General features: G+C 32.6%; 5 protein-coding genes, 1 long non-coding RNA gene and 1 pseudogene across 13 annotated transcripts; 2 read left to right on the top strand and 5 right to left on the bottom strand.

Annotated features, from left to right (window-relative positions):
* The first annotated feature begins 28142 nt into the window (after window positions 1-28142).
* Window positions 28143-72922, top strand: LOC132749893 (tumor protein 63-like). 8 transcript variants are annotated; one of them, XM_060739805.1, is made up of 13 exons: window positions 28143-28382; window positions 56601-56732; window positions 57002-57116; window positions 61355-61453; window positions 62096-62166; window positions 63251-63516; window positions 63720-63936; window positions 64154-64266; window positions 64501-64601; window positions 64863-64984; window positions 69941-70174; window positions 71392-71485; window positions 72307-72922. In XM_060739805.1, exons 1-13 carry the CDS (start codon window positions 28243-28245, stop codon window positions 72601-72603), a joined length of 2001 nt encoding a protein of 666 aa, XP_060595788.1. In that variant the 5' UTR covers window positions 28143-28242; the 3' UTR covers window positions 72604-72922. The 8 variants fall into 8 exon arrangements, with proteins under 8 accessions (XP_060595788.1, XP_060595793.1, XP_060595792.1 ...); XM_060739810.1 differs by lacking the exon at window positions 28143-28382 and adding an exon at window positions 31306-31463; XM_060739809.1 differs by lacking the exon at window positions 28143-28382 and adding an exon at window positions 37727-37968.
* LOC132749894 (uncharacterized) lies at window positions 33193-54746 on the bottom strand. Its single transcript, XR_009628477.1, has 6 exons — window positions 54697-54746; window positions 49660-49741; window positions 48458-48525; window positions 40020-40216; window positions 38741-38973; window positions 33193-34733 (listed from the first exon to the last, which is right to left on the bottom strand). It is a non-coding gene; the product is annotated as an uncharacterized LOC132749894 (long non-coding RNA).
* An 8595-nt stretch (window positions 72923-81517) lies between the features above and the next one.
* On the top strand, window positions 81518-85990 carry LOC132749892 (uncharacterized; annotated as a pseudogene).
* Window positions 85991-86454: 464 nt separating this feature from the next.
* Window positions 86455-92015, bottom strand: LOC132749883 (leucine-rich repeat-containing G-protein coupled receptor 4-like). Its single transcript, XM_060739795.1, has 3 exons — window positions 91886-92015; window positions 91374-91448; window positions 86455-87927 (listed from the first exon to the last, which is right to left on the bottom strand). Exons 2-3 carry the CDS (start codon window positions 91407-91409, stop codon window positions 86554-86556), a joined length of 1410 nt encoding a protein of 469 aa, XP_060595778.1. The 5' UTR covers window positions 91410-91448; window positions 91886-92015; the 3' UTR covers window positions 86455-86553.
* A 625-nt stretch (window positions 92016-92640) lies between these two features.
* LOC132749895 (A disintegrin and metalloproteinase with thrombospondin motifs 20-like) lies at window positions 92641-98102 on the bottom strand. The gene is made up of 9 exons (XM_060739814.1): window positions 97949-98102; window positions 97252-97396; window positions 96723-96839; window positions 96121-96172; window positions 95233-95438; window positions 94348-94476; window positions 94023-94074; window positions 93324-93482; window positions 92641-92799 (listed from the first exon to the last, which is right to left on the bottom strand). Exons 1-9 carry the CDS (start codon window positions 98041-98043, stop codon window positions 92684-92686), a joined length of 1071 nt encoding a protein of 356 aa, XP_060595797.1. The 5' UTR covers window positions 98044-98102; the 3' UTR covers window positions 92641-92683.
* A 742-nt stretch (window positions 98103-98844) lies between these two features.
* Window positions 98845-102895, bottom strand: LOC132749884 (uncharacterized). The gene is made up of 7 exons (XM_060739796.1): window positions 102780-102895; window positions 102208-102307; window positions 101840-101936; window positions 100983-101060; window positions 100330-100481; window positions 99807-99847; window positions 98845-98897 (listed from the first exon to the last, which is right to left on the bottom strand). The coding sequence occupies exons 1-7, from the start codon at window positions 102823-102825 to the stop codon at window positions 98845-98847; spliced, it is 567 nt and encodes a 188-aa protein (XP_060595779.1). The 5' UTR covers window positions 102826-102895.
* A 6054-nt stretch (window positions 102896-108949) lies between these two features.
* LOC132749885 (uncharacterized) lies at window positions 108950-133574 on the bottom strand. Its single transcript, XM_060739798.1, has 22 exons — window positions 133479-133574; window positions 133082-133181; window positions 132416-132512; window positions 131623-131700; window positions 131150-131301; window positions 130446-130489; window positions 127683-127788; window positions 126550-126696; window positions 124773-124917; window positions 123614-123730; window positions 123109-123160; window positions 122269-122474; window positions 121478-121606; window positions 118224-118275; window positions 117223-117428; window positions 116259-116396; window positions 114759-114810; window positions 113617-113825; window positions 112334-112453; window positions 111956-112007; window positions 110969-111130; window positions 108950-109119 (listed from the first exon to the last, which is right to left on the bottom strand). Exons 1-22 carry the CDS (start codon window positions 133522-133524, stop codon window positions 109004-109006), a joined length of 2526 nt encoding a protein of 841 aa, XP_060595781.1. The 5' UTR covers window positions 133525-133574; the 3' UTR covers window positions 108950-109003.
* Between the last annotated feature and the right edge of the window lie 10605 nt (window positions 133575-144179).

Raw genomic sequence — 144179 nt, forward strand, 5'->3', positions numbered from 1 at the left:
AATTAAACTGGCAGCTTTTTGAAGAAAAGACCAATTTTACGTGTCATGTAATAGGGAAAGCAGCTTCCCATACATACTAGTAGTTTATTCATTCTTTTTATTCAAATTAAAAATTTCATAGATTTCAATAAATTTCTGTGACTTAAATATTTTACTAAGGTTTGTGCATAGTATATCGTTAAATAACCAAAAACATTATATATCAAATAGTTTATGAATGTATATGTGAGTCAATTGTTTCTTTTAGGGCAACCGTATGTGAATTATCGCCGAAGAGCAAAGTTTTCATATTTATATATACACATGTACATATATGCTGAAGTGAAGGTAGGCAGATCATCGAATAAAATACCATTTATCTATATAAGTTACAAGTAATCACCAAATACAATCTTCTACCAACGTTACAAAGGTTAAATTTAGATAATCAGTGAAACAATTGATAATCCGTGTTTGTTTTACTTAATCCGTAACAATGCCAGATAAGATTTTCACCAGATTTATTTACTTTGTAACACTATGTACCAAAGCATTTGGGCCTTTTTAAAGAGGAACCTCTTCATGATTATGATGCGAAATAACTTTAGAAGAGTCACTTAAAGATAAAGGAAACATTTCTTCATCGCGGTTATACAGTAATTACTTAAAAAATAATCAAAAGAAGAATTTAAAGGGCACTTTTAACTTCATTGATTAAAACTGTCAAAGTCGTCAAAATAGAGATAGCCAGTCATTAAATGGCAGAAACATTGAACAGTTTAGCTCTTATGCAGTTTGGTTTTGGCTGTAAAAAATCTCCCGTACATTAAATCAAAGGTGTTATATTTTCGACCCTTGGTGTGTAGACGCTAGCTTGCAATTACCACCACCGTCCATGAACAGGCTCAATAAAACCGAGCTTGCAACATCTTCAATTTTACCATGTGTGCTTTCCTTAAGGATTCTGTTTTTCTCTATTCTGCTGTATTGTATATAGTCAAAATATTTTGACTTGCCAAAGGATTTTGTGGGTCATCATCCCGTGGGGGGGGGGGGTAGGGGAGAGATATTGCCCAAAAACAAAATAGAAAAAAAATCTTCATGTGTACCACTATTAGTAGTTGCAGTAGGTTTTGTATACAGTTTACAGTAATGCACTGACCTTTTAACAATTATGATAATGATGGTTTTTTGTATGTCATTTTAGGAATATGAATAATTTTGTTAAAATGATACGAATACGAAAATTCATTTTGCATAATTGATATAAAGCATAATTCAACGTTTATAAAAAAAAATAGAAAATATAAATTGTAATGTATCCATACAGTGGATACCAGCACACTGTGAACTTACTGGCAACGAAGAAGCTGACCAATTGGCTAAATTTGGAGCACAGTCTGAGCAACCAGATGTCCGAGTCTCATACAAGGAGAAAATCACCATCATCAATATCAATGCATATCACTCCTTGAACCGGCCAGAACAAGTGATGATGGTGAGACTACGCTCAGGACATAACAGACTTAACGCTCACATGAACAAAAAGTACCGACTCCTTCAATCTCCAATGTGTCCGTGCGAAGAAGAAAACCAAACTGCAGAGCATGTCATCCAAAGATGTAAGCGACACGACCTGCGACATGGCCTCAGGAAACAACCCTCCAACAGAAGCTTTATGGTGATTTTGAGGACCTGAGACGAACCACATCCTTCATCGTAGATACTTGCGTAGTCGTGTAATTGCGTACGCCAGTAAGTAAATAAGTAATAGTAATGTATACAATGTTTGGAGGTCAAAACATGGATTTTACAGCAGACAAAAGATGTTTTAATAAATATTATGTTCAATATACAATATCTTGCGCTTCCATGTACACGTTTCAAATAATCAGGCGACAATCTACACTTTTCCTTAAGTCTTCACTTCACTTATTTTACATCATGTATCATTTCCTTAAATATAAAGACATGAAGAACGCTAAATTCTACAGACTAGAAGTATATAGTCATTATATCATCATCCAAACATATTTCTAGCCCTATTACCATTAAAAATATAGTTCTTCATTTTGAAACTGCCATAACAGAGATGTACAACCCTGTTCAAGGTGTACGTAGATTTCATTTCAAATGCATGTAGGCTTAATTCAACCAAATCAACAGAATGTTCTACCTAGCGACCGTGGAATACCGTTAGTTTAAAATGAAAAGGTGAACAGAAAGCCTCCAATCTAATGTACAGGGGGACAAGAACACTCCCACGAATGATTTACATGCATCAAACGTACCATTATTAATTTTTCATACATGCATTTCGGATTATTTATGTAAAAGCATGTACAACACACGAAACTAAACCATTCTCAAATTCAAACATGTTAGTGAAACAAAGAAAAAAATAAGGAAATAGGTGATAGAGCATGTTACAAGTAACGGCTTAAAAACACTACTCCAAAACCAGGGGAAACGACTGAATTAGAACAAGTACTGGTATATAGACATGCATTTTTTAAAATATTTTATTGTCACTTCTCTCTTTCACTCGGTGCGTGCACGTCGTAGAGAAGGCAAAGGGCATCGGCAGAAGATTCTTAGTGGGTAGACAACTGTAAACTACCCAGTTCTATGGTACACCATCTACTTCACCAGCTGACGATGCCTTGAAAAACGACGAGGGGAGTGGTTTACAATGAATCCAGGGACGACGAGGAAAAGTGTGCTAGGATGCGTGAGCACCTAGCACATAGAGTGACGGCATGAAAGGCAGGCCCTTTATTTGACACCAACATCCCTTTTAAGAGCAACATCTTTTTCATATTGTCTCAGGCTACCGTACTTTGTACATTAAGGTTCTCATTGACCGCTGTACAGTGACCTACTTTTTGCACAGGAAATTGCATGGAAGTAAATTATCACAACTTTGTGCTTCAAACTTAACCCTTTAAGGGCATGACTGGTGACAGGGTCCGTACTCGACACTGAAAGCTGCATGTAGTGACCTAACGGGGCGGATGTACCCTTATTAAACAAAGAAAACATGATGCATAATACGTACATATTATATCGTCAGTCAAAAAAAAAACAAGTTTTTACATGAATTCATCTTTTAAAAGCAAGTCACGCAAGTTTGTTTATTATAGACATCAGGGCCAGATCCAGATTTTTATGGCATGGGGTGTCTTATGTCTGAATGATCAAACTGCTTCTTGTAAAAAGGGGTTGGGGGGGGGGGGGTTCACCCCACAAAAAAGTGAAATCTGCATGTTAAATGGTGGCTTTTAGTGCATTTTAGGTGCTTATTTTGAAATGGAAGTGTCTACTTATTTTTCATAAAAGTCACATTTATTCCATGCCCGTTATAAAGGGGAACATATCTTGAAGGATGTAATAAATACCAATAAAAAGACATTTTGTACCACGTTATAAACTACTTTTTGTATTTACATTAAGTGAAATGAATGGGTTGCTTAGCAGAGGATAATTTTGAAAATCTGTACTAAAACTAATTACTGCACACGAAAACCCTCCTTTTTCTTACTATGCAAATAAGATTTTTTTTTTAAAGCGATTCATATAGATTATATACAATTATAATTATAGATTTGTAGCTTCACCCATAATTTAAATAATTTCCGGCACACATTTTATACCTGGTGGAAAAAATAAAATAAGATATCAAAAACAGAAAATACGTTATTACTAAACAAATATATTATTACCTCCCCTGAAAGTCAATACAACAAAAATACATTTTTATCTCCCCTGATTTTTTTTAATAATTTCTTCCCCTGTTAAAACAACATTTCCAGTTTACAAACAATACAGTGATCAACTCCTGCAAGAAGTTATTATGATATACTTTCCCTGTTCCCATCCCCTGATGTCACATCTACTTTCCAGTCCCCACCTGATCTCTCCTCTTCTTTCCCTGACCTCCCCTATTCTTTACCTTGAACCCCACAACACATACACACCTCAACTGTTCTTGTCCCCATCATCTAACCTTCCCTCTACCTCCCTATCACATTACTTGACCTCACCTCTACTTTCCTAGGTATCACCATCCCCTGACTTCCCACTACTTTTCCTGTTCCCATCCACTGACTTCTTTCCCTCTTTTCTTGTTCCCATCCCCTGACTTCTTTCCTTCTTTTCTTGTTCCCATCCCCTGACTTCTTTCCTACTTTTCTTGTTCCTATCCCCTGACATCTTTTCTAATTTTCCTGTCCCAGAGTATATTATAATGGCCACCCCTCTATTTCTTTTCCTGTCTCACATCTACTTTTCCTGTTCCCATCCCCTGACCTCCCCTCTACTTTTCCTGTCCCTTTACCATTGCCTCCTCTCTACTACTTTTTTCCTTTCCCATTCCTCTGACCTTCCCTCTCTGAACTTAACCAGACCCATCCCTTTACCTCACCTCTATTTTCCCCAGGTGTCCCCATGCCCTGACCTCCCCTCTACTTTACCTGTTACCATACCCTGACCTCCCCCATCCTCATTTCTTCACCCAATTGCATGCTAAACTTCTTTTTTAAAAATAAACAACAATAATTTCCCAAGGTTAAATCTTAATTTTTATTCAGGCATTCAAAACAAATTATGTAAACATGCAAAAAATATTAACATAATAAATGAGATGGAAATATCAATGTTTGAACTAAATTCTTAATCCAAACATCCTGCTCTTTACTTTCAGAAGGGAAAAAAACCCTTCAAATTTTAAATTTCAGTAAACACTTGAACACTTAAGCCAAGACACAGCTATTGTATTCAGACTCATGAGCTGCATACTAAAATTAACTCATTCTGTGAAGAGCTAGTACTTGTATAAAAAAATATAACATACAATTTATGCAAAATCACATGACAATTTGCATAAAGACACAGGAAAGACATCTAATCCCTATTTATAAGTTTTATAACGGTAGAAAATTTCAAAATTCAACAATTGTTATCTTAAAATTGAGCAGAAATTAGAGCAATAAAACTTTTGAGCATATCATGTAAACAGGTGTACCATAATAAAATCGAGTTACCTACTGTTAAACTGCTGTTAAAAGTTATCAATATAATATTGTCAAAACTCTTAAGTCAAATTTGTAAACTGAGATAATAATCTGATTTTCAGAAATCTGTCGTAAAAGTTTATTCAACATGTAAAGATGGATTAAAATACGAGATGTGGGGAAAAAATGAAATTTGACCATGTGCTCACAATGGATTTTAAAATATAGACTTTATGGATATTTGTACAAATCTAACACAATAAGGCAAGTTTTATTTTATTTTGTGCTTATAAATTTGTGCCATAGTTTAAGTATATAAGTAACAACAGTATGTATATGTAAGTTATTTTTTTTTTTATATAAATGCATGCCTATATAACTGAAATAATGCTTATAATATTAAATACAATCTATGTGTTTAATTCAAAATTGGATGCCTCTAGACTTATGCTAATTTTGTTTAGAAATTAAGAATGTGCTTTTTTAAATATATTGAAAATTTTAAAAAAAATTGTCATTTCAATGTGTTCTTAATATTGAAATTAAAATTAAAATATTGTCAATGGGACAATTATAATTTATTTAAGCTACATAACATCACTGATTATAACATACTAACAACTTAAAACAAGAGTGATCAGTGATCACATGTGTTGCATCCTGTTGACAATTGCATGTTGCAGCTACTGTATCAGTAGTAATCAGAGAAGTAGTCCGGTCAAATTTTAAAAGTAAAAATCATTTAAGGGCCATATTTCTGGCAAAAATCATCAAATAAAATCAAATGCTGATGAAATTGCATTAGTGGTATAAAAGATCTAGCCAAGACAAACTTAAAACAACCTTTTTTTATTCAAGAACCAGAATTTAGCCAAAAATCATGCAACCAAAAAACCTTTGTATTATGCACAAGTACTTCAGCTACCAATCAATCCTGTAAAGTTTCATCGAAACATTAGTGGTATAAGAGAAGTAGTTCGGACAAACTTTAAAAAAAAATCATTAAAGAGCCATAACTCTGACAAAAATCATTGAACCAAAAATGCTGAAGAAATGCACAAGACTTGGTACTGATCATTCCTGAAAAGTTTGGATGAAACTGCACCAGAAGTTTCTGAGGAGTAGTACGGACAAGCTTCATGACAGACTGGCAGATGGACAGACAGACATACGGCAGAAAAATTATCCCTATCTTTTACTTCTTACAAAGTACTAAATGAGAAGAAATTAAGAATTATGATGATAAAAAGATTGTCAGTTCAGACATATCAATTATGTATAAACCAAATAGAATGTTACAAAGATTTAATATTTAATGCCCCTGCTTTCTTTTAAATATGAATGATTTTCCCTGAATTGACAATTAAAACTACTGCATGCCTGCATATGAGCCGAAATATTTTGAAAAAAAAAGATAAACTTGAGAAAAATGTTCGAAGATTTTAAAAAAATGATATAAGAATAAAGTAATAATTTACATGTTATGTGTGATTAAGGAACTGATTTTGCAGTATTAATCACAATATTTCTACTGTATGACTTATACTGTAAGGACTATTTTTTGATCTCTTTTTGGTAATTTGCATGGATTGCAAGTGCTGCTTGTAATGTGTACATTATTTTCTTTGTTCGTTGATTAATATTTTACTTTTAAATACATTTCTAAAATTTTCATAAAAATTTGCATGAATCAGAAGCTTTAACATGTAACATTTATAAATCTTAAAGCAACATAAAAGCATCACACTTTAAATGACATTAAAGAAAAGCAATAATCCTTCTAATTTCTTCTTATTGAGTTGCCACCAGCACGCTAAAGGGTTGAGGTGGCAGGCCACATACCCTACAGTACATCTGTCACAGTACATTGAGACTGACCACACTTTTATACATGTATAGTAACTCCATTATAAACATTCATCAGTATAATGGTTAACATTGAACGGAGTTCAATATATCAAAACATAGTGAATAGAAAATACAAAACCCAAAGATATCTGTAAAATGGCAGCCATATATATGTAACAACTCATACCAGAGTACACTCAAGTGAAAACGATGAAAATTACATTATTATCAAAGGGAGATAAGCTTTAAAATATGTATTCATCACTATAATTCTATTATTTGAACTTAGCCTTACTTCAATTAGCTTTATTATTGCATTTGCATTACAAAAATAAAGAAAACTGAAAGATTCTTTTTTAAGTAAGTGTACTAGAGAAAGAGCATGACATTGTAAACATGAAAAATCCTCAGGCAGTAAAAGGGTTTTGAGCCCCAGACCTCTCGATTACAAGGTGGACACTCAACCATGTTGCTAAAGGGTTTACCCAACAGCAAGGCTGTTGGAAATGGCCTTTACCTGTAGACGCTACAATGATATGATTGCAACTATGATAATAATTAATAATATTACTATGGATATTGCCTCATCAGGAACTAATGTCTTCTTTAATTGAGATGACATTAAAATGAGCCTAATGACCTATAGATTATAAAACCTTTTTTCTAAGTTCTGTCTCAAATCTAAGGATTTTCATTGGTCAGTGTGTCATTCTGTGACAGTTTCTGACCAATCAAATACCTGAGATCTGAGTTTGAGCTTAGACTATAAGTCTTTACAACCTTGGACCCAGGTTAAGAAATTAAGAAATTGCCAACAAAGATCTGTATTATAGGATAAAGTAATGTTTAGTAATGGACTACCCACCTTTTTTGGAACAATCCAAAAGTAGAAAAAAAAAATTGAAATACCAAAGAATTTACCAGCCAAAAGTACAAAGGTTTGCAGTTTGAATTGTTAATATGCTCATTAAAGTCAGCCATTTATTATATAACAAAGATGAATACAATATATCATATTTCCTGATAACTTAAAATCAGGAAGTGATTATTTTTTTCCCTATAGAAAGCCACAGGTTGTTTTGAAAATTGAAAAAACAAGAGCCCGGTTTGAGCCGGGTGATGCTCCCCGAATAGGTTTTGGACACAGGAAAGTACACCTCTTGTAGTTTCAGAGTTATGTCTGTGGAAAAAGTTCAAAGTGCAATAATTCCAAAATTAGGCAAGGCTGTTACAGTTTTTTGCACTGCACTTCTAATCAATGTGATCTATCAACTTACAAAGTTTCTTGATGATATCTCTTATGATTTCCGAGTTATGTCCTGGACAATTCAAAAAGTAAAAATAAACAAAGGGCAATAACTCCAGAATTAGGCAAGGTAGAGTTATGATTCTTGTGCACTGCACATCTACCCATCGAGATTTATCTACCTACAAAGTTTCATGTTGATATCTCTTATAGTTTTACAGCTATGTCCTGGACAAGATTTTTCTAAAAGGGGAGATTATTCAAAAATAAGGCTTAACAGAGTTATGGTTCTTTTGCACTGCACATCTATCCATTGAGATCTATTCACCTACAAAGTTTCATGTTGATATCTCTTATAGTTTTAGAGTTATGCCCCGGACAAGATTTTTCTACAAGGGGAGATAATTCAAAAACTGGGCAAAATAGAGTTATGGTTCTTTGACACTGCACTCCCCCTCGATGCCCTCTACCACTGTATGAAGTTTCAACAAATTATCTCCAAGGGTTTTCAAGTTATGTTCCGGACAAAGTTCAAAGTATTAAAATAAACAAAGGGCAATAACTCCAAAATTAAGATAAAAAGAGTTATTGTTCTTATGCACTGCACATCTACGCATTGAGATCTATTCACCTACAAAGTTTCATGTTGATATCTCTTATAGTTTTAGAGTTATGCCCCGGACAAGATTTTTCTATAAGGGGAGATAATTCAAAAACTGGGTAAAATAGAGTTATGGTTCTTTGACACTGCACTCCCCCTCGATGCCCTCTACCACTGTATGAAGTTTCAACAAATTATCTCCAAGGGTTTTCAAGTTATGTTCCGGACAAAGTTCAAAGTATTAAAATTAACAAAGGGCAATAACTCCAAAATTAGGAAAAAAGAGTTATTGTTCTTATGCATTGCACATCTACCCATTGAGATCTATTCACCTACAAAGTTTCATGTTGATATCTCTTATAGTTTTAGAGTTATGCCCCGGACAAGATTTTTCTATAAGGGGAGATAATTCAAAAACCGGGCAAAATAGAGTTATGGTTCTTTGACACTGCACTCCCCCTCGATGCCCTCTACCACTGTATGAAGTTTCAACAAATTATCTCCAAGGGTTTTCAAGTTATGCTCCGGACAAGACAACGGACGGACAGACGGACGGACGGACGGACAAGGCGCCGACTATATGCTCCCCCGAAATTTTTCGGGGAGCATAAAAAACCACATTATCCAGGTTCTGTTAGAAGAATGTTGGGTAAAATAATATAGCATGTTGGACTAGAGGAAACAGACTTCATTCAGCTGTAAAATATAATGAATGTGATATAATTAAAATTTATATAAGAAGTTCATGTTTATTTCTATGAGTTCATTTTGGGGCATTTCCTTTTTAACATGTAAATTTTTTAAACATCACCATATCCCTAACTCAAAATACAATCAATTAAACAAAAAAATCACAATTATTATCAACTACATTATAATACACTAAAACTGTTTATATTTTCCAAGTTTGTATTCATGTATAGAAAACTGTAATCAAATTGTTATTTAATGAATAAGTTTCTCTCTATTTACACAAAACAGTCTGTTTTTAAAGGAGTTCAAACTGTGTCCTTTATGTTTTTATTTCAATTTTCACTAGTGATTTATAAATGATAGCTGACTCACAAAATCATATGATTATGCACTTAAAACGAACAAAGTAATAAAAATATGATAATTGTTAAAGCAATGTGGTCACTATATTAAACATTTAACAATAGACAATAATTTGTAAAATCACTGTATCATTTATTGTGAGCCTATACAAATCAATGTGTATGGTTTATTGCAAATTAAGCACAATCACTGTTACTGGTCATGTTGGTAGTTTTTACTCCTGATCACAGCAATAAGCCACATTGAATTTACCAGAGGACAGTTCAGCCATTGCATCATTCACGAGCAGGGCCTGTCAATCAGTACTACATTGTAGTTGCCTTCACTTTCGCAAGGAACTGAAACTTCTGTACATGCCAGAGCAGAGGTACAGTGTGAATGACCGTAGAAAAGATTTCATGATCAATCACAATGAAAATGACCCTCACTGTCCGGGAATCGAACTTGGGTCGCTCGATTCACAGTCCAACACTCTTTCTATTGAGCTTACCGGAGGGTCTAAGCACAATGACTGCACAATATTTTGGCATGCTTGTTTAATTCACTTTGTACACTTTGCTTTTTCCATGACGCAAATAATGGTCCCACATTGGCCTCATGTCCATCATAACAGTAAACATCACAAAAATCGACTTTCATACTGAGGGTTGCCACAAAACTGTTGTAAGTACTTCTTTATTTCATTTAAGTTACTGCAATTTTGCAGTCCACCCTTGAATTACATATTTAGTATCATTCAGTGAATTATTGAATTCAAAATGTATAGGTTCCCTTTTGGTAGATATTACATATTAGGATATGAATGGTGACATGTCCAGGGTCCGTAATCTCAGTGCCTGAAAGGGCTGATGGACCCTCATTAAACACACACTTCAACTTGTATCATTTCTTGTGAGCACAGAAAAAAGATGCATTTAACGATTGTGTACACTATAAAACATGTGTATAAAAAATATCATACTCACAAGTTGTTGAACATTATTTAATCATTGACAAGTAAAACTTCTTAATTATGACTTCCTGTACTTAACACATATATGAATTTCATTTTTCATCTTATAGATCTATATAAGTTAACATGTTCCCTACTTAAATAGTATATTAATGAACTTATCCAGATATGTAAATTGAACTGTCTATTGCTAAAGGTACATTATGCCTCACAAAAAAAATATTTCACTCTTGAGAAAGGGAAAATATAATTATCTATCAAGGGCCATAATCCAGTGTCTTCCTAATTGAACAGTACATAATCAAGGACTATAATTCAATTGATGTTTATCTGGTGATAACTTTTCCTGACTTAACAAGGGTACTTAAACTCAATGTATGTAAATATACTGTGATATCTCACCAGTGCTTAATTATACATTCATTAATATGCTGTCTAATTACATAAGGGCCACTAATCCATGCATATGTGTAAGAAAAAATTACTGGACTTAAAACATTGTGTAAGTAAACCAAAATTGTACTTCAATCTGAAGTTTGTGTGTTTTTTCTGGTTTTTAAAATTGCCATACATTTTAATTCATTTTATTTTGGTCATTTCTCAGAGGTCAATCCACATAATTAGCTTTCCTGGCTACTTAACTTAGAAGTTAAATTAACAATTTCTCCACAAGTGACCAACAGTTACTTCATATATTATTTTTGAATCAGGAGAGACAAATCAAGGGTTGACTGCAAAACTGTTGTAAGTCCTTCTTTATATCATATAAGTTACTGCAGTTACTGCAGTTTTGCTGTCATCCCAAGTTAATTAAAATGCCCATAATAGACCTGATGTCCAAGATAAAATGTCTCAGCGAAGTTAATATTTCTTTCCCGAGGATTGGACCTGTGACCCGTGGATAACCAATCAAATGCTAGATCAATATTGAGCTAAGTGAGCTAGTTAAGTTTATATACTTTGATAACTATGTAATAGTATAACAATATAATGTTTGATGAAAATGCATGATTAAATTATATTATTTTCTTATAAAACTTTTAATTACAAATCACCACAGGGAAGTTTGAAATGAAAACATTTTTAGAATGCAATAAAAGACTTTATAGAAAATATCAAATAATGTTTACAGTGAAGTAAAATAAATTAACAATGTTTGATAAAATTTGAAATTTAACCAGATGTTATGTGATAAAAAGAAGTTTCAAGTGGTAGCTGATACTAATTACTACAGTCCCCTTTTATCTATTTTGTGATATTTGTGAAAACAAAATATTATTAATATTGTTATTGAAGCCATGATTGAATCTTTCTAACACACACAAAAAAATTGTACCAATAATGATTGTGTTGTGTGCTCAAGGGAGACAATTGTGCTAGCATATGATGAATATTGAAAATTACTTCCCTTTATCTTCTAAAACTCTAGTCTAATGATTTTTATAATATTATTTCCCTCAAGTTTGTTTTCTAAAAATGTAAATAACTGATATAAAGTCTTCATATATAAACCAATAAAATCTATCATTAAAATTACTTTTAAAGGGACTCCACTGAGGTTTAAAGCCTTAAAACATAGCATTTGAATTTTCTTTCATAAATGACCTGGGCCACTTTAAACAGCAATATATGCAAAGATAGTTAAAAAATATACTTTGAAATAAATTGAAAATCGTATTTTTATGCTTTTCTTAGCCCTATTTGTGTTAAAAGTGTTTAAACGCTTTTCATTTTGGGTCTTTTTTTACAATTTGAATAATTATTCTGGAAAAACGAAGGTTTGCAAGTGACCTGAAATTTTGCACAAAGATTAGTGGTCGATCTAAACCTACATCAAATGGTACATTTATCTGGAAAAAATATTTTCAGTCCCATCATGTCAAAAAAACGTCAGTGGAGTCCCTTTAAAGCAGCATGACTCTTATGCTGAATTTTATGAAAATTTCAAAATGTATCTTAAAGTATAATGATGTGAAGTGAACAAAAAAAGAAATTCATACATTGCAAAACAACACTTTATGCTAAATGTAAATTACCAAAAATTGGTCAAAATATGCAAAAATTGCCCTTATTGTGCCAGTAATGCAGTAGAAATATGATGATAAATACTGAAAAATCAGCCATATTATTAAAGCCCCACACATTATGTAAATAATATTACTTGAACTTTGAATCTTTTTACTTAATTTTCTTAAAATCTTATACATATTTCTCAAATTTGATTTTCTTGAAATATTTTGACCAATTTGAAGATGTGCAGCTTTAAACTGTTATACTGGACTGTACAGTTGTTACAGACTGATGTTTATAGACAAGCACCCCTAATTACATGTAAAAATCAGGGCAAGTTATTGTTTCCTTTAGCAAGAAACTGAGACTCAGGACTGGTTGGTTCCAGGAAGGGATTCAAAAGTGTGTCTTTAAGCTATAGCTTCCTACACAATCGAACTAAAATAAATTGTGTATTTACAAACAGCATTACATATTTAAACTTAACTAAATAGCCTTTCACATATAAAAAAATATTATATAGTTTTTCACATAAATGGCAGGCTACGTGTCAATAAACAATGTTAAAATTTGAGAACAATGCCCTTTAAAGGGAGTGGTTTCACATCAGATTTTTCCTGGATTTTAAGAAATTTTTTGTCACTTTACCTTAAGTTTTACTGTAAAGTCTACACTATCAAAATTATTGTAAAAAGAGTTAAAATATTTAAATTAACACTGACATCTTTGCCAAATAGATAATCATAAAATTAAAAGCAATGCTGGTATTTACCAATATACATTTTTATCATGTTTACAATTAAACCTATCAAACAAATGAAACTTAAAGACCATGAAAACGAAATACGTTTCTCCTTTTGACCCGAAGCCCTTCTCCATGAAAACACCCGTTACAATATAATTTACATCTTTAGAATTCAATGCAGCGTCAACTCTATTATTTTGCCTATCAAATTCATCGTATAATTTTCAATTTAGCATAAAATGGCACATCAAATTACTTATCCATGACTATATAATTTCAGATGCTCCGTTAAGTCTAACGGCGATAAATTGAAAATTTAAATTTTTTTCGTTAGTTTATGAAATGATTGGATAATGTTAAGGATGTGACGACCAAAAACTGTAAGTTCTTCTTTTTTCTAAGAAATCATTACGTTTCTTTTTGCATGAAAATTAAGAAAACAATATTTCCTACATTGGTGAATATATCATTGCTTTAAAATATAAAATATATAAATATTTCATTGTTTTCCATGGGGGCTTTTCTAGCTAGGCTTCTGTTTATGATAAGTAAATTTTAAATAATTACTATACTATGATTGTTTACATAAGTGACTTTAAATCAAAATACAGTGATATCCTTGAACTAGTACGTAAGTAATGAAAAAAACATTATTTCTTAAATCTCATTTGTGATTAAGACTTAGGCTTGTAGCTTATATTTAAAACACTCTTGAATCTGGCTCCTGGGACTAACCAGTACCGGTGTGATATGTAGATTCATGGCTCAAACCCACAGCCCCTGGACTAAGAGGCAGATACCACATCATTCTGTCCTTACAAAACTTAAACTTTTAAACTTAAGTTTATTTGTATAGAGGTTTTCCCTTAACTTGCAGAATTTCTTAAATGGACTTTCCCAATTTCCATTTTTGGAAGTGCCCATTATTGATTGGAGGGGTACCAATTAAGATGAAAATATCAAGTTAGTCAACCCACAGTATAGAGCCCTGAAGAATGTTAAGGTAACAACCCTTGCCTTACTATAATTATGTTGTATAATAGAAATTGTTCATTGCATTTGGAACATTCCATTGTATGTATCATGAAGTTTATGTTAACCCATTACTTCATGAGCATTTTGTGAAAAATGGCTGTTTTCATTGAAAAGTCTCCCGTTACAAGTTCAAATTGCTATAATACTAAAAAAACTGCTTCATCACTAATCAAACTTGGCACAAATGTTGACTGGACCATTGCCCTTGCAACAACAAGCTCAGGCTTAAATTTTCTGTTACCATGGCAACGAGGGGACATCTCAAAATTGCCAAAAATCACTATTTTGCGTTGATTTTTTCCATCAAAATTGATTTCAAAGTGCTGCAACTTCTCAATGGATTGAGATAGAGTCAAATGCTTTTCAGCGTTGGTTACACGTTACCTTATAATCAATCTGGGGTCATTTACAGCCTCTCACAAGTCCAAAATTTTCTTGGCGATCAGGGGGACTCCTCCCCCTTCAAACCCCCCAAACAGAAGGGGGCACATCCCCCTTCTGGCAACCCCCTGATGTATCTTTTGGTTGGGGGGCCGCGCCGAAAAAGTGGTCACTTTTTTTAACAACATTTCTCAAACAAAAACAAGTATTTGGGGCCTAAATAAGGCATTTTTTCATCATTTGAGACAACAAAAAGGGGGGGGGGGTGAAAAAGGCGTTAAAAGGCGTGTATATGAAGTAATGGGTTAAAGGCACATTATGTCTCAGAAACAAATATTTTTTCCCATCTTAAGAAAATGCACTCGATTTTTACAATGTTTAAATTAAATGGTTTAAGAGCATTTTTAATGCTTGTTACCTGAACAAAATAGCATTAAATGTGAAATAATTTGTTATAAAAGTGGCAAAATGTAAACAAAGTAGTAACAAAATACTAAATCATCACTATATTCTGTACTAACTGCCAGAACGCAATAGATGCAAAAAATGGTTCAGGTAAATGGTTAATTAGTATTTCTTTGGAAAGTTTAACAGCTAGGACATCAAAAATTAAAAGCTTTTAAGAAATGAAAATAAAAGTATTTTGGGGCATAATGGGCCTTTAATATTTGGAATAGATGCTTGGGTTATTAAAGTTTAACAGTTAAATTCACTGTGGTGTCTCACATGCTTATTTCTATATTAACATTATATTATTGTATAGGTTAAAAGATAAGACATATTTAATATTGTTAATAACAAGATATTTACTTTTTGTTACATTCTTTTAACATATAACTATAAACATGTAACTGCATTTGAAATAAAACCAATTTCACAAAACCAGGGGCCATAACTCAAAAACTTCTTTTAGCAAAGAAGACAGCAGTCTGAAACAGTTGCTGGGAGATAAAGTATTCCCTAATGTTTTAACTAAGTTTACAACAACTATTCAATTTGCTAATTTTTTAAAGTACACATTCTACAGTCAAACCTGTATTAAATACCAACACAAATAAAGACCACCCTTTAAATAAAGACCACCTCCACCTGATTTCAACAAACCTTCATTTATTAAATAGAACAAAGTTACCTCTAAAAAAAGACCACTTATCTATAAAGGCCAATTATTCAGTCTGTCTCATTTAGATGGCCTTTGTTCACAGGATAAATATAACAAACTTATATACTTGTCTATAAAGGCCATATTCAGTCTCTTTACTTTGAGTGGCCTTTGTTCACAGGACTGACTGTATTACAAACTTAATCATATATTATAATGTAATCTTGCATTTAAAAAACACACAATCTCTGTGACAAGAACTGAAATACATATGTATAAGGAAGATGACAAATTTGTTGGTCTTGCCTATATGACCTATAAAAACAAGTGGTCTTTTTAAAGGTATCTTTGTGAAGATTTATAATGAAAGAAGTCTTAGTTAATTGAAAAATATTCTTTACACAAAGATCCAATGCATTTTAATTTTCAGTTTTTACTCCAGAAATTTACCAAGTATTCAATTCTAATTAAAATCCATAATGAATATCAATTACAACTTAGTTTTTGTAATACAGGGTGGTCTGTATGCTAATATTTTTTAGTTCTCTAATTTTTGATACATTGTTCAGTTCGAGTTGTAATGTACAAAGGCATTTATTACATAAGTAATTCACTATTCTGGTGAAGTAAAAATTAAAATTTAGAATACATAATTATATAGGCATATTTACCATAATGATCAAGATTGTACTTTTTGATATTTTTTTTATCAGAAAAAAAGCTAAAATCACAATAGAGCGGGTGCACCAGTATTACCAAACACTTAAGCCGCGTGTTACTTCGATCGGAATTATGAGCACTTAAAACTAAAGAGAGACAACTCTTCAATAGATTAGTAATTTTGCTACAATTTTGGCCGGTATTAGAACACTAACGAATACAAATAAAGGCGTTATCGTCTGATCAAAAGATCTGCCAACTGCCCCTAATGGTCAGACACTCACATTGATATTTCCATAGACTTACATTATAAGAAATGGTCCCTTATCCTACCTTAAAATTCAGTTTTCATGCTAAAGAGGTATTTTTTCTAGCAGAATGAAATGCCTGACACATAAAAATGTTCCTGTTATATAGGGGTAGCCGACCAAATTTTTTGCAAAATGACTTCAAAGAGGATTACCCCCCATTTCATTGAAATTTTCTGCTGATCACAGGACTGACACACACTTTTTATAAATGCAAATATCCAAGTCAAAATTATCACAGAGACTCATGAAATATTTCATTTTCTTCAGAAAACATTGTAGTGTTACTTTTTAAATTAGTTTTTATACTTAAAAATACCCCACTTTCATCCAATCGCCTCATGTATATACTGAATCATACGGTTTTCCCTGCACTTTTTTTCAGCCAATCGCTGGCCGTGTTACAATGCGTTACCCTGACCTAAAGGGAATATTAAATGTTTAGTATTCTAATATCTAATAATAAATGAAGTTGCATATACAATTACCAATTATATGGATGCATTTTCACCACTCTTAAGTCATTTAAAACTTTGAAGTTCCCTTTTTTCTAACAAGCGCCGTTATGCCGCATTCCGGATATTCTGAAAAATGAATGTTAGCATGTGATTTTTATACATAACTCATTATTCTGAAGCCAATTTTTGTAACAACTTCTATAAAATCACTCAGATAGCAAAGCTACACTGTTCTCATTACAGAAGTGCTTCAAAATACTAATTTTGCAACAAAAGGATGCAGCAGGGAGCAATTTTATCACCCCACCCATAACAAAATAAGTGATTTTTCACCCAAATTTCAACATTTTATTACTAATAGACTTCCTGAATGAAGATTTAGCTTAGCAAACATACTTAATAACTACTGTATACTGACCTGATTATGGATTACACATTATTTGTACACACATAGCAACATTTTGGGTGTAACTAGGTATTTTAAAACTGCCCCTGCTATATTTTTCTACTCCAAATATTTGCTTATATAGTCTTAAATACAAGCCTTAATGTCAATAAAATGCCAAAATACTTTATATATATTTTGTCTCTCTCTTACATGGATATAAAAAAATGCAATATATGGAAAAAACCAAGTTCCTCTGGACTTAACAGCACAGTAATAGCCTAAATTTTGACTTTGACACCCATTTTTTGGCCATTTTTGCATTCATTTGGAGCAAACTATGACAATTGAAACCTTCTTTCAGGTGTTTTACCATGTAAATCACCTCTTCACACCAAAATGTACTTGGAAAGGAAAGTAATATGTATTTTTTTTCTCATTTAGGTAGCCAGAAACTAGAATTTATGCATTTATCTAAGTTTCTCAATAAATAAAGGGAGGTAATTCACCGAAGTTGTGCATAATCACACCTTTTTTATACATTTATCTACCAGAATAAGTGCTTTTTCTGTTTAAAGACACATCACAGGCACTAAAGCTGTGTTATAATTGTGCTTAATATGATTGTGAAAAAAGTAGATCAACTTTTACTTATCAATAAAACTTTTCTACAAAATAATTCTAACCTTGGCCATTATGATGCACATTCAATTATGCATTAAACAGACATAAAGTCTAAAAACTATGGCATTATACAATTGTGAGTGTGTAAATATGTATTACCAAATAGAAAAAAAATAAATTCTTATCACTATTTTGCATCTAAACCACATAATAAGAGGCTATTCAGAGGCAACCTAACTGAATTATGCTACATTTTTCAATGGATTTCAATTTCTAAGTATGTGTTGTTTTATTCATGCCCTGAAACCAAGAAAATTTTAAGACAGAAGCCTTAAAATGCTATTTATTTGAAGCTTTAATGCTATCTATGCCTGGAAATGAAACACAAAACATTCTTATATGGGAAACAGACAAAGAAGCAATTTATTTGTGACATTCTATTTAAATATTTGAGCAAAATGGAAAAAAATTAGTGCCGAGCGAAGAAATTTCCGCCCCTAAATAAAGTCGAAAAGTTAATCGAAACAGCACCCTAGATTTTTTTAAGTATTATATATTAGTTTTGAACCTGACAAAATGCATTTGTAGTGATATACCTGCAACACTCATCAAAAGTGGCCAATGTGCTTACATCAGGTCCTGTCAAGTTATACATGAAGTCTTCAAACCTGGCACGTGTATAGCCAATGTACTGCATTTCTTTGAAATCTGAAAAAATATTTTTAATGACCAAGGTCTACATTATTCATCATCAACATATCACCAATTGATTATCACTCAAATTCACTGTTCAAAGAAAATATAAACCATTATTACTCTTATGTAACACTAATACTCTTGTTCATATGTAAACAATGCTTGTAGATTGACCCCTTTGACACATTATCTGCTGTAAACACCAACAGTTGCATTGAAATAATGAAATTTCATACCTAGACAGGCTGTATACATCCATTCTTCCAAAATATCAGCTTTTCATGGTGTAATCAATGAAGACAAAGTACTACTGTGAATTATGACAGTTCCAATTTCCTTCTCTTTAGGTCAGACACTCACATTGATATTTCCATAGACTTACATTATAAGAAATGGTCCCTTATCCTACCTTAAAATTCAGTTTTCATGCTAAAGAGGTATTTTTTCTAGCAGAATGAAATGCCTGACACATAAAAATGTTCCTGTTATATAGGGGTAGCCGACCAAATTTTTTGCAAAATGACTTCAAAGAGGATTACCCCCCATTTCATTGAAATTTTCTGCTGATCACAGGACTGACACACACTTTTTATAAATGCAAATATCCAAGTCAAAATTATCACAGAGACTCATGAAATATTTCATTTTCTTCAGAAAACATTGTAGTGTTACTTTTTAAATTAGTTTTTATACTTAAAAATACCCCACTTTCATCCAATCGCCTCATGTATATACTGAATCATACGGTTTTCCCTGCACTTTTTTTCAGCCAATCGCTGGCCGTGTTACAATGCGTTACCCTGACCTAATACCGAACGACAATTGTAATTCCGAACATTGGTGTTCCTAATTCCGAACATGAGGAACTTTTTTTAAAAAAAAATGTTTCTTAAACAAATAAACACCATGATTTTCGTACTTTCTAGTATATGTGCGTATCATTTTATATTAATCTAAAAGCCATGGCACAAATCTACCTTAGAAAAGTGTTTTGTCAATTATCAAAGTATTTTTAAAATGTTCAAGAAATTTTATTAAACATATTTATTTATACAACAAAAGTATTGAATGTCAACGAAAAGGAAGATTATATATATTTCAAATACCAAAAAAGATTCAAACGATAGCATATTTTAAGCAACAATATTATAACTACAGTTTGCATCAAGTTATTTGTGTTGCTGAATATATTCATCTTCTATATGTGGAGAATATATGTTGTTGCACTAACATTAACAGTATTCACATTCGAAATGAAGATCATCCGGGCAGTCGGTAAGTTCATCGGCAACACATGTAAGATGAAAGCGCCTGAAACAATTTGAGCACTGTATATAGTCCTCATAAGGTGTTTCGCACTTAAAACAGCTTGTAGGACTTACTGCAATATTATCATCCGAATCAGATGCCTCAATTTCTTTTATGGTTTGTTCATGCATTCTCTTGCTTCTTTTTCTCCTTCAGTTCTTTTAGCTTTTTCTTCACCTCTTCTCTATTTTTCTGTTTCTTTTCGAGTGCAATCTGTTTTTCTTTCAGCTCTTTGGTTCTCTTAAGTTTCTTTTGTAATCGTTCTTCATCAATAATTCTTTTTACATCATCTGCAAGCTCTTTCCTGGTTCTTTCATAGCCGATCCGAGACATATGTAGAGCCCATTTTTCAAGTTGTGTTTCCTCTTCAAGGGAAAGCACCGTTTTCACGCCAATCTTCGAGCTGGCTTACTTACGGTCGTGTAGTGTCATCTTTGGAATTTTTTAGAGTTTAGATGCCCCACAGAGAGACATACTGCCGCTTCTTATTAAACAAACTCAGTGGCTTGATCGACCATACTCTGATCATACGCTCGCCTTTTAACCCCGACTTGACAGCTCAAGACTGTAAAATAAAATAAAGGTATTTTTATTTTGTTCCTCTTCACTACATTAAATATTTTTTTCCGCAGATGACAATAAAATTTCAAATTATTTTCTTTTAACTTTTGTTCGGAATTTGGAACATTCAGTGAGTTCAGTATGTAATTCCGAACACTGCCAGTTATTCAGTCATACGACCTTAAAACATGTACACGGGCTTCACACATGATTTTTATGTTTGTCTACATCATTGATTTCAAGAGAATTTGACTATAGCATCAATATTCAACATTTTATGATATTAGTAAAAATTTGTAAAAAATTAGCTAATAAATAAAATGACTTACCAAAAATTGGAGTATATCCTTGAATGCACAAAATCAAAACAAACAACACAACCTCAAATTCAAAATGTCGCGGGTGAAAAGAGAGACAAAGTGACATCATAATGATGCTGTCACTTTTTTGAATAGTGTTAAACATGAAATATTAAATGGATTTTAATATTTTGGTTGGAATTAGGAGCATGTTCGGAATTAGGTGCACCCGCTCTATATGAAAACTTAATGACATTTCACTGTTTTTCCTTATATATATTTTAGGATATGATTACATTTCAGATATCTGTACGTCCTTTTCAGCTTTCATGGACAAACTTAAGCTCTGGCTGCCTGCATTTTTCAATACAGGCCGATAGGACCTTAGGCCTTAAACCTTCTAACATAGTCAACTTAAATCTTAAGCTTAACTTTCTTACATAGTCAACTAAAATATTTAACTTACCAAATATTTAATTTTCACAGCCTTAATGTTGGTACAGAATTACAAATACCCGTTATAAGCATTCAGTTTATACATTAAATTACTAGTATCAGATGTAATATAACCCCTATATAGCTCCTCAAATTTACATGGATAATTAAATTTCGAAATTTCTTATCAGAAAATGGCCTTCAAGCTTATATCTTTTTACTATTAACATTAAATATATGATATGGGGGCTACTCTTTCAAAAAATCATATTACATTGTAAATAAATTCTTCTACCTCCCCATCTAGACGACATGGCTGATTGAATAGTAAAAAGACGGTATTCAATACTTTGGTATTACATATTATCGTAACATTTCCTAATATCAATTTCATTCACCCCTTAAGTGATATTGAATAACAACAACAACAAAATTACTTTAAATTTTAAGAGTTAAGTATTTTGATATGTTAAATGCATGTTTATGTTTTTTATTTCATTAATAACAGTGGGTTAAGATTGTTTGGTTTGTATGACAAGGCACCAACACAGTATAGGTTATATAATTATATGTTGCTGAAACAGGGAAACTGATTTTTTGTACAAACTTTCAAAGCAACACCAGGGGTCAATACCACCTCACCTGCTGGAGCTAAGAGATGCATAGACTCCAGTTATTCGGACCCATTTAGTCGACTCTTAGGATCAAGCAGGGATAAACACATGAATAGTGGCTCTGCAGTTCTTTTGCCTCAACCATTAAAGGCAACCCTTCAGCCACAACAAGGTGCAACTGTGGGTTAAGAAAACAGATGTGTCTAAAAAAGTGGATTTTAGCCACACTGTGGTCACATTATTGTTTCGTTTTAAGATACAAGGACTTGTAAGTTAAGGTACTACCTAAAATAGGTCATTTAAAATATTTCTTTACTACTTTCTACACCTTTCTTAAATTTCTTCAAATATGACCTTCAAAGGTGACCTTCACCTCTGACCTTATGTATTACATTACATATCCTTCCAAAAATGATAGGAATTGTGATACTCAACTTAACCCTTATCCTGCTGATGGCTACAATGTTAATGCTACACAATCATGAGATCAGTGCATACCAAAGATCAGCCATCATGTCTGTGCCATCTGTACTTTGTTCCCTATTCAGCCGGTAAGGGGAGTGGTGGCCTAAGGAGTGGTTAAGGTGTCTGTCTCTCAACCCCGGGATCACGGGTTCGAGCCCTACATGGGTCATGACCATGTTTTCTTTGTATAAAACCAGTACTGGTTGGTTCCAGGAAGTGGACTCCAAAGTGCAAGAACTTGTTTTGCAATCAAGCTTAAATAAATATGTTTAAACTTATGTTATTCAGTCAGAACTAATTTAGAAATTTTCCCAGTGTCTTGACCAGGTTGAAAACTTAATAAAGCTTTTTTTTGAGAAATTTTAGTGTCTTATGGGATATAAAAAAGAGACATTTCTCTGTAAATAAGGCTTATTTTTCCTAGAAAAGAGTTTTTGTTCCTGATAAATTATTTACAGAAACACATGTACAGTGATTTACTATTGTGACAACCTTATCACAAAAAGGGTTTAAAATAACCTGTTAAAGATAACTTTTCTCTTTTGACCTCTGAACATAATAAATTTGCAGTTTGGAGACTAGATTTTTTTCGTAAAAATAGATAAATATCAAAATATAAGTACAAAATAAACCTGTGATTGTTAATTAGTCTATTAAATAAGTCTGATTTTGAATAGTAATGCTATAATGTCAATCTCACAATCACATTTAGATATCATATAAAACCTTAAGTAAGACTCAGCAAAGAAGTACTGGCTGGCCTGGGTCTATATACCCAGTTGCAGCAAAGGCTCTATTTACAATTTCAGTTCTTTAAACCATGTTAATGATTTGAACAATCTTAATGCATTTAAAGGGTAACAAAGCTATATCTTAAAACATATTTTTATAAAATTTATGAATCATAAAATTATGTTGTTTCAATATTCATAATTATGGTTGATTACCAAGAGAGTTGTAGCATAGAATGTCTCTGATATTTGACACACATGGAATAAATGTTTTGAATCAAAATATTATTCAATCTGCAATTTTAATGATTTTGTGCATGCATCATTTGCTTATAAGGAAATATACAAACAAAGTTCTTTCATACAGGTATTTTGGATGTACATGTGTCATTAATCAAAATTCATACAATAGTTTTGTAAACTACAGGCTGCAGATATATAGCTATAATAAACACTTTAAAGCTGCTACTGCCACATAAGCTAAAATATTTCAAGAAAATCTAATTTGAGAAAAATGTACTAATATTTTAAGAAAAATAAAAAGATTAAAGTTCCAATTAATCACTTGCATGCTTGGTGCGATTAAGGCCTGTTTTTGCATCATTATCACTAAATCTACTGCGACTGACTTATATGCAGTAAGGGCTATTTTTGTTTATTTTTACCTCTTTTTGGTAATTTGTGTGGACTGTAATGTCTGCTTCCAATGTGAAAATTTGTTCTTTGTTCACTTCAAAATACTTTCTTTTTAAATAAATTTACATGGAAATTTATTATCAGGAATTGAATCTGGATGCATGCTGCTTTAACCCATTAATCTAGTAATATTTGCAAAGACTACTCTTGTATGATTTAAAAGGGATTTCCCACACAGTTGTGCCTGTATTTAGCACTTATATAAAAAAGAGGTTTACCTTGCATTTTTCTGTTTACTTATTTACTTACTGTTTTTTATTCATGCACTTTAGAAAAACAAACAAATAGTTTGGTGAGAAAGTGTGCTTAAAATACCAAAGGTAAGTAATATATACTACAAAAATAAAAATAAAATGATATAAATCCTTACGATACAATGAAAATATCAGCAGCGTAAAATTGTCAAATTAAGAAGCAATCAGATTTCAATTGCGACTATAAATCCAAACATCTATTGACTGCATTAATTTCTACTTATTTTCAATTACAAAACATTTACTTTAACATTACTTTACTTAATTGCATTTCTTAAGAATGTCAAATTAAACCAGATTACCACAATACTGGCAGGCGAGAAAATTTGTAATTGGCTACATTCTCCCTCAATCACCCTAAAAGTACAGTATTAGTGTCATTAAATTCATTTATATAAGGTCTGTACAAATATTTGCATTTTTAGTAATTATAGGTTAGACATAAACTCAGTCCAAATAAAGGGCCATTAAAGGGAGGAGATGATCATGTTTCAAGAGCAAATAAATCTAAAGTTTTTTTTATAGGAATAATAATACCCTAAATTCTAATTATATTATAATTTTGGGTGCATTTTGATAGAATAGCATGAAAAAATGAACAGAAAATTGTTTTTCCTATCATCCAGCAAAAATATAGATTATTTAAATCAAGTCTGATACCTTAATATATATAATTTGATAATTTTTGATTATCAGTTTAGCCAAATTAAATTAGAAAGAAAATAATTATACTGTTCTTAAATATCAGTTACCATTATATCATTATTACATAACATAAAATATTAGTTAATAAAACACTAAAATGTTATTACAAATAATAACTAGTCAATAAGCCATACTATTATAACAATATTGTTAAAGTTTTGGCCTAATGCCCCAAATTTGAAATTAAAGGGAGGTAATTACAAAACTAGTGTGTTGTGCATCTGACAAAAATGTAAGGGTTACGAAACGAAAGACTGACAGTCAGACTGACAAAAACTATTATAACATACTCATAAGCCTATTTGGCTGGCATAAATGACATCAATACAATCAAAGGGGGTTAAGGAAAGTAAATTAACTTCTAAAAATTAAATGGTGTTTTCAGAATTACTTATTATAATCTACACAATTATATACATAAACATGGCAATCCACGATGAAAATAGAGGCTTACATGAAATTTTTATTAGTTCTCTACAGTTCACAAGTTCTTATAATATAGATCTACCAATCTTCTGTGAGGCAGGTAGATCAACTTCCTCACTTGATAGAACCCTTAGTCCTTGGCGACTTAACAGCAGTGAGGGGCAAGTGGTTTGAAGTTATAGCGACTTTTGACCAACACAACCACTGAAGCCCTTACTTATTATACGAAGTCATATTTTTAAAAACAATAATATTATAATTATGCGCCTTAATTCTTCTATTGCATACTAGTGCTTACAATAACTTTGAGTTTATACAGAATTTATTTTAATTTGACTGTGTAGGAAGCTTTAGGCTTTATATAGTAGTCACTCTCTCGCATAAATTCCTGGAACCAACCAGTATTCTTGCTAAAGGAAACAACAGCCTGCCCATTGTAACCAGTATAAAATCATGCTGGCCAACACGTCCATGCATTGTGACCAGACAATATACTATTCAATGCTAAATTTCATTCTTTAGACATGATGAAATCCCTTTAAAATAGCAATAAACAGTTCAAAATTCAAAACAGGGCAGGTCCATTGTAAAAATTCAGCAAAGTACAGGTTTATAAAAAGTATCTATTACATCTTAAAACCATTCATATACGAAGTCATTCAAAATGCATTTAATTGATGATTTTCAACAACCAATGACATTGTGTTTTGCTGAACAAGATGGATAACCCTATCTGTATTGGTGCAAAAAAAAATCCCCAAAAATATCAGAACAAGTTTAAAATTTTCAAATTTACATTATTGCACATGCTGTTATGCTGCACAGAAATGTGATTATATTATATTTAATGAGCCGTGTCACGACAAAACCAACATAATAGGTTTGCAACCAGCATGGATCCAGACCAGTCTGATCAGGATCCATGCTGTTCGCTATCAGTTTCTCTACTTGTAATAGGGTTTGTAAGCGAACAGCGCGGATGCGCAGGCTGGTTTGGATCCATGCTGGTCGCAAACGCACTATGTTGGTTTTGTCATGACGCGGCTCAAATTACTCATTCAAACATTATTGACAGGAAGTATTCTTTTCAACAGGCTTACAGCTGTGTGATTGTCTCATTACACCCCCATGTTTAAACAAACATAGATAATGGAATCATCTTCAAAACCACATGCAAAATCAAACATGACTTTATATTATTTTAATTCAACCTCCACCATGTCAACAAACATAGATGATAAATGGAACCATCTTCAAAACCACATGCAACCTCAAATATGGTCTAATATTTACTTCATTCTGAATTTACAGTCTTGTCGACCCAACTGAATTTTTGTTAAAGACTGAAGACTGAGAGTTGCTAAGCTTATAATGCCGTGTTTTTCTATTAGACTTGTCCAGGTTTTCAGTTTTTTGAAGTTTTCGTTATCAACATAATTATAATCAAGATGAAATCTGAAGTTTTTGAGCCTGGTTAGACTACACAGATGTACAGTTTAGTCTGGCTTATAAAGCTAATCCCTTTTGTGTCCAGTAGGTTTATTAAAGGGACCCACTGAGGTTTTTTGACAAGGCGTGACTGATAATATTTTTTCGAGATTTATGTTCCATTTGATGTAGGTCTAGACCAATAGTTTGTCTGGAAAATTTTAGATCATTTGCTCACTCCTGAAAAATGTCCAAAATTTTATGTTTTTTGGCCTTGGACCTGACAATGGAGTGCCTTTAATGGTTAAAAAGTTTAGCAAAATTGAAAATAAAAGTAGCTTATTTGAATTTGACTTTATTTCCCTTCCTGGTTTAACTACTTTTTTTTACTTTAACAGCATTTTCTATTGTTTGATTAAACATGTGATAATCAGATCAGAAAGTGGTGTTTGTGTGAATGATGATTTATTGAATCAAAGTTAAACTTTTTCATTTTTATAGATATTGTAAGCAGTAAAAATGTATCGATTAGACTTCTTATTATACAAGTATGATTGTATGAAATAGTTTCAAGAAAAGTTAATTTATTACTAAGAATCATATAATTAGATTCTTTACAAAAAAAAGGCTAAATATCTGGAAAAAAGTGATCCCTCAGAAGCATTAAAAATAGCAAAATTACATGAATATTTGCAGACTTGGTTGGATTGAGTTTGTACATGAAGGATAATGAAAAAGTGAAACATCCCCATGCCCCCTAGCACCGGCTTGATTAGTACTCAATTCTCAACACTTAAAAGTGTTGGACTCAATGACTCCGGAGTACCAGAAAAAAAAAGAAAAGAAAAAAGTTGAAAACAATGCAATGCTACAAATCGAGTTCTTCATGAAATACTTTCTAGATATAATATTTGTTTTTCTTTCAGATCTTGATGATAATGACTCAAAGAAAATGTGCCAATAACAGAGTGATGAACATTAGTTAAACATTAAATTCATGTGTTAAATTTTTTCATACAATCAAGACTGTAAATTGATTTCATAATTAACATAAACAGTCAAACACTTTTTTCAGTATTGTATATATATATACACTGTGCTATCAAAATGTGAAAATCTTACATTTTTAAAATAATCGAATTCAATTAAATTTTGTATGAAGTAAAAAAGAAGGTAACAATTTACAAGGGAAAATTAAGTGTCAGACAATCATTGACTGAAGATGCCATCCCAGCAGAATGATCTCTCGCCGCCCATGCCACCAGTACCTATAAACTCTCCAACACCGATGTTCCGCCCACCATTACCAAAGTCTCTCCCACTACAAAGATACAGGTCAAGGTCGTTCAACCCAGCTTGCAGGTAAGTGACATGATTCTTCTATATTTCCTTCCAACAATTTCCTTACCCTTCAGTTTAGAAGCACTTTGAAGCACATCCTTCCAATGGTATTAGTGTATCTTTTCCATTGGTACTAATTTTTAGGTTGTAGTTAAAACAGTCCTTATGGTCACTCTTGGTACTAAAAGATAGTGCATGTGGTTCAACAGTCCTCATGGCCACTTACATCAACACCTGAAAAAAACAATGAGGGAGCCAAATAAAAATTACAAAAAATCATTCAACAATATTGCGTGGATTTCTGTTCTTTTTCTTGACCCTTTATCTGCTTTTACTGAAAGTGATAAATCATTGCCATAATGCAATATAGTGTGATCTATGTTAAGTCTATCATCAGGCTCATTCCCTTAAAGGGACTCCGCTGCGTTTTTTTTATTGGCGCTATTTCTTCAAGATTAATGTTCCATTCAATTTAGATCTAGACCAATAACCTTTGTGCAACATTTCAGATCATTCACTCACTCTGTTCTTTTACATCAGTCTTGTGTAATTTTCTCAGAAGTAAGAGACATACATATACCCTCACCCCAGTTGTTGAGTAGACCAGGCTTAATCCAGCTTATTGTACATTTATTTGAACTCAGTTAGTCTTCCTCTGCTTGTGATATTTGTGTGATAATGTTGACTGAAATATCAATTATTATCAATGTTTTTAAAGAAGTCATGCTATATGAATAATAATTGTTTTTAAAAAAAAATGTTCATTTACATGAATGGATGTACAACTATTATATTACATATTAATGTAAAAATGAGTTCAGTCCTCATGAGTTATCCTTAAATTTAAACTCCTTATAAATGCCTATTTTCCACTTTTTATTCAAATTATACACAAGGAAGGGTGTGTCAAAATTAATACAGTCTCAATCTGCAATTGTTAATCATCTACTTTATATTCATACATCGTTTTTTATGTATCATAATAACATATTATTCATATTGAATGATTATTCTCTATATTTGTATCTCAGTATCATATGACAGTCATTCTCCAATAACTGCACATGAAGGGAGACAATCCTGTATTGTCTGACAGGATGTAAGATTTGTCTCCCTTTAAGCAGACTAAAACGTGGCCTGTTATGTTAAGTTGTTAGCCTGCAAGACAGTGAGTGTATGATTTGTGTAAATGATATGCAATATTTGAAATATTAAAATGTCCATTATAAATTAAATGGATTTTAACCCTTTATACCCTGCTGAGACTGAAATTACTCCACCAAAAATGCCACCAGTATAGATTGAGGCCGGGACAGCCTGCATATCCACATAGTCTGACCAGGCTCTGAATATGCTGTTGGAATGTCAAATTCAAGTTTTCATCAATATCTAAAAATTCAAACTGAACCAGTCCATTTAAGTAAATGTAAGGAATCTGGTTAGACTTCAAGGGCATGAAAGCTGGCCCGGCTTTATACTTATGGCACACAGTAATCATTAAAATCACTGCCAGCGTTTTTAAAGAACAACACACAAACAATGTCTGCTGGTTAAACTAATACAATGGGAGATTAGAAAGTTGAATGTATATAAAAGTTTACACACTATAATCTGGCTATTATTAAAAGCACTGTCTATAAAATGATTAAGATTAACAGAATTATCTCTCTAAAGCTCTCAAGAGCAGGTCAGATTAACAAAATATGATCTCTTATTCAATAGTGTACACAATTAAAGCTGATCGTTATACACATTAGATATGCAATATATTTGTGCATTGCATAATCAGTGCGAATAATGTGGTCATTTTTTTTCAACTATATATTACTGAATATCTTTATATTGATAAATTCTATTGTCTGTAGAATATTATTAGAACGATAGCCTTACCCATGCATGCTTACAGTATTTGTGTAATTCTTTTTCTTGCTTCAAATTTGTGATTTTTCCAAGTTAAAAAGGGGTATAATTCATAGGTAATTCATGCTAGAGTTATTGGTCTATGTAAATTTTTTATGACACCTCAAGCGCCCCTCTGTGCATTGTTTCTGGCAAAAGTGGGCACCTGTAACAGTGTAGAACCATCCCTGTCCCGGCATAAGCTAGCTGGATAGCTTCCTTACATAAAAGAATCCAAAGTCCCTAGCCAGATTCGTACCTACATGTACAGCAGTGAGGAGCAAGTGGCTTGAGGTCAACTACCTTAACTGCTTGGCCATGGATGCACAGGAACAATTAATTAAAAGACTATGCAAGAGTCATGGTTCTTGCCCCACGATGATCACAGATGATCCCTAAGACTCAAGTGAAATTTCACATGAATTATAGCCCTTGTTTAATGAGGAGGATAGTCCGTCTTATAGGATATATAGCCATTATTCTTTAAATATCCCATCAGAGCAACTATAAAATTCTGCAGTCTGACCTTTCAAAAATGAATTTTTAGCGCCGATCATTCTATTTTTCTCTCAAAGTTTAATGCACACTTCTTTAATGAATTTCTTCAGTGTCCCATCACAATCCCTGAGAAAATAGAAAAACTACTTGATTTGGGGAAAAAAAGACTTCTTATAATGAATACCATTAATTTTTAAAGTTATAATAGAAAAACAGACCAGCTGTTCAATACACACCAATAGATTTGATTGAAATTTGTAATATGGGTGTATAAGTATAAAACCCATTAAACTTGACCTTAGCACCAAATCATTGCCAAAAACCTCTTAACAGACTTCCACAAAAGCATTAAATACATGACCCTAATCTTCACAGCAATTAATTCTATCATAGACCATTCATATATATAAAAAAAAATCATTATTTCTGCATGATATATTGCAATGAACTATAGCCGTGAATAAATCAAATTTTAATACAGTACGCTTTACTATAAATTTGCTCGACTGAAGTATTTATCATTCTTTATTCATAATACCGACTTGTAAAAGAATTATTGAGGGATTCAAAACGGTATTAATATTTAAACGATTTTGAACAAGTTGTTCAATGCCGTCTATCAATAATCCTAGAGCTGTTTATTATATTCCTAGTAAACTTCACTCATTGCATACATTTCAACATTTGAAACATTCGACAGTCATGGTGAGTCAATTTTGCTTGTTTTTTAATTGCTTATCTGTAAACATGTCAATCTTTTAAATGCTTTTTAACTAATTTAAATTGAAATTGGAAATGTTAATAATGCAGTGGTTTTTCATGCTTTCTTGCTATATGAGGAAGTTAATTATCTCAAGCAACCTTGCTGTCAATGCAAGATCATGGCCGGGTTATATCCCAGGTGCCCAGCAATACCTGAAATTTACAATGTGGCTTAAAACATAGTGAAATGTTTTGCATGACTTTTATCATACTTTCTGTTACATGATGAATCTTCAAGGCATCGCGGTGTAACCTATTCCTGAAAAAATATAAACTGGTAAGGAATTTTCTTCTCTTTTTTAATTTTTAATTTTTTTTTTTTGTAATCTTTAAATTGATTTTGAAGGATACTGAGTTAATAGTAAAAGTTCATATTACTGCCTAAATTCATAGTAAGTGCAAAAATCTTCTTGATCTTGGGAAAAACATAGAGCATAGTTCACCATGGGAAATAGGAGAAATTTGTCAATCTATTCACATTTTATGTTGTTGTTTGTTTTTGTTTTTTTTATTTGTGAAAGTTGATTGGTTATTATACCAAACTTATGCGTTTTTTGTGCAGTCACAGTCTAAATTTAATGTTCAAAAGAATTTCTGTTCATGGCCACTGACTTCTGCCATCCATCGATTGTACTTCACTCATTAATCTGAAATATTATGTTTGATATGTATATACTTAATACTGGTGTGAAAATAACTTTAAAATCTTGAAAGAAATTTTTTTATTTAATTTGGCATAATGTCAAACATTTGCTCAAAATTCAAGGTCATTTTAGTTATGTTAGATAGTAGGGAAAGTCCCTGAGATACACCACTATGTATCAATTTGGGCATAAGTAAATCTGTTATTTCACTGTTGATAGTGCTATTCACTTGTAAAGAAGGGCTCTTAAAGGATCTCCACTGAGGTCAAAAAGCCCAAAAACATAGAATTCAAATTCCTTCGTAGATCAAGACATTAGTGAAGCAGTAGAAATGGAAAAGTCAATGTTTTATGCGATTCTTTGGACAGCGTTGCAACTCTAATCATTTTTGGGCCATTTTGCATATTCAATAAAAAGACTCTTCTGGAAAACCAGAATTTATAAAAATTTCTCATGGCTCAATCTCAGATCTCAGGAATCTGATTGGTCTGAAACTTCCATATAATGCTCACTGACCAATGAAAATCCTGAGAGTTGAGACAGAGTTTTATAATCTCAATGCTCTGAAAATTTGTTCACACGTTATTGGTTAGGCAGACCTGCATCTAGCGGTACTCTAATCTAAGAAAATTATTTCCAGTCCCCTTATGTCAAGAAACGTCAGTGGAGTCCCTTTAAAGTTTTCTCCTACTACATAGTTTAAGGAAACTTAGCTATGTTTAAGCTTTCAAATTTCTGAGAGAGAAAATAATAAATTAATTAAGTGCACATCCAAAATATTTCTGTACTAGCAGAAAAAAAAAACAAATTAAAAAAAACTAATTTTGGAATAAATTGTAAATCAGCACTTAGTCTAAATAATAGGTCATCTGTAAATGAGGCTTTGACATTTGATCAGCTCTCCTGGTCATAGATAGAGGTGATTAACCGATATTAAATGCTTGACCAGTTTTAAAGTTATTTTTTTTAAAACTTTTAAGATATTCTATTAACTCAAAAATTTTCAACAACATTATAAGCATTATTACCAGAAGCACTAGTACTTTTACTGTAATTAAGCCTTCACCCAAGGGCATACAATATCTCTTTAACAAATAGAGTGTATCCTTAGGTATGTCTCCAGAGTACAGTATGCAAACAAACCCTCTGTTTGTTTTGGGAATTTCTTACCAAATTTGAATTTTTCCTAAAAGTTGTTATCAGTTGAGATCTACTGTTTAAACAAAGACTTTAGCTCGGCCGAGTTACTCTTTAAGATTTGAATGTGGTCTATCACTTGTAAGTGTTATCTTCAAATATAAAATATGTCAATATTGATCTTTGGTGAAAAATGGGGCTATCAGTAGGGTATTGTTCCCATGGTCTGAGCAGTTAATTTTGTTGATTTTGTGACTTATTGACGGATTAAAATAATATTTACATATGGGATGTTAGTCTCCATTTTATGTTAAAGCAACATTTATGTGAAGATGTTTTCGAACCCAATTTATACAAATTGTAACATTTTTTTTGGTTTAAGAAATAGTTTGTTTTCTTTTTTGTTTAAGAAATAGTTTGTTTTCATTCTTGTAATGTTATCTCCAGGCAATATTTGCAAAACCACTTATTGCTATGATTGTATCTGAGCATCACTTAATATGTAACAATATCTTTACAAAAACTTAAGCCTTATAGTTTTTATACACTAAATATTCACATTACTTTCTAGAATTCATGAAAAAAGATAGAATTTCAAAGTTAATTTTAATCACATCTTTTATATCATGATCAGTTCATAACACATAGTAGCTAGTACATCTTGTCTGAGATTTCAAGATGAAAGTATATGTTCTTAAATGAGTAATTGGTACAGGTTTAGCAGTTTACCCACCATCTTTCTAACATCAAGATCCCAACATTGATGCACGTCTTTCATCAGAATTTCGTGGTTGTGTTGGTAGTTTTCACTCCGAATCACGGCAGCAAGCCACATTGAATTTACCAGAGCACAGTTTAGTCACTGCATTATTCCTAGGCAGGCTGTCCAACAGTTTACCAGTACTAGTAGCCTACACTTTTGCAAGGAACTAAAACCTTTGTACATACCAGAGCAGGGGTACAGTGTGAATGACCATAGCAGGTTTTCATGATCGATCACAACAAGAGTGACCTGCACCGTCCAGGAATGGAACCCTGGTGACCTGATTCACAGTCCAACACTCTTCCTTTTGAGCTAACAGGTGTTTTAGCAAGTCATTTTGTAAAGATGACATTTGCAGTAAAAGTTAATTGAACAAGGCTGCTATTTGATTGGTTTGTTGACTGGTTGGTTTTAATTTGTTGGTTGGTTGGTAGGTTGGTTGATTAGCTGGCTGATTGATTGGTGGTTTGCTGGTGGTGCAAACGTTGGTTGCATGATTGTGGTTTATTTAATAAGTTGTCTTTGGCTGGTTGGTAATTGGCTTTGGTTGGTTGGTTGTGGGTGGTTATCTGTTGTTGTTTGTCTATTATAAGCTAGTTTGTGTTGGTTGGTTGATTGTTTGACTGGTTGCAGCTTGCTGATTGGTTACTAAATGATGATTTGAAATATCTGAAAAGCATAATAAAATTGTATCATGAATCATAAAGATAATTTCTGTCTACCATCACCTCAGTTACTTTTGATGCCAGTAAACTACTGGAGCTCTATTTGAGGTTAAAATTTTAAATAATCTCTTAAATATGTCTCAGCTTAACATTTGTAAAGTTTTTGAAAAGAAAATGACAAATCCAACAAAAATTTTAAAGTTTCTTTGGAGGATAAATTGCAGTTTGAAAAAATATTTCATAACAATAAGTTATTACATCACTGAAATATTATTCATCAATCTCATTCATCTAAAAAAATGTAGCCCACACACAAGTCTCAATTTTGACCAAATTTTTTGTTTCTTTTTGTCTTTTGAACCTGTCACATAATTTTACCAGTTTATATTATGGTGAATACACACTAAATCTTAAATCTTAAATACCCCTGGGAAAGGTAATAATTACCCAAACGACCTAATTTTTAAGCAATTACTGTAATGTGTTGACAATCTTATTGTAAAGAAATCCTCCTTTTTTTGATAATATTTACATTTTTGAAAAAATTTAAATTAGCTTTGTGGGCAAAACAAATTCTTTCATATTGTGGCCCTGAATTTTTTAAAACCACAATTACAGAATTAGTATTTCAATGATTAAAATGCCAGGTCCGATACAGGTCACAATCTTGTGGTTTATGATAAAATACGTTTGTATCAGTTGCAATTATAAGAATAATAATTGTCTTAGTCAAGCCATCTTAATTACACTAGATGTAATTATATTCTATGTATTATGAACTAAACCGCACACAACAACACATTGTTTAAGAATGATGTAATTTAAGAATTATGAAATGATCAAGAAAAATATTCTACCAAAAAAAAAGTATGCTCTTAAAATCTCATATGTCTTTTTGGATCATCCTTGCAGGTCAAATTAACAAAGACCCATGGATGCAGTGTCACAATGTTTCCCTTTGTGAATTTCTTCATTATGCTTGTTTAATAATGCTGTCAGGCACTGGGAATAGTCAAGCTCTGAAGGTCTATCACAGCTATTGTCTATAAACATTATGTTATTACTTATGAACATTTTAAAATTGATTTAACTCTACAATATTAACTCTCAACTTTGCAATAAAAATCTGACCAGTCTCTTGCTAAAATCAATTTTTGTATGTTGTTAATTAATATCAAAATCCCGTAGTAAAGTTAGAATTGGCTGTTCTAAATTCAAAGCTGGGCAAATCAAGTACCCAAATTGATTTTGTTTTGAGTGCTCAGCTGGCAATGCAGTAACAGGCAGTAAGAACAAACCAGGAAAATTGCTTCATCCAAATAATTCAGCAGGGTTACTTTAAAGCCAATAATAAAATAGCTTTGCAACCATAATTTAAGAGCCATGCTTCTGGTCTGCACACATACCCTTGTTGGTCTATTACTGCTGGCTGCTAAATTTAGTATCATCAAATGGCAGCCCCTTAAATTACAATTGACCAGTCCAAATTCAAAGCCGGTCCTGTCCATTGTAAAACTGTATCAGGGAAATGCCGGGCTATGATTCATCACAACAGACAATGGCATTTTTGTATGTTACTTAAATAATCATCGTCCAAATGTCAGTTACAATTGTTTGATTTTTATTGATTTCTGAAGGAATCATGAACCAGAAATAAATAAATCAAGGATTGATTGCAAAACTGTTGTAAATCCTTCTCTATTTCATTCAAGTTACTGCAGTTTTGCGGTCAACCGATGAAATATGTCTACAATGTGTCAAATAGTGCTCAACGCAGTGGCTAAAGGTAAAAAGTCATTCTCTCCAGGGCTAATCAATTCTACATTTCATATTTACATAAAATCTCACTTCCTGACTTTTTAACTTGTCACTTAATTCAATATTGACTTAGATTATTATTAATAAAGTGACAGGGAAAAAAATTCAGTCATTTGTTTAAATAACAAAATCATATTACTTTTACAACATTGACATTAGGTCATATACTAACAGAATGCAACCGGCAGGCCAATTAAGTTTTGTGTAGAAAGTTGTCCAGTTAGCTCAATAGGACTAGACTGTTGGACTGTGAAATCTGGCCATTTGGGTTCGATTCCCGGACAGTGCAGGTTACTTTTGTTGTGATTGATAATGAAATCTTTTCTATGGTCATTCACACTGTACCTCTGCTCTGGTATTGTACAGAATTGGTTTTATAAGGCATGCAGTGATGTGAGGGCCATACCCGAAGTGTCTGTGGTGGCTAAAACTTTGAACTCTGAAATCTATCTAGATCTACAAGAAAAAAAACTGAACACATTTTTTCGTGATACACTGGCCCTTGACAAACAAGACAAAGTACTGTTTAGTACATTAAACAAAATTAGTTAGCATAAGGATAAAACAAATAAAGGTCCATTTGCTGCAATTGTCTCATTTTTTTCAGAGTGGCTTTTTGAAATTCAATGGTGTTTACAGGCTATTGTCTAACATAATATATGATTTTTATATTCAATTAAGCTATCATTTTACAATCATATGATTCTTATGATTGATTCTATACATGTATTACATTCATGGCAAATTTAATGAAGGAAGTTGGGTTGCACGCTTATTGATATGTAATTTCAGTTTAATGTACTTGCGTATTAAATTTTACTATTTAGTAATAAATCAAAGAGAAAACTGCTCATTTTGCAAAAAACATAATATTCAATACAGATAAACAAATCTGTAAACAAATACCACATACTGTATGGTAGGAATAAAATGTGGGAATTTTTCAAGCTTTATCAGAATTTATGGTATTTACATAAACGCATTGAAACTATTATCATTCCTTCAAAATACGTTATCAATATTTCGAATTTCACTATATTTACATAGCGTACATACAAAAACCATAAATATTCAATAGCCCTGCATCGAGGTTGAGTGAGCACAAATAAGGATTAACGTAACCTAAATTCTCCGGAGGGGACGCGTAAGCCCCTATTCAACACGGATTTGCTCAAACACTACATCTGACTAGAAGCTTTATTCAATACACTGGTAAAGAGAATTATAAATCTATAGTCAACTGGTTTAACAAAAATTTTGACAGTCCTCCTAATACACACATACATACCTGAGCAAGTTATAGGGGAAAAAAAGAGCAATTTGAGTTATTGATTTATTGAAAGAAGACTAGATCAGTAGGAAACAATAAAAAAGAACTTAAACTGATAAAAAGAAAAAGACAAAATCTTCCAAGATGGAAGGTAAGACTTTATCTTAATGCACTTTTATTTCAATGTTGTTGTGTTTCTTTTTTCATTCTAAACTAGTTTGTAGCGTTTTATCAACTTATATAGTATATGCTTTTATATTGTAAAGAATCAAAAGTGTACTGTTTTTCATGGTGTCTGAAGTATATCATTGTTTCATAGACAAATATCCTTTTATTGTTTAAATAATATAGTGGCATTTCCACTTATTATGATTGTATGCTACATGACTTTGTATGCTACTGAAAATTATGTATAATGTGCTTTTTCCATAAAAACAATTGAATTGAAGATATATCTGTACATGTATCTACACTTAATGAGTCAATAAGCTATAAAGAATATATGAGCAACGTCACGACAAAACCCACGTAATGCGTTTGCGACCAGCATTGAACCAGACCAGCCTGCGCATCCGCGCAGTCTGATCAGGTCCCATGCTGTTCGCTTACAAACCCTATTACAAGTAGAGAAACTGTGATAGCGAGCAGCATGGATCCAGATCAGACTGCGCGGACGCGCAGGCTGGTCTGGATCCATGCTGGTCGCAAACCCATTATGTTGGTTTTGTTGTGACGCGGCTCATATTTAAAAATGAGAATATATAACCTTGACATTTGACCGCCTGATCACTTCTGAAGCAAGTTTTATTGTAAGACTGTGCAATGAGGGCATTTTTGAGTTATATTCCTTAACAGAATGTAAATGTATGACATAATGAGTATTACTGTATGAATGAATAAATTGTGTTCAGGCTTCTCATTACCTTGCAATGCCTGCAGCCAAAACTGTTAGCATTATAGATCACTGATGCACAAGGTTGAGTCTTTGGTGTAAGGCAGATGATTTCCAATCACAATTTAGTTAGTTGAACACAGCAATGTCTTATACCATTTCTTTTCAAATGATTCAAGTGGAGAAGTTGACAGTTACTTGCATAGAAACCGGTCAGAACTGGTACAAAATCCAGGAACACTGGTTACATATTAACTGCCCTCCCTGGAAACATGTATAATGTTGTAATGTAAAACTTGATTTAAAACCAACAAATAACGGAAATTCAATGTATTATGTGTGCATGCATTTATAGGCACAGCGGAGCATAATAAGTCTCTTGTGTGGTTCCAGTTCAGCCTATATATAGTTACAATTACTACACAATGTGTTTTGTGCTGGAGCCATTATAGTTGATGAATTCTTTAATTATTATACAGGTGGGAGGAAGCACATATTTCAAATGATGATTTCAGTTTTGTCATATCTTTAATTTCTATTAATACAACCATAAACATTGCATACACACTATTCTGATATGGTTCCAGGCTTTGAAATTGTGATATGTAAATTAAATTGTGGATCAATAATTGATATTTGATTACTAAATTTATATGAAGTTTGTCATAATATTACATGGCCTTGTATAACCCACAATCTGTTTTATGATGGGCTGAACATTTTACTGCTCCTTATAATTATGTATAAGTACCAGAGAAGTATCTTTAAGTGCATAAGTTATATCTCTTAATAAATTTGTTACTGTAACCGGTATTCTTATACATGTATTACACAGCTTTAATATCTCATAATTGAGCAGCTTCCAGACAAAACCTGAACATAATGGGTTTGCGACCAGCATGGATCCAGACCAGCCTGCGCATCCGTGCAGTCTGATCAGGATCCATGCTGTTCGCTTACAGACCCTATAACAAGTAGAGAAACTGATAGCAAACAGCATGGATCCTGATCAGACTGTGCGGATGCGCAGGCTGGTCTGGATCCATGCTGGTCTCAAACGCACTATGCAGGTTTCATCTTCCCCTTTTTCAAATAAACTGTATAATTTCCCCTAAAATTCAGGACAGGGCTGCTTCCCCAACCTGTGAAAAAAAAGCCGCGCTAATCTTGAGCCATCAGACCACAAACATACCAGCTGACCTTGGCTTGCACTGCTTGCTTGGGTATTATCAGTATCGCCAATAGGCTTAACAGGTGACCATTCGAACTTTTCTTGAGCTTTTTTTAAGTGCATTAACTTACCCACTTACCACTAGTTCTTCTTTTTTAAAATAATCATCAATTTTTCAATGTCGGCCATTGGTATCTGTTTGATGTATGATACTGGTTGTGGGCACCATTCTGAATTGTCCCCCACTGATTGTGGAAATGTTCAAGATGTTGTAACTCCTTACAATTTGCATTCCGGAATACCAACAAAGTCCTCCAAACATATGCTGTTACATACCTGAAAATATGGAAATAATTAGGTTTAACTAAATGCAACCTACAGCATCTTAAACTTTTCGGTTAAGCATCTTAAACCTTCCGGTTCAGTGTCTTCAACCTTCCAGTCCAGGGTCTCAAACCTTCCAGTTCAGCATCTTAAACCTTCCAGTTCATTGTCTTAAACCTTCCAGGTCAGCATCTTAAACCTTCCAATTCATTGTCTTAAACCTTCCAGTCCTGGGTCTTATACCTTCTGGTTCAGCATCTTTAACTTTCCAAATCAACATCTTAAACCTTCCAGTTCAGCATCTAAAACCTTCCAGTTCATTGTCTTAAACCTTCCAGTCCAGGGTCTTAAATCTTCTGGTTCAGTATCTTAAACCTTCCAGCTCTGAGCATCTTAAACCTTTTGCTTAGCGTCTTAAACTTTTAGTTCTTCCAGTTCAGCGTCTTAACACTTTCCGGTGTTGTGTCTTCAAAAACCTTCCGGTTTAGCACCTTTAACCTTGCTTTTATCTAGTAAAGTGAAGATTTCATAAAAAATTATACAATGCAACAATTACAACTATAAATTATATTTCAACATATTGGCATTATCTTTTTATGATAGTACTATTAAATCCTAGACAGGGCAACATAAAGTGGCCTTGTGATTTTATCACTTTTTTTTTTTTTTTTTTTTTTAATGCGTTTATTTAAGGTCGCCGCCAGAAAGCCCATATGGGCGACCGTACACTCAAGTCAAGCCATCTTAGAGCGTCCCGCCGAGATTTTTTTCGTCGATTTTTTCCAGCTTTATTGGTGGAGTAAGACCCCAAGTGCCCCTTCGCGCATTATTTCAGGCACGAGCGGGCACCTGGGTAGAACCACCGACCTTCCGTAAGCCAGCTGGATGGCTTCCTCACATGAAAGATTTCGACCCGAGTGAGGATCAAACCTACAGCGGTGAGGGACCTGTGATCTCAAGTCAACGACCTTAACCACTCGGCCACGGAGGCCCCAAAAATTTTATCACTTGAAGTGATGGACATATTTATATGACTGGTTCTACTCTGGCTCTAAGTCTCTCCCCCTACCGGTGCCAGAGTCGTTAAATTTTCTCATCCTGTGACATTTATAATTTACATTACAGATCATGCATGCATTTATGATCTAATTAAATGTTTAATCCCTATATACCGGTACATAAGATGAGAAATAATTAAAGAACCCTTTTAGAAGATGTTTTATGCCAGAGATATATAGTATTTGAGGTGCAAACTTCTTTATATTTCCTTTGTACACTTTTGCCTGTACAGTGTTTGCCAGTATAATCAAAATTGGAAATTTGTTTGTTTTTTCTGTTTTTTGTAATGCTGAATCGATATTAACACATTTTTGTTCATATCTCAGAGGTTAATCCACCTAACTCAGGTTTCCAGCGGATTACTGATTTCTCTGCAAGTGAACAACTCATAATCTCACATGATTTCTAAATCAGTGGTTGGAGACAACTCATCCCATTAGACTCTTGTTCATGATCAATGTATTATTGCATGTAGATATTAATATGCTATGACCAAGTAATGAACCAGCCACCCCTTGATTATCAATCCAATAATCTCCCTCTTATTTATGAAATAAATTTGGCGAACTCAAATTTTGGATCTAAAGCAAAAGTAAGTTTATCTTTAACAATAGTTCACATATGAATGACTCATTTCTCTATTTCTATGTAATGTCACATTTCAAACATCTGCGAAATGACCATTACTACAATATACCATAAAAATGCCAGTTTTTTCTTCCTTCTATGACAAAATCAAACAACAAAGCACCTTACTAATGATTTCTTTCATGCACTTTATTGTTACTACTGGAAATTAATACATTTCCATTCATAGCTTCATCACAGGAATGGCAAGATTTCATCATTTAATCAGATTTCATTGTTATATTGAATTCCATGGCCTTTCACTTTTGGAGTCTTGTATAAACAAACTCTTGATCACTTGATAGTACTGATAATGTAGCTGTATAAATACTTGATGTAAGGTTATGCAGTACTAAGGGTAATATATAAATCAGGGTCAAGTTGAAATGGGATAAGTTAATGTAAATAAGAAGTCACCTGTTTGATTTTTGCCCAAAAAAGTATAATGACAAAAAGGGAAAATCAATTTAAACAATTCATTTAATAATGAAGAAAAACATTATGATGATTATACTGAATTTACTTTTACAAATTACCCTTCGTGGAGTAATCACCTTCCTTGAAAGACCATACTATTTTTTCTCACTTGGGATTATCTAGTGTAAAAGCCATCAAATATTAGACATTGATCTGGCACATGTAATTTTAAGAAAAGGGAAAGAGAGGGAGTTACAATGATTATTGTCAAACTTTTCATTAGGTGATTGATATTGATAAATATTATATATATGCAAATATTGATAATTTTGTCGTGTTTTTTTTGTTGAAGGATCGAATTAAGCCCCGTATTATTACCATGACTTTAGAATAGATAAACAGGGGGAATATTGTTGAATAGATCAATATAGATAACGTCGTAATATAATTTACATTGAAAATATATGAAGCATGGCATTAAAGAAAGATATACCGTTACTTTGCAAAATTTTTGACAAAAATATGGTATGTAACGGCAACCTTTTGTGTTGCTAGGTTGCTATGGTAACTATGTATACTTTGCAGATTAGATTTTTGTACATGCCACACTGACTTTGATTAAAAGAAGCATTACTTTAAGTGTATTACTTTACAGTAACATACAAAGTACATGTCTTCTAGATTGATTCCCTTTTTCTACTGGTTACATTTATATGGAAATGTTAAATACGTACATGTATGCAATTAGGTTAAAGTAAATAAATAGTTGAAAATGGCCACTTATAAACAGAATAGGATAAATATCTTATTCTTTTGGTTCAACTCTTTATTATAATAAAACATTATATATATTAGTGCATTATTTTTACATATACATGTACAACATAATAAGTCAAACAATTATTGATTCTGCATTCCTATTTTCTTTTTCTTTGGCTCACTTTCTTTGAAAATGATTGCAAATAAAAATTGCATTTTCACTATTTCATGTAAAGATCTCGATTTATATCAAAATCTTTTACTTTATAGGTACAGAAATACCGTTATTATACGATTTACCAATTATTTCAAACATTAAAGCTGCACTCCTCTAGATTAGCAAAAATTCAAGTAATAATTAACAGTCATGTTATGGGAGATTTATGACTGATTTTGCAGTTACAATTGATTACAATATTTCTTCTGCATGACTAATGCAGTTACGGTTATTTGTGCATATTTTGAGGCCTTTTTGGTAATTTACGTGGCTTGTAAGTGCTGTTTGCCAGTTGTAATTTACCTTCCTTGTTCAGCTTCACAATATTTTACTTTTAAATTCATTTTCAAAATATGTATGAAAATATGCATGAATCTGGATGCATGCTGCTTTAACAATATTAAATTCAACCTGAAATCTTTGCGCTATCTGGCCATGTTTTTCAAAATATTGTAAACATTGCTATGAAAACTAATTTCCGACAGAATCTATGTTCGGCTAAACATCGCAATGCGAACTGTACACATCAATATTTAAACATGTACTTGAAAACTCAGTATTCAAACATTTTATTACAAAAATTCTTAAGCTGTTTACACGGTCACTATAGAAACGCTGGGCAACACCAAACAAAGTATATATTTCTTATCCATAATGGTGTTATTAAATTTCAAAATTGAAATCAATGGTTGTTGACATTTAGTCCCCACTTTAACTTCTCATGCATAGCGTTACATTCAAAAATTTTGAATAAATAACGGCATTTTCCCCCTGTCAGTTTACTCTGCAGGTTTCTAAGGTTTTATAAAAGTTTAATGAATAAGTATAATATTACTAAAACTTTGATTGATTGTTCGAAAAACCGCAAGCGACCCAAGTAACGGAATTGAAAATCACTGGATCACTTAGAAGAGGTTATCAAATGTCAATAAAAGCACCGATTTTTTTTTGCATAATTTGCATTTACATTTAATCGTTGAATACTTTCATGTAGGACCGCATGCCACGACTCAAAAAGATAAGTTAAATACAACAAATTTAGAAGAAGTTTACACTATTCAATCATCAATCCGTTTTTGAACTGATTTGATCCTCTCATGTTAAATAACTTGAAACTTGAGTTTATATTTCCATAATAAAAATTTTTATATTTTAGAATGAAAATGAAAAAACTATTTCACCTGCCAATAATGTTTTTTTTCCCTTTGGATACAAAAAGAAATTCATTGACAAAATAAAATATTAATGACGACCCCCTACCACTCCGTCCCCATCCCCTCCCACCTCCGCCAAAAAAGAAAGAAACTAAGTTCATCTTGAGCACTATCAATAGTATAGAGTCTGGTCTTCCTGTATAGATATGCAGACTAACCTGTTATCATATTTTTTGGGTATCAAACACGCAACTCACAATTTAAATATTAAAGGGACTCCACTGAGGTTTTTGACATGATGGGACTGAAAATATTTTTTCGAGATTAATATTCCACTTGATGTAGGTCTAAACAAATAACTTGTGTGCAAAATTTCAGATTGTTCCTTCATTCTTTTTTTTCCAGAATAATTATTGTAACTGTGCAAAATAACTCAAAGCTGAATAACGTTGCAACAATTTTAACTCAAATGGGGCTAAGAAGAGCATAAAAATATGACTTCAGTTTATTTCTGAGTTTATTTCTTGAATTTTTGGCATATCTATATGTTTTAAGTGCCCTATTTGATCTATGTAAAGCAATTCAATTTTTATGTTTTTAAGCTTTTTGGACCTCAGTGGAGTTCCTTTAACATTCAAATAGAAATGACTTATCTTGTGCACAATAACAAGTTAAGCCGAGTATTCTTTTAAGGTAAAGGCCATGATAATGTTATGGTTATCAACAAGGATAATTTGATTTCTTTTCTATATTATAACCAATAAACCAGTCCTGCTAAATTTATAAAATGGGCTTGTGTTTTTAATTTTGAACTGTCAATTAGCAATATGATGGTTTTTGATTTGGTTAGGTTTAGTTCAACACTGTTTTGGTCAAACTAACATCAGGTGCCAAAACCACCCTCAACTGCTGGAGCTCAGAGATGCATAGACTTTAACAATTCGAACCCATTTAGTCCCCTATTAAGATCACACCTTGTTAAACAGTAGTTGCAATTTTGATACCTCAACTCGTAAAAGCAACCCCTCCTCCACAAGGGGAGAGAGATTTTGATATTACATAATGATGTACAGGCTGGCCGGTCTCTTAATTAGACAGTGATGTCATAAATAATTATGTCAATATCAAATGATGACATAGGTATATCATACTTGTTTTAAGGATTACACACCCAAATTAATAAGTAAATATTGACGAATGTTGGCTAATACCCTAATAAATCAAAGCCATTCTTGCTTCATTCTACAGTTTTTACTGTATCAGTCTAGTCTGTTTTTAGTACATTTTTGTCACTTACCACATGCAAGTCAATGTACAAGCATTCAGAAAATGTTTTAAGTTTTATATAATTAATATTGCTATGAAAATGAGCATCTTGTACACCTAAAGGTCAAATTTTCATATTTCACCTTACATTTAAATGGGCCTCATTAACAACAAAAAACTTTGTGATCAGAACATTATACTCGTAGATAAAATCTATACAGATATTCTTCCTCTGTATTTGTTTGACAGGGACAAATGAGCCGCGTCATAACAAAACCAACATAATGGGTTTGCGACCAGCATGGATCCAGACCAGCCTGCGCATCCGCGCAGTCTGATCAGGATCCATACTGTTCGCTATCAGTGTCTCTAATTGTTATAGGGTTTGCAAGCGAACAGCATGGATCCTGATCAGACTGCGCGGATGCGCAGGCTGGTCTGGATCCATGCTGGTCGCAAACCCATTATGTTGGTTTTGTCATGACGCAGCTCAAATTAATTTTTATAATCTATGGTATTTACCAGTATGGTAACTCAATACAAAATTATCTATAATATATGCTTCACAAAACTTTGGCTACAATTCTTTAATTAATTACAAAACTGTTGTAACTCTATGTACTAAATGGTTGAGTTAGAATGTTGTTACAACTAAGTGCGATTTGAAAGATTAATGATCGGAGTCAAAAGCCAATCAATTTATTGTATCCAATTTCTAACACTTGTGTATTTATTATCAATTAGCATCGCGCCATGACTTATTCGTATTGGTTTGAATTGTAGTTGAAATAATGCCCGGTCGTCATATCATGCTAGATCAATAAACTTCAAGTTGTTTTTTTTTATCTCTTTTACACTTCGTTAAGGAATGATTGTAATGATTTAAAGGTAACTTGTTATCTTTCTATAGAATCCCCATTTTTTAATATCTTTTGCAAAGTCATCAAGTTTGTGAAACAATTTAAATGACTTCATAAATTCAATGGGGCTTTTGCACTATTCAATAAATGAACAATTTTACTCCTATACAAAGACAGGAAAAAAGATGACTGGTTTCAGATTCTTGGCAATGGTATTGAATTTGATAAATTGCACTGTTCCATTTTGCTAAAATAAAGAAGATTTTTTCAAACAGATTTAATTTGTATATCAGCATTGTCAACATTGTTGTTGTGATATATCTACAGGATTTTTATTGCCATCTTTCTAGGTATAATGCTAATAAAGTGAAAGGAATACCAAATTTAAATGGCCTCATTTTGTGTCACTTTTCATGATTGACTTTTTATATTGACGTTATTATTCTTAAAGAGAATTTTATCTCACTTTTCACTATATAAGTTTGAGGACCTTTCTGTTGAAAATGTCTCAGAGTTAAATCATTATACATGCACAGTGTGTTATCTGGAGTGCACCTGTATTTGAAGTTAGCCGCACTCCAGAGCAATTACCCATTTTTCTGGGGTTTACCTATTGTGATGGCAGAGAAAGGGATAGCGATAGAAATATCATATCCACATACTCGTTTATCGGTTATTTTTGTCTGGAGTTTCATATTGTGACAACAAGAAAACTATTTTTATTTTTGCCTATGTCACACGGTGAGAAAAATATGCAGACTGACCGAGATTCGAACCCAGGACCCTCGGAAAACCGTTCCGCAGGTCTACCAACTGAGATATTCAGCTGCTTACACATCTTCTCCCATATAAAGTCAACATTTCTGAACTGTGACATACTCCCCTGCTATATTGAAATTTGTCCTCGAATTTCACAAAGTTACAGATCAAATTAAATTAAACTCTGAGCTATATTTAATCACGGTCCTGCGTTGGGTGCCAAATGTCACAGGGTGAGAAAAATGTGCAGGCTGACCGGGACTCGAACCCAGGACCCTCGGAAAACCATTCTGCGGACCTACCTAACTAAGCTATGGGGCCGATTACACATCTTCTCCCCTAAATAGTGCACAGTTCTGAACTGTGACATAAAAGAGAAAGAACATCAAAACATGACGCCCCCTCGTACAAATCAGATAGCCTCATGTTTTGATGCTCTTTCTATTATTCAAAACCATCAGTTATATCTACAGTTTTAATGCTAAATTCATTCAAACCAACATGGGCTTATAATATGAGACAGCATTTCTCATAAGAGACTCTTCAGTTTTGGAGGAAACAATAACCTTTGTTTTTTTATGCTCTTCAAATTTGAGAGGGGGTGGAATTTCATTGACCTTTACAATGACATTCAGACAGTAAATGGGTATCTATGTCAAAGTCCCACCTTACATTACAAAAATACTGTAAAGCCTTATCCCATCCCAGTCTATCACTAAATCCAAAAATGACCACTGATTTATTTATACACGGGTAATTTACTTTATCGAAAAGCTTGAAATGGTTTTTGATTCCTATCTTTCTTTATTTTCTTAAGTCAAATGAGCTTTCATGGGGATTAAATAGGTTGACTCCTGAACAGCCCATTACCGGGGGTTATTGATTAAATTGATCTCCTTTTTTTAACGTTCAATGACTCCTGTCACATAGTCAACCTGCCCCGCTATTTACTGTTACGCTAATCCCTCCGTAAATCAACATTTACCTATATATTATGATATATATATAGTATGTATTGAGCACCTGACAACCAGCCAACTCTGCGCTATTTATAGATGTAGAAGTATGTAAATAGCTTTTATCGGACTTTCCTAGTATATCTTATAAATAGCTTTGATAAATGTCAAATAATTACCCGTACTACTTGTTCATCTCATTCCCAGTGATCCAACTTACAGATTTAATCTTCTTTTCACAAGACTTCTGTAAAAAAGAAAAAAGAAAAAAAATAGAGTTAAGCGCTTTGAACTTTGCTATACATAAATGTGTATGTGTGAAAAGAGAAACTGAATTTTTGTGGTTTTAAAGAAAAAAGTTCAATGTCATCTGCGATATCTGAGCAGACAAGTTTATTGTTACAGTAGATCAAAGTTTTCTGATATAATTGCATGAAGTAAATGCTTACGGAAATATTATTTGAATCCAGCTACATTATTAGGCATTAATTTTTTCACCAGCTATTTATAACTAAGCTATCATACAGGTATACACAAATGGATCTACCTAGTCCAACTAAATACACTTGTCAAAGAGACATACTAGGGGGTTTGACAGAAGAACAGTCTGCTAATCAGATCACACTGTTCACACCAAATTAATTAGGCTAGGTTCTGCCCTGAAACAACATTATGCATCTGATGTGATGCGGTGGTGGTGGTGTTGATAGTTTTCATTCCGGATCAGGATAGGAAGCCACATTTAATTCACCAGAGCACAGTTCAACCACCGCATCGTTCCTGGGCAGGCTGTCAATCAGTTAACCAGTACGAGTTGCCTTCACTTTCACAAGGAACTGAAACTTCTGTACATGCGAGAGCAGACTCAGGTACCGTGCGAATGACAGTGAGAAAGGATTTCATGATCAATCACAACCAAAGTGACCTGCGCCGTCCGGGAATCGAACCCGGGTCGCCCGATTCACATTCCAACGCTCTACCTATTGAGCTAACCGGACGGCTGTTCTGATGTGATGCACAGAGCAGAACCTCATTTATTTCCAGCTGTCCCATTAGTTCAGTAGGTAGAGTGCTGGACTGTGAATCGGGCAATCCGACTTTGATTCCCAGAGAGTGCAGGTCACTGCACTCTGTGATTGATTATGAAATTCATTACATGCCCATTTGCACTGTACCTCTGCTCTGGCATGTACAGATATAATTAGTTCCTTGTGAAAGTGAAAGCAAATTGCTTTGGGAACAATGCGATGGCTGAACTGTGCTCTGGTAAATTCAATGTGGCTTACTGCCCTGATCAGGAGTTAAAACTACAAACACCACCACTTTCGTATTTCTCAATCAATAAAGCTGGAAAATCCTCTTATAACTCTTAGTAAAGTACCTGAGAATGTAGTCTCTAAGCTATCTGGAATTTCTGTTACATCTTGAATCTTGAGGAATGCAGGAACAATACACTTCATAACCTGAAAATGAAAGTAATGCAATGCATAACAAAATGATTTTCAAAATTAAAAGATTTAACAAAATTCCAAACGATACTGACAAACTGAAATGCTACATAATTTAATTTTTGATGACATTTTATATGAAATAATGAACAGTAAAATAAAACAATGTTCCTTTTATTGATTCATTATAAATAAAATTAGCTGTTTAAATATAGGTGGAGACAATTAAATACTTGCGCAATTTATGCCACCAATTGGAAGTTAGGTCATGTAATTCATCTATGCTCTTTGACCTGACTCAGACCACTTGCCCCTCATCATTGTCAGTTTGAGTCCACCAGGGACCAACACTTTGAATTCTTTCATATGAGGAAGCTATCCAGCTAGCTTACGGAAAGTTGGAAAGTCGGTGCTTCTACTCAGGTGCCTACTTGTGCCTGAAATAATGCATGGATTAGCCAAATGAGTTCTGCCTCAATCAGTCAAGCTGGACATAATACCTGATGACCATAACAATGTTGCTGTGACTTTAAAAAGCAAAAAAAAAAAAAGATTATCAGAATGTTATCAAAATTTTGATACTTAAACTCCAAATATAACTTCGATTTAGTTGCATTAGATTTTCATAAAAAAAAAAAGATTATCAAAAAAAAAAAAAGATCAAAATTTTGATATTTTTACTTGGCATAAAATTTCAAGGTCATTAGCTTTTGATGTATTTTTACCTTTGTGCTAATTGCTATCAATGTCATTCAAATTTTGAAAATGTGCCGAGATAATAAATAACAATAAAAGGACCATCCACTACCATCACATACTTTTCTAATAAATCAATTTGCAAAATAAAACACCATTTGAGACACTAGCTAACTTCAAAGTAAAAAAGTGTGTAAATTGCCCCAATGGACAACAATACCAAATTTATTTTAATTATGAATGTATAACTTTGCTCCCTTTTATCTTTATTTACTTTCTACAATTTTATTTTTGTTGATAATCAATAAAGAAACGGGCACCTTGAACGGTTCGATAGAATTCATTGCAAACTAATTGCTTCATGCAGAGTTAATTTATTGATGGGTATACATTGCCTTAAAAACTACACAATAGTACAAAAGATAAAATAAAGAAATCAATTTTACTGTTAGATCTTTGTGGTTTTATTATACATTATCAACACCTATTAAAGAAATAAAAATATTTGAACTGCTGTAAAATGCCTTAGGTCAATATGTGGTGCAAGTTTTTTTTACCTTTTTTTTTTTTAAAAATATTATTTGATAAAAAAAGGACCTGCAAATTGTAAATAGCTCCTGGCCAAGTAATAACTTCTGATAGATTTTCTTTACTGATAAGAATTAACAGTTACAGAACTGATAATGAAAGTTGATTGGATTTTTTTTTGTTTGTTTGGAATTGTGTTGCAAAACTTGAAAAAATAGTAATTAATTTGGGAAATAATTATTTTTTAAATTTCAAAACTTTTGAGAAGTTTTCTTTTTTTCAGCCAAATTTAATTATGAAGTATTAAAATGCTTTTAATTACATTTCATTCATTTTGTTTTCCTGTTGTCTAGATAATTGATAAAATAAGATATATAATAATATTTAGACTACATCCAGGAAGACTGAAAAAAAATGTTCTCTCACATTTCATTGAAATTGAAATATTATTTAGGGCTACTTTTATGTCAATAAAAACAACATAAATATGTTAAATTTACTGTATTTCTTTTAAATTCTAGTGAAAAACACATTTTATTCTCCCATCTGGTCAGTTTGGTTTAGGTGATGGGCAAACAGGGATTGTCAATTTTGATACTTTGCATCTATAAAATGCAGATGCATTCAATGTGAAAAACATCCTTGAAAACATGATAAAAAACATCCTGACAGCATTATATATGTATTATATGTATAAAGCATTTTGACATATATGACATATTAATGCCACAAAAATGACGCAAAACAAATAATATGTGATTTTTTTAATCTTAATAAAAATTAAACTGAATACATTGCACAACTATTACCATTACTAATATCAAATTCACTCACTTTCATAGATTTTGAAAACATTAACCCAATTATTCAACAGTGATGAGTCAATATCTTCATCTGATATAATCTATTTTTATTAACTCGATATGCACAGAGAAATTCATTCTCTTAAAAGCGTGCACATCGTGGGTAAGGGGAATAACTGTATCATTTCTTGCGAGCACACACCAGGAAGTAAAATGCCTATATAATTTACATACTGTGGTACTGTTGCAAGCCTTAAATATTTCACAATGTAAAAAAAAACATTATGCTGTACTTGTTGTTATATATAAATATGCTTATAATAATATATAATCATATTTCATGTCATACAGTATAAATAATTATGCTTTTTTTAAAAGAAATAATTGATCACAATTAAAATTCATCATCAAATGAATAATGGTCAATTTATTTTTTCACTTTATTATCGATACTATTAATTAACATATGCATGCATGCATACCATTATAAAATCTTTCAATGCAAGCAAACTACAATCAAAATTTTCTAAATTGAATTTTGGCAAGAAGTGTGCAACTTTAGTTTTCAAGTAATTATTCAATGATTTTTATTTATTGTTAAATAATGCTGTTGATATTATACCAAAAGGCTTGACACATGCCAGTAAATGGACCCTTTATTTTTCTAAAATATCATAAAAAAATTTGCTTTCAATTCTTCAATCTTAAATCACTTAAGGTCAAAAATTGAAATCTGCATCCTACTATTGTTTAACATCTTCAAAGTTAAGCTGACAGCAGGATATAAATACCATTTACAATTCCTGGTGATCATTCAGTACTTTATGCAAGATTATTTACTGATTGTGCAATGGGCCTTTAATGCATTGAAACTACATACAGATTTGACAGGGTTTATTCACACATCATGTCAAACACTTTTGTAAATAAACAGTAAAACTGTCACAAGTCCTGTAAAACAAGCAAGATCTTTTAAATACTATTTAATAAATAAATTCTATTGATGACTTGAGGTAAGGTTCAGGAATTAAAATCCAGTTTTAAAGAATTAGACGATTGGTTTAAGATTACAAAAAAGGATTAACAGTTAATGCAATAAAGACATAACAAAAGGGACTGATAGTCATTTTCTTTAATTCTCCATGGATAAACATTAAGATATGTTAGTAAGGCAAGATTTCAGACCTAACTGTTAATTTTTACCCTTTGAAAGGATGACCCCTGTGCATAAATGCAGGGACTCCTATCTATGTATGTCAACAGGGGACAGAGTATAGGAGAAAAGGGGCCAGCAAATATCAAAGAATTCCTACAGATAAGATCAGTGCATTAACTCCCTTATTGTACAACATCAAAGAGAATGGGCTTAAGACTATTTGTATAATATTTTTAGATAATGCACAATGCACAATTAATAAATTTGTTGAGAATGTAAATTAGACAATATCAAGATATTATCTTTCAGCAATTACACATTGTTACTCCTACACTTATTAAATAATTATACAGAATTTTCAATATGATCAGTGTTAACAATTTGTTAAAGATAAAGATCACAGAGGAATGAAATTTGTCACCCATTTGCAAATTTTACATATTAGATATAATGGTAATTAAATAATAAGAAAAAAGTAAAATAAAGTTATTAACTTGGTCTTGAAGTTTTGATAATTATATTAGAAATCTTCAGTTTATATACTTATAACATACAGACTGTGCATTTGTTTAAATGACATTAATATGCCATATATTAGACAAATTAATTTGATATATTAATATTCCAATTCAAATGTCCTAAGAACTGTACATGAAAAGTTGGGTTTTGCAATATAATTGTAGAACATGTAGTTAAATTTAACCCACCTATTTTTTTCACTGAGATATATGATTAATGTAAGTTTCTAGACATTATTTCATATTTGAATAAATTTATATGTTTAAAAAATATAATGCATTTAAAAAAGATGTCTTAAAACTGTTTAAATCATTATAATTATATACATATCCATTTTTCACACAGCAATATACATTAATAAATTAATATAATACAAGTCCTTGATTTATTAAGTTCTTTATTATATATAGTAAAAATAAATATGCAGAACTTTGTATTTACCCCAGTCCTTTATAAAATCATGTATATATAAATATTAACTAGATATTCAAGCATCTGAAAAACATTTTTTTTGTAAATGCAATAAAATCCTACATGATAATTTCACAAAAAAAAATTGAAAAAAAATTGATGTAATTAAAAATGGCACTAACAATAAAAAGTTTGAGTGAATCCTTTTGTTTGACAATCAGAAATCAATCAAATTTTGAGTAAATTATTTTTTTGTTGAATATCAATTATATTCTCATTTTGAAATGTTTGTTATGCACAATTTAAATTTGAGTAATTACTGTTGCATCTGCCAAATAATATTCATTGTCCATAATGATATAAATGTTAAGTCAAAATAATTTCTGGGTCATATCAGGCTTTGGTATTTAGCAAAAGATATTCAAAATCACTGTAGAAATTCTTCTAGTTTGAATATATTCTTTTGATATAAAAAGTTTTTAAATATGGTTCATAAATCACCAATTGATTCCAAAAAATGGTAAGAAATGTTTATTCTTTAATTTCTTCATTTACATTTGGTTAAAGATTTTATTATTGCGCAGGAATAAAATTTTATTTATTTCTTCCAAAAGCTACAATCGTTCAATTATTTAAATACCGATATTTGTCAAATTGAAATATATAAACTTAATATTTACAAATCAAATCAAAGTGAAACTGAAAGTAGAACTATCAAACATTTTGATATGTTAGTGAGCTAGTCGCATAAACGGTGCCTTTAAAGTAAGCATACTTTTCAATTGATTATCAGTAGATAATCATTAAGGCAACAAGTGAAATAATTAGTATCGGCTCCTTCAAAGATAAGAAATTACCAATTTTTCACAGGTAAAGGTGAACGCCTCTTACCGATTAGGTGTGAAGAGAATTCTGCGTTCTGATTGGTCCGCCGGTTTAATCCTTTTCAATACAGTGTATATATACCTGCTAAAGATAGTTCGAATTCAAAAATTGTACTATATCGGTAAAAATGGTTCTTAAAGTTGAAGCAGATACTTGTGGAATTCCCGTTGGACCTTGGATTGGACAAGGGTATGTTTTTAATCGATTATCTGAAAATTAATGGAAATCTAAAAATAGAAAGTGGTGTTGATTTTGGCGCGTGTTGTATCACTCCGCTTTACATTCGTTTTGTTTACAAACCACGTGTGTTGAGGAAACTGTACTGTCAACTAAATGACCACCGATTGTGTTCTATATCAGCTGTCACAAGTAAAAATATTTTATGAATATGTTGTTTAACATTTATAGTTTATATTAGCGTGTGCACAAGATGGATATATTAGTATTTACTGAGTTTTTGTACATAGTTTGTTCATTCATAAAGTGAGCACTTCCAACAAAGATGGCGGACTTTGTGTATTGCTTATATTGGCGGTATCTGTCAATTATGCTGAGTGACAGTTCTGAGTTAATTGGGAATTAATTAATTGCTAATTAGAACATTGAAATAGTCGGGTATTGTTGGTATTTTGTACAGTTTTAATTTTTTTGTTGTAAGCATTTAAGGTAGTAGTGAAAGATTAATCATTTTATGACAAATTATGACAATAACACAATTCTGTAGTAAGGTTTAACATTAAATAATATGTTAACATTCACTTCATCAACAAGAATCAGATCAAAATAAAAACAAACCACCTTTTCTAGGTTATTGATTGTTTGTGTCTCTAATTTAGTAACAGTCATACACAAGACAGGATGACATTAAGTGCATCTCTTCATTTATCTTCTTAAAAGTGGAGAGGAAATTTTTCTATGAAAGCTGATGGAGTGGTTGAGAGGATTACCTTAAGGACAAATTACAAAAATAAATCACATCATGATTTCAGAGATAGTCAAGTGACTGGATTATTTTGAAAATGAAATATTGAATTTTTTTTCTTCAAATTTTGAATTATTATTCTTATTATTATTATTCATAGATTGTTTCAAAAGTCAAATGACTGGATTGTTTTGAGTTTATTTTTTTTAATTTTTGATACAGTAGGTGGTTTATCATAGGTCATTAGTTTTTATTGTCAGCATATTTAATGTGTAGTATAAGTGTTTAAATCTGTGTGTTATCTCCTAGCCTCAGGTGGCCAGATGTATATCAACATTGAAAGTGAAATCAACAAGTAATCTGCTAATTTTTCTCAAATTTCATTGTTACATAATTCTGATAGGCCTTGTTTGATTTTATCTATTTTATACATTAGCACTGACATTGACCTTACATTGCCTTCATACGAATACGATAGTTTACTTCAGAGGTTATAATTTTTTCCCCCTTTTAAGCTAAGGGCCAACAGCTGAGTGTTTAAACAAAGACAAACTTGGCATTTTAAGCATGCATTGTTTTTGGATGATTGAATAATCTTTAATCATTAGTTAGCAATATCCAATATAATTTAATTTAGACTAATTGTTACCTCTAGAATAAATGCAATATTAATTTGTATTGATCCAACGATAGGCATTTATTGGACTACGGTTTCACAGTATCATGAGTAATTTTTGTTGGTTGGGTTTATTGTTTCCTCTTTATCTTTATTTCACATCTTTGGCTCAATTGTCATCAGGCATGCATGCAATATGTAGAGGTATCTGAGAGACATTAAAAAATGTACTGGACATTTTTATTGTGTACAAACATCCAAGTAGGATTTCACATTTGATACATAGTGCGAGTTTCATTAACAGAGTTAATAAACTGAAATTTTATTTTTTATTACAGGTTTGGTAGCATAGGGCTTCCAGCTTATCAGAAAATGTCTGCAGAGGTCACAGCCACTCCACCAAACGAACCAATGTCTCAGGAAACATTTGATTACCTTTGGAACACCCTTGAAAATGTCACAGACAATGGGTATGTTTGTAGCCTTTTCTCCTATTAGAAGTTCATGAATATTTACTCATTTGTAACATTATTCATTTGACCTATTTGGCTATATTAAGAAATACAGGAAAAAATTTAAAAAGGGAATACATCTAAAGAGAGTTAACTTTTGGTTAATAATTATTGCTGACCTAGAACTAAATTTTAACAGTTTGGTTAGATTTGTCTCCCTTTGGAATATGTACATATTTATGTCTTAAATTGCAAGTTGATAAAATTTTATGGTTTCTTTTTTGCAGTAATTTCACACACATTAACTCACGGGATCTTGATTACTCGTACGAGGATGCTGACGAGGGGGCATCACTCCAAATCGACAAATTTAGAATCAACAGCAACGAAGTCTCAGACCTTGTAAGTTTATTTTAATTATTAAATGTTTATGGTTTTTTCTTCGATTTGAATGGAGAATGTAGAAATTACATACAAGGAAGTGTATTTCACAGTTATTTTATAGAAAATTTTGCACCGAAAGTTCAATTTAGGTTTGTTTGGATGGACGATGATATGTTTGGTTTCACAGTTAGGTTTAAATTGCAGTTAGATTAACTGCATTGTATACATCAATTTGAGATCTAAATTGACATCTATGTCCATTTGTTTACATCAATTTAACGCTGATAATTTAACAATTTTGTCTGACACGGGATAGCTCTCTTAAGTGTTTAACTGCGATGACCAAAGGTACAGTTATAAACAAATAATAGTGTAATAAATGTGCCATCATTGCATTGTCAATCTGTCATAAACATTAACTCTGCATTAAGAACTAATTATTAAAGATTATGCTGTAAAGAAGACATAAAATTTGCTGAAAAAAATTAATTGATTAAAAAAATTTTTAATTGAAAATATAAACTAAACAACAAAAAGATAACCTTACTTCTTAAAAAACAGACCTATTGTAAAAAAGTACAGCTTCTTTCGTTAATGAAAAAAGTAAAATGCTGCACAAAATTTTTTCATACAAGAGGACATTATTGATTTGACCGTCCATGGTTCAGTTATTACAATCGTATTCATTTATTTTTCATTGCTTTGAAATTTTTTATTGCTGTTACAAGTACACAATACCGGTGATTATAATGCATTGAAATCCTTCCCTCTATTACACTTGTTTAACTTTACGCTCGGGCAGGCCGTCTAAAAGCCAGGAAACAAACAATGGACGTTTGAAATAAAACCGATTATTGATATTACCTATAAGAGACCCAGATATGGCTATAACGGTTTTGACAATTGACAAAGTTTAAACTATTTATAACTTTGAACGGCTTTTCCGTTATCGTCATAGCAACCCTGGGGGGACGCTCAATACCTGCCCGCAAGTAAATAAAAACTTTTTATCGAGTTTAAATCAATAAAAAAAATTGTCCAATACAGGTATTATGAATTGATATTTTTTCCAATACACAGTTGTGCACAAAGACTATTAAACAATCCTTTTCAATGAAATTAGGAAGGTATTTATAAAACTCGAGGAAGGTTTAACAGTTAAGCCGTGCTTAAAACTTTTAGACCGATATATGTATATATATATATACCTTTACTTATCTACCCCCCGTTATGATAATGAATGCCTCGATGTGATTGGACATGTATTGATCACCAGTCGTGTTTAATCACGTCCCTGACAACTAGAATTGTTAGATCGGCTTTGGAATCGTTCAAGACTAGACTTGAAATCTTTATGACAATTTTAGCATTACTATTTAGTTCTAGGTTTTATATCATACATATATATGAAAACTTTTTGTGTTTGTAAATATTGTGTAGTAATATTTATTTGACATTATTTAATAAAAATTTCTGTGATATTTTAAGTTTGAAAAAATAATTTTAAAAATACTAAAAATGATTAAGTTTGAGAGGACTGGATTTACAACCTACAGGGTAAGTAAGAACAAATTTCATTGGTTGATTTTATACCACAGGGTTTCTGAGGTTGAGATAACAAGAATAGAAATGATAAAAAAAAGAATTAAGAATAAATTAAAATATATGATGGTTTAAAACTAATTTTGATTCTTAGTAAAAAATAATGTATAAAACAAATTCAAAATTAATTAGTTTATCAGACAGAAAAATATTTTTTGGAATTTTATAAATGAATCATAATAATTAACTTGATAATATCCAGTATGAATTTATGTCTCTCAAAATAAATTTGATAAGCATATCCCCCAAAAATATTTAATGAACATTAATTTAAAGGAAATATTTACATAAACATTTTGTCTTTAAGTTTGAAAGCATATTTTCCTTTTTTTGCCAATTCTTCTTTAAAAAACAAAAGTTTTATTGTGAAAGCTGTTAAAATATACAGTTACAAACACTTCATATGAACTTTCCACTGTATCTTTTAATAGAATTTTAACTCGGATACAGAAATTTTCCCAGGCACGTCACATGGTATATTAGTTTATCGATGAATTCAAATATTGTCAACTCGGCAATCAATAACTTGAGATTAGTAATTCACACAGAGAAATAGTGACATTTTCAGCCGCTTACTTTTAAATTGCCTGGATTTCTGTGATGTGGTGCTTTTCCACAACTTTTCTAATGCGTCTTATCAATTATTAATACGCTAATGAAAGGCTCGTCAATTTGTTGGCAATTTGTATAGCTCGTAATGATATCTGTTGGAAATCATGGCCCGTGGGCACGGCAGGTGGATAGCGATCATGGCTGCTCGTAATTCACACCTACGGTTACTATGTTCGCTGGTCACGCTGGTCAATTTAACACCGTTTAAATAGGTATCAAATCCTCACAGGGTTTTGTTAAAATAATTTGCAACCTCTAGCTGACTGTAAAAAATTAATTATAAAGCAAAACAAAAAATATTTTATTGAAGCCAACATGGAAAGTAAGGCAATATTTTGATGCATCTGCAAAAAAATTAATGACACAATAGTTTTGTTTACTTATCAAGACATTTAAAGATAGTAAAAGAAGTTGACATCAGTGTTTTAGTAGGCAAGATTGTACCTGTTCAGGTGTTTTTATCTATGTTCGAAACTCAAGTGGCCATCCATAAATACCCGTCCATTTTGTTATCTATAGTAATGTATATCATTGTAGTAAAATGTTGTAAGTATATCAGTGTTTTATTATAGGTCGTAATGTACAAGTGTTTCATAAATTCATAAAAAAAATACTACTAGATTTCATATAAAAATGGATTGTAAATTTCAACAGTTTTGTGCCAACAGCATGAATGGCAGCTTAAGTTTAAAGGTATCTTCTCATAAAATTATCCTCTTTAATTATGCTAGTAAATATCTTTGAACAACAGTGGTAATTTTAAACATCTTCAAGCAGGTTAAAAAAAAAAATTAAAATAAATTAAAACCCGAGTACCTATTTGTCTTGGACTTACTAAAAATAACTAAAAATTAATTGATTTATTATTTGTTTTGTTCAGTAATTGAAAGACTGGTATAATTAAAAAGATTGCATTGTTTATGCAGACACACTGTGCAATCATAAATGTTGACACAGTCTGTTAGGGGATTTAAAAGCCTTTAATCCTATTTGAATAAGTAAAGCTTTAAGTAAAGCCAGCACACCTTGTCATGGACTGGGGATTAGCATCAGTGCCTAGATTACTGAGAGCTTTACTCTAGTTCTGTTAATTAAAACCATTATATTGATTAAAAGCTGGTGATTTTACATAATAGTTTGCTTAATTAATATTTAATCTGACATTTTTATGTAATAATTTGCTACATTGAGATTTTTTTATGAAAATTAGTATAAAAATGTCAAGTGTATTGCCAGCAAGATGAATTCTTTAGTATAATACAAAATAACCATGGCTAAGTCATGAAAGATTAAATTTGTGAAAAATACATATAGCATAAGTTTGGAAAACCTATTACCACATATTGATCATCATGTTATAGGTTTGAGGGTCTTGTTAAATGTTGTTATCACATAGGCCGATCATGTGACAATTAAATATTCACCTACTTTTGTTGAAAAGTTGCGAATAGTCAACTGTTTCGCCAATAATGTCAATATTGTAATTTAGGAAACGTTTGGCTCATGCCAATAATTCTTACAGTGCCAGACAGCCAGTTTGTACAAACATTTTAGCACATTTTCAAATTGTTTTCATCTGGCCCTTTTAAAATTGTTAATGAACTGTTATTGATATTGAAGAATGAACCTCGATTTTTGTTTAAGAAATCCATCAAACAGCTTTTTCCTTCTCTTTTGACAATTTGAACATGAAATTTCACAATTATCTCGTAAGAAAATTATGTTTATGACAAATTGTACAACGAAAGATTGCATGTAAGATGAGCATAAAACAATGATCATGATTATTGGGGTTTTATTGGCTGTTTTATCACTATCAACAGCTTTCCTTCATTTGCGTAAAGTGATAATTTATCTGAGGAAAACAAACCTGAAGGGTTACGTGGGCAAAGAAAAACTTAGAAAGTACCGATAACATTGACAGATACAAGAAAAACGTGATGATCATATTTAAAGAAAGTCCATCCATTTACACACAAAAAATTGATCAAGGGAGATAATTGTTCTGTTTAATACATGAGTTATCTTTTCCTATATTTCAGTTGAATCCCATCATTGGACAAACATCATCGGCATCTATGTCACCAGACTCACAAACCAACATTATAGGTTCAACAGCATCCAGCCCATACCATGAAGGGGTAAGTTACCTTTTTTTTGTTTCTCGGCTATTTTACAATTTAAAAAAAAAAGTTACTCAATTTGTATAGCATTTTAATATGTAAGACAATTTTGTTAAGAATATCTAAGTAGATAGATTTTCATTGCATGATACCCAGCAGTTGGTTATTTTCTCAAGTCAAAGGTTTTATCTCATCAATGATTCATGGAACAATTATTCCGTGCTAAGTTCTTGTCAATCAGTGATAGTAAATCGCGGTGCTTCAATCGCACCGCACCGATAAGCTGATGAAAAGACAATTATTGTGATAAGAAGACCATCGGTTCCAGTGTTTTTCCCCTCACCTTGATTTTATAATTAGTAAATTGTCATGCAGTCCTGGGGAAGAAATTGATACGAAAAGTGATGAATTGAGAAACGTTTTTCAGAAGACGGAATCTTACGCTGACCCTAATTAATGAAAATGTAGCATTTTCCAATATCAGATTAATTAAGAAAAGAGATTTTTATACTGTTTTTTATTAGACTGACATGCTTTTCCAATTCATCAATTCCATTAAGTAATTTGTGTTCTGTTCTTGAAATAAAAAAATATGAACCAGTGCAACAAGAGCTGAGATAAATATTTTTATTTATTTATTTATTATTTTACTATTTTCAGACATTGACAAGCCCACCTCCATATTCACCACACACAAACATGACATCCCCAGTTCCAACAGTACCTTCAAAGTAAGTATTTTAGTCTTTTGTTAGTCATTCAGTATATGACTAAATCGTTAAATAGTTCCTACATACAAGTCTTAAATATTCAATGATACACTTAATACACGCTAATTTTTCAACTGCTTGGCATACATTTCTACCTGAAATGTGGCAGTATTCATTAGCGCCAAGGTATTTCTTCTGTGTTGAATCGACTCGTGGCTTATACGTTGTTAATGAAATCCACACTTGGATAATTGCCAGAATATTGATTTTGAAATCAATAGCTTGGTTTGGAGCAATCAGGGAGTGAAAGAGAGAGAGAGAAAAAAGATCTTGGCTGAATTGAATGATCATGATATAATTATACAAGTCAAATGACAAGTATAGAATTTGAGTAATAATCTCATTAAAGGTACGAAGGTAAATCAGGTGGAAAAGTTGGAATTAGGAGATTTCATTCTGATTAAAAGGCAAGGGTTTAATATGGGAAGCTAATTTCTGAGGGAGTGAAAAAAAATAACGGGTTATCTTGACTTTACCAAACAAAATGTATATTTAAAAAAAAAAACTTTAGACATGAGCAAACTAGAGTGAAGATGAATCTTCGGTAAATCGCCAAAGGTTAAAGTCGTCAAGGACTTTAAAATAGCATGGGTTTAGGTTTTCAAGTGTACATATGTAAATATCCAAATCTTTACAGATAGGACAAGATTAATCAATAAACTATGTAAATTCTGACAGATAACGGGGCTTTAAAATATTGGCTGATTAAATTTCAAGTGAAATAGGTCAACCTACTTTTCACATGACAGACAATTTGTTCTCTTCTGTAATTAAAAAAAAAATAAAAATAAGAAAGTTATTTTTAGCTGATTTCTGTCCTGGTCAGCATTTTACCAGAATATTGTTAACGAACCAAGTATAATGAAAATGCGGAGGTTTTTTTCCCCTTCTTGTTCATTACAAAGGTAGAAATCACTGTTTGTCTATCATTAAATGAAAACAAAATATTTAAAGTGCACTTAAAAGTCTGTTCCGCGACGGCAATAAAATCTTTTTTGATCTTCCATAAAATTAATAGCAATGTCTGTTCTCGTTTTTTTTATAGCACAAATTACCCAGGCGATTATGGGTTTGAAATTTCATTCGCTACACCATCAAAAGAGACCAAGTCTACCACATGGACGTATTCCGATATGTTGAAGAAGTTGTACGTTAGAATGGCCACAACCTGCCCCGTTAGGTTCAAGACCAATCGACCACCACCACCAGGTTGCATCATCAGATCCATGCCCATTTTCATGAAACCAGAACATGTACAGGAAGCTGTGAAACGGTGCCCTAACCACGCCACATCAAAAGAGTTCAACGAAAGTAAGTATAATTCCCATCAAAATTTTACAACCAATTAGTAATTTAAAAATAATTAAAGAGGACAATCTTTTTCATTCTGAGAATTTTTACTCAACTTGTTATTAAGATTGCTAATGTAAATTAAAGTGAATTTTTTTTTATTATTATTATAGTTGATATAAATTTGATGTTGTCTAATTTTTTATTGTAATATTTATTTTTAGATCATCCAGCACCCAATCACCTCGTAAGATGCGAGCATAAACTAGCCAAGTACGTAGAAGACCCATACACAAGTCGCCAGAGTGTCATCATTCCACAGGAAACCCCACAGGCCGGCTCCGAATGGGTCACCAACTTATTTCAGTTCATGTGTTTGGGTTCATGTGTGGGCGGACCTAACAGACGTCCTTTACAGATTGTGTTCACACTTGAGAAAGAGTAAGTATCTATTTATTTAAAAAAAAAGAAAAAAAAGTAGATTTTGTGTCTTTGACATGCTTTTTCGTGTTTTATATAAAAATATCAGATTTTAACTTTTTACCTATAAATGTATTAAAATTTTGTGATGCAGTGTTTGAAAGGATGATAATGTTAGATTATGTTTAAATGAAAGTATTTGGACTCTATCTTAAAAAAAATTTGTTTGTCTTTTTAGCAACCAAGTCCTCGGGCGAAGATGTGTGGAAGTCCGAATATGTGCGTGCCCTGGACGTGATAGGAAGGGGGATGAAAAAGGGCTGTTACCACCATCTCCTCAGCCCAAGAAAAGTAAGTTTACACATTTTACATTAATACCGGTATAATTATAATCATTAATATAGCAGACGTTTTCCCCTATGTCATTAAACTTTTTCCTGGTTTTCCCAAGGCTTCAATTATTATTTCATACAAATTCAATCTAATTATTTATATGACAAAATATTTTCTGTTATATTTGATTTTTATATTTATTTTACATATTTAAACCAATTCTAACAGTTTTGTTTCCTTTCTTTTCTCTAGATGGTGCTCTTCCACGTCTAACTATTGGTACTGAAATCACTACCGTAACCGCTGGAAAGAAGAGAAAGCTCGAAGGGGACAACGATACCTATACATTGACCGTAAGTATCTTCTATTTTTATGAAAAATTTACTTTTGTCAGTTGATTTCCTATAGTTACAAAAATTGGAAGTTTTGATTTGAAAAAGATTATTGCATATTAAAATCTTACTAAATAGTGTTTCAGATATCAAGTGTTCTTTTGAATATATAATTATGATTGTTTAAAAATTGTTTTGAAAAGTGAATGCAGAGTTGTTAAATAATAAAGTATTTCTTAAAGATTTTTGTAATTCATGAATTTTTTTTTTTGACTTTTTCAGGTCAGAGGCTTAGAAAATTACAAAATGTTATGCAAAATAAGGGATAGTCTGGAGATCGCCTCCCTGTTGCCTCAAACCGAGATGGATCTGTACAAAAGAAAGCAGGTGGAAGTGCAGAGGCAGTGAGTACTCTCCCCTGGATTGTATAAAAATGCCTCCAGTAGTCTCCCTTTGCTTCTTTCTTAAGCATTCATAAGTGCATTTTATAATCGCAGAATGTCCTGCCAAAAATACGCAAGATATTTTGCTGTAGTGAAAGAACATAAGCAGCCAAATAAAAATGGCTCGCAGGGTTTGCTACCTATAAAAACCCTGTTGCAATATTTTTACCTTTACGGCTAAGCTGATAATAAAGGAAGATTTTAGTCCTACCTTTTGACCACGGACTATATAGTATAACTATGTGTATAAAAATGAAGCTGAAATTCACTTGATGTGACTGAAATTGTATTGATGTGTTCATTACATCAGCGTTGTGTTCAAAAATATATTTGATGTGTTCTTTAAAAAAAAATGGTGCAAAATCCATTGCATTCTCCATTTATCATGTTCCGTCCAAATTGTATAGAAATGTGTTTGTGATTCTGTCGTTTTGTTTGTTCCTTGTGTATATTTATTACTTCCCCCTGTACCTTTTATAGGGGGGATAACTGTTAATGAATATTTATGGATAATTATTTATGATTAATTTATTGATAAATTATATTATTTAAAGTATACTTGATTTTAAATTTTCTTTTTCTTGTATAAAGAGATATTTATTTCAAAATATCTGTGATTTTATTTATTAGTCTTTGGTATTTGAGTCTGTGATTTTAATTTTCTTAAAACGTTAAAAAAATGGCAAACATTCCTGATTTTATGTAAAGGTTGCTTCTTCATATGAGGGGAGATAATTTGCTTCCCCTTGTTAGCGAGCTTCACCCTATTTGTCTCCCCTGATTGTATTCTATACCTATTTTTGTGTGACACTTCTTTTCTTAAGCAAGCATAATCTGGACTCTGCTTTTATCTTCTGAAATGATGCAATTTTTATAAAACTTATTTGAAATGTATAAAATTGTAAACACCAGACTTGGTGTTTGCTTGATTGATGAATTGTTAAAATGCTGTGTAACAAAGAAAGTCAAACTGTAAGAACATGTTCTGTGCTTGAAGCTCTTGATTTGTTTTACCTTATATTTGCCAAGACATGATTAATTACAAATTCAATGGAAAAAAAAAATAAATAAAAGAGAAAAATTCTTGCAAATTATCTCCTCAAATTTTGATGCAGCCAAAAACCTTTAATTGTTCTGGTAATTTTAGGGGTATTAAGGTGTTTTAATGTGTAATTTGGGGTAATTTTTATAACTTTTTTGGGTGGTTTTGGTAGCTTAGACAACTCTTGCTAGTTAGAACAGGAGAGGTAACTCTTACCTGTCTACTTGCAGGTGGTTATCGAATGTCTTGGCAAAAGAGGGCAAATCAAGACTTATCAAGAAAAAACACCGGCCGGGCAAAGTTATAAGACAACCTTTTAAGTAACCAAACAAACTCAGAAAATTATGGGGACTATACAATAAATGAGTCTTCAAGATCTACTCACTTTACTGTAGTCGGAAAGAATAGGGCGTCTTCAAAACATACTCCCAAAACTGTACCCAGATATATAACCGTGACGTAAACTCACAGGAAGTGGTATACACTAGCTATGACATCACCAAAATAAATAACATCACAAGACATTCGTTGTGAAAAAATAATGATGTGAATACCCACATTATTTTAATGAATAAAGATCGAATATGAGCCAAAAAAACCTACAGACAATTCTGTGTGATTTGCAGCTAAAACTTTGTTGTGTTCATATGACAGGCATCAAATATTTTGCGCATTGATACGATCATAAAACAATGTCATTATCATTTCATACAGACCCTCATTAATATTCATGAACCATTGTTCATCAGACTTCATTAATATTCGTAACTCATTAAAAGTTGTCGGTCTTATAAAAAAAATTTTTTTCTTTTTTTTATGCACTCAGTTTACTGTTTTGATCTGTATTTTAAATCTCATTTATTGCTGTTTTATTGTTATATAACAGTTTCTCCTTTTGTTTTTAGTCACAGTTTTGCCGTCCATGACTTTTTAAGTGTTTTTAGAAGTTTCAAACAAGTAGATTCATTAAGGGGACGTAAATCTTACTGATTTGTAAATTTTTAATTTTCTTATTTATGGGAGCATAGATAATGCTTCTTAGTGCTATATTTGTGTATATATATTTTTTTTTTTTCTTTTATAATATTGTAAATATCTTTTTAAAAAATAAATACCTCACTTTTATACACAATGATATTTTATTTGAATTTGGATAGAATTCATCTCACTTCTTTTTAAAAGATATTTGGAACTAAATACTGAATAGGAAAACTCAAAGATTTCAGACATTTGAAATCTTCTTTTTTTTTATTCCATTTCATTTGTCTCATTTGTGAATCAACAGAGCATAAAACTCATCATCATTTTATGCCAAGCTTGCATTTAAATATTGTAACCATACTGCCAGCTTTTGAATAGGAAATATCTGCCGAAACAACTGAATAATGCATAGCTGTTTCGAGTGCAAATGATGAATTTTGAATCTTGATTGTTTGTTTTTGTGTACATATGATTATTTATTTAATATTGTATATTATTTGATATATGATGAAGAAAGAGGTTGTTTGTAAAGTTCTGTATTTATATTATAAATATGCAAGAGAAAATATAAAAATTTGTAAAAATTTAAATTATTATGTTGTGTTTATTACACCCCGTGTTAAATGTAAAAAATTGCCCCCCCCCAACACACACTAAAGTATGTGTACCTCTAAGTGACACAGTTACATGGCTTTGTAAAAAACAATTACTTCCCATGGTAAATACAGTCGTATCCTAATACAGGCATATCCTGACCTTACAGCACTTTGAACAATTGTAAATTCAATCTTGTCGTAACCAGGGATACTCGAAACTAGAATAATTTCGGTATTTCCAAATATCTTGATGACTAAAACTCTCTTAGTGTACTGAGCACAGGAACCTTTAAGAAATATTTATAGTAAATATCACATTTCTGAATTCATGGCCATTCTGAAAACCAACTGCTCTTGATCAATGCCCAGGCTTACACCACTGAGTCAGTTCTGTATACTACAGTTATAATGATAATCTCGGCAAAGGTTTTTATAAAATTTTACATTTCAACAAAGTAAGGGTTACACTTTCTAAAGAGATAAGTCAACCCCCGGGACATTTTGAAATCAGGGTATATATTTTAAAGGCTTAATACATAAGAGTTTGATTTCAAACCTATAGTTGTATAATATTGTATGGATGGAGTAGAGTTGTTTGTTAATATAATTGCAAAAGTCCCAAGATCTGAGTTAAAGTAAATAAAAATGTCTTTACTCCATACCATGCGATATTATATGACTATGCACTTGGGATTATAGTAAAGGAAAAATATAGAATAAGTTGATGCAATTTTAGAAAAAGGCTTTTGTCTTGTACCATTGGTAGGGTCAGGCTTGATACCTGTGTTGTTAAGTTTGCTGACCGTCAAAATTGCGTTCAAAATTGACTTGATTTCCATACAAGACTTAAATTCAGAATTACTAGGGCACTCGAATTCTGTTCAATGTCAATAAAGCTAAAAATATACTTTATAGGTTTGGTATTCAAATTTCACTTTTTTCGTGAACATAAAATTTTGTGGTATTGTCAGAAAGAACGTTTTCATGGGTACTTAAATTCGTGAACTGTTTATTTTTCCAAAAAGTAAAATAATGTAAAGCAAAATAATCTTACAGCAGACTAAATGAAGTTTTGTTGGATCTTAAATTTGTTGATTGAATTTTTAACAAAAATAAGTGCCCCACAAATAATAATGATTTTGCTGTACCAAGCTGTTAGAACATAAGTGTCAATTTGCAAAGAGATTAAAGTATGCAAACAGTTTCTGTAATTAAATTGCCGCAATATATAATTCGTAAAGGTGTCGAGGGATAAAAAAAATTCTTGAGCCATTATCTTAAGTAATGTTTCTAACGTTGGACAAAGATGTTGACGTGTGTAAAAGAATCACCTACATCTTGTTGTGTACTGTCAACAAATGAATATCGGTATCACCTATATGAAGGAAAGTTGTTTAAAAGATGAATCATGAAATTATCGTATAAAATGGTTAACAGAGACAACAAATTTTCAGTACTTATGAGTGATTGATTTGAAGAAAAGACAAATGCAAGTGAAATCTTCAAAAGCTAATCAACTCAAAGAAGGAATCACCATAATGTATCAACCCAAATTAAATGAAAACAACGTCAAACTTTATCAACTCTAAGGAATGAATCTTGAAACTTCATCAACCGAAAGAAAGAACGCTTTTAGACTCATGAAAAAAAAGTTAAAAGTTATCGACCCAAAGGAAGGAATCTTCAAATTTTATCAATCCAAAGAAAGGGAACTTCGAAGACTACTCAACCCAAATGAAAAAATAGTTAAATGTTATCAACCCAAAGGAAGGAATCTTTGAACGCTTATCAACCCAAAGGAAAAGAAAACTTCAGACTATTATCCAAAAGGGAAGAAAATCATTGCAATTGGAAGAAAGAAGGTGAAAGACATTAAGAAATGAAGGGAGTCTGGATAAGGAAGTCCATATGCATATTATATAGGAATTGTTTCATTTTAAAGTGTTTTGTTTTTCTTTATAATTTTTGCATCATTAAATGCATACATCATGATTTATGAATTCTAAAAGAACTTGAAGTATAAAAGTTAAAACTGTGCTTGCTTCAGTTTAAAAGATATGTCACACAAAAATTAGCTCACCCTTTTGAAGTATCAATTTTATCAGAAAATTTGATTATTAGAAATACATACTTGAAGTAAAGAAGATACTTAGATTACTTGGACAAATAAGAAGTTATAGTGAAAATTATAAGTGAAACGTATATTTGTATTTTTTCTTTTTTACGCTATTTTGATGAAATCGTAATGAAATTATTCACGTTCAGTTTAGAATTGAAATTTTCTTTTTCGTTTTACAGGCAAACGGCAAGAGTTATGGCTATTCCTTCATCCCAGGTTGCGTCCACGTCGGTCGTTCAACAACAACATACAACTCTGACTACTGCCGAGACACGACAAATGACGCAGTCATTCGGTTCACAAGAAGCGACAACGTCGGACATTGTAACCGACGGTCACCACAACGGTATTCCTCAGGCTATCAAAGAAGAGACAGTGTCACAAAATGGGGAAAGTGATAACACCATTGCAACGTAAGTTTTTATCAGTTTTACTCTTAATATTTTGTACTATCTGTGTTTCTTGAAAATTATCTCTAATAAGCATGTTTTCTTGAATTTTGAAGATTTTTTATCATAAATAATGTCACTGATATTACAAAATCAAAAGAAAACTAAAAAACAGTAATTTGACTGATTCTTCAGAGGTTCACCATATCCTTTTTTATGACAAGGAGTGATAGAAAATGGCAACAATCATCAAAACCTTGAGAGAAATTTGTAATTATTACTTGTTTCTATTGGTTGTTCATACCTTAACTCATATATCTGCTGGTTGCGATAGATTATACTCGTGCGACCAGTGCAGAACAAGGTCAGTCAGTACATCATTGCCGTCTGATCATGGTCTGCACTGTTTGCTATTCAGACAGTACTTATTTTTGAAATTTTCCCTAATAATGATTAATGGTATTGTCCAAATTGAAAGATGGACAAGTTCATTTAAGATATTTAGAGTGGTAACGGTCACTAAGAGGCAGATAGTTAATGTAAGTTTTACCGTAAGTGAATGAAAAAGCTCTAGATATCTGAGCACTTGATATTTAATGAAAAAAATAATGTTACATCATCTATGCAATATTGTTTTTTAAGTTTTAAATTTTAAATGGCCTTCATTGTGTGTTTAAACTAGGTTTTCTCTTTTCTTTCTTCATTAATGCAAAATCAGTTCAGTATTTGGTAAAGGTATTTTAACTTATATTTATATACATAGAGGATATTCAAGTATTTTCTATAAATACATGATTTATTTTCATCAAGTGGTATGAAAATAAATATTTCATGAGTGGCGGTAGCCACAAGTGAAATATGATAATTTTCATGCTACAAGATGAAATAAATCATGTATTTGTAGAAAAAACTTGAATTTTCTGTTTATTATATACATTTTTCTTTTTTGACGTTAAAATTTGAAAGAATTTCCCTTAAATTTTGCGTATTGGCAGAATTTAATAGAAAGTAGTCCGGCAAGACACCAGTGAAAGTACGGAAAATATGTTTCACTGCAGTGAAAAATAAATTTTTACAGTGAAAATACGGAAAATGAAAATACACATTTTATTTAATTGATATTTCTCAATATTTCATTTATAAGTATATAATAAAATATTATATACAATACATTTAATGGAAACCAGTAGGATTGCAAATAAAATGATTATGAATAATGTTGTTGTTGTTGTCCTTTTCAGATGGTTGAATATTCTCGGTCTTGGTGCGTACATTGATGGTTTCCATGAGCAAAACCTCTACAATTTACTACAGTTAGACGATTTCTCGTTGGACGTAAGTACTTCCTTTGTTTTTAAGATGTCAGTATGAAAAACAAAAAATGTGAGTCACGATGGTAGATCGTTTACCGTTTTCTGATGTTCAGTCAAGCTTTTTAACTGCAGTTTTTTTTGTGTAAATTACATAAAAATAAGTATAATGCAAATACTAAAGAAATATTCATTTGCGGTTATTATTACAAAGTCCCATTAACCCTTGGCGACAACCATATTATACCCATGTGATCAGTTCAGACCAAAGATGATCCAGCACATTATGTGCCGTCTGATCATGATCTTCACTGTTCCTTATTTAGTTAGTACAGATTGTGGATTCTCGCATATCAGACAGGATTATCTACCATTTACACCGGTGCTAGAAAAACCTGTCTTACACCCCCTCCCAGATGTAAGACAAGTAGTGTGCTTTAAATGATGACATTCCTGCACACCTTTTATGAATGAATTGGCTTGGAATTTGTCTTGAGAATGGGGGTTGGGGTGACAGTAATATCTTGTGGTGTATGGGAAACTTTATTTATTAGTCCCTTACGGACTATCATTCCCGTTGAGTTCCTGGTGTCTTGTTGACGGCTTCAGTAAATGATTGACCTTAACTTGAAATATAAATATTTTTATGGTATCTCAATGATTTTCAAGTTCATATTCTCCATTTCACCTTTATACATGTATGATAGAGTATTGCACTTCTCTGGTTTAGTATTGCACCTGTCTGGTTAATTATTGCACTTGTCTGGTTTATTCATTATAATAGATACACACATTGCATATACGATAGAATCATATCTTATACAAGTATGTTTCACCATATTTCAGGACTTGGCTAAGATGAAAATCGGCAGTGCTCACCGGAATAAGATTTGGAAATCTTTGTTAGATCTTCGTAACCAAGGTTATACTGCAATCCCTGTCGACAGCCAGGAACTACAAAAAAGTGCCTCAAGTACTTCAACCATTAGCATTGCATCTCAGAACTCAATATCACAAAATAGTACTTATAACCCAGGTTATTACGAGGTCACACGCTACACATTCAAGCATACAATTTCAATAGCCGAAGAGAAACATCTAAAGGAGTCGTCCGCGAAAGTAGCGAAAATGGAGGAGTCGTGAAAAAGTTTTTTACGTATTTTTGTGTTATCGATGTGAGATTTTTTTCAATGTTCTTATTATGTATATATTTTATTATATATTATAAGATATGTTATTCCCAAGCTCTTATTTCTAAAATATGAGGACTCTGAATTTTTCTTCGCTCTATGCCTAGGAGATGTTGGAACAAGAACTTGACTGGGTAGACAAACAGTGTATAATATTAATTTGTACTACAGGGGAACAAACACCCCTTGCCATGTAGTAAACTTACTGCTTTTTAGAAGAATTTGAAGGGAAACAAGACTTGACACTCATTTAGAGGTGATAGATTTTTACTCTGTTATTAGTTAAAGAGTACATAACTCTAATCATGTATTTTGACATATGTATGTCATTTCTTTTGGACAGGTCTTTATTAATATTTTGTTTTTCTAGTTGTTTGAGAGAGGAATTTCAATTCTTCACTTGCAATACAAGAAAATATATGTGTCATCACCTTAGTGCAGTAATGGTTTAACTCATAATGTAATTAAATAGGAGTCAATCCATGACTGCACTAAAGTAACGATGTGAATATATATATATCTTTTAAAGAGTTTTAAATTGGATAACCTTTTAAATGATTGCCCTAAATATCTAATGATATTTTGTGTATTTTTTGTTAAGATTTGCAAGATAGTCATAGGATACTTCTAAGAATGTTTCTATTAAACATAACTGCTGGGCTTTTATATGGTATGTTTACGGTGTTTACATGTATTTTAAGATGTGAAATTTAAGACATTTTAGAATAAGGCATGTATTATACAGAGGGTAATCTGTGAAGAAATGTATAGTAGTGTTTGACGTGTTGAATAGACAAATAACAGCTGAAACAAAATTGAACAAATTTATACTATTGGTTTTCCCAATCATTATGTTGAATGATAAAGACACACAAAAATGCCATTGAAACTTGTAAACTTCAAAGCTTTAAAACAGCACACCTCCAGATTCATGATAATTTTCATAAAAATTTTGGAAATGTATTTAAAAGTAAAATATTGTGGGTGAACAAATAAAGTAATTTACATATTGTTATGGGCACTTTTAATCCAAGAAAATTACCAAATGTCGTCAACATATGGATACAGGCCCATAACTCAAACATAAATTTTGATAGAATTATGGTTCTTTTTGAACTTCATGAAATTCTACATTATCCAGGCTCTTGTTTTACTATCAAGCACTAAGAAAGTCAAGCATGCTGTCCTACTGACAGCTCTTGTTGTTTGCATAAATGTTTAGTTAACAATATTTATGAAAAGTTTCATGAGAATTTCGACTTTCAGATATAATGTAAGTAATTATATTTGTGTCAAAGGTCATTTGATGTATATATATATAAATACAGGACAAGAAAATATTATACAAATATGGACTTTTTAGCTGTTGAATATGATGTGATATGTACTGAAAAAATTAATATTGACCGAGGCGAAATCATATTCAACAGCTAAAAAGTACATATCTGTTTTATTATATAATTTATAAATAGCTTTTATATGGCTTATCAAATCTGCCATTGCATATGACGGAAATCATTATTTTTCAGCTTGTCTACTGTTTCAATAATTTGGCCCTTTCCATTGGCATGCTAATCCCTATTTTTCTTAAAAATGAAAAACGGTAACTAAAATAGACTAATTTGACTCTGATGTACACCCAACTCAACATTTTTTTCAGAATAATAACAACAAACTTGGCGTTACGTCATGTCAAAGTCTCGTGTCTTTTAGGGATTTCCAGAAAATCTATTTTTAGAAGAATAACCGGTGAATATACTCTGAAAATCTATTTTTAGGAAAAAAACAGTGAATATACTCTGATATTTACCTGTTATTTTTTACAAAAAGTTGCTTGTTAGCCAATCAGGGAAAGGCATTTCAAAGCTATTTATAGATTATATAATAAAAATGTATATGTACCAGGAAAAAGTTAAGTTGTTTTTGACATAATACTTTTTTATGTAACAGTTTTCCAAATTTTGTTTTGTATTAAAGTATATATGTTTAGGAAATGCCTGATATTATGTCCTGGGTTTTAGAATGTATAAAACCATGTGGAGCATGATTTTGTTTATTTATTTGAAAATGAATACAAATTTTGCTTTTTTGTATATTTATTGTCAAACAATTTTTGTTGTTTTGTTTTTTTCTTCTGTGTCTGTGCTAGACACTTGATAACGAAGTATTTTTTTATGTACCTATGTTTTTTCTTTTTTATATATAAAACCATGATTAAACTTATTGCATTGCTGTAAACCATGTTATAGAATGGTTTTTTAATCGTTGGAAGAAGGAAAAGGTAGATTTTTTTTTCTCTCCAAAATAATTGTGTTCAGAGTTAAAACTTAACAAAAAACTAACAAGATGTGTTCAATAGACGTATTTAATATGCAAATTCACAATTGCTCGTTTTATTTATATTAATATTATGCGCATATTAATTAATATAGCTGTTGTTTTTAGAGATTAGAGTATTTTTTTCATACAAAATATATCATGTATCAACTTATTATAATTACATAATGTATTAATTAACAACAGAGGGATAAATTTTATAGACTTAACCATGAACATGCTAAAAAAATTTAATGGCTTTGCACTGTTTTGAATTTGCAAAACAGTATAGAGCCTGGTCAGACTGCACGGATGTACAGGCTGGTGTGACTCTAAAGTGGTGGCAAAGGCTGATAAGGTGAAGGGTTTGATACCTTCATCAAATAGCTTTAAACATCCAAAACATTATCAATGCATAATTGATTGACGTTTTATTTTATATTTTTGGAGTTGAATATTTCAGGGATACCAAAGATAAACTTTAAAAAAAAAAGGGCCAACGGTATTGAGTCAAGTCTTGAGTGGACAGATTGTGCGTGCCTATTTCACTCTATATTAGTGGCAAAGTTTTACCATTTTCAAGTCCATCTTTGTTAGAATAAAAACAAACTGCAAGTGTAATATGATTGTGTCTCAGAGTCATGCATAGAGTCTTGCATTAAGGGATAATTTCATAAGCGTTTATTTGCCGACATAGACAGAAGTAAAACTACAGTCAGTTTTGTTTCTGACCTAACTGTGCAGATTTATTAATTTTGATAGGGTAGGTTGTACTGCCAGACACACCTTAAGTTCTAAGTATTTAGCCACTGGCCGAAATACAGGTACATAATAACTCATTCATGCCAAATACTAATAATGCTTCCGTTTTTACTTCTTACTGACTATAACTTATTTTCGATGATTACAAATAAATAACAGACATGATTAAAACCAGCTTTTTGTTAATATTTTCAAGACTGAAAAGTGCTACCTACTAATTTATGCAATGCGTTTTTCATTAAGTTATAAATACCAATTAGGATCTAATGAGTGATACATTGTAAATAGCATTTTGAAATAATTTTTTCATTGGCATGTTTTTATTTTGAAAGATTTGAGAAAAGTATGTAAGCATGTCAAATAAACATTGTTATTATGTTACAAGTAGATATCTGGTTGTCTTGATGTATAGTATGTGTTAAGATTATCAATTTCATATTTTGTGTTGCCATGTTACTCTGTTCAGTGGATAAAAGATTTATAAGTAAGTTTTAAAAGTACCCTCAAATTTGTATTCCAAGTATGAACTGCAAATGAGATGTTTTTTGTTTTATAGCAGCCTGCCTCCAGATGTGTAAAATAAATCTGCAGAAAATAATCTTTAGAAAATTGTTTTTATGATTTAAAAATTAAAAAATACATGAATTTTCTTAATTTGGTTGAAACTTAAATGTTTTATGTTGAATATTACAGAATTTAAAATATTTATCTGCAAAATATTTACTCCTGCTACTATCGGAATATATGATATTTCTGCATAATTTAACAGCTATGTGTAATAATTTTATTATATGTGGATAGAAAGTGACTTTGGCAAGGTTAAGCCACATAGTTTTAACAATTAATATTATTTTTAATCATAAGAAGAAGAAATTATCAAGTTCACGTATAAGTTAGTACAGAACTGGAGACATGTTGCTTTAAGACTGAAAAAATATTTGAGCCGCGTCACGACAAAACCAACATAGTGCGTTTGCGACCAGCATGGATCCAGACCAGCCTGCGCATCCGCGCAGTCTGATCAGGATCCATGCTGTTCGCTTACAAACCCTATAACAAGTGGAGAAACTGACAGCGAACAGCATGAATCCTGATCAGACTGCGTGGATGCGCAGGCTGGTCTGGATCCATGCTGGTCGCAAACCCATTATGTTGGTTTTGTCGTGACGCGGCTCATTTATAGTTTATGTTGTGTATACAATTATATTACATAAGACAAAAAGATGACAGCAAGTATTCTAGAGAAACTGGTATCTTTTTTATAAAATCTGTTATTCATTCATTCTGTATTATTAGTCAAGGAAGTAAGTTTTTTATTATTGCCAAGGTGAGTAATCCTCAGAAGACAAATTCTCCATACATTATGTTGTGTTCCGTCCATTTTAAGGATAATGAGTTTTTTTCTTGGATAATGTGTTCAGTCATTGAATCATGTATGAAAGAAATGAAAGTAGTGTTTACTTGTGGTGTATAAATTGAGAAAGACCTCATGAAGGAGTTCAGTCATTTTGAACGAAAGATATGGTTCATAGTATAGCGAAAATTTGCCACAATGTCGGGAATAAAATTTTGAAATTGAGTTTTAGAATTAAATTGATATGCTTTCATTATAAACTTTATACAAGTCTTTATAAATAACTGTAGTAATACTTATATTAAGTGTTCATATTTTATTTTTTACTTCCATTTAAAATTCATTAAGAAGAGGTAAATGAAATTTAAGTTCACATATTCTCAGTCATATTGTGGGTCAGATTTTCCTATTTGTAATAATTTAATTTTATTCAAATTTAAAATGATGGCAAAATAATTTCATTTAAAGCTTCTACACTAGTATATAGTAAAAAATACAACTTGATAATTATATAGGCATATGAAAATGTACTTTATATATTTAATGTTAAATATAAAATCTGGCTTGAAACTTTGTTGCTGTGTCAAGTGATTTCAGTGCTTGTGGATCTGAAATGGGTTTCAGTGAATTGACGTCATATGATGATGTAATAATTTGAATGTTGCATCATTCTATAAATAGATATTTTTGTAAATTTTGTTCTTTAGACAACAAGGACTGAAATCACCTAACAGTGGTCATTTATTTAAACTTTCGAAGGACATGTGTTTATAAATTAGGGAAATGCGTAAATATTGAATGTTTTCAAAAAAATGAGGCCTCAAAATTGCTGGCAATAATTTTGAGGAAAAAACTGCTTTTGTTTATTTATACAGATTTTATATAGTTTTGTAAAAGGAGAATTTTCATGAGATGTTGTTTTTGGTTCTTTTCTTTGTTGTAAATACTGTTACTTGATAAAAGTATATTTCTGAGGTGTATAAATTTATTTTGTTAAAAGAAGAGAAATACGTCATTTTAGATTCTAAGATATTTTTTTTCTTTTTGATTTTTATAATTTTATGTTGAATGTTTGAATATTTTATGGAGAAGTATTTTGTTATAAAAATATTTGGCGATAGAACATTTTCAATTCAAACTGATTATTCAGCCATAAAACTTTATTTTAGAATCAACTGTCTAGTAAATTTATGTCTTGACAAATACAAAAAATGAAGAAAACATTTTCAGGGTGTTTTTTTTTGTAAAAGCAGTATTGTATATAGATAATTATCTAATTTAAAAGTAAATAATAACAAATACAAAATATATATTACATAATAGGTAATACTCTAAAGTAAAAGCCTAACATGTGAAGAATTGGGAAAAAAAAGGATTTACATGTATTTTGTAGAACCAGTATTAATCGTACATAATAATCTGAATAAGTCACTTTTGTTTTCGCATTGACATACGATATTTGGGTAATTTTTCACCATAATTTGTCATTTGCTATTCTTAATAGATAGAGAAGAGTAAAGAGAAGAGTAAAGCAAAAGTTTTTAAGCCTCAAAACAATCAGTCACATTTTAAAGAAAATGAAGAAAAATTTAATGTAAATTTTCATCATAATTTCTTAAGTTTTCCTACAGTTGTTTTAATATGTAGGGTTATTTTTCTGAACATTTCTGTCTCTTTAGTGCTATAATCTGTTAACTTTTTATTAAAATAAAAGAAAAGTATTAAACCATTAAATAACAATCATAATGAGATGCATGGTGCTGTATTAATGCGATTCATTCTTCAAGCCATCGAAATATCGGTTGCCATAGTTACCTTGTGGAGATACACCATTATATATGTATTATCAATTTTTTTTTTTTAGTTTTTTTTTCATGCTTATCATACATTTTGACAATATGCACTTATTATGAATCATTAAAGTTTTTTTCTCCTGAAAAACAACAACAACATTATTTTAACATTCCATTCACTTTTCCCACCATTATTAGTATTTTATACATGTTCATTATATCTTCACATTTCATACTGTTGTTGTTTTTTTGTCACAGTGCTGTTGGAATAATTTGTTTTAGATGATATCTCAATTAAAATAAAAACGTGTGTTCAATCATTTATATATACATCAGCACTTCCATCATAGATATCGTACTATACATTTATTATCATTACATGCTCACTGTTTTTTAATTGAATTTTGATTTTTTTTATATTTTTGTATAAATCAATATTTTTGGCATATGTACGAGTATGTTTAAAAATGTGCATAAAATGTGCATTATCTATTGTAAGATATATGCTACAATAACAAAATGTGACACTTTTGAAATATTCATGCTAAAAATAATGCAGAAATATGACATAATTTTATCATTGATTTGATTTTCTTTAGTACATTTTTGCATATTAATGCTAAAAATGTGCATAATGATTTGCATGAAAATTCTAAAATAAAATATGGTGACAATTTCACAGATTTATGCAAAAGTTCATTTTGTATTTATCGTATTTTGTTCAGTTTAAATCTTGCATATTTATGCTAAAAGTACAGAAAATCACTTGACAGTTTTATGGCATATATTTTGTGAAAATTAATGCAAATCATGTTTTTCATCTTATCCATTTTGATTTGTCTTGTTTAAGCATTTCAGTTTTTATAAGAATTAAAAAATAAAGTGTTTTGTATAACAATGAAAGATATTTTGTTGGTTGTCAATGGCATTAACCAGGTCTTCAAGTGGAACACTGTTTGTTAGACTGGCAAACTATTGCAGGTAATTGGCTGAACGTTAACAATTTCGCCTGTATGCACTCCGTCTACACCCCCTTAGGTTTTCAATAAGAAAAAAAATCTCAAAATCCTGTGGTATTTTGACAAAGTATATATTTGGGCATCACTTGCTCTTTCACATGATTAATATACAGACAAACTCTTCAGTATGCAACTACTTCAGAGCGACCGTCAATAGCAACTACCTCTAAGACTATAAATTTAACCTCCCTAGAGCAACCACTTCTCTAGAGCGGCCCTCAAGAGCTACTACCTCTACGACTTCACAATAGATTTAACCTCCCTAGAGCAACCACTTCTCTAGAGCAGCCCTCAAGAGCAACTATCTCTTTATAACAACAAAAAATTATTAAAGTTTTCCCCAAAGTAAGACTTCACAATTGATTTCACATCACTAGAACAACACTTTTCAGCAATAACCTGGATGTTTGCCTCCGAAAAGTCTGTTTTCGCATTTCTTATCTAATTACGCCCAGAAATTCCTAGAACTATCAACAAGTGCCTTTCAAGGAACGGCACCTTTGGATCCGACCATAATTGACAGATTGGAAAATGGCTGGTTATGGGACAAGTACATGTCACTATATGGCTATTTGGATGATGTGATTTACTTCTTTATGGAGCTTTAACCCAGACTTTCAAGTACACTTCAGAATCTTAAGCAAGATTGTATACCGTTTTCGTACTTTTCCAAATATCAGTTTTGAACGCCGTAGCTTATTTCATTGAGAGCTGAATTGCAAAATATATGTATTTGAAACTACTAAATAACTCATTTCACCCAGTCCCTGTTTACCATTAAGGCCACGGACCTCACATTGTTGTAGGTTCGAGACGCGCAAGCGCCTTCAGATTCTGTCATGTCGGAAAGCTATCCAGCAAGCGTACGGAACGTCGGCGATTCTACTCGGGCACCCGTTTGTGCCTGAAATAACGCACAGAGGGGCACCTGAGGTTTTCCTACAAAGTCGCCATATGACCTTTACTGTGTTGGAACGTAAACCCAACAACAAAAACAACAACAACAATAAAAAAACTTGATAGATCTCTCTAGGTCACAGTGAACTTTGACAATTTTGTTCGTTTTCTTTAGTGTTCTCCTTAATGATTATATGCCTGATGAATGAACACAATCTTGAAATACGTTTAATATATTCTCAGATACAGAGTCTTCTAACATGATTACCTTCCTTGTTTAAAATAACACCAACTGTTTGATTTTGTTTTTAATTGGTAATGTCATCATGCAATTAAGACTGAAAACCATTCATGCCAAGTAAAACAATGCAAGCCTATTAATTGCCCACAAGTTGGATATCCATGTAATTCTTGACCATACTGACGAAATGTGTGTTTTTTTTGTATGCGAAAGGCCAAGGACGCAAGGGCTTAACTTACAAATTCATTTACAAATTAGTATTCCGTGAATACTGTTTGACCTACAACATTCAAATGTTAAATTTCATAATGGGAACGCAAGGGCTTAACTAACAAATTCCTTTTCAAATAAGTATTCCGTGAATTCTGTTTGATCTACGACATTCAAATGTTATATTTTATAATGGGGTCGCAAGGGCTTAACTAACAAGTATTCCGTGAATTCTGTTTGATCTACGACATTCAAATGTTATGTACAACTATATCGATGGCATAGTGCTATAAGGGGATAAGTGTTACTTAACGCCTTCTTGCATGATAACATATTTGAATACTACAAACTTGGGGGCATGTGCCTATCTAGTTCCCGTCATTGTACATACGTCACATAAACCACAATGAGGCTTTGAAAAAAGGTGATAAGTAAAAATAGAAAAATATTAAAAGGCAAAATGGTGATATCTACCACATATCACCTTTTTATCAATTAGGGTATTCAGCATTGTGTCCTATGCTAAAAGGGGATAAGTGGTAGATACGTCTTTGTATAATTGAAAATTTTGTTAAATCTCTACAAAGCTAACCGTTTAAAATATCATAACACGCATTTCTAAATCATTTAAAGTATTTATCATTTTCATTTCTTGTTCCAGAATAACATGGAAAGCAATAATTTTAATGTTTATGTTTGGTAAACTCTAGAAAATAACGTAGCTAAGATAAAATTATTTGGATTCTAGATTATTAAATGTTAATTTCAAGGCGCATTATTTTTGAAAAGAAGAAAAAGTTTACATGGATGACTTTTGGTGCAGCGTCTACTTTTGCAGATAAACAATTCATATAGCAGGTATTTTGTCACATTATATTCGTATTATAGTGAAGATTTTGATGTATATATTTGTCTAAAAATGATTTCATTGAAAGTGTTATAGTACTCGGATAAATTATATTGGATAACACATTAGAGGTAAAGTAACATATTTGGTTTCCTAAAGCCGTGACAACAGTATCATTTGTATTGCGAATATTCTGTCACTTTAAAAGATTAAAACTTTCAATATAATTCCAGTTTTATTTGATATAAAAGAAAATGATAACATTTTTCAAAGTTGTTCAAATTGATATCTAACTTATTTCTTTTTTTTAGAAATGGACCTACCAGAAGCAAGATATGCAAGGTCACGTCTTTTACAACTAGAGCAAAAGAAGATGCAGGTGAATGAAATGTATGAGAAGTCCCTCGACCGCTTTATTCAATGTCATGAAAACAATGTCAGAGAATCTTTACTTAAACTGATCGCAAACCATATTTTTCATCTTGAGAGTATACTCGCAGTTGTTTGTGAACAAGAATATGAACAAAAGCTGATTTTAAAAAGATATACCAGTAGTTCATGTTAAACAGAAAATGGAGATACATTTTGAAAATTCAGATTCAGACGATGATGTTCCTATCAATGAACTTATTAGAAGAGAAGCGAGTAATGCAAAACATGAACGCAATTTTTCTGATAAAACAATCGAACCGACTTTACCGATTGAAGATATTAACTTAGATGAATGTCTTATACAGGTTTATGTTACAAATGATAATGAAGAAGATAGTGTTTCAGATTTTTTCATTGCCGATGAAAATGGTAATATTTTATGCAACAATTCCTCTCTTAAAGATGAACTAGATAATGATTTGTATGCACCAGTTGATGGGCTACCATTCGATCCTATTGATATAAGTTTAAATGATTCAATAGGAAGTGAAGTTGAAATAAGTCTGGATAATAATATTCTATCTAGTATTGAATTACCAGAAACAGAAAGTCAAGGTTCCGAAAATAATGATTCAGGATCTGAATATGTGCCAAGTACTGATGATTCTGAATATGAAATATCACCCAAAGAAAATAATAATCAAATTAAAAATTATGCACATACAAACCTTGAGGAACCATGTGTACATTCATATGCCAAAACTCCTGAATATGAAAAGAGCAACTCTAGGAAACGCACCAGAGAACCTGATAAATGGCAACGTGAAATTACAAAAAGAAGGCGGCAGCATGGACAATGTTATCAAAATGAGAAAGGGGTTACAGTTCCGATGAAGGCATCAAAGGCAATCAGTTGTAAATGCAAATACAGATGCACAAGTAAAGTAAAAAAAGAAAGAAGAGAGGAAATATTCAACCATTACTGGAAGTTGTCATATGAGACTCAACGAAACTTTATATCACATCATATAAAAGTTATAAGTAAAAAACGGCGAACAACAACTAATGATGAATCTAGAAGGAAATTAACTTATGAATATTTTCTTCCGCTCAATGATGATAGTGATGATATGATTCAAATTTGTAAAAGTAGCTTCATGAATATTTTAGATGTTGGACCAAAGGTGATCGAGTACACGATGAATAGAGACAAGATATATGACACTAAAGATAGAAGGGGTCGGCATAAAAAGATTGAAGTTTCCAAAGCAGCCAGAGATGGAATACGGAAACACATAGACAAATTTCAGAGAGTAGATTCACATTACTGCCGAAGGGATACCGAGAGACAATATCTTGAAAAGGGCTTGTCAGTAAATAAAATGTATAGAATGTATGTGGAAGAGTGTGAGAAAAGCAACACAATTCCTGAGAAGCTCTGGCTGTATATCTCTATATTCAATAAGGAATTCAATCTTGGTTTTCATCACCCCAAAAAGACTTATGCACCTTTTGTGAAGTGTATAAAAGTCTTGATGATGCCAAAAAGAAAGAAAGAGAGAGTGAATACCTTGAACATCAACAAAGAAAAGAGCAAATTCGACAACAGAAACAGAATGACAAAGAAAAGGCCTTGGAAGATACAAATACACGTGTAATAAATTTTGATCTTCAAAAAGTTTTGATTTCACCCAAAACAGAAATAGGTGAAGTTTACTACAGCCGGAAGTTAGCTACATATAATTTTACTGTATTTGACATTGTCTCAAAGCATGCATCATGTTACATGTGGTATGAATCAGTTGCTAAGCGAGGAAGCAATGATATCTCTTCATGTATATACAAATTCAATGAAAGTCTTGGAGCTGTTGATCATTTGATATACTACTCCGACAGCTGTTCTGGACAGAACAGAAATCTTCCTTTCTCCAGTATGTGTTTATATTGTGTACAGAATATGCCTATTAACACAATCACTCACAATTTTTTTGAACGTGGACATTCGCAAATGGAGGGTGACTCTGTACATGCCACTATCGAAAAAGCTACGAAAAAGCATGATATGTTTGGTCCTACGGATTGGATGTCAGCTGTGTCGAATAGCAAAGCCAGTGAGCCAAGATATAAAGTAATTGAAGTGGCTACATCTGATATAAAAGATTTTAAGGATTTGGCAGATCATACTGTGGCTAATAGAAGCAAGGCAGCAGATGGTTCAACACTTCAGTGGACAAAGGTACACGTATTTGAATACCGTAAATCTGAGCCAAACAGAATTTACTACAAGTATGAAGTTAATACTGAATTCAAATTCATTGAAATTGCACGCCCTAATTTGAGAAGAAAAATGAGAACAATTGAGGGCTATGCATTAAAGAATGCATATGATAGTCCGATATGTATATCGAAAAAAAAATATGACGATTTGTTGAGTTTGTGCCAAAGGCAAATAATACCGCCAAGATACCATTCATTTTATGGTAGTCTACCCCACAGAGAAGACCATGAATCAGATGAATGTTGAACTATAACTCAGTATAAAGATTTGATTTTTTTTTTCAAAATGATTTAATTGTAAGGAAACGGTCCATTGGCATTGTAATAATGAACACAGCATGAACTATGAAATCATGCAAACATAATGAAATACTTTCATTTATCAGCATAAACACTTATATAAATACACTTCTAAGTTGTTTTTGATACATCATGAATAACATTATTATGAATATGAACTATAACATGAATTGTGTTTCAAACTTGAGATTGTGGACAATTAATTGATTACAATTTGTTATCCTGTTTCTTTTTAATTGTTCTTGTTCACGAAGGTAATGAATTACTTGTTTTAATGTTAATACATGATGCTAATATAAGCACATGTCACAAATTTATGTTAAAGGTTTTGAAATGAAATAAATTTAATTTTAAAACTTGGCGTCATTGTGCATTATTTTTCCTTCAGCTATGCCAAAATAGGATTTAAAAAATACCTTTGAACTAGTTTGTTATCATTTGTTACTGACAGCTAACAGGACTCAATCACTGTTTCAATAATTTTAAGTGGAGAAGTTGAAAGTTGCATGTCGGCATATACATGTATGTTAGAAAGGCATATACATGTATGTTAGAAAACAACCGAAATATTGTTAAACACTGAGACATTCTTTGATCATTTGATTTTAAAAGTAATAGAAAGTCAGGTGGTAAGTGGCAGTTGTCACTGTATGTTGACTTATGATATGGTTACATTGTTTATTCTAAAAGGAGTGAAGTGGCAGATAACGCCTTTTACCGAAATGCAACTTGTCATTTCAGCAAATGTTATAAGGTGTTAAGTAACTATTAAATGATTTTTGAACTAACAAACGACCACACAATAGGTAAAAATTATTATAATGCTTTTAACATTACTCGTTTAAAAGCATGCAAAGTCATTTTTAAAAATGATAACAAATAAAAGCAGCAGACAGTTTTTCTTGATTATCTCAAAACTGTCATTTTTCACTTATCCCCTTATAGTACTATGCCATCGATATATTTTATAATGGATGCATGTTTGACTACTTGCATTCTAGAGTCTTCATCTATGTTATATGTATTATACGTTATGTCTATGATGTACGATAGGTGGAACACGGGTACTGTAAAGAAGTTGTAAATTACCTTCAAACAAGGATTTATACTTGAAATAAACTCTGGGATAGTTCGTACAATTGCTGCACAATACATTTATATTGACATGCCTTATATTACTAAACACATAAGTATTTCTGAAGAAATTATACACTTAATTATCCAGTTCCAGTACATGGCCAGTTCCGGTTTCATCAATTCCGTTATATGACATTTGATTTGTTTTGTTCATAATATCTAACCAACTGTTGGCAGTTAATTTTTTATGAATTGCCGGTTTTCTAGAAACACGACATTGAATGAGTCGGAACAGGTCCTGTGCCGGAACTGGACAACTGATAATAACACGAACGTGACTACATTTTTAAACATTTATTTACATAGTACTTCATTTCACATGCAAGTGGACATAGAATTGTTTTCATATTTCACACTTTAGACTGTTGTCTAAGAAAGTTAATGACACAAAGGAAGTGACGTCGAAAGAAAGTTCTTAAGCGCTGCATTTGTATTCGTACACACACCGTCTAATGATGTAATGGGTTTAATGTTCCAATTCCTCAAATAAGCCATGTCACAACTGCATGTGATTGTTACGCCAGTAAGATCAAAATCAGTAAGATGTGTAAGTGACGTCACAGAGACCGGTATCATCCGCAGATTCGTATTTGCTAAATTTAGCTCAGCAAGTAGTTTGTTGTTGTCAAAAGCATGTGTAGATATGTAACGAATTGGGTTATCTGCGAGGCTTAGCGTCTGAAGTTTGGACAGACCACTTAAGTCAACATCCTCAACCGAAATTATTAAATTCTTGGAAAGGTCAAGGTCTGTGAGATTCATCATATTGTTTAAAGCTGATGGAATTCTTCTGAATTTATTCGAAGCGAGGTCAACTTTTGCTAGTCTGTTGGCCGATGATATTTTCTCTATTTCAATAAATTCTAGAGAGTTACCGAGCAGGTTCAAACTGGTTGTTCTTGGAAAATTGTGTAGTACATCGGGAAAAGTTGTCAAATTGCTATTTTCCAAAGTAAAAGTAGTGATAGAATGACTTGGTCGCGAGCAATTGACGGCAATAACGCTTGTACCATTGGCCCCTAACCGACCTGAGTGTTCCAAATAAAACGACGTCAACCTGGGAAGGTTGGTCAAAGCGCAGGGTATATTTCTCAACCTGGGTGCTTCTTTGATATCAAGAGTTATCAAGGAGTTATCAAATCCTCGGAAATCGCTTGAGTTCATGCTCTCGAACGGAATGCTGGAAATGGTAAGGTGTTGCAAACTTGTAAGGGACACAAGCTCGGTTGGCCATACGGCGAATGGAGTCATATCTATGTACAGAGTTTTCAGAGATAGTCCAATTCCTGACATTGATGAAATTCCTAAGTATTTCAAGGGATTGTTGGTTACATCGAGATAATCAAGGTTCCGAAGTCGCCCAACTGCGCTGGGTACGGATGTTAATTTGTTGTTTTGTAGTTGAAGAATAGTTAGTGAATTTTCAATGCCATCAAAGGCATGTTGTTCAATAAAAAATATGGCATTGTTGTCGAGCTGCATGTGAATGGATGTTGCACGCATACTGGACAGACTGCGGAACACGTAGTTACGTATTGCTGTAAGGTTATTGCTGTTTAGAAACACAATAATGTCCTTAGTGTGTAGGTTCGAGGAGTGAAATACTGGCACGGACGTTAACTGTTTGTTGCTGCACATTATTAGGGCGTTGTCCGCTAAACCTGAACACGAACATGGTGCCGGAGCAGGGCAATCGTCCGAAAACACAAACGCTTCACAACACGGGAAGGAAAGCACTGCAAGGCATGCAACCTGTAACAATACAAAAATCTAAATCAGTAAATAAAATACCAATTGACTCTGTCAAACAGGTAATACACATTGTCAATCAAGTGTTGATTCAATTTAAACACCCAAGTTATAGTTCAAATTCGGTTTACTTTTTATCTTAATGCTGATCCGATATTCATTAAACGACTTTGAAAGGAAATTGACCAACACACCTTAATATACTACTCTCTTTTTTATGAAACATATGTGATGTAATGCTTTGGTTTAACAATAATGTATGTTAACATAGTTTACAGTGTGGCAATACCACGTGACATTGACGTCATTTTCGGCATCATTTCCAAGACAAATGTTGCTCGATTCGGAAAAGAAAATAGCCGTAAATATTTTATTTCTGTACCAATTTCTTTGGGATATGCACCAGTCTACGGGGAAAAATATAAGCTTTCCATAGAATATTGGATCTTCGTCAGTTTATAAGCCGTTTTATCAAACACTTTGCATAACCTTAGAAGTTGCTTGTATTAGAGCGGGCTTCAGTTGCAAGCTATTTCGTTTTCTGGCGTTATCTGGTCTACGCCAAGATTAAAAAGTCAGGTTTACATCAACCGAGAGTACGGAAGGCAAAACTCTACCTAAATATGTTCATATTTTTATTATGAATGACATAAATCTTTCATTTTTCTTCAATTGTCAATTCTGGCACCAGTTCCAAGTCGAAAAAAAGGACTACAGTTTAAAGCAGATTTTAGAATCCGTTGCAAATGCGAAGCAACATGCCTACCGTTCTCTTTCAACAATTTAGTTTTTCATTGATGATCTTTCACAGAGAGATTGTGAAAAAAACTGATTGTTTCTTAAAGCAATAACACTTACTTGTATCGCAATAGTGCACTTCAAATCACGTAGATTTAGTCCTGTCGGAAAATAATATTTTGGTTTCGTTTTGAAGATGTTTAAAGTATTGCTCATCTTGTCCTATGTAGTAAAATGTGTTTGATTCTATTTCACAATGGCGAAATTGATAAGAAATATATGTGCTCTCAGTGAGAGAAAGAGTTAAAATAAAAAACACCTTTGTATGCTATGGAAAGGGTTACACTTTAACGCGAGTGTTGTAAAGCTAAAGGTATTTTTTTTCAGTTTATTTTTGTAAAGTGTAACTGACAAACACTGACACTCGTGAATGTGACGAATAGGTTCTTCTGTCCTCATAAGAGAGACTTTTAAAAGGTATATATTTTTTCTGGAATTGTTGTATAATAAATTTCTATAGAGTTTGATAAACGAAATCACAATTTGAACTTGGAAATTTGCCGTGTTAATCTGATAGTATTGTTACTTAGTTGCATTACTTATGATTATCTATTTATCAAAGAGACCCAAAATAGCCATGAATAAGAACGAGAATGGGCGCCATGTGGAGTAAACAAAGTAGAAAATAGTAAACAGATAAATGATTTTACAAACCAACAGCCATCGATCACAGTCAAATTTATTGAAACAAAACATTCAAAAAGACGGAAATAACAATGATTATCAATAATTATATAAATATTTATATTAACATCTGTAATAGCAACATCGGAAAGATCTATGACTGGGGTCCATATGCCACTGATGCGTCCATTGAATGATAGATAGCTAACATAAACTTAGTAAAATTACGATTACATTTGAAGAGTATATTCAATTTTTATCATTCAACTGTCAAATGACTTACTTCTTTATTTACATATCAGATAATTCACTTATTTAGTATATGCTTCATGTTTATCATGTTTTAGATTTTAATGTGTGGTCCTTTTTTAAATCTTAAAATGCTACAAAAAGCCTGTTGAGGACATCAGCAGGTCATGCCGCGTGCAATAATCCATGCATTTACAGCCAATGACCACATCGATAAGAAATAAACCCAAATAGCCCTATCGTTTTTATTCAGTTGAAAGAGACATTATTGTTAAAAAGTTCTACTCGATTTAAATGTTTTCAAACCATAAATATTCCGTTCCCTTCCTCTCTTTACAATGTATATTGGTGAGCTCTCTGATAAAGCTGAGTTGGCTGATATAATTAACTAAATTTGTCAGATATGCAGTTTATCAACAGAAATAAAAGCAATTATAAAAAAGATAGTGTTTAATAGTGTTCTTAAGTTAACGAAGTTATATCCAGTTCACGAAAGACGGTTACCGTGGGTGTAAAAATATTTTTATCAACGAGTGCCACTGTGTTTAAAAGCTGAATCTATCCTACAGGTTCTTTATATATTATATATGGTTATACGTATAAATAGCTCTTTACAAAAGAATAACCTTTGACTTTGACTAAAAGTGCCGCGTTGAGGCGTAACCCTTTTCACTGCATACAAATCGAAGTGATCCTAGCTAAGTCAATCAGAGCCTGAAACATTTTCAATTTTGCCGTTTTGGGCGATATTTAGGGTTTCTGTTTTCTATTCCACGTTTAGTATTGCTACATGACACAAATAGATTTTTCATAATCATTACCGTGAAAGAACAATGATTAAAGAGCAAATCAATTTCTTTACAAATACAGACAACAATTTTACGACTTTTAAAATCACTTATATAGCACAGCGAGTAAAACTCATTTAAATATTCATTTGTGTTTATGTAAAGCGTATAGTAAATAAAATGTTTTTCATGGTTAACATAATTATAGAAAGAGAACGGAAGGCATGTTGCTTTGCATTTGCAACGGTTTCTAATTCTGCTTTAAACTGTAGTCCTTTTTTTCGACTTGGAACTGGTGCCAGAATTGACAATTGAAGAAAAATGTAAGATTTATGTCATTCATAATAAAAATATGAACATATTTAAGTAGAGTTTTGCCTTCTGTACTCCCGGTTGATTTAAACCTGGCTTTTTAATCATTGCGTAGACCAGATAACGCCAGAAAACGAAATAGCTTGCAACTGAAGCCCGCTCTAATACAAGCAACTTCCAAGGTTATGCAAAGTGTTTGATAAAACGGCTTATAAACTGACAAAGATCCAATATTCTATGGAAAGCTTATATTTTCCCCCGTAGACTGGTGCATATCCCAAAGAAATTGATACAGAAATAAAATATTTACGGCTATTTTCTTTTCCGAATCGAGCAACATTTGTCTTGGAAATGATGCCGAAAATGACATTAATGTCACGTGGTATGGCCACACTGGTTTATGTGCTTATGAGACAGGATTTGTGATATTATCGGAATCCTATTATCGAATGACAGGATAATTTACGAAACAGGATGATTTTAGGCATATTGCAAACTGACACTATCTTAAACCATCTATGCAAGGAAAGTATAGAAGATAGATTCCAAGATTCCCCGAGGTGCGGGCTAAACTGCACACGAACGCCGTTGTCAGAAATTATCACAAACAGTAGCCATTAGTTTATACGTACTTAGTAGAATAATTTTGTAAATTTTATTTTAAAAAAAAAAACTCACCAAGGCTTTTACCATGGAGGTATCAAGCAATGTCATATTTTGCAATAACGTATTTTATTGTTCTTCTAAGTATATCTGAAAAGCAAATGCATGTTTTTAGAATTGTTATTTTCTGACGCTTTACAATTAGTGTAGATGGTTGGTGTGGTTAATGCAGTATTAATACCAACTCAACATTAAGACCACCTTGAGTCAGTCCCGTCTGTGGTCTTAATCAGTCAGAATTCAAAATTCATGAGTAAGATAATACATGTATCGGAGCATAAATATTCATGAAAATCTTGAATAAGCAAAATTTATATCTAACGTTTTGTTGTTTTTGTTTACATGCTCATGTTAACCAAGCTAGGTTTGTGTAACTATTTCAGGAACATATATAGCCTATAGTCCTGTATTCATTATTTAGAAACATTAACAACACATTGACAAGCAAAATATTAAACTTTAGAATGTTTTACGATATAAAACAAGCAACACTTGACAATTACATACACTATTAAGAAAAACAATACCTTTCGTTGGTTACCAAGTACAAAAGTGTAATAAATAGGAAATAAAGATTTCGCAATGTTATGAGTAGGTCATCAGCGAAAGATAAAATAACAACACCATATGCGATGATTCGTATTCACACAATATCTTATCTTGTACAAAGAATGTCATTATAAACCGACATGTACACTTCAATATCGAACTTGTTCTATATAAAATGAAGGGGTCAACTTATTTGTGTATATATATTTAAATGAAAAGTTTTGTATTTTAAAAAGAATTGATATTCTTACTGGTTTCAATCGTTTAATTATTTAAAGAACAATGCAAACTTGTTTAGCTGCAGAGGATAAAATAATTATAAATAAAATTGTCAAAAGAAAATTAAATTTATACACATTTTTAATAGGTTATGAAAGATCAAAGTGGCAGCACTTTGTAGAGTGACAATGAATAGATTCATCAACCACATAACTTATGCGTGAAAATAGCGGCCCAAATAATAAAAATAATAATAACAACAACAACAACAACAACAATAATAAAATAATAATAATAATAATAATAACAATTAAGAATAAACCAGAATTGAAAAAAAAAGAGAAATAAAAATGATAGCATTTCGGTGGCTTAATGGACCTTTAAGTATGAGTTATGATGTTCTTCACATTAGAAACTTGTGCTCAGTCTTCTTTTGATATACACATACAAAATCATTTTTACTTCAAAATAACGCACCATGAGAAGAAATATAGACAACCAAACAAAAGAAAAGTGATTCCAAAGCTTTTATTATTTTCTTATAACAACAGGTAATTCTAGCCGACAATAGATGTACCCCTGCATGTATGACAGCATGTATTAAGTCTATCCTGATTGTAACTTCCACAATGACTTTTTGTACAGCCAGAATGATGGTCACCATACTCACAACCTACACACATAAAAATAGATCAAATTGTTTAATCAAACAGTGATGTTCCAAGTTATTTTAAAAGACGTATTTCTCTTTGTGTTTGGGCGACCAAGTACAGACATTCTGTTATTGTTTGTTAACATACCATTGCATATTAACACTATGTAACTAATAAACACATTCTTCTCCTAAATGTTGTCGCTACATGTATAATCAAAGGGAAATAACAATGAGGGTCCCAGATTTCAGCATGTCATTTAAAAATGACCAATGAAAATTATTCTTTTATTCAGTTCTTCCCTGTAGATTTTACAGGAAGTTAAATTGATTTTAGACGGCCTTCGGCCGAAAAAGACAATTTTATTTACTGACTTTATTATATGGATACATAAACAATAACAGTACAACCTGATGAACGCTCTCGCTTTATCTCAAGCTGAGACTGTAGCTGTATGCAACGAACATAATATTATATTATTTTATTTACTTCAAGACATTTTAATGTTTTGTAAAATGTAACGTAATGTAATTATTTATATTACCTTTGACGGGTTGTTTTATTCTGTCACACGTTTCACAACAAGCACCAGCGGTATGTGAACTGTAACACGCCCTTGGTTTCTGCACGGCTAATTCCGCACATGTTAGATGATAATGTGTAACCGATCTATCGTTTTGTATATCCCCCATTGGACAAGCATCTAAAGCAAATGTTAGAAAAAAATAACTGTATTGTGGTTTAATGCGCTACTTATTAACTTTATTTTCTGTAACAAACATATCCCCCTTCTGGCTGAGGCGTTGCCTTTGACGCATCAAAATTGCATCCACAGTTTATCCCTGTGTGATTGTAAGGAGTGACTAAATTACTGAAGTCTTTGCATCTCTAAGCAGGTGAGGTGTTTTTGACTCCTGGTGCTGTCTTAAGTTTGTACCACCCGAGGTTAGCCAGAATCATCTTTCTTGTTTCGGCACCATGTGACCTTAATTGTGTTGGTGCGCCGTAAAGTCAACCCAAACAAACACAACCAAACATACATTGTAGAACCGGCTTAATGATACAATATACCTTAAGAATTATTATTCATAACTGAACTACATAAGCGCCCAGTGCAGACCAAGATCAGCCGACACATCTGGCCTATAAACTGAATAGAAACTAAATGGTCATTTTGATACAAACGTTTATTGTACGTTTAATTTGTAACTGATACTTTAAATAATTGAGATTATACTCTTACCATTTGATTGAGGAGCATTGGCATCATGCACACATTGTCCATTTATGCACCACTGTAATTTACAAATATGTACATTATAATTTGATTGACAAAAAAAAAGGTTGATAACAAATAGGTTTAACTTAGATTATAAAGGTAAAGTAATAAATTCGGAAGGAATTTACTCTTAAAGCATACGTTTAATGCATAGTACTGTCACTTTTTATTAAAAAACAATAATAAGAGATTTGTAAGGTTACAATACCTACGAGACCATGTGAGGTTATCAACGAATATTGCGACATTGTAATCAACTATAAATATTTTAGTTATTGGATCATAATACCTTTCTGTCCCCGCACGACGTCTTCTCGTAGGCGTCCATTCCATTACACCAGTTTTTAGCCGTCACGTTCGTACACAACAGGTTTTCACATAGCTTGGAAAATCCATTATCCCTGTATGTGTGAGCTCCCTAAAATACCAAATTATCAAGTGATTGAATGTTTAATCACTTATCTGCTGAGTTTCTAAATGGATTTGACCAACTTCCGGTTGTTTGAGACGGTCCAATTTTAGGTATACCAAGATGGCAATGTAAATTAGTCTGCCAACTTGCAATGCATGGATGTACCTGCAGTCTATCATGGCTAATAACTGGTGGCGAAGGTAAATCATTTTTTCGATTTGGAAGGTCATGTGTTGAAGCTGCATGTCAACATATTTCAAAAATGTATATGTACTAGTATGTAAGAAAAGTAAAAAATATCCAGAATTCAAGAAATTATTTACATGTTTTATGTAAGTAACGACTGATTTTGCAGCAATTGATACCATTTCTACTGTGTTGCTAACGCAGTAAAGGCTATTTTTGCATATTGTGACCTATTTTGTTATTTTTCGTAGACTTTAAGTGCCGTTTGCAATGTGTTAGATCACTTTCTTTAATTCACTTGACATTTTTCAAATTTATATACATTCTAAAATTGTTCATGAAAATTAGTTGCGAGCTGAAGGCATGCTCTAAAAACAGACATGCCAATGGTTGGATACCATATTTACATGCACGGCATAAGTCGTATATTTTTATTGTTTCCCGGTCTTCGTAATTATAGTATAGGGATATAATTCACTTATATACCTTAAATATGAATATGAAAATAGTTAAAGCATTTCACAAATAAGTTTTAAATCATGAAGGATATAAGTAATATTTTTACTGTATAGATACCCGACAAAAAGAAGATCCGCTTCCAAATTTATTCTGGCATTGGGTGTCCACGGAAACAGATTGGGCGTTCGCCTGTTTGCACGAATCGCAACATTTGTATTTAAATCTGTTCTGGAGACATTTATAAGGCGTGCTCTTCACAATTTGTGCACATGTTTGGTGATTTTCTACAATGCCCTCCTGGTCACCGGCAAGACAGTGTGAATCTATCATAATAGCAAGAAGGTCGGTAAAATCGAAAGAAAAAGTGAAACTGGACGTTCTAGAATCATGGATACTATCCGAGTAGAAATGGTAACAATCGGGTTGAAGAATCGGTTAGACAGAACTGAATTATGAGCTGTTTTGAAGCATGCAATACATCCTTTATTCCGCAGTACCGTCTTAAGCTAGGTTCATTTTAAATTCAGTAAAAAAATATTGTCTAAACTGTATCTGCCAAATTACGTATTTGTGTAAATTTAACAATATTGTACAACAGATTCATTTTCCTCCTTCTGAATACTAGTATATCTAAAATATTTCATCAAAAGGTCATTTCGATAAGTTAATAATTATTCTTGAACGCACAGGTCATGTCTTTTTCCTGTAAGACTTTTACGTACTCAAAATTTGTATATGCGAAGTTTTTTTTTATATTTTATATAATACAACCTGCATTTATGTATATAAAAGGCTCGCATTGATTTTACAGATGTTTTTTCCCCTTCAATATTATCTATTATCATAAAATTTAAATACATCTTTGTTAAATGGTTTTAGCTTGATATGTATTCATACGTTTTCCTATATTTATTTACGGAACAATATAAGAAAACTGCTCCTTATTTTATATCGCAAATATTTTGAATTATTCACCTTATCTTAAATTGTTTATCAATTTCTTACCTGAATGCGACGGAGCTCTCTGATCCTTCTTGCAAATGTCCTGTACACACCACTGAAATAATTAGTACATCAAATAAAACTTAACCTGCAGAATTTGTTTAATGGATTTGCCCAGCTGTGAATTTGGAATAGTGCATTCTTTCCAAAAGTAAGCTTCCAGCCGATTGCATGGGAGTGCCAGATGGTTTGCCTCTGTATATAGTGTGGCAATACAGCTTAAGGCTTATAATATAGTCAAAATGCGGAATGGTTTACCAAAACATTTTTTTTTGTGAATAAAATAATTCAAAGACATAACATCAACAATGGATTTTAATAGTAGCTTACTTTAAATTCAAGGATAAAAAGTAAATTAACACCGAATGTTTACGTAAACAAAGCAAATTTGATAATAACACAATTTTATTTTTAACACTTATTTAAACAAAAACGACAACATGAGTAAGATATGTAAATAAAAGTTCAGCTACAATACTCAAAACCGGGCTTATTCAAAAATTCTTTTGCATATTAATTAATAACATTTTCAATCCCCATACTTCACATCCACAACTAAACAATAAGCTATTTTTAGCATTGAGACGTTCTAAAAATAGACATACCGAGCCTGACCCACAAGCGATACCATTGCCAGCTTCGTTATAGTAACAGCCGTCTCTTGTCGCATCATAACACCAAAACTTCGTGCAAACCTCTGTGAAATTACCTTCATATTCATGCTGTGCCAAATAAAATGGTCAATTATTCAATTTCATTGCATGGATATATAATTGACTTTATAAAAAATATAAGGCAAATGGTAATACTCTTAATTGGCCTATCTACGCCTGATTTAGAAGGGAAATAGACTGTTATCAGTTTCAAAATAACGCTATTCTTTCTTCCGCTGTATAAAAGAAATATATCTCGGTCACTCTTGCCACAAAGGTCGCCATTTCATCACGTGACTGAAAGTAGTTCCAATATGTCGCCTTATTATGTCACAAAACCATTGCAAAGCATATAGCCGAGGGGATCAGAATGGAAGCTTATCTGACCTTTGTACAGTACGAAAAAAAGACGAAACATGCCAACAGAGAATATGTGTAATGCCCTACTTGCATGATTGTATAAGATTTTAATTCTACGTACCCGACAAAAGTAAGAACCTTTCCCATAATACACCACACAAAGTTGATCAGGTGTGTACACCTCCCCTACCCATTTCTGTGTGGCCACGCCCAGTGCTGACACAGAGTGGTGGTCATCTACTCGAGCCAGGCAGTTGTCTCCCTTACTAAAATAAGACTTTAGTATAATAAAAATGATTCATTCCATTGTGAAATATTATCATAATTACAATTAAATTCATTTTTACAAGAGAGTTACAGCAGACATGTCATTTGCTCTTATTATACTTTTTTCAAACTAAGTAAGTGGATATTAATACATGCATTTGTATTTGCTTATTGAAAGAAAAATATATACAGTTGATCTTTGTGGCTTTTATTTGTCAATACAATTATATACAGTCTCAATCAAACCGAGTCTACATTTTCATGTAATTGTGTTTTGATTAATGCTTCAGAGGGATCATCGTTCTTCCAGATTTTTAATTAAAACAGAACATCTCTGTTTGAAATGGATTGCAAATAATAAATGTTCTATTAAAATTATATTGTACATTACATGTATTTGAATCTAAATAAGACGCAAGAATTCGAGTTATCTCTTGACGCCACATATTGCAGTATTAATTGGTTTCATTTCTTACAGTTGTTCTTTAAAAAAACATATGCATAGCACTTGATGATTTTTTTGATACATTAACACAAAACTTGAGAGCTACCTGTTAAGTGTATTGATAAATTGCCTGATGTAATTAATAGAGCATGATGAAAACAACCATTTCTTGGTGTTATGTTTGATATAGTGTGCCTCCATCAAATATCCAGCACCAACAGGGCACGAGTTCCCGTCTCCGTCATGTTCACAACCAAGACTTTAAGATATAATTGAGCCGCGTCATGACAAAACCAACATAGTGGGTTTGCGACCAGCATGGATCCAGACCAGCCTGCGCATCCGCGCAGTCTGATCAGGATCCATGCTGTTCGCTTACAGACCCTATAACAAGTAGAGAAACTGATAGCGAACAGCGTGGATCCTGATCAGACTGCGCGGATGCGCAGGCTGGTCTGGATCCATGCTGGTCGCAAACCCATTATGTTGGTTTTGTCGTGACGCGGCTCATATGATATATGATGATATATATGATGTTCACAAATATGTCTATAAGATCTTATAAGTTATGTTCACAACATACACTGTAAGATAGTGTCCTTTGTGTTCACAACCAAGACTATATGATATTGTACATTATGTTCATAACCAAAACTACAATGTATATATGATGCTGGAAAAATATGATTTTGTGGAGACTGTGGCACTTTGGTTGCTTTAGTGTTTTACATTTATATGATTTGTTAATGCAACAACAAGATCTATATATTTAAACAATTGTTCAGAATTTAAAATTTTCAGTACATTTTAAACAAATATAACACTGCTTTGGTTACTCATGACTTAAATATGGCCATGTAAATCCAAATCGAATATTAAAAATTCATTTTTTTTAAAAAATCAGCTCGTTAAATGAACGCATCTTTATTTTTAAAACCTATATATTTAAACCTTGGCCAAGGTTCATAGCAAGGTGTGTTGCTGAACGCTCCCTCCTTGTCTTCAACAATGATCTGACTCCTTAGATTTACATTCTGCCGCTATATAAGCATTACCTACAACACACAACATGTCCATTGTATAAGAAACATCGTCAACATATAGATTTTCTACTTTAACATTACTTTTTACCTGAAGACATTTTAGCCGCGTCATGGCAAAACTAACATATTGCGTTTGCGACAAGCATGGATCCAGCCTGCGCATGCGCATCCGCGCAGTCAGATCAGGATCCATGCTGTTCGCTGTCAATTTCACCACTTGTAATAGAGTTGGTAAGCAAACAGCATGGATCCTGATCAGACTGCGCGGATGTCGCATGCGCAGGCTGGTCTGGATTCATGCTGGTCGCAAACCCACTATGTTGGTTTGGCGTGACGCGGCTCAATTTATCTGTATACATTTCCTTGAATGATAAATTGAGGATATTAATTAAAGCACAGAAGACAGCATCATAACAGAAACCAAAAGGCGATACATACATATATTACGATGTGGTGCAAAGCTATCAAAACAGTTTTTATTAGTAAATAATCATTCTTTGGCCACTTTTTTCTCCATTTTTTCTTTTTCATTTTTGGCTTTTATAGACTGTGAGTTCATGTTTATAAAACCACTTGTACCGGTATACATACGAAAGAGATAAATGAACGTAAAAAATAATTTTATTTTCATAGTCTATTGCTTTAATTACAAATATAAATAATATCATTTAAATAAAAGAACCATTATGTTAGCCGCTTTGTTGTTAAAACAAATATTTGAACATTTAATTTTGCAGCTTTACAGGTCTATTTGAAAAACTAACATATGTCACTGGAGGACCATTCACTAAATATATAAAACACGTGCTTGCACAACAAATGTATATTTCGAAACTTTTGTAATACTCATTTAATTATACTTTTCATAAAAAAATGAGTTAAAAAACTAACGTATAAAGGTGTATCTATTTGACAACTTACCTGCATAGTTTGATCCATGTGGACCATGTCTCAATTCATACCTAAAATATAGATAAATCATCACAATGTGTTAGTTAAGAAATAAGATACCCAACAATGGTATTTTCGCTAAATAAAATCACTGTTTTGGGGTTCGGATGCGAGGAATTATATCACGATGGCGTAAAACTTTGTCTTACATTTCAAAAAAGAGCCATTGTAACAGAATACATTGCTATTGATATGAGCCGCGTCACGACAAAACCAACGTAATGCATTTGCGACCAGCATGGATCAGACCAGTCTGCGCATCCGCACAGTCTGATCAGGTTCCATGCTATTCTCTATCAGTTTCTCTACTTGTAATAGGGTTTGTTAGCGAACAACATGGATCCTGATCAGACTGTGCGGATGCGCAGGCTGGTCTGGATCCATGCTGGTCGCAAATCCATTATGTTGGTTTTGTCATGGCACGGCTAAAATGGAATTAAACTATCATCCGAAATTAAACCAACTTAGATTTTCAAGTACAAACTATACCTACCCAGTAAAAAGCATAGCATGGTCGTGAGGGACAGTTTTCTGATATTCGAGGGACGTGGCTTTAAATAATGGATGTACATCATCAGAGTCGACATAATAAGTTGAGTCTACTTGGAACTTTGTTGTTTCTGTCCATGGTGAATCGGCCTCCGTCTGTTATATAAGAATTCATACAATAACAACAACAACAGCAACAGCGGCAGCAGCAGCAACAACAACAACAAGAAAAACAACAACCCGCTCCATAAAAAAACCAACGTAATATAGATGACATATAAATAGTTTACCAATATACACATCATACGTAATTGTAATTTTATAACCATTGTCGACTTTCTCTTATATAGCCTATATACATGTAAATACTATATAAAGACTTTGTTTACTTTTCAGATTTGAAAACCAAATGTTCCTGCATAGGTTATTAGCAATAAATGTAATAACAATAATGTCGAGTTTATCTATTGTGCATAAAAAATTGGTTCATGATCAAATTTCAGTATTGGCTAACATACAGAAGAAATTGCAAAAGAATAACAATTGCATAAAAATAATCCTTTATTGACAAAATAAACTAGCAAACATCACAAAAGCTTAAATATAATAACAATTGTAATAATTCGACTGTAATAATTCATTATCTAATTTACTTACGGTCATTATCCGGAAGTCAACCAGCTTTATAGAAATAAATATGTTATGATCTTCCAGGCCTTTGTATACGAGATTTGTCTGGAAATAATTATATATATTGAATTGACTTATTGTAATGATGGCATTTGATACGTGGTATATCATATTGTTAGGGTTTTGATTAGTTATTATAAATGAAAAATAATATTTTTATGTTATGTTTTTGTATAGATTAATGTTTAAAAGAGAACATGTGTAACGTTTAACGATAAATATGAAAAACGCAAATTGTATCAAGTCTCACAAGTTTCAATCTCATTAAAATCAGCTGCTACATTTAACATGTAAAACATAACAAAATCTGAATTTAAGTCAGATTGCGGAATTTTGCACCTTCTCAACGCAGTGATCTCCCTTTCATTCGCCGGCATACTATAATAGTCCAGCTTTGAGGAGTTTGCTATTATCATGATATCTACAGATCAGTTTGAGCTACGATGATAATTGTCCAATTCCATATCGAAAACTGAACAAGCCCATCTTCTAATTCTAATACATTGTATAACCTAATGTAAGGTAACAAATGCATGTATAACTTTTCGTTTATTAACATATATTTATCTAATCTTTTTATACTATGATCTTATCCTACTTATTCATCTAAATTTACCAATGCAAACAGTGTAGACCAAGATCAGACAAAACATCTGTGCCTTCATGGTTTTCATTGTTCGCTATTTAGTAAGAACATAAAAAAGTTTTCTGTGAAAGACGAAGGTTTTGTCCAGATTTAAACATGGACAAGTGTATTTAAGATATTTAGTGTTTTACAGGGAATATTATGTAAAAAGGGAAATGTTATGTAAAAACAATCTTACAGAATGTATCATTGTCGTATACCAAGTCGTCAAGTTTTGTTTGGCCATCTCAACTCTTTTCGAATGTGACAGTGTGGTCGGCGTCAGCTTGTAAAATCTGTTATGAAATAGTGCAGGTGGAAACAACTGAGAAGACATTTCTGTTTGATTTATTATTATTATTATCATTATTATTATTGTTGTTGTTATTGTTGTTATTATTTTGCATGATAATGATTCAGTGCGACATAAGTACCATTATGATATTATATACATGATGGTTACCATTCATATTTTAAAAATCCTGTGAGGAAATTTAATCCAAAGTTTCGAAAAGAAGTTTCATTTATACTTTTAAAAGGGATTTTATATATATAATTCATACTCACTTATTAAAGGCAGCATAGTCAGCTATCGTTAATAGTTCAATTTCCAAAGGTGAGCTGGCACGAACTCCGACATCTGCTTGCACATCTTGAACGAGTAGTTCTGAAATATCGTTTCTTCTCATTTATCTATTATTGTAAACAATGGACTGTATAATTTGGGACACTATAAAGAGTTATTTTCGTCAATTTATCTATCTCTCAGTTTATGGACATGTATAAATCTGAAGTCATGACATTAGGAGAAAAATTGTATTGAACTTACAAACTCATTTATGGTGGCTGATTTATTCATTTTGGATTTCAAAATACGTACATAAATAAATATGTTTTGATGTCTCAGCGGACCGAAAATCTTTCATACTGTATACAAAAAGTAAATAAATAAAAAAGATTAAAACAAAAACATATTTTTTATATTATTTCCTTCTTTCTTCATTTCTAATACTTATGAGTAATAAATAACCGGACACTAAATACCATCAATATATCGTATTACTTACTAATTATTTTATCTGTTAAAAGACGTATTAACAAAATATATACATGTATTTTAATTATGGAACGTAACTTACGCACAAAAATGGCTATTATGCCAATTGCTAGTGGGATCAAGTTCATGCCTGGATTCTCCTCGGATGATTGCGGGCAAATGTTAACTTAAATATGATTTTGTAGGAATACTGAACTTAGCTTCTCAAAATCAGACCTTGTTCACATTATATATCTTAATTCATATTATAGCATTACTAAAAATACTAAAATAGAAGAAGAATTTTATAAAACTTTGTCTTCCATTTTAATCCTGTTTTGAAAGAATATTTGCATTGCATACTAGAATTATAGTGCTCGTCTGTAAATTATTCATGCATGTAATATCCCTCAACTGGTTATTTGGTATGGCAATAAACGCATTATTTTTTATTTTTGTATCGCAATAAAATTATTTGAGTTATGTTGAGTTGAATATATTGTTAACTATAACATGATTATAAATTCTGAGGAAAAGAATGTTTTCCTTGTTATGTAAGTATTTCTTTTCTTTCTTGTGTAAACGGTTGACTTTTCTGCCTTGTGTAGGTGGTTTACTTTTCTTTCTTGTGTAGGTGGTTTACTTTTCTAATTTGTGTAAATGGTTTACTTTTCTTCTTGTGTAGGTGGTTTACTTCTCTTCTTGTTCTCTTCTTGTGTAGGTGGTTTACTTCTCTTCTTGTTCTCTTCTTGTGTAGGTGGTTTACTTCTCTTCTTGTTCTCTTCTTGTGTAGGTGGTTTACTTCTCTTCTTGTGTAGGTTTACTTTTCTTTCTTGTGTAGGTGGTTTACTTCTCTTCTTGTTCTCTTCTTGTGTAGGTGGTTTACTTCTCTTCTTGTGTAGGTTTACTTTTCTTTCTTGTGTAGGTGGTTTACTTCTCTTCTTGTTCTCTTCTTGTGTAGGTGGTTTACTTCTCTTCTTGTGTAGGTTTACTTTTCTTTCTTGTGTAGGTGGTTTACTTCTCTTCTTATTCTCTTCTTGTGTAGGTGGTTTACTTCTCTTCTTGTGTAGGTTTACTTTTCTTCCTTGTGTAGGTGGTTTACTTCTCTTCTTGTATAGGTGGTTTACTTTTCTTTCGAGTGTAATTGGTTTACTTCTCTTTCTTGTATATGTCATTTTACTTTTCTTTCTTGTGTAGCTATATGTTACTTGTAAAACATTCTGAATGTCTTTGTCAGTATACATAAATGAGAAAAGCCTTGTGAACAAGGCCTTATAATTACACTTCCGCTACCTTATCGGTGCCTTGTCTATGTTCATTTAGAACCTGCAGCCTACTTTTATCACAAAATCGTGTCATATGCCACTTGATAAGTAGGACACAAGACTGTCAGTGAACTCTTACCAATCTTTATTTGATTCTTTTTGAAACCCCAAAGGTTTCTCCATTCATTGTACCCGTCATAGGTAAAATATAGGGTCTGGGATTCATTAGCTATTGTCCGTCTCAAGTATAAAAACAAACATTTCTTTTTTTAATTTAGTATAAAATCTTTTTTCCTTACGTATGTATGAAATAAAAACAATATAAAGGAATATAATTACATATATTACGGGTTAGATTTTTGAATTTGAAAATTATTTGTGTTTTTATACATGTATGTAAGATATTGATATTCTCATTTGTAAAATAAATTACTCAACATCGAGGGGTAAAATTTGTTAGATAAGATTTTGCCAGTTTCTTTATTTCGCTTTCTTTATATGTATAATGAACATGCTATGTCGTGGCAACAGTCTATATTGATGTCAAATAACATGTATGGCAATTGTCAAGACAGACTGCACAATGTACATGATTCAACGGGCTAATATGACTCATTAGTGGTTGCATAGGGGTGATTTATTGATCCTTTAAAAGATCAAAATATTCCGTTAAATTCTGGTAGTTCCATTCACGCTTTTCATACATGAAGACACAATACAGCGTAACCTCCTCAAAGCGACCCCACAGTATATAAACGATTTGAACCCCAACCGGATCTTGTGAGAAGATTTTAGTGTCAGCCATATTCTGCCACTTCACTTGTTTACGATATTGGTATTTATATTGATACTGATGGACGTTAGGTTAGTAAATCTTTATTTATATTATAAGTTAGAAACTTTATTAAACGTCTAAGTTATGCAAAACATAAACGTTAGCACGAAGGCTATAAAATAATCGAAACTCACGAACAGCTTTCAGGTGATCAACACTGAACACGAACACAAATCCGTCTTATTCCAATGTTGATTTAGTTAAACATTGAATTGTGATATCGAACTACTAAAGTAATCAATAACAAACGATAATTTAGTCATATGCATAACATATTGCTGTATCTTGAACATAAATTTAAGAGTTTTACCAAGGAGGTCATTTCCGTAAACTGAACGTTACTTGCTGGTGATTGTGAACCCTACTTGTGAGTTTACGAATTTTATCTGTACCATGACTTGTGAGTATTTTTAAAGATTTATTGGAGAAACAGTTTACGTTCATTGCGATTTTGTATCTATTATTGCCAGAAAATTAAAATGATTGTAATGGAATTTTAGTATATAAGGTGGGATCTAAGGTATACTAAGAATTAGTTTAATTGATAATATTGTTAATCATTTGTTTAATAAAATATATAATGCTATGTATATTTTTCTTTCGGATCACCATGGAAGAATACAACTGCATATACTGTTGAGTAAAGACTACGAATTTCAATGCCATCATTAGCCACATAATTATTCGCCATCCAGACTGCAACTTGAAAATAAGAATAAATAATGATCAGAATAAAATTTCCTACTTAAAAAATTTCAGCGTCACAACCATTAACGTAAACGATAAAAAGAAGTTTATAACACCAATAGCTGAAACACTGACAATTAAAATTTCAAAATTTCTCGAATATTCTCCGTTTAAAAAGATGCCAAAATTGTCGACGTCTATGAAAGATATACAAGAACAAAAGTCGTACATGTCAAAAAAAGAAAGTCAATGAATATCTGAGAATATAAAACAGTGTTTAAAAAGCAGAATGAAATCAACGGTAGGTGTAAAGCTTTCAACATGTTGAAATAAGTAATCTGCAAAAAAATCTTGTAATGATATTTCGGGGTTTATTGATACGTGACGTTATATAACGGTCACGTCAAAACTAACAACAATGCCGTTGAACTAAATATAAAAAAAATTATAGTACATATGTAATATTTTAGCTTTATATCTTTCCAAAGAAAAATGAATGGTAAGTGAAGATGAGGTTTGTTAGTTAATAATTCCTATCAAGAAATAATTGACTTTCTGATTCGTATAACCAGCCACTTCATGCAGACAGTGAAAACATGACGAAGCTCCTCTATTCATATGCAGTTTTATAGTTACTTACATAGCACTAGAACATGTACCCTTCTCTTGTGACACAATAACTTCATATTCTGCACATTAAAATTTGGAACATACGACAAAAACACAATAAAAATCATCAAAAGTGACTCGCAAGTAATGGTTCAGTGAAAACACAAGTAGGGTACAAATCATTAAAATTGTTTTAGCAAGACGGGTACAGTTATCAGAAATGTCGCCTCTATTGTTTACTATGTTTTATCAATATTCAAAGATATTTTCACAAGTGTCTGTCCGGTAACATGAGGTTAAGACAATAAAGTTAAGATTCAGAAATGAGTTATAGTGAAATAAAACAATTTTAGGCATACATTTGCTTGTGTAATCGGCGTGTGTTGACATAAACAAAACATGAGGCGAAGAGCACAGCGTTTTATGCGCATATATTTTACGAAGAAGGTTATGGATGTATATTTAAGCAAAGATAATTTTTTTCTTAAAATGATTCAAATGTTAACATACCGTAACATATTATATTCAAGCCGATGTTTGATAGTTTAATGTGTCATTACGCCTGATTGTACGTTTAGATGCTGTGATCTTCTCACAAGATCCGGTTGGGGTTCAAATCGTTTATATACTGTGGACCCTCTGTAGAGCAATTACCTCCTGACAGCAACAGTTTCAATTCATCAAAAATAACACTTCCCCATTACCTCCCTACAGCAACAATCAAAATTGTTGTATCCTAAAAGCATTGTTCTGCAGCAGTTGTATTAACGTATTTTAAAAACAAATCATTCAGAAATTCATCTGCAATATACAGAGACTAGTCAACTCTAATTATTTTAATGAAAGATGGTGAATTAACTGCCGTCTGTCTGTTAAACAAAAGCCCGTTTATAACTATGATATTCAGTACTACCCCAAACGCCACTTTTTACATTAGTTAGTTAATGTTTTAAAATCTTGAAATGTTAACAGTACACAATTAAGATTGGTGGGTCATTAATTGTAATTGAAAATTGCAATAATATTTCGTTGATAAATATGACACACGTATTTACATTATCAATGTATCACATTTGTTTATTCATACATATTTAAATAATAAAGCTTGCTATTCTTATGAATGTGTTCCCTAGTTTACTCTCAAAAGGATTATCAACTCGAGTTTACTCCCTTTTTTAAGGTAGTCTTACTGTGCCAAAGAAATTCTAACATCGACCTATATCGTAACAAATCGGTTATTTCCGGAACTTTATTTTTTTCAAAGTCTTGGGCATAAGATTATTTACAATCACTTATCCTTTATGGCTATGTACTAAATTCTTAATATAAACTGTTAAAAATTATTGAATACCGAATATTGTGAAAAGAACATTCCAGAAATGACCGATTTTTTACGATAATGCCTTAGAATTATTTTTGGCGGAAAAGCAATACAGTATGACTATATATACCTTGACAGCACATATGTACTTACTGTGTAATATGTCAAATTATCTATTCATTAGTAAATGGCCGCTCAACTTAGATTATCTCATTTTGAGAAACAAATCCATCAAAATGCCTTATTTTTATCGTACGAACATGCGCCATGCAAGACATTCAAAATAAAACAAAACGCTTCTTAAAGCAATCAGAATTAGAATACTCGTGCATGTACACTTGTATTTCTGTTCTTTGTTTACTATGCATGCGATGTTTCTAAGATAGCTGTTAGACATCAAGGAACTGGAAATATTTTTTCGAAGATTTGTGTGCCATTTGATGTATGTCTGAACGGAAACTTGTGTGCCAAATTAAATAAAGTCTTTATTATTATTATTATTATTATTAAATGAAAAGCTTTTATACGGTTTTAACTCAAATCCGGTATGTTAAAAAACAATCACAAAAATCCTCGACTTTCAATTTAATTATGGGTTTATTCCGTTATTCCCTGCGGTCTGGAGACCGCAGGGTATTGGTACGCGTTTTACTTTTGAGGCATGGAGGAGCACGTGACCTGTTTTCGGTACATGGAGGAGCATGTGATCTGTAAACCGTATATGATTGGTTAATTGACCTTTTCGAAAACCCAGCTAAATACCGTTTGCCGGTACGTTACGGATTTACCTGTAGGGAATAAGTCCGAATTACACCTAATTGAGAACAAAAATCTATTACGTGATATTTCTAATTTTCTATAATTATTTTACCGTTTAAGGTGGAAAAACTTGAATGATGTGTTTGAAAATTATCAATGTTTCTTTAATATCTATCTCAAATTTTACAAACAATAAATTGTTTATACTGAAAATCTGCAAAATGAAAATATTCGTAGTGGCATCTGCCATAATAAAAAGAGATATTTTCTGCGTAAACTTGTGTGTTTACTTTATTTATTTTTTGCTCGGAATTATTCATAAAATGGTAGGCCTATTTAATCATTTTCTTAAAAAGAAATAATTGTTTTATGTTCGACCTTCTCCGGTCTTCAACGGTCATGCACATGCAGTTTCCAAAGACCTTCTTCTATATTGTTCGATTATTGTCAACTATATTCCTGTTACAAACGTTTATTTATCCCCCCCCCAAATAATGTTGAAAATAGTTAAATGAAATATCATTATATCATTAAAATGTTCACCGCAGGAAACTATTTTACTTGTTATTGTTTGTGTATTTTCCAGCTATAAGCGCTGATCTTTATTATATACTTTAGGCATTCTGAATTGTAAGGGGAGGTATGGTGGCTGATTTGTGCCATGTTGTACTTTAGCTCCCAGGGGCGCCGGGCGAAAACACGAAAATACGACCCGCGGGGCGCAAAGGCGAAAACACAATAATACGACAGTCACCACTAAGACAACAGCAACAAAATGAAATCATCATGTTTTTCTTATTATCTATTTATTTCAGATAGACCTACAACAATATGTCTGACGTCATTTTATATTATCCGACAATCGCCGCTCCCCTACAAGTCTCGCAACATCTCGCCAAAGCATCCTGCTGGTATCTTCCACAATCTGATTTCCTACAATACTGACTTTTATCACCGTATTCACATCCTATAAAACACACCATAATGATTAAATGAGCCGCGTCATGACAAAACCAACATAATGGGTTTGCGACCAGCAGGGATCCAGACCAGCCTGCGCATCCGCGCAGTCTGATCAGGATCCATGCTGTTCGCTATCAGTTTCTCTACTTGTTAAAGAGATGGTAAGCGAACAGCATGGATCCTGATCAGACTGCGCGGATGCGCAGGCTGGTCTGGATCCATGCTGGTCGCAAACGCACTATGTTGGTTTTGTCGTGACACGGCTCAAATTATTCTTTATCTTTACTCAGCATAGTGAAATAGGCATTAAAGGCACATTATGCCTCAGAAATCCATATCTTTTTATTTCTTTACAAATGACAAACATGTGTTTAATAACGTTCTAATATTGGACTATGAGAGTATGTTAGATGTTTCATAATTGAAGAAGGTCGTGCTAAATAAGCAGTTACGTGTCGTAAAGGTAGCAAAATGTAAACAAATTAGTATTTTGACTTCCATGCAAAATTCTAATTCGCTATAATGTTATTAGTTGTCATTAGAGCAAAAAAAAGCAAAAGATATTTTGTGTGTATGGCAAATTAGTGATTTTTCTTTTAAAATGTATCAAGATACCAAAATAAAAGGTTTTTTGAGAAATAAAAATGATAGCACTAATGAGACATAATGGGCCTTTAAATAACGATTCAAGAACACTCATTTTGAATTGAACAACTTTTAGAAGATACAATCTACTGTTGAAGGAGAGCTACTTTACGGTTGTATAATACAGTTACAAAATAATATGAAAAAGGACCACGAATCGCCCAAAATCATTCACCTGAGATCTGTTTCTAAACAAAGGTCATGAAATAATTCATTGGGTCACATTGGGGCCGAGGGGACGAGTTTGACACAAGCGCTATGCGTAATATATAACACATTTTGCAAAGGTTTACTAGGCAATGTTGCATGACAAAGAAATCTTATCTGGTTTTCGAAAAGAAGTTTTGAATTTATACGTTTTCCTATACAATCTTGTGTGCATGATTTATGCAACTTTATTGAGGACCTATACATCTGAGCTTGTAGCATTGAGTTTTCTAGAAGATGTTTAAAAAGTATGTTCCTTATACAATTGAATTTAAACAAAGTAACCCGCACTGCAGGGCCAATTTGAACCGGACATATGTAGAAGACCGCGTGGCAATGCTACATGCTTACTATATCTACGCATTGTGACTGAGCTGAGGTACAGTTTTTTTTAGAGTTTGTTTCATAAATAAGTCAGTATAACAAAAGTAAGGGCCTATTTATCCCAAGGAATTATTCATTTCAAACTTTTGCAGAAATTTACTAGGCAATCTTTTATGCCAAATATCTAAGGTCTAGGACATCCAGTGTCCAAGATGAAAATTTAAATTTTTTTTTCTATATAAGTTTGTGTGAAATAAGTGACGCCTAAGGCGTAGCCGACTTTGACTCTAATTCCATATATGATAAACCTTCTGCTGAATATCATACACATTTATGTTTTAGTCCGCCAACTTAGCTTATTAGGGTGACTTGTAATCCAGATGGCGCTGGTTCGATCCGCGGGCGGGGCGATATTTCTCCTTGCTGATAGGCTCGAGACATTTAAACTAATGGTGAATTTTCTCACAGTCCACCTTTTATTAAAAATCATGTGAGACAAGTAATCGGAATACTTGTAAATAAACTTATTTACCCAGTAAAATCGGTTAGCTTGACCGACCGCCGAGGAATCAACAGCAAAAAAATGTGTTTGAATCGGCGTAAAAATCCAAACAAACTTATTATTTTTGAAAAAGTTATAGGATGGTTAGAAATGACTGAGACTAATATAGATGTACCTTTTATTGGACTTCGTATATCGACACAGGTTTTACAGCATTCTCTAACAGTGTAACTGCTATAACACGACCCATGATTACCGGGTTGAGCTATCTGAGCGCATGTAAGATGAGCACTTGTCACGCGCGTGTCATTCTTATGATCACCCATTGGACAGCTTTCTGGAAAAGCAGAAAATCATCTTACATCGAAAATATGTTGATAATTAGACACCTTTGTATGTCATAATCAGACCACTCTAAAGCAAGACTTGTTGAAAAAGACAAATCACGGTGCATATCCATATCGGTACCCTCTTTGCTCATGCACAGGTCTTTCTCTGCTACAGGTTTATGTAAAATCATTTTAAAAAATCCATAATTAACAAAGGTATGGACCTTTGGATGTTGCCCAGATAGACGGACCATTTAAAAACTATATGACTCCCGTCGGGGTCATAAAATTGTCCAAATATCAAAATTATACCTGGATATTTATTTCTTTTCATTTAAAATATGCTCAAAAATACCGAAACAAATTTAGCCTCCTTGCCCACATTTGGATAAAACAATCTATGAAAGTCTCCGATATTTTTACCGAATTCTTTCCATTTTTTCACTGAAATCATACATATACAATATGCACATAAAGAATGAACTGGAATATTAGCATACTATGCATCACCCATGTCGTTTAAAGTATGGTCAAACGTGTGATTAAACCAATGGCACTTTGTGGTAGGGTCCTGTTCCCCGGCGTGATCCGCCCCGGTAGGGTCCTGTTCCCCGGCGTGATCCGCCCCTGTAAACTATCAATTAAAAATCTTTACTCATTTTACCACAAATGGGATATCTGATTTGAAATTGAATACTAAACTTGTCTTTTAATCATTCAAACGTGGTAAATATAGATTTTATTACTGGGCAGTTCAAGCCGTGGGACAGGGTCTGACCCAAAAGTATCTTTCGATGAAACCGGAAATGTCTTTAAAAGGAAGGACAACATACCTAACACAGCCGGGGCTTTATCATCTTGCACACATTGACCATCTATACACCACTGAAATAAAGCAAAATAGACGTATATTCGTACACTAATTAACGTTAAAACCCAAAGCCGCTATCGCCATCTTCGGCAATTTCCGTATTATGCATTTTAGTACAATTACGTCACGTTAGGAGATAATTATGACGCCATTATTTGATATTGAAATACCAATATGACGGTAAAGATACATGCTTATAAAGGTCAATAACTTTAATACTTTTATGACCGTTGTAACATAAAACTTAAAATAAACATATAAATGTTTCGTTCTCAAGTTTTATACTTTTAACCCTTTATTCTGAAACTGACACAGTAACCCCTGTGTTTTGTATTTTTACCTTTTTGTGACCACATGGTGTCTTCTCATAGGCGTGCATCGAATGATAGGATTTCGTGTCTCGGCAGTACAAGCGACTGCATATCATTTCATAGTTGTTGCTGTTGTAAATGGTCAGATGCTAAAACGCAGAATATTGTGGATTTATTTGAAAATCTTATGTATCTTAACAAAATGTTAAACCTAATACATGTATATGCGCAACTTTTCGGTCCTTTCTGTCAATCTTCGGACCTCGGACACAATATTGTACACGGACCGGATAAGCAATCGGAACATCCTTGGCTATTATTTATAATAACCTCGGAAACAATACTGATTGAAAGTAGTTCTACTTTATCCGAAGACTGTCGGAATGGGCCGAAACGTTGCGATTGACCGGATAAGGTATTTCGGTTTTACCTTAGTACGCTAAAAAAAAACTTAACATGTAAACATAAAGTCTATTACTGATCGGATTTGTTGAGTTAGTCTATTTCATTTTACCGTGCCCAAGTCAACTTAAATAAATTGATAGATGTGGAAAATACATTATTCATGTACTATGTATTATATTTTAAGAAAACTGAAGTACAAATTATATACCTGTTATTTGGTTATCATTACATGTAGATGTAAAAGAAGTACATTTGTAACTCCTTATAACAGAGATTAAACCCACTGTTTTTGTCAGTGATAGAACTACTTTCAATCCGCATAAACTATCAATAATAGCATACCAAGGATCCTAGCTAGAAGACTACTAGTGAACTATGGTGGCTGATTTGGTACATTTTGCGCGTAGCGTTGTCGATAGAGACAACTCAACCTATTACGTTATCGTTATCGCCTTTTCGTCTTGTCGCGAGCAAAACGCACCAAATTGTCACACTGTCGTCTTGTCGTCCTGTCTCTAGCGAAGCACGCCAAACGGCGCGTTGTCGTGTGGCGCGTTGTCGCTTGGCACCTGAGCCAATCCTTCGATTTGAGCCGAGCGACAATGTGGCATCGCGACAACACGCTGCATAAAAACGTCCCGTTTGGCGTGCATCGTTAGCGACAGGACAACAAGACGAAAGTTCGACAGTTCGCTGTTTGGCGCTATGTCGCCCTGTCGCTAGCGACAACACGACGCACAAAAGCGTTCCAAATCAGCCACCATAGTGAACTCTCCTGATCAAATACCACTTATTTGTAGGTTCTTTTGATAAAGGTCCTTTATTTATAAAAAATAAACTTATAATTTCAATACCACTATACAAATCAATATGTTTTATGCGTTAATAATAGAACGAATTAGCTTACCCTATTCATGGAGAAACCATCACCATACATTTCTGCACACTGGGCATCAACAGATGGTATGGTAGTGATATTTACAGTCTTGCATGAACTGCAACATAGACGCTTGATTTTTGATTGAAGACACAAAGTCGGGGAACTATTGGCGACGTCTTGGCAAGTCTGCTGATTGTGTACCGGGCCCGTCTGATCACCGAGCAAACATTTCTCGTCTGAAAATAAAATGATGGTAGAGCGTCGAAAATATATCAAGGTGAAACACATCACATACGTGTCTAGTCACCATTGTTATATGGCGGAGATGGCCAAAAGGTTGGTTATTTATTCAAGCTCGATTGAGAAACAAGTTCTTGCAACTTATATTAATCACTTTCGAGTCCGCTTCCTGGAACCAACCAGTACTGGTGTCATATGAAGAAACATGGTCGTGACCCGAGTAGGCCTCAAAAGCATGATCTACAGATTGAGAGGCAGACATTTTAACCACTAGGCCATCGCTCCACTTCAAGAGCCGAAAGGTTACGATCGGGAAAGACATACATGTTTTTACATTGAACATGCTTAATCATGTCGTTAATATGTTTACAACAAAGCATACGAGAAAGGGCTAGTCTAGTTATCATTTCACAATGATTAACAACAATACTTTTGTGTGAATATTATTTTGTGTCTGTAAATTAAAATTTTAAATAAATAAAATGTTCCCCTTCGTTTACCGGAAGTCGTACATCTTAAAGTGACATCATGCTCATTTTTTCAATTTATTTATTTTATTATTTTCTTTTTTATGCTGTCAAGTTGAGCTGAATAAGCTTTATATTTGAAAGATTTACTATTATTATGTTCATTGCCTAATAACTAATAATGTCAACTTTTAGGAAAAATAAATAAACAACCTAAAATTTAAAAATATTGACCAATTTCCGTTACCGATAAATTCCGGAGATTATTTATAGAAATGAACTATGGTTATGTGCCTGTGCTATTTATTATTTTGAATTTCAAGATACATAAATTGAAAACAGTTATTTTAATTTTAAGTTTTTTTTTTTTTACATTTGAATGGACATAATATCACTTTAAATGGAAACTAATTGTTAATATATAACATGTGTTTTCTTCTTGAACGTCTAGACTGATCTTACCTGCACTTGCTGGGGCATTATCGTCATGTACACAGTGCCCACTCTTACACCACTGGAAAAAAATTATGAGAAATAATCTTCAGTAAATTGACAAGTTGTTTTGCAAAGACATCACCAAAATGATTAATGTCAATCAATTCATTAATGAATGACAGAATGGAAAATTGGAATGCACCTTTAAAATGTATAGTACAGGGGTTAAATATGGTAAAAATCAACTTAAGAATGCATCACTTGACAATATGATGGTGTTGGTAAGTCAGTGGTGGTGGTGTTGCTAGTTTTCACTCCGAATCACGACAGTTAGCCACAATGAATTTACCAGGGCAGAGTTCAGTTCCTGGGCAGGCTGTCAAACAGTTTTCCAGTACTAGTTGCCTTCACTTTCGCAAGAACCGATCTCTTCTGTACATGGAAGGGCAGGAGTACGGTGCAAATGACCGTAGAAAGGATTCCATGATCAATCACAACGAAAGTGACCTGCAAACTTCATTTCACATTTTATATAGAACGAAATCATCATGAAGTAAAGCAAGACTGATGTCTTGGATTATGGGGAATGGATGAGCAATGTTTTCTTACAGAATTACCAAGCTGGCTTGATACAATAAAGAAGAATCACTAAAAAAGAATGTCCCTTTTAAAGATTATGTGATTTACATATTTGCATATACTTTGTTAATACATTAGAAATGCCTCATGATACTTTATCATTATTATATTCTTATTGACATGTTTCACTCAAAGCGCTCGATAGGGAAGACAACTTATAATAGACCATTGGTTACAATACATGATTATTGTAAAACGAGGATATTCCTCAAAAGCAACGAATACGACCGTATAAAAGTTAAATTTTCTGATTCGGTTTGCTTTAATCTGTTCATGAGAGTTAACGAAGTATTTGACCAAATGGTCACAAAGGACTTGAGGAATATAACAACAATGTGAGGAAAGCAACTTAATACAGAGGAAAGCAACTTAATACAGTTGTCAAACAGCATTTAACAACAGTCCTGCTGTGGTGAGTTTAAAGATCGGGGAAATGGGAGCTGCAGCAAGACTGTTAGGACCTGTAAAAAGGGAGAAATTTTCTCCTCCCTCCTGAGAGCACGAAAAATAAATAAATATGTAATCACTGCAGAAATTTGTTTGATTGCCTTTGTGCGTGAGAGAAAAATAAAACAGCTCTCATGCAGCCTAGCACCGGTTGGAGCAGCATTCAAATCTAGACACGAAATGTTTTTAAGTCATTCGTCCCGAAGGCCATTTTACTGTTTAATGCAACGTAGCTGACTGGCTATCCAAATACATAGTCACTGGTTGACCTGGTTTACACAAAGGTACACACGGCTTTGTGATACTAATTGTGAGCAATTTACCAAGCAAAGAACAGAAAAGCCATGGCTTAATTTTTTCCTGCTAAAAAGCTGGCAATGTCCATACCACAATACCATGAACTTAATAAAAGTAAGTAGGTATAAATAAGAGAGAGTGTACCTTCTTGTCACCACATGGTGTCATGTCAAACGGTCTCATCCAGTGACACATGGAAGGAACAGTTGTATTGCTACAGTATAGGCCTCCACATATCACAGAATACGGGTGGTTCGGATGACTTGTATAACTATTTATATCCTGAAATATATTGACAAAGCATACATGAAAAAGATAATAAACAAAATCACCAAGGAAAGGCGGCGTTCAAAGAACGCAACCCCCACACGACGCAGCAACAAGAACCAGCGGCAAGGAGCCCAGGAGGACCCCAACCGACGAAACAGGACAGGACACAAGGCAGAGCACGGACAGGAAGTTTAACTTTTGTTTTAAGTATCTGATTCTTGCCGAGAAGTTTACGTTTTTTTCCTAATCATATACTAGTACGTATTTTTTTGGTTATGTAATAGACTTGGTAAATACAAATAAAGGTTACCTATGCTCATCTTTGAGTAAAATATTTTTATAACAAACATTTATTGAAATTAATGAAATTCTCACAGAATATGACTAATTTGAAGAAAAAATCTATAACCTGTGTTTGGGAAGCTACATTTCCTATTACAGGGTAAGTAAAGTTGGTCCTTTCTTTAAAAAAAGTTTTTTAATGACACTAAACATGAATATTCATATTGTGTCCACCTATAATGTGTAGAGTTTAAAACATAACATATTTAATTTGTGTGAAGTCAAAACATGTTTATAGCATATTTAAAAAAAAACTGTGTTGCAATTTTCAATATTTTCAAATATCAAATTTGAGCATAGTATGTCTTTAGGTATTCAAAAGGGATCTTTCTGAACAAAATGGTAATATTTAAGGAATGGGTCTATGATTTTAAAACATTTTGAAATCAAAGTCTTTTAGCTTTAACATTAATACACTTCAATATTTACCAGTTTCCAACCTACTGCCAGTTGTCTTGGCAAACTCTCGGACAAAACAAATTATTGGCTTGCTTACCCTACACATTTTGGACCCTTGTCCAAACTTGCTGCTACATTGTTCGTCTACATGTATGGCAGATACGTGTACTTTAGAGCAAGACATACAACATAAACGCTTGATATTTGAATCAAGACATCTTCTCGGAGAGTTCTTCACAAGATGTGCACATGTTTGGTTTTCAACCACTACACCCTGCCTGTCTCCGGGTATACAACTTGCTTCTAAAATATATAAAAAAGCTTTGTTACAATAAACGCTCAAACATTCTCTAGATGAACAATAGATAAATTCAGTTTCATGTACCAAGTTGAAAATAACAGTTATAAAGTTATCAATTGTTTTAGTTAAGTTCAATGTTCAAAATTTATTTCCACGGCATAAGATTGCCTTTGACATACACAGGCATGTCCTTAGAAAATGATATTTCAACGCCACTGCTGACTTTTACAATAATTTGCGACATTTTGTAAAATTCTTTTAATTCTTCTTTACTAGACAATGTGTTGAGAAAAACCAATGAAGACAGCATAAATAAGAGCCGCGGGCATGATTTTTTTGTATTTTGTACATAAGTTCATCCTTTTTTCTATTTCCAACATTGAATGTGCAATAATGTAATATCTTATTAAATGCAATGATCAGTTTTGAAGTGGATAGCTTCACAATGGGCATGTTTTCAAATATTGATAAAAACAATATTAATGTATCATACATATGGACATTCATATAAAATATTGCTTAAACTAAAATTGTTGAAAAAAGTTCAAAATGATTCAGTGTGAAAATTTAAGTATGATAAATAATAACATTCTGTTCTAGAACAATTGACTATCAACATAATTATTCATTGTGTTAAAGGCCTTCCATTTTATTATCGACCAACTCTTTTTAAGAATGCTCCAAATAAAACATTAAAATAAACATAAAAATCATATTCAGAAACATAACATAACATATAACATAACCAACAAAACCCCAAAATGCATTCTTATAATTATGACAAAAAATGAGCTTACCATGGACTGATACAGCATTTGTATTGTGTACACATTCTCCATTCATACACCACTGTCAATGTAAACATACTCCAAGGGGCAGGACGTGAAGTGGTTGCACACTTGGTTCAAGCGAGCGAATTGGTTGCAAACTTGACAAAATGGCAAACACGGCGTGAATTTTTGAAACGGGTGAACGTATTTTTGCCAGGCAAGTGGGTTTCTTTGTTATTTTGAAGTTCATTAGTATGTCTGTTCCATAATGCAATATATATGCCACACTCGGTTAAAGGTTTCAGCATCCTAGATTCTGTTTTGACGAAGTTATTGAAGATATAAATTGATCATGTAGATATTTTGAAATTTGACATGTGACTGTTCTGGTCGGTTTTTCTCATAATTTGTTCGAATTTGTAAGTTTTAAACTGCATTTAACAATAACAAAATATGTTTCTGTCAATGCTGTACAAATGGTTTAGTTCGCAAGTCCGAAGATAACGTTTAATTCTAAAAAATATCTTGTTCAAGCACATTTTGGTTGCAGACTTATACTTCAAGCATTTTTGGTCGCAAACTTATTCTTACTCTATTGAAATCCATAGTAAAACTTTGCAAAAGGAGTGAAAGAAGGTTATATTTATTAGCCTATTTTCAATGGCAATTATTGACATTTATGTTCTGTTACTTGTTTTTGTTATAAATGTTATTTATACTTTCTTCTTTTACAACAATTATGCATTTTATGTTTCAAATTACATGGTTCTCAGTTCAATACTATAATCATCAGCAAAAGCCTGCAAACAAATTAATAGCATATAAAAAATATATTTATTGATACTGTTGTACGAGTATGTAAGTGAATTATTTTCATCATAAACATATGGACATATGCACACATACGATATTACTCGCAAAAATGTCCAAAGTTTATTAAAACAACAAGAAATGTTAATTTGTTTGTTGATCAGCAGTTGCTTTAGACATAAAGTAAGTAAATGTACTTACCATATTTTTACAAACCAAAAGTTAAAATGACATGCTTGTTTACAATATTTCGGATTTGGTGTACATCATAATTTATGTCAATTGGTATTCTAAAGATGATTTCGATTATTAGATCATAATATAAATGATATAGGATTGGTTATTTACATTAACAGATATGCGACAAAACTACTTAAAGTCATTGTTCGAGTTAGGGAATTTGGAAAATGTTTTGATTTGTCAATAATAAGGAACAATTTAAAGAAACATGTGAATAATGCCCTTGTGTCAATTTTATCTACTATAAAATCAAATTTATTTCAAATCTCAAAAAAAAAAAGAACAATCATGAAAGCTGCTTGTTGCTATTTTTTCTTTTTTTTTCCTTTACAGTTAGTCATGCCAAAATATAAAAAAAAGTCCTAAGACTTTGTAAAAAGAAAAGATCTGAAGTATATCGAGGAGAAAAAATGATGAAGATAAACACATCTGAACTTCAATTTAGCATATTGTGTTTTATATCTATTTGAAAGACCCTGTGTTAGGATATATCTGCACGCATGCACAATTTATATACATTTGTGTTATTAGATGATCGGGTATAATTGCCTTAATATTGCTAATTATTTAAAAAAAAAAAAATTAGTTATTCCTCGCTAAAAATATGCATGCCACATTATTGACACAAAAGTTTGCAACCAAAAATGCTTGAAGTATAAGTCTGCAACCAAAATGTGCTTGAACAAGATATTTTTGTGTATTGAACGTTATCTTCGGACTTGCGAACTAAACCATTTGCACAGCATTGACAGAAACATATTTTGTTATTGTTAAATGCAGTTTAAAACTTACAAATTCGAATAAATTAGGAGAAAAACCGACCAAAACAGTCACATGTTAAATTTCAAAATATCTACATGATCAATTTATATCTTCAATAACTTCGTCAAAACAGAATCTAGGATGCTGAAACCTTTAACCGAGTGTGGCATATATATTGAATTATGGAATAGACATACTAATGAACTTCAAAATAACAAAGAAACCCACTTGCCTGGCTAAAATTCGTTCACCCGTTTCAAAAATTCACGCCGTGTTTGTCATTTTGTCAAGTTTGCAACCAATTCGCTCGCTTGAACCAAGTGTGCAACCACTTCACGTCCTGCCCCTTGATACTCGTTTACAGAAAAATAACCTCTATAATTATAGAAAACGTTACGCACGCTAAATAATGTAACAACTAGCGGAGAAAGACTATGAACAACACCTCTTTGTATAGAGATGAAAAACTTAACTAGAAATTAAAAATAAATCATTATAATTACATTATCAGAATGACTTGTATCTAGAGGCATGTTTCTTTAAAGCACAAGTCCACTGTACAAAATTCGGATAAAGAGTGATCTCTCGGAAATATTTAAAACAACAGTGTTATCTGAAAATTGCAGACTTGGTTTGATTTAGCCTGATCATGAGAGAAAATTTATAAAATGCAACATCCCCCACGCCCGCTTGCACCGGATTTAGCGGTATTCAACCTTCAATACCAACGTGCTTGAAACAATGATCCCTAAAACACTGAAGTATCTTTACGGGAAACGGACAAAAGCCCTCCCGTCAAAAAATGACAAGGCGGACAAAAGCCCTCCCGTGAAAATGACAGGGAGGAAAGCAGACAAAAGCCCTCCCGTGACAATAACAGGGCGGACAAAAGGCATCCTGTGATATCAACAAGGCGGACAAAAGCCCTCCCGTAACAAAAATAAATATGTATGTTGAATAACTGTGTTTTTTCAATGCACTCCACATATTAAAATTGTTACATATATTTCTTGTTGTTTTCAATTGGCCTAAGTATGTGTATGAGCTAGACCACCTTTTATTCTGAATTTACCTTCATGAAATGTTTAACGAGGTAACATTTGTCACTATGCACTTGTGAAGTATACAAATCTGGATAAAGTGTAATCCATCGAAAGCAATGAAAAAAGCAATATTACATGAAAAGTGCAGATGTGGTAGGCAAAAAAGTAAACAGTTTAAATGAGCCGCATCACGACAAAACCAACATAATGGGTTTGCGACCAGCATGGATCCAGACCAGCCTGCGCATCCGCGCAGTCTGACCAGGATCCATGCTGTTCGCTTACAAACCCTATTACTAGTAGAGAAACTGATAGCGAACAACATGGATCCTGATCAGACTGCGCGGATGCGCAGGCTGGTCTGGATCCATGCTGGTCGCAAACCCATTATGTTGGTTTTGTCGTGACGCGGCTCAAATAACGCACCATCTTGTCTCCACATGACGTCTTGTCGTAGGCTTTCATACCATTGCAATATCCCGGGTTGGTCGGCCGGGTACACAATAAGGAATGGCATATTTTCGAGTATGTGTTGTTATGGTAATAGCTTGAATACTGAAAGCAGAAACATATACGATTTTGTCTTTATTCAGGAGAAAAATAGTTCAAAAACTTGGTGCCTCAAACCGAAGAAAGGCATTTCAAAAAATAAATATGCACAAATAGATAACCATAGGTAGGGCAGGATAATGCAAATGCGCGTAGTATATTAACTGGCATTCGTTAAGTAGTTGCATACTTAACAAAATGAAGAAATTAAAAAAAAAAATAAACAACAACAACAACAACAAACAACAACAATGTTATAAACAAAGCATAAACAAAACAAAAAAATAAAACAGTCGGAAGACAAAGAAATATTTGTCTTCCAATTTCAAAGTTTTATTTATTTCGAGAACTAATTACGCATATATCACAGGCGTCATAGCACCAACAGATTCTTTCAAATATTTAAAAAATATTTCCATTATTGATGCTGCTGCTGATACTGTTATTGTACAACAAATATCGGAAATTTATAAACAATATAGGAATCTTTGTTTAAATATGTCATGAAGATCCAAATAAATAATCTGCCGAAAGGGTAAAAACCTTTCTAGTTTTGTAATATCTGCCGTATTGTCCGCTTCTTGAATTTTGCCATTGTGTACACCGGTCTTATATTTGAGACCGGTGTGTATACAATGGAATTTTGTAGTAATAATGAAATGCATTACCCTACACATGTACGAGCCATCTCCAAAGTGTTGTTGACATTGTGTATCCGCCGGTACAGTATGTGTAGTCACGGTTCTACATGATCCACAACATTTATACTTGATGTCACCTCGCAGACAGTTATACTGACCATCCGCTACAATTTCCGCGCATGTTTTATTTCCATCTACAGCCCCTTTCTCGTCCCCGGCGACGCAAGTATCACCTGGAAGGAAGATAAAGTGCGTGTCTTATACAGTATATGAGCCGCGTCACGACAAAACCAACATAGTGCGTTTGCGACCAGCATGGATCCAGACCAGCCTGCGCATCCGCGCAATCTGATCAGGATCCATGTTGTTCGCTGCCAGTTTCTCAACTTGTAATAGAGGTGGTAAGCGAACAGCATGGATCCAGACCAGACTGCGCGGATGCGCAGGCTGGTCTGGATCCATGCTGGTCGCAAACGCATTATGTTGGTTTTGTCGTGACGCGGCTCATAGATCTTTTCTTACAGTGGATAATTTCTTAAATGCTAGTTAACACTGCCATGCCTCAGAACAAATATTGAAAGCGGTGTCTTTAAAAATGAAAAAAGTACATGATTATTGCAAATAAGCACTTAAAGTATTATAAAGGTACGGTGCGTGCAAAATGGAATTCAAAAGTCATTGCAAGACAATCTTTGCTAACGTGTTACAAATTCCAACATCGTGAAAAATGTTTGTTTTTGACTTGTTATCGTCACACAGCGTTATCGTAATTTTGACGAATCGTCTTATTCCCCGGCTGCTCAAAAAACGCTTAACTGTCGGCGCATGCGCAAAGTATAATGTTGTTTTTTGTAACAAGATACGTACTGAAGGATTGAGATACTCGACTGTCCTTAACACATTCTCCTGTCTTGCACCACTACAAAATAAAATGTCTTCAGTTGGTTTACTTGATATCAACATATCACGAAATATTTAAACAGAAAGTGCGAATGATTGATATTTGATTACAATTTCGTTGGTCTTTAGGTTGTATTTGTCCGAAGCTTTGAATTGGAACAGTACATTCATAGATTATGAGATTTCAATATAAAATTACGAAAATTAAACAATCATAAGTATTGAACATGGTCTGACAGAATGCCTGCCACTTTACTGGTGACAAAGTTGAGTCACTTTCGGTTCCAGCATGCCCATGAAACTATGATAAATAACAATCCGGATGCCTTTACTTTATGGCATCAGATACATGCATTCTCAAACACGTGTGAAGTATAATATCTGATCACGTGATAAAATTTGACATTTTTTTTATAATCAAACTGAAAGTGTCTGGTTTGATGACGTGACCAACTGAAAAATGCTTGCTTACTGAGCCAGTTCCACAAGGAATACCGTCCCCAGCGTCTGTGTAAGTACAAAACTTTGAATAAGGATTGTAGCAAAACATTCTCCTACACATCCCTGTGAAATTCCCGTTATATTTGTCCTGTAATGTTTTATATTCATTATGTCATGAAATGTGTTTCTAATTGTATCTATAACTTAAAAAAATATATGATAATAAAAGAAATTACAATCGACCAACGTAAAGCACATTCTAGACCAAGGACAATCAAAGACCAAGGAATTTCATTTTCAAAAGAAATATGAGGAGTGCAAGTAGAAAAAATAGTAACTCAACCTGCAAAAGATATGGTCAGATAGAAAATACCTTGGTGTGAAGAAATAATATATTTAGAAGAACTATTTTATCTTATATTAAGCAATTATTTATCGTTATATAATATCAGTGAAGACGACGTCGAAGGAAATTATCACTAGCGGGTCAAAAAAGCAGTGCCTTTATTTAGGTGCTTAAATAGCAGATGAAATGTCCAGCTGACAGTGTGGGACATTCAACGGACAATTTGTCATCAGAATGTCCACCGACGCAGAACAGGTTCTTTACTAGGGTTAACGTAATAGAAAGGTCCACACTTTTCACCAGGTGTGGAGAGGTGGTGGTGGTGTTGTTTGTAGTTTTCACTCACGGCAGTTTGCCACATTGAATTTACCAGAGCACAGTAAACTGTTTAGCCACCACATCGTTCCTGGACAGGCTGTCAAGCAGTGTTCCAGTACCATTTGCCTTCACTTACGCAAGGAACTGAAACTTCTGTACATGCCAGAGTAGAGGTACAGTGCGAATGACCGTAGAAAGGACTTCATGACAGTGACCTGCACCGTCCGGGAATCGAGCCCGGGTCGCCCGATTCAAAATCAAACGCTCTACGTATTGAGCTAACCGGACGGTATATGAAACAGTTTGAAAACTTGTGCATAATGCAACAGTTCCATTGAAAGATTCTTCAAAACGTAGCACAAGGTACATCAATACTGGGTCAACTGTTACCGTTTTCAAAGTTGTGATATACCGTTCCAACCACATTATACTAGTACTACATTTTGCGTTCAGTATCCTTTTTTTGCTTCATTATCCAAGTGATCTCTAACAAACATCTTTGTTTGATTTATAAACTAGTTAATACCCGACAGAAGTACGATCCTTTACCGCTATATCCTACACACAGCTGGTCATGAGTGAAAACCTCCCCCACCCACTTCTGAGATGCATTGTAAACCTCCATGTTTACATGGTTGTCGTTCACGCTTGCTAGACAATTATGATGTTCGCTACAAAATATAAGAAAAAAATATCTAGGCTTATAATGTGCTTTGTCGTACTTTTGCTTCACAAAGACACGATTATTTGTTTGGGTCGTCAGACCAAACAAATAATGGTAGCGAATTTTCAGACTCTAATGCTGTTAATTGCAAATGCCGAAAGTAGTCCGCTTTTTTGAAGCGGTTACTTCCCTTTTATATGTAACACTAAGACCGAAAAATTCAGGGGAGATCACTGCGTAAATATGGTCACATGACATGCGCATTAATTTTCAAGCAAAATAATTCCCGAATGGTCGAAGATTTCTAATATTGTTTTATTCTTTATAGATATACATGCTTATAGTAAGCACCATGATTATTTACACAAGTGTTGTTAGCGTCGTTACAACCCCTAATTAAGATTAATATGCTTTTCTTCGGACAGTTAACATATGAATTCACCGTGGCCGAGGGGTTTGCGCGCTCGCTTAAGAAGAGAGAGGTTTGGAGTTCAAATCCCAGTTAAGGCAATTTTTTTTTCAAATTGTTTAAGTCAAATAACCATTGGATTGAATATCAGTTTTGCAATTAGTCTAATAGTCAATCTACTACAATAAAACGCTGGAAAGCATTGGTGGGACTATACAAAAACAAATTGTTTTATAATCTCACAACCTTCACCTTTCTGACATTCTGAGACCCAAACAAATTCAGCGCCTTCTGTGCTTTGATTTTCGTCTGGCGCCATGCGAAGCGAAAATACGACATGACACAAATCAGCCACCATAAAAATACTTATATATAAAATCGATATCATTTTAGGGAGTAAAAATGTCACAGAAAACACAAATCAGCCACCATAAAAATACTTATATATAAAATCGATATCATTTTAGGGAGTAAAAATGTCACAGAAAACTGAATTATAATTTTGTTGTTCTATAACTTTGACATGCGTATTCTTAAACTATTTTGAGTCATTTGCTTTTTTGTTCTTTAACAGTTGTAAGTCACTGAGACATTTCGGATCAGAGGTAGTTTAAAGGATATGGTTCGGGTTCCTGACCTAGAATACAGTAGCCATGCAAGGTTTGAGCAATAAATATGCATGTATGCATTTTATTATTACATATGACCTTTCGCAACATAGATACATGTATATAGATTTTTAAAACAAGAAGTATATTGCGCTTATCACATTGGCGAACTGGCTATGACAATCTTTTAAAGCAGTCACTTTTTAAAGCCAATAGGTCTATAATAGAGGGTCTGGAATACCACACATAATTATGTTGATAGTATTTAGTATAATCACGAAATAAATTCAATATGGATTTATTGGTAAGATACTTTATTTATATATGATAGCAGATAATAAATTGTTCTAGAACAAAATATTACTTTCATCATATAAATGTATATTCTAGATCATTTAAAACTATTATCATCATTTATATTGCAAGAAATATTTAATGAGGATATTCAAATGATACATTTCTATGGTTTGTATCCATATTTGATATACTAGCTTATGGTAAATGTTTCTATTGTAGACCAATCGACAAGATTGTATCCTTCCCGAACGAGCCCTTCTTAAATATTCAGATAAAATCTCTAAATCCAAAATAACAAAATGTAAGAAATACTGTTAAAAACAACCTATTAAGCTTAGTGATGAAATTCCTTATATATTGCACTGAACACGATGAAAACGTCCATTTTCTTGTACTTGTCATGGAAAGTTGGGGTGCCATTACATATCCGTCTGCGCATGCGTTATTGTCACCATCATGTTCACATCCGAGACTATTGTACATGTATAAAAAAACAATTGAAGGTAATAAACAATTTAGAAATGAGCCGCGTCACGACAAAACCAACGCAATGCGTTTGCGACCAGCATGGATCCAGACCAGTCTGCGCATCCGCGCAGTCTGATCAGGATCCATGCTGTTCGCTATCAGTTTCTCTACTTGTTATAGGGTTTGTAAGCGAAAAGCATGAATCCTGATCAGACTGCGCGGATGCACAGGCTGGTCTGGATCCATGCTGGTCGCAAACGCATTATGTTGGTTTTGTCGTGACGCGCCTCAAATGTTTCATATATAACATATTTCATACCATACAAATATTATGTTATGTATGATAAAAATTATTGTATGATGATGATAATAATCATCAGCACTTTTCCCGTTCAATCACAGTTACTTTCTACATAATTTTATAATTTTCATTATCGCATTGTATTTTTTTTATTTTCCAGGCTGTGTACTTAAAGTATTTATCATCTGCAATCTTTGCTGACCATATCATCACATGAAATGCATATATAAACATTAATGAAATCATAATTAAATAACATATAAATTTATTAATGCATATTCCACTTATAATTGATTATTACCCGTTTTTAACCTATTTACGGCACACACATGAGATTTTGCTGTACTGTACAGTATTTATGTTATTACGCACTGTACTGTACTGTAATGTACTGTACTGTATAAACATAAGTTGAAATTAACTGTACTGTACTATGCTGTATGTAAATGTACTGTACTGTGTTGTACCTGTGTTGTTTTATACTGTACTGTACTGTGTTGTGTTTAACTCACTGTGTTGTGTTGTACTGGTATGTATGATGTGCTGTACCGTGTTGTATTACTAGTATACGCTGTTATACTGTACTTTGTTGTGCTGTGCTGTATTTAATATAAATACAATGTATTATCAAATACAGGCTCATTTCCATTTTAGACTTAAATTAAAACAAAAATCACCGATGTACATACGTATGGCCTAGCTCATGGGCAATGGTATTGGCTGTATACATGTTCCTTGTCTCTTTAATTATAGACTGACTTTTTGGTTTACATTCCGAAGCCAGAAACGTGTTCCCTGCAAAACAAAGCAGACAGAACATTGTCATATAAAAGATTAATAATATAATAAACAAACAAACAACAATAACAACAAGAGCACCGCTAGGCGGAGCATTATATGTTTTTTTTTAGTAAGGATGAAGCATTTGTAAGACATGGGAATTAGCTGTTCATCCTATAAAATTTTACAGATGTAGGTTGATTAATACTTAAGTTATTAATAATGACCTTAACCTTTGACCTTGTGACTCCAAAATCAATAGGGGTCTTCTACCTTATATGGACAATCATCCTAAGAAGTTTGAATATTGTGGGCCAAATGGAACTTTAGATATGCTCCGGAAACTTTTTTTCAATTTTAAGGTAATAATGACTTTGACCTTGTTATCCCAAAATCAATAGGGGTCTTCTACCCAATATGGACAATCATCCTATGAAGTTTGAATAAAGAGGGCCAAATATAACTTATGTTACGCTCCAGAAACTGTTTTCAGTATTAAGGTAATTGTTACCTTGACCTTTGACCTAGTGACCCAAAATCAATAGGGGTCTTTTGCCCAATATGGACAATCATCCAATGAAGTTTGAATATTGTGGGCCAAATGGAACTTAAGTTATGCTTCGGAAACTGTTTTCAGTATTAAGGTAATAGTGACCTTGACCTTTGACCATGTGACCCCAAAATCAATAGGGGTCTTCTACCCAATATGGACAATCATCCTATGAAGTTTGAATATTGTTGGCCAAATGGAACTTAAGTTATACTCCGGAAACTGTTTTCAGTATCAAGGTAATAGTGACCTTGACCTTTGACCTTGTGACCCCAAAATTAATAGGGTTCTTCAACCTAATATGGACAATCATCCTATGAAGTTTGAACATTGTGGGCCAAATAGAACTTAAGTTATGCTCTGGAAACCAAATTGCTAACGGACGGAAAATTGCTAACGGACGGAAACTGTTTTCAGTTTTAAGGTAATAGTAACCTTGACCTTTGACCTAGTGACCCCAAAATCAATAGGGGTCTTCTACCCAATATGGACAATCATCTTATGAAGTTTGAACATTGTGGGTCAAAATGGAACTTAAGTTATGCTCCGGAAACTGTTTTCAGTATCAAGGTAATAATGACCTTGACCTTTGACCTTTTGGCCCCAAAATCAATAGGGGTCTTTTACCCAATATGGACAATCATCCTATGAAGTTTGAACATTGATGGTCAAATGGAACTTAAGTTATACTCCGGAAACTGTTTTCAGTATCAAGGTAATAATGACCTTGACCTTTGACCTTTTGGCCCCAAAATCAATAGGGGTCTTTTACCCAATATGGACAATCATCCTATGAAGTTTGAACATTGTGGGCCAAATGGAACTTAAGTTATGCTCCGGAAACCAAATTGCTAACGGACGGAAACTGTTTTCAGTTTTATTGTAATAGTGACCTTGACCTTTGACCTTTTGACCCCAAAATCAATATGGACAATCATCCTTTGAAGTTTGAATATTGTGGGTCAAATGGAACTTAAGTTATGCTCCGGAAACTGTTTTCAGTATCAAGGTAATAGTGACCTTGACCTTTGACCTTTTGACCCCAAAATCAATAGGGGTCTTTCACCCAATATGGACAATCATCCTATGAAGTTTGAACATTGTGGGCCAAACGGAACTTAAGTTATGCTCCGGAAACCAAATTGCTAACGGACAGAAACTGTTTTCAGTTTAAAGGTAATAGTGACCTTGACCTTTGACTTTTTGACCCCAAAATCAATAGGAGTCTTCTACCCAATATGGACAATCATCCTATGAAGTTTGAACATTGTGGGCCAAATAAACCTTAAGTTATGCTCCGGAAACCAAATTGCTAACGGACGGAAAATTGCTAACGGACGGAAACTGTTTTCAGTTTTAAGGTAATAGTGACCTTGACCTTTGACCTTTTGACCCCAAAATCAATAGGGGTCTTCTACCCAATATGGACAATCATCCTATGAAGTTTGAACATTGTGGGCCAAATAGAATTTAAGTTATGCTCCGGAAACCAAATGCGGACGGACAGACAGACAGACGCCAGGGGGTATAACATAATATGCCCTTTCGGGCATATAAAAAACCAACAACACCCAATGTATTTAATACTGAATTGTTTATCAAGTATTAGCACATAAAAGTAAATACCCCACTTCGACAATGTACAATGGCTTGATTGTACCATGGTTCAATAAAAATGATGCAGTCGAAATTGAATTAGTTGAGGTTGCATATCATACGACTATACTTTTTGAGGAGGAGGACTTTTGAACACCACTATATGAACAAAATTATGAACACGTTCTGTAATATTTCATCATTCACCAATAGTTCCAATATCGTATCATACCACATTCTCTTAATAATGATTGATGCGTTGGTTTGATATATGTATGATAAGCCATATTGCCGTTAATATGATCTGCAGTACATTTAAGACAATACTAGTATATCAAGGTTAAAACATTCAGCTAAAGGACAGCCATTCCATTTATTAGTTGAACTATCGGTGCTCATAAATTATGCTGTTACATCAGCTGAGATTACTCAAAAGAATATACGGTTTTCACGTTGAATATAACAACAAATTGTTTTGTTTTTCAAATCCATTGTAGTTGACAGTTTCATTTAGAAACATTCATACCTGCATAGAAATGTGTTCCATTTGAACGATGAGTCATCGTGTATCTGTAAAACATAACATTAAATAATTACCACGGTGATTTTGTAAAATGATATGTACTCTTATTAAATCAGAAGTATATCTAATGTTTTTCTTCCTTAGCCCACACGCAAAATAAATCGGGACAGTGTAGGGGTATTGCATTGCTTCCTTAGCCCACAAGCAAAATAAATCTGGACAGTGTATGGGTATTGCATTGCTTCCTTAGCCCACAAGCAAAACAAATCGGGACAGTGTATGGGTATTGCATTGCTTCCTTAGCCCACACGCAAATAAATCGGGACAGTGTAGGGGCCATTTCTTTAACCTTCTGTCTGTCCCCACACTGCCATGTCATGTGACTTCGTTTTAGTTTTAAAGTAAAAACATTTGGAGATATTTCCAACTTTACGTTCGGTTTATCCAGAGGGGATGTGATTGCCCCTACTGGGTCTTTTTATGCACAACATTGTACATGTATATACACGTTTTCACACAAAGTATAGCTGGTGTCCCTAATTCAAACTTGCGTTTCGGCTGTGTTTTTCCGACTTTTAGGGTCCCGCGTTTTTTCCAAATATAACAGTCATAGAACGCCTAGCTTAAATTTAATTACGAGAACTAGAAAATTATTGTGAAAAGTATCATGACTTAAACAACAATAACAACAACAAACTAGATCTGACCTAGTCAAAAGCATGGCATGGTCATGTGGTATGGTTTTTTGTAATGCCAGGGACGTAGGCTTAAACAATGGATGTACGTCTCTATAGTCTATCATGTAAGTTGAGTTCATCTTGAATTTCGTCGTCTCTGTCCACGGTGAATCTGCGACAGTCTGGGTAAGATATGTTTATAGACCATTGGTTTAGTTAAATTTGTTTCATTCAAGATAAATTATAAATAATAAAATATCTATTAAGCATAAGTTTTCATTACATTTATGTAGCCATTTTATACGTGCATGTATATACTGTTATATGATACTTTATTTTCCAGAATAACTTTACCAAAAGTCGTTCATACCAGAGGAAATATGTTCTTATCATGGTTTAAAAGACTGATATTGAAATAAAATAAAATGTATACAATATTAAATTTCACAATTTTACAGGAGTAAACCGTTGCGTAGCAGGTACACAAATATGTATGTACTTACCGTCATTACTCTCAAATCTACCAGTTTCAACGAAATGAACAAGTTGTGAGCTTCAAGTTCTTTGTATACAAAATTTGCCTGGAAACAACCACAGCAAAAGAAACAATCCCAAAAACAACAACAACAAAACACAGAGTGTATACATGTATTTACATACTGTTTTAAAGGAACGCCGTTATTTTTTTCTGGCATGTTTGGGTTTGTAAATATTTATTCAATATGTTTAACTATTTTATTTTAGGTTTCTACCAATAACTTGTACGAAAACTATCAGTCCATTCTCTCGCATAATCATATTATAATCATATATACAATATCTATTTTATCGTGCAAAATGACTTAAAATGGACGCTTTTGACTTAAATCGTCCTAAGATTTCCAATACATGTATAATTCTGTGTATATTTCATTATCATTTTCTACGGACCATGTTGATTTATGATTTCTAAAATAAAATGTTTTAACGCTTTTGGACCTCAGCTGAGTTCCTTAAAATCTCAGTATATCGGGAATTCGCTTTCTGTTCCGAGAACATAACTGTATTCTTGATATTTGCACACTTTCAATCAAAGAAAGAAACTTTTTTTAAATATTGCGCTCACATCTCTGTGTGTATTTAAATATTCATTTCTTGACGAGGTATAGTTCATATTTTTCTAAAGTTCACATCATTATAGTTCACAGATACACGTATTTATTTTGGATAATTTTCTATTAAAAGATAAATAAATAAAATTCATGGTTGAAAATAGCGTGTCTAAAACAGTTTTTAAATTAGATAAATGAAACTTACTGAATGAATAGTGGTCCCAACCCATGTAGTCAGGTTATGCTTGGCTATATTAACACGTGTAGCATGCGGGAGACTGGAGTCTGTCGTCTTGTACCATCTAATTACATAATTTATAACATTGTTTATATTTTATACACATCGTAGAAATATAATTATTTCGTAAAGTTTATCTATCTAGAAAAGGCCTTATGAAATGACACGTTTGTAAAAGCTTCGTTGCTTTGTTTATGACCAAGAATCTGCCTTATGAAATTACATGTTTGTAACAGCTTCGTTGCTTTGTTTATGGCCAACAATCTTTGTAATACTGCATGTTTTGTAACGTCTGTTTTGATTGGACGATCGTGACTTTTATATCATACATGACCACGACTGTATGAGTGTACGAATTGATTTTCACTTTTTTCTCAGACCGAGAAATTGTAAATTCATATTAAGACTTTGAACTGGTTATATATCCGTGTAAAAAAACGCTTAATAGCTGTATAACCATTGCTTATTGGCTCGGGTTATAAATACTGTTAATAACATTAATACAGGGCTTAAAAATTGTTAAAATTGTTTATAACTGATAACATAAAGTTTGTATAGTTAACCATTCATTACAAAATGCCGGAAATTGCCAGGTGATGAAGATAAAGTAAAAGAGGAAAAAATTTCACTAACTCGTCAAATACGCTGTAGTCGGCCACGGCCACAATTTCAATCACTAAGGGCGTGTTGGCACGGGTCCCGATGCTTGACTCAACATTATTTATAGCCAACCCTAGAATGCCAGTCAATACAGATTTTAATTTCCAAAGACTCGCTGTCAGCTAGGTTTGCAATTGAAAATCAACAACATAACCAATAGATATAAATCAGTCCTAAACACGTATGGTCAGCTTAAATTACGGAATGTAAAATTATCAAAAACTCTGAATTTTCTTTAGATAAAAAAACAAACTGGCACTGTATAACAATACATAAAAGTTTACACTTTATAAATTACATTAAGACGTTTTAGTAAATAATCAATATTTCTAATTTTATCAATATTTAAATTTAATGACCAGTAACTTACATCCCAGCAACAGCAGCAAAGTCCCGTTCCACCCGAAGGCTCGCATGACTGTTTAACTTAAATAAGAAATTCTCCCTGTGATTAGTAAGTCATGACTTATATCTAGGTCAAACATTATCATTTCATTTTATTTCATTATCAAAATGCTTATTAAAGCGGCCTGTTCAAACTCCATGATAAATTTAGATTTTTTTAATTTTTGACAAATTTAGGAATTGTGCAAATTCGTTAAAAAAATTTTAACATATTATAGTAAACAATACTATACAATTACAATATTACCTTCGCTTAGCGACCCGAATAATACATGTAGAGCTGTACGCTCTTTTTAGTTCGGTTTTACGTCGCACCAACACAGTGTAGGTCATATGGCGACTTTCTAGGCGAAGTAAGACCCCAGGTTCCCCTCTGTACATTATTTCAGGCACCCGAGTAGAAACACCGACGTTCGAGGAAGCAGTATACAGTCTTTAGAACAAAAGAAATATGTCGTTTTCATAACTGCATCATGTTATTCTTTAGAAGCAGAACGAATTTGCTTAAGCTTTGTAGAAATACCATAATTTTGACATTACAATTTTACTTGGCATGAATAAACAGCAATAAAAACTTTATTAAGCCATACACTACGAGACAGTTTATCATGCCTGTGTAAAGAACATGGTCACAGTTTACTTATCTTAGTCACGGAATGATTTCAGTGTGTCAAGTATCTTCCTTATCTATGAGTGTTCAATCTATATACTTTAAAGTCAAACCTATGTTAAATACAACCTCTAAATAAAGAAAGCCTTGTAAATAAAGGTCACCTTTGCCAATCCTTCATTAAGAGTTACCTCCAAATAAAGACCATTTGTCTATAAAGGTCATGTTCAGTCTTTCCCTTGGATGAACTTTGTTCATAGATTTGATTGTATTTCTCCTCACACGTGTATCACTTCGTCGTCCTTTTACCGCGTTAGGTACTGGGTTGTCTATGTTTTCCCAAAGACATATAAAATTTAGCTCATTGGCTTTGTTTTTGTATTCATGTGGGTATTTTGGCCGCCCGTAATTCCTTCAGAAACCAAAACTCTACAACTACCACTACGGAATCGACCATGATTGATTGGGTTTTACGTCACATCGACACAGTATAGGTCATATCGCGACGTTCGGGTTGGTGGAGGAAGACCTCAGGTGCCCCTATGTGCATTTTTTCAGGCACGAGCGGGCACCAGAGTAGAACCACCGACGTTCCGTACGCTAGCTAAATAGCTTCCTCACATAAAAGAATCCAAGTCCCTGTCGGAATTCGAACCCACAGTGGTGAGGGGCAAGTGGTTTGAAGTCAACGACCTTAACCACTCAGCCACGGACGCCCCCCGATTCGATCATGCTGTCTAGCACTAACAGGGGCAAATTGTTCGCTTTGAAGGGGGGGGGGGGGTAAAATTAATGGCGACCACAGTGTATTTATGGCTGAATCTAGACTCGTCTGATACAAGGTCTGAGTTATAATCTCGGCTAGTCGCCAGTCCGCACAGCTCGACCGTTTAGAGTGTTAGTATGGAGGTTATTCGCTGCCTTGAAACTTGGCAATGCATACTTCGGTTCTACTAAACAGATTAGTAAAATTCTAATTGTCGATCCGAGAGTTATATACTGCACTGGTATTAAGCATTTTGATAATCTCGATTCGATAAAATTGAAACTGTAAACATGCAACTGAGATAAATGTAAACTGTATTTATAAATGTATAACTTCAAATTTGCGACATGTAGAAATGTAAATGATATAACGTACACAATACGTTCGTTTAATTAAAATATTCTTGTATCAGAAATAATTGTTTTCAAATTCATGAGAGCAATAAATTTGTTATGTAACAATTCTACAATGTAACAAGAGCCACCGCCGGGCGGGGGCAACGCTCGACTTTTTACTTTTTCTAAATGCAAACATAGAAAGGTTTGAACATATATTGATGTTTCCTTTTTATAAATTTAGTTGGTCTGTCTTGTCACATTAGTTTTGTTTATATATTTTGTATATATATGAATAGAAACATTAAGCATATTTCTAAAAATAGCAACAGTACGCAATTTCTAAAAATAGCAACAATGACGCAATTTCTAAAAATAGCAACAATGACGCAATTTCTAAAAATAGAAAAAATGACGCAATTTCTAAAAATAGAAACAATGACGCAATTTCTAAAAATAGAAAAAAATGACGCAATTTCTAAAAATAGAAACAATGACGCAATTTCTAAAAATAGAAAAAAATGACGCAATTACTAAAAATAGCAACAATGACGCAATTTCTAAAAATAGAAAAAATGACGCAATTTCTAAAAATAGAAAAAAATGACGCAATTTCTAAAAATAGCAACAATGACACAATTTCTAAAAATAGAAAAAATGACGCAATTTCTAAAAATAGAAAAACATGACGCAATTTCTAAAAATAGAAAAAATGACGCAATTTCTAAAAATAGAAACAATGACGCAATTTCTAAAAATAGAACAAAAATGACGCAATTTCTAAAAATAGAAAAAAATGACGCAATTTCTAAAAATAGCAACAATGACGCAATTTCTAAAAATAGAAAAAAATGACGCAAATTCTAAAAATAGCAACAATGACGCAATTTCTAAAAATAGAAAAAATGACGCAATTTCTAAAAATAGAAAAACATGACGCAATTTCTAAAAATAGAAAAAAAATGAAGCAATTTCTAAAAATAGAAAAAATGACGCAATTTCTAAAAATAGAAAAAAATGACGCAATTTCTAAAAATAGAAAAACATGACGCAATTTCTAAAAATAGAAAAAAATGACGCAATTTCCAAAAAAAGAAAAAAATGACGAAAAAAAAGAAAAAAATGACGCAATTTCCAAAAATGACGCAATTTCTAAAAATAGAACAAAAATGACGCAATTTCTAAAAATAGAAAAAAATGACGCAAATTCTAAAAATAGCAACAATGACGCAATTTCTAAAAATAGAAAAAATGACGCAATTTCTAAAAATAGAAAAACATGACGCAATTATATACATGTATATATATGTATATATATATATATATATGATATATGCATATATATATATATATTTATATATATATATACCTGCATATATGTATATATATACACACACACATTTATATATATATATATATATATATATAATACATATACTATACATACACACACACCAATAAATGCACAATCTGAGAAAATTCAGTAATATAACCTTCAAGGTCAAGGTCATTAAAGAGCCCAAGCAAATTTTGGTTTGATAAACAACAAGGTCTGGTCCTTAAGAATGTTCTGTTATAATATGAAGTTTATCCCTTCAAAAATAGCAAAGTTACAGTCAGTTACTGCCAAAACAATGAAAATTTCAATAATTTGACCTTCAAAGGCAATGTCATTAATGAGTGAAGGTCAAGGTCTTTCGGTATATTTTTAACAGTTATCTTTGAAGATTATTATGTTCAAGTTTGAAGACAATCCATCCAAAAATAACAAAGTTACAGCCAATAATAGCCAAAAAAATGAAAATTTCAATAATTTGACCTTCAAAGTCAAGGTCATTGATGAGTGAATGTCAAGGTCTGACTGGTTATTTTTAAGGGATATCCTTGAAGATTATTATGTTCAAGTTTGAAGACAATCCATTCAAAAATAACAAAGTAACAGCCAATAACAGCATGAACAAGCAAAAATTGGACTTTTAACCTTGAAGGTCAAGGTCATTTATGGATGAAGGTCAAGGTTAGTGTGGTCTACTGAAAGGTCTTGTCCCAAGGGTTGTTGTGGCCAAGTATGAAGACAATACACCAAGAAATAAAAAAGTTATGATCCAGGTACAAGTTTTCGGACGGCAACGGCAACGGCAACGGAGACGGCAACGGCAACGCCGACCTGACTATAACAATACCTCTACTTTTTTTTTCAAAAAAAAAAAAAAGTCGAGCTAAAAAGGGAGAGTAATCTCCTCTTGGAAAGTATCAGATAAGCACAGAAGAGTTGTTTCCCCTTGAAAAAATAAAACTTGTACAGTTGTACAAGAGTTTTCACCCCTTACATCATATCAAAATAAAATGTTTTTTTTTTAAATATGCCAAACTTGAATATTATCTATGATAAAAGAGGCTGAAGTATGAAGTAAATTAACCAAACATTCAATGTTGGGCAAGTTTTTTGGTACAATGAGAACAATGCCAAGCAACCACAATAGCTTCTTCAGATAAGCTAAAAATCTATGTAATAATAGTAGATGTATAAATAAATGATTTTTAACTGGATCAGTTAAAGGGACTCCACTCAGGTCCAAAAGCCTAAAAACCTAAAAATTAAATTTCTCACATAGATCAACTAAGGCACTTAAAACAGAAATATGAACAAAAGTGATTTGAGTGAAAAGCATTGCAACGCTTTCCAATTTTTGGGTAATTTTTCACAAATAGAATAGCCTTTCAGGAAAATTGTATCAAGCTTATAAATAATCTAAAAGTTTTTACAGACGTTGTTGGTATAGAACTACATGAGTAATAATTTTGAAAAATAATTTTCAGTCCCTTTATGTAAAATAAAAACTCAATTGAGTCCCTTTTACAAGGTAAATATCTTTGTATTAGCCACAAGACAAGCATCAATACAAATGTCTGAGGACAAATAATGAGTCAATATAAAATATCACTCATGTTATGTCAATTTTATTAATTTTCAACACTGTGTATATATTTCCAAAGTTATCTCCAGGTCTTGTAGTTGATTAATCAATGTAATGATGACAGAAATTACAGCACAACCTCTGTAGAACTTTTACCCCTTTATAATATTCTTTCCTAAAGTATGTTCATACAATAAATGTAACCTCTGCAGAGCAATCACCTCTCTACAACATTATCATTTTTTTGCTGAAGTAAGTGAAGTAAGACTTTAGAATTATAAACCTCTGTAGAGCAATCACCTCTCTACAACAACATGTTCATTACTTTCCCAAAGTAAGACTTTAAATCAAATGTAACCTCTGCAATCACCTTTTTACAACAACAGTATCATTTTTTTCCCAAACAAATGTGATATTCAATAATCTGATTACATGGCCCCATTCAAGTTTGTTATCGTTCTGATGAAATATTTCTTGGAAACAGAAATAAATACCAAAAAATAACATCAATTATCAAAGTATTGCAAGTAATATAAAAGTCCCCTACTGGTAAGTATCCAAGCAACATTTTGAAGTGTCATGGCCATTCAATTTAGCCATTGTGGAAGACATAAATTAACTTCAATCTTTGGAAGTTCTTTGTCTATCTGTATCATAGTAATGTAATGTATCAAGTTTCCATGACTAATAAGGAAATTATGTTTAGACAACAGATCATCAAAAGATCCAAATTTCTTCAGGATGAATATTTTTAACTAATATGCCAATCTTTCTCTATTATAATTAAATTTGTTCAAAAAGTTCCAAGTTCTTTAATTATAATCTAAGGACCAGTTTTTTTGGATGGCCATACAGACTGACTTATAGACCAAAGGCAATTTTTTTAATATCCCTGGTTGTAACCAGAATATAACACTTTAAAAAAAGCAAAATGCTTACACTAAAGAGGAAATAACTATTGAAATAAAGATGCTAGACTTACGAACATCGTCATACATGATGCAAGCAGTGACACATAACAAATATCAAGTAGAAACCATTTATAGAACCAAAGAAGAAAAGTAAAGTGAAAAATATAACAATTTTCAAATATATAAATGTAAAATAAAGTTTATTTCTTGCAACCTAGTACTCTGGCCTAAATTACAACATGACTGCCATGGAAAATACAACATATCATTTATAGTCCAGAAACAACAAAGAAAATTAAAAAAGAAATATCTAACAATTTTCAAATAAATTCAAAATGAAAAATTAAGGATCATAATTCTGATATTATAAAGATGCTAGAATAATGGACCTTGCCACATATGAAGAAGGTGATGATAAGAAACATATGAGCCACGTCATGACAAAACCAACATAATGGGTTTGCGACCAGCATGGATCCAGACCAGCCTGCGCATCCGCGCAGTTTGATCAGGATCCATGCTGTTCGCTATCAGTTTCTCTACTTGTAATAGAGTTGGTAAGCGAACAGCATGGATCCTGATCAGACTGCGCAGGCTGGTCTGGATCCATGCTGGTCGCAAACCCATTATGTTGGTTTTATCATGACACGGCTCATATATTCAAAGTTTGAAGTAGATATGCTAAGAAATAAAGATGATAAAAAACATTTTTTTTGATGAAAATTGTGTTAAAGTCTAATAAATCAAATAAATTTGGTGCTCGAACTGTGAACCTTGACATGCAAAATCTCTATACAGTCATGATGCCATCTTTTCATATTTTAAGTTTCATAAAAATGTTTTCAATACTTTTGAGTTATAACAAAGTTTGTTATATTTGCCATATTTTAAGTCTATTTGTTGCCATATTTCAAACTTCATTAATGTATGTTCAGTACTTTTTGCATCACCATGGGATTAAGTTTCATGGACGGACATACAGAAGGACAGAGGGTAAACCATGTTACCTCTGGTTAAACCTGATAAGGGACTTAAAGGGGCTCCACAGTTTTTTTGACATGATGGGACAGAAAATATTTTTTCCAGATAAATGTACCATTTGATGTAGGTTTAGACCAATAATCTTTGTGCAAAATTTCAGATTAATCACGCATTTCGTCTTTCCAGAATAATTTTTCAAATTGTAAAAAAAATGACCCAAATTGAAACGCTTTTCACTCAAATCAGTGGCTAAAAAGGGCATAAAAATACGATTTTCAATTTATTTCAAAGTATATTTCTTAACTATCTTTGCATACATTTATGTTTAAAGTGCCTCACCTCATTTATGTAAGAAATTTAAATGTTATGTTTTTAGGCTTTTGAACCTCAGTGGAGTCCCTTTAACACAATATTTGTTTCAATTTAATTTCAATGCAAAAATATAGAAATGATATTTTAAAACAAGTTAAAAAATGCCAGAGTAGCAAACTTCTTACCCTCAGCCCATTTTCTCAACCAGTCAAAATGTTTCATTTTTGTATCGGCCCTATTTCCTTTATGTTACTCAGCTGCCCTGTGGTAGAACATATTTTGGCAAAGAGGGTAATCTAATATCAAGAAGCTTATATAATAATGAATGTTTAAATAATCTTTTATAAAAACTGCTCAAGTTGATGGTCTTTACCAATCATAAACAATGTTTTAATTGGTTCCATTATATGGGCCGCGCCATGACAAAACCAACATAATGGGTTTGCGACCAGCATGGATCCAAACCAGCCTGCGCATCCGCGCAGTCTGATCAGGATCCATGCTGTTCGCTGTCAGTTTATCTACTTGGTATATGGTTTGTAAGCGAACAGTTTGGATCCTGGTCAGACTGTGCGGGTGTGCAGGCTGGTCTGGATCCATGCTGGTCGCAAACCCATTATGTTGGTTTTGTCATGGCGCGGCTCATATCTTTTTTGCATGCAACACGTCAATCAACATGCTAAATCTAATTCCTTTCCCCACACAGCAATGCCAAGCACACAGCTCTGTATCAATCAGTTGCCATAGAAGTACAACATTTAATGTCACAGTATCAATTCACATGGAGATCCTCTATCAAATATCAAACAACTTGTCCAGCAAGCATCAGTCCTGTAAAATATAATATTAGATTTATAATTCATAATGAAAACTGTCTCTGGGAGAAACAATTTTAACTACTTACATATGTATAGTAGAATACTAAAGTTATTTTGCTACTCAAACCATTATATATCATATCATATGAAACTAGATATGTGTCCAAGGAACACGGATGCCCCCACACACCACTGTTCTGTCAATCTTATGACTCTAGGTCAAATATTTTTTGGACTACATGTGCCACACATTGAAAACTAAAAATCAACAAAGGGCCACAATTCTGTTAAATTTGGTCGCAGCAAACAGTCCTTCCTTTACTACCATCTACACATTAAGGTTGTTCATCCCTGGAAGTTTAAGCAAAATCTGCCATCCGGTTAAAGAGGAGTTGCGTTCACAAAATTTCTACATAGTATATAGTGAAAAATCAACAAAGGGCCATAATTCTGTTAAATTTAGTCGCAGCAAAAATTCCTTCCTTTACTACCATCTACACATTAAGGTTGTTCATCCCTGGAAGTTTAAGCAAAATCTGCCATCCGGTTTAAGAGGAGTTGCGTTCACAAAATTTCTACATACATGTAGTATATAGTGAAAAATCAACAAAGGGCCATAATTCTGTTAAATTTAGTCGCAGCAAAAATTCCTTCCTTTACTACCATCTACACATTAAGGTTGTTCATCCCTGGAAGTTTAAGCAAAATCTGCCATCCGGTTTAAGAGGAGTTGCGTTCACAAAATTTCTACATAGTATATAGTGAAAAAATCAACAAAGGGCCATAATTCTGTTAAATTTGGTCGCAGCAAAAATTCCTTCCTTTACTACCATCTACACATTAAGGTTGTTCATCCCTGGAAGTTTAAGCAAAATCTGCCATCCAGTTTAAGAGGAGTTGCGTTCACAAGATTTCGGGACATACGGACAGACGGACGTACGGATAAGTGCAACACTATATGCTCCCACTTTGTGGGGGCATAAAAATCTGATGTCCTTGGCAGAATTCAAAACCAGTGTTGAGGGGCAATTGTTGTTTTTTTTTCACTTGGCCACCAAAGCCCTCTTCCTTCCATTTAAAGTGATCAACAATTTTATTGAGTAATGGTCTTAGAAACTTACCATGGTTTGATCTTGGCTAATGTATGGAAGGAACTTCTATAGAAAGGCAACAACTGTAACACATTCCTGTGTGGCCTAGCAATTAACAAGATACAGATTTATGGTAAGTTTTTAGAATTTCAAATAATACAGGAACTCGGGGGAATAGGACAGCATATTACGGTGCGTACTTTTGTTTGTCTGACATTAATTTTGAACATCTTTTCATATCATCCAAGTGGGTCAAAGCAATTTAATATAATCTACTATTTTAAAAGATACAAAATCAAATTTGGCCACTTTTTTAAGTAGCAAGTCTATGTGTTGAATTGATATTATATTTGTAGAGGCCATACATTCGAATAATATGAAATGATATTATGATATGTGAGAAGCATTTTTAAAAGCAGTTCCAGGATAGGAAATATAAGCCGCAATCTGTGGTCCCATTCCCGAGTTCCTTATAATAGAATATACATGAAAAACAAATAATTATAAACTTTTTTTTTTAATACAGATCCCTGCTTAATATTGTACTTATGTCTTTCAAAAAAAACCTAAGCCTCTTTAAAATGCTGAGAATTTCTGCTCTTGAATAAGAAATACTATCCTTATAGCAGTAAATTACCAAAAAAAAACAGGGTCAAAATATGCAAACATAGCTCTTACTGCTGCAATGTTAGTAACACAAAAGAAATTTGGTGATAATTACAATGAAATCAGTCCTTAATTGCACACATGTAAATTATTACTTGAATCTTGATGCTTTTACTTTTCTAAAAATTGTACTGAAAGCTTGATGTTAATGGAAAATATTGACTCATTTGGAGGCAGGTAGCTTTAAATATTAATTCAGAGTAAGGAAAATGCTGATATATATTATTTTTAATATCATTTATAAGAGTATCATTTTTCATATTTGATTCTGATTCCAAGATGTTCATGAAAAAGATTACATGTACACAAAGATTATTTTACACCACAAATTTTAGCCTTGATATTGAATTCACTCACAGAAAAGATGGTTTAAATATGACAGCAATATTGACAAAGATAATCTAGCTGACCTTGAAATGAATCTAGATCCATCTTTACTGGTAATATTTTCATTTGTAATTAAAGGGACTCCCACGTGAAGGGGCCGAAAATATTTTTTCAAGATTTTTGTATAACTAGATGTGTCACTCCGTTTTGTGCAAATTGGCCCCAAAAAAATAAAAACCTTTGCAATGCTTTCACTCAAATCGGCCATAAAGCGCATAAAAAATTGATTATCAATTTAATACCGTCTATATTTATATATCATCTACTGCTTGGTTTTAAATTTAAGTGTACCAGTTGATTAAAGAAAGAATTTCATAATTTATTATTTTAGGCTATTGGACCTCAGTGGAGTTCTTTTAAGGTTAATCATCGTGAACAAAGTATATTGCTTATTTGAACCATTTAAAGTCAAATTCTGGAACTTACCAGTTCTCACTGGGTGTCAAATTTTTAATTACCTTTCTGGATTTAACTATGACTTTAAGGTAGTCATACTGTAATGCTTTCCTGCAAAAAAATTTTTAACATCAGCCAATAGCGTAATAAATTGGTTATTTCCGAAATATGTTTTTTCACAATTTCTTTGGTATTAAATATTTTTTAACCACTAATAGCCAAAATTAAGAACATACCGGTAGTGATAAAGGATGAGTGATTGTTTATAATCTAATGCCAAAGATTTTGAGAAAATAATGTTCCGTATTGGCCAACGTTAGAATTGTTTTGGTGGAAAAGCATTACCTTAAGACGACCATAACATGTCTTGTAATGTCTTGGAGGTTGATCACCATAATGGGTTTTCCTGGAAAACTAACCAGTTTCTCAATATGTGACCCGACTACTAACCTCAAATGATTTCAGAATCAACAGT

The sequence above is a fragment of the Ruditapes philippinarum genome, unplaced genomic scaffold (genome assembly GCF_026571515.1).
Source record: "Ruditapes philippinarum isolate M1 unplaced genomic scaffold, ASM2657151v2 ctg3822_1_1_1_1, whole genome shotgun sequence".
Lineage (NCBI taxonomy): Eukaryota > Metazoa > Mollusca > Bivalvia > Venerida > Veneridae > Ruditapes > Ruditapes philippinarum.

What these genes read in the sequence shown, in the direction of transcription:
- LOC132749883 (XM_060739795.1), bottom strand. Translation starts at nt 91,409, where the DNA reads ATGACATTGCTTGATACCTCCATGGTAAAAGCCTTG. An exon ending in CCTCCATGGTAAAAGCCTTG is followed by an intron (nt 87,928 to 91,373) that starts GTGAGTTTTTTT and finishes GTATTGTTACAG; the next exon opens with GTTGCATGCCTTGCAGTGCT.
- LOC132749893 (XM_060739805.1), top strand. Translation starts at nt 28,243, where the DNA reads ATGCCATCCCAGCAGAATGATCTCTCGCCGCCCATGCCACCAGTACCT. An exon ending in TCGTTCAACCCAGCTTGCAG is followed by an intron (nt 28,383 to 56,600) that starts GTAAGTGACATG and finishes TTTTTATTACAG; the next exon opens with GTTTGGTAGCATAGGGCTTC. An exon ending in GAAAATGTCACAGACAATGG is followed by an intron (nt 56,733 to 57,001) that starts GTATGTTTGTAG and finishes TCTTTTTTGCAG; the next exon opens with TAATTTCACACACATTAACT.
- LOC132749895 (XM_060739814.1), bottom strand. Translation starts at nt 98,043, where the DNA reads ATGGAGGCACACTATATCAAACATAACACCAAGAAATGGTTGTTTTCA. An exon ending in TTTATCAATACACTTAACAG is followed by an intron (nt 97,397 to 97,948) that starts GTAGCTCTCAAG and finishes GTCTTATTTTAG; the next exon opens with TAAGGGAGACAACTGCCTGG. An exon ending in TCGCTTGTGGGTCAGGCTCG is followed by an intron (nt 96,173 to 96,722) that starts GTATGTCTATTT and finishes TAATTATTTCAG; the next exon opens with TGGTGTGTACAGGACATTTG.
- LOC132749884 (XM_060739796.1), bottom strand. Translation starts at nt 102,825, where the DNA reads ATGAACTTGATCCCACTAGCAATTGGCATAATAGCCATTTTTGTGC. An exon ending in GACTATGCTGCCTTTAATAA is followed by an intron (nt 101,937 to 102,207) that starts GTGAGTATGAAT and finishes ATTTCATAACAG; the next exon opens with ATTTTACAAGCTGACGCCGA. An exon ending in TTGACTTCCGGATAATGACC is followed by an intron (nt 100,482 to 100,982) that starts GTAAGTAAATTA and finishes CTTATATAACAG; the next exon opens with ACGGAGGCCGATTCACCATG.
- LOC132749885 (XM_060739798.1), bottom strand. Translation starts at nt 133,524, where the DNA reads ATGCGAGCCTTCGGGTGGAACGGGACTTTGCTGCTGTTGCTGGGAT. An exon ending in CATGCCATGCTTTTGACTAG is followed by an intron (nt 130,490 to 131,149) that starts GTCAGATCTAGT and finishes TATGTTTTACAG; the next exon opens with ATACACGATGACTCATCGTT. An exon ending in AAATGCTGTATCAGTCCATG is followed by an intron (nt 117,429 to 118,223) that starts GTAAGCTCATTT and finishes TATATATTTTAG; the next exon opens with AAGCAAGTTGTATACCCGGA.